At 38.2% G+C, this 144179-nt stretch overlaps 2 protein-coding genes and 1 long non-coding RNA gene across 11 annotated transcripts; 2 read left to right on the forward strand and 1 right to left on the reverse strand.

Moving 5' to 3' along the window:
• Positions 1–50952: 50952 nt before the first annotated feature.
• On the forward strand, positions 50953–109747 carry LOC140886599 (protein unc-13 homolog). Of its 5 annotated transcripts, none has more exons than XM_073293262.1 (26): positions 50953–51366; positions 51741–51916; positions 52033–52097; positions 52355–52688; positions 53043–53109; positions 53182–53335; positions 54589–54756; positions 55049–55159; positions 56126–56335; positions 56496–56597; positions 60872–61102; positions 62182–62256; positions 67726–67806; positions 68502–68678; positions 68752–68907; positions 78513–78605; positions 78720–78791; positions 86420–86537; positions 105414–105592; positions 106508–106586; positions 107495–107599; positions 107688–107794; positions 108636–108713; positions 108792–108887; positions 109128–109223; positions 109335–109747. In XM_073293262.1, the coding sequence occupies exons 1-26, from the start codon at positions 51359–51361 to the stop codon at positions 109506–109508; spliced, it is 3312 nt and encodes a 1103-aa protein (XP_073149363.1). In that variant the 5' UTR covers positions 50953–51358; the 3' UTR covers positions 109509–109747. The 5 variants fall into 5 exon arrangements, with proteins under 5 accessions (XP_073149363.1, XP_073149364.1, XP_073149362.1 ...); XM_073293263.1 differs by having other exon boundaries at positions 52033–52092; positions 52365–52688; positions 68493–68678; XM_073293261.1 differs by having other exon boundaries at positions 50954–51366; positions 68493–68678.
• A 15320-nt stretch (positions 109748–125067) lies between these two features.
• LOC140889211 (uncharacterized) lies at positions 125068–126400 on the forward strand. Its single transcript, XM_073296917.1, has 4 exons — positions 125068–125259; positions 125402–125771; positions 125853–125980; positions 126104–126400. Exons 1-4 carry the CDS (start codon positions 125068–125070, stop codon positions 126398–126400), a joined length of 987 nt encoding a protein of 328 aa, XP_073153018.1.
• A 1346-nt stretch (positions 126401–127746) lies between these two features.
• LOC140892770 (uncharacterized) lies at positions 127747–130218 on the reverse strand. Of its 5 annotated transcripts, XR_012152903.1 has the most exons (7): positions 129775–130218; positions 129547–129626; positions 129100–129280; positions 128899–128998; positions 128686–128712; positions 128476–128582; positions 127747–128060 (listed from the first exon to the last, which is right to left on the reverse strand). It is a non-coding gene; the product is annotated as an uncharacterized lncRNA (long non-coding RNA). The 5 variants fall into 5 exon arrangements; XR_012152904.1 differs by having other exon boundaries at positions 128476–128559; positions 128899–129280; XR_012152902.1 differs by having other exon boundaries at positions 128899–129280.
• Between the last annotated feature and the right edge of the window lie 13961 nt (positions 130219–144179).

Raw genomic sequence — 144179 nt, forward strand, 5'->3', positions numbered from 1 at the left:
TCCTCATCCAATCGCAAACCTGCCCCATGGAATAGGGTGTCCAGAAAATACAGAGTACGAGACGTGAGCATAAAACGCTCAGTGCGAGAGTATGAGTATACATGCATGCAAAGTGAACTCCCTATAGACTCGAGGTCAAGGATCAGATAACAGAGACAGACCGGGCCCTGGTATGTAGCACGCTGTGCCATCGCTTCAGGAGGTGACTCCCATACCGAGATAACCGTGGATACGCCGGACCCAAATCGATGGAAGTCCATCCACTAACAGGATAGGGTACAACCCTACTAACAGACATCTCGAAAGAGATACAGCAAGATGCAAATGAATGCAGCATAATATCATGGCATATAAATCATGCAGTCACATAATACATGCATACTCAGTCAGGATATCTCGAACAGTACTTTCATACCTCAAAACAGTGCAAGCTTTACCAACTCTAGGTCCACGCCTATAGTCTGCTCTACACTGCCAAATGATACTACTATCATTAAAGTGCTCTAAAAGCCTTAACTAAGCTATTTCATACTCCTAAATATTTATAGGAAGCAAAAGCTATACCTTCGTCCGTCGTTAGCCCTTTGATGTCGATGCCTCCAGAACTTGGGCACAACTCCGCTACGACTACCGAACGCCTCGCCGACCTTCGGACCAAGCCTAAGAAGACTAGAACAGCTCCAAAAGGACTAGAAGGGAAAGGAGAACTCGGAATTGGAAAATGAAAGTGAAGCCTCGGCCTTCTATTTATAGACAACGATCGGAACTTCCGATCCTTGATCGGAACGTCCGAACCTCGATCGGAACGTCCGATCCTGCCATCGGAGCTTCCGAAGATCCTGATCTGCCACGTGTCAAAATATCACTTGTTGACTCCAGATAGGGGTGATCGGAGCTTTCGGTCCTGATCGGAGCTTCCGATCTTGCCACACGTCATGCCTGACGTAATATCGATCGGAGCTTCCGATCCTGTTCGGAGCTTCCGATCCTGATCGGAGCTTCCGAACTCACCTTCGGAGCTTCCGAACTCTACCAAAATCCATGACGCACGCTCTAAGCATATCCTCTAAAGTACGGATAGTGCACTCTGACTGACCATCAGTCTCCGGATGATAGGCTGTACTCAAACTGAGAGTAGTACCCATCGCACGCTGAACACTCCCCCAGAATCTAGAAGTAAACCTGGGGTCCCGATCGCTGACAATGCTCAAAGGCACTCCATGAAGTCGGACGATCTCCTGAATGTACATCCGTGCCATGCGATCCACTGAGTACTCTCGGCTATAGGCAATGAAATGCGCTGACTTGGTGAGTCGGTCTACCACAACCCAGATAGCATCACAGTTCCTCGGGGATACCAGCAAATGGGTCACAAAGTCCATTGTGATAAACTCCCATTTCCATTCAGGAATAGGCAGACTGTGAAGCAATCCTCCAGGTCGTCGGTGCTCTGCCTTGACTTGTTGACACACCAAACATCTCGAAACAAACTGATAAACACTGCGTTTCATTCCTTTCCACCAGAAACGAGTACGTAGATCCTTGTACATCTTGTTGCTCCCGGGGTGAATACTCAACTTAGTGCGATGCGCCTGAGACAAAATCTCCTCTCGCAACTCTTCATCCTGAGGAATCACAAGCCTACCAGACAAACACAGAAAGCCATCTGACTGATAATGAAATCCAGACGAGCTACCCTCGTTAGCTAGACGAGCTAAACGCTGGGTCTTTGAATCAGACATCTGAGCATCTCGGATCCGCGAATACAAGGCTGGCTCAGATAATATCGCAAACATCTGGATACTCTGCATACCTTTCTTATGCTTGAAGGTATAACCTGAAGTACAACAGTCACTGATCGCACTAGACATCGAACAAGTCTGAAGTGCGGATAGTCGCACCTTGCGACTCAAAGCATCAGCGGTGAGATTAGCAGCTCCCGGATGGTACTTAATCTTGCAATCATAGTCCTTAAGCAAGTCCATCCAACGTCTCTGCCTCATGTTCAAATCCGCCTGAGTGAACAAATACTTGAGACTCTTATGGTCGGTGAAGATCTCAAATTTCTCGCCAGACAGATAATGACGCCAGATCTTCAAAGCAAACACAATGGCTGCTAACTCCAAATCATGGACTGGGTAGTTGTCCTCGTGAAGCTTCAGCTGTATAGAAGCGTATGCAATCACATGCCCATTCTGAGTCAGGACACAACCTAACCCTTGAAGAGAAGCATCCGTGTAAACTACATACCCTCCAGATCCTGACGGTAATGCCAACACTGGCGCAGAAGTCAATCGCCGTCGAAGCTCACAGAAATTCTCCTCACACTCGGAGGACCACTCAAAATCCACACCCTTGCGGGTAAGCTGCGTCAACGGTCGAGCTAACTGAGAGAAGTTCAGAATACCCTGCTAGACCCAGAAAACTACGGATCTCAGCAACTGTCGTCGGACGCGACCAGTTAAGTACCGCTTCAATCTTGCTTGGATCAACAGAAATCCCCTCCCTGGATATGATATGGCCGAGAAAGACCACTCTATCCATCCAGAACTCACACTTGCTCAGCTTGGCATACAACTGCTCATCTCTAAGAGTTTGCAGTACCAACCGCAAGTGAGAAACATGCTCTTCCGTATTACGTGAATACACCAAGATGTCATCAATGAAAACCACGACAAACTTGTCCAATTACTCCCTGAAGACACGGTTCATCAAATCCATGAATATAGCCGGTGCATTAGTCAAACCAAATGGCATCACTAGGAACTCGTAATGCCCATAGCGAGTACGGAATGCAGTCTTGGCTACGTCCTGATCACGGACTCTCAACTGATGATACCCAGATCTCAAGTCAATCTTGGAGTAAACTGACGTGCCCTGCAGCTGATCGAACAAGTCATCAATACGAGGCAACGGATACCTGTTCTTCACAGTGACTCGATTCAGCTGTCGATAGTCAATGCACAGCCGCATCGACCCATCCTTCTTCTTTACGAAGAGAACAGGAGCCCCCCAAGGAGACACACTAGGACGAATGTACCCCTTGTCCAAAAGATCCTGTAGCTGATTCTTCAACTCATGCATCTCTGACGGAGCCAGACGATACGGTGCTCTAGAAATAGGCAAAGTACCCGGCATCAACTCTATGCCAAACTCGACTTCCCTAGCAGGAGGAAAACCCGGAATTTCATCAGGAAATACATCTGGAAATTCATCCACAACAGGAATGCTCTCTATCCCAATACTCTCAGCGGACAAATCAACTGCATAGATAAGGTAGCCTTCCCCGCCAGACTCTAGAGCTCGACAGGCTCTCAAAGCTGATACCAAAGGCATCGGGGGTCGCGCTCCCTCACCATAAAAAAACCAACTCTCACTCCCCTCTGGATGAAAGCGTACTAATCTCTGATAGCAGTCCACTGAAGCTCGATAGGTAGTCAACATATCTATTCCCAAAATGCAATCAAAGTCGTCCATCGCCAGGACCATGAGATTCGCTAACAGAATGTTCCCTTCGAACTCTAAAGGGCAACCCATCACTAGACGCTTAGCCAAAGCAGATTGGCCCGTCGGAGTAGAAACAGACATCACTACGTCTAGTGCAATGCATGGTAACTTATGCCTCTTAACAAAACGTGCAAAAATGAAGGAATGAGATGCACCAGTATCAATAAGTACAAGAGCAGGTATGCCATAAAGCAGAAATGTACCTGTGATGACTTTCTCATTCTCCTCCACAGCCTGATCATGTCTCAGGGCAAACACCTGGCCAGAAGCTCATGGCCTCAAATGAGAACTCCCAGCAGACTGTCCCTGCGACCTCTGCTGTACGGTGTCCTGAGAACCCGATCCTGAACCAGAACCAGAACCACCTCCCCCAGACAGTGGACAATCCCTCCGGATGTGACCAGTCTCTCCACAACGGAAACAAGCTCCAGAAGCTCTACGGCACTTGTCGGATGGATGGTTCTTCCCACAGTGATCACACTTGTCCTTCTTACCGTAACGAACAACACCTCCAGAACCAGAGGAAGAAGAAGATCCAGACTTCTTGAAAGTTTGGGCACGGGGACCCAAAGAACTAGCAGGTCTCGACTGAGAGAAAGACTTGTTCCGCCGAATGTTGTCCTCTGCCTGGTGACAACGGCTCACCAAACCCTCGTAGGACATGTCGTCGCCAACCGCCACATGGTCATGGATCTCAGGGTTAAGGCCCTGAAGGAACAGATTATACTTCATCTCTGAGCTATCAGCAATCTCGGGGCAATAGGATAGCAGATCAAAGAACCTCTGCTGATACTCATCGATAGACATGGCTCCCTGTCGCAGACTCAGTAGCTCGCCCGCCTTCGATTGTCGGAGTGCAGGAGGAAAATACCGCTTTTGGAAAGCTGTGCGGAACTCGGCCCAGGTGGCCACTCCTCTCGCTGCAACAAAAGGTGCAGAAGTAAACCTCCACCACCTGCGTGCACGCCAATCTAGAAGATAGCCAAGGGTTTCCACCTTCTGCTCCTCGGTGCATTGGAAAGTCTGAAAGGTCGTCTCCATGCGGTCTAACCAGTTCTCCGCATCCTCCGGAGACTCACCTCCAACTAAGGGCTTAGGACCCATAGCTAAGAATCGACGCACAGTGAAACGCTCGTCGTCATGGTGACGATGATGCCGTTCTCGACGAGGCTCCCGGTCGGCATCACCCCAACGCCCACCAACACTGCCATGAGAACTCTGGTCGTCACGATTTGACATCTACAAAAATACCTCAAGATGAGACTAAATCCCAAGAATTCTTTTGCATGCTCTGATACCATAAATGTAGTGACCCTTACCCAGATCACCTACTAAACAGAACTTAGGCATGCAATTAACTTAATAAAACAGATATCAGAATAAAACTGCGGAAACCATAAACATTATACAATCCCAAGTAAAGGAATCTGTAATTAATCCAATAATATACAACCAAATCGAATAGCTGTATAAACCCAAACAACAGTAATAAAACCTAAGCGAAGCTCCAGCTGGCCAACCACTGACTAGCCCCCCCTGGATCCACCCTCCTCGTCCAATCGCAAACCTGCCCCATGGAATAGGGTATCCAGAAAATACAGAGTACGAGACGTGAGCATAAAACGCTCAGTGCGAGAGTATGAGTATACATGCATGCAAAGTGAACTCCCTATAGACTCGAGGTCAAGGATCAGATAACAGAGACAGACTGGGCCCTGGTATGTAGCACGTTGTGCCGTCGCTTCAGGAGGTGGCTCCCATATTGAGATAACCGTGGATACGCCGGACCCAAATCGATGGAAGTCCATCCACTAACAGGATAGGGTACAACCCTACTAACAGACATCTCGAAAGAGATACAGCAAGATGCAAATGAATGCAGTATAATATCATGGCATATAAATCATGCAGTCACATAATACATGCATACTCAGTCAGGATATCTCGAACAGTACTTTCGTACCTCAAAACAGTGCAAGCTTTACCAACTCTAGGTCCACGCCTATAGTCTGCTCTACACTGCCAAATGATACTACTATCATTAAAGTGCTCTAAAAGCCTTAACTAAGCTATTGCATACTCCTAAATATTTATAGGAAGCAAAAGCTATACCTTCATCCGTCGTTAGCCCTTTGATGTTGATGCCTCCAGAACTTGGGCACAACTCCGCTACGACTACCGAACGCCTCGCCGACCTTCGGACCAAGCCTAAGAAGACTAGAACAGCTCCAAAAGGACTAGAAGGGAAAGGAGAACTCGGAATTGGCAAATGAAAGTGAAGCCTCGGCCTTCTATTTATAGACAACGATCGGAACTTCCGATCCTTGATCGGAACGTCCGAACCTCGATCGGAACGTCTGATCCTGCCATCGGAGCTTCCGAAGATCCTGATCTGCCACGTGTCAAAATATCACTTGTTGACTCCAGATAGGGGTGATCGGAGCTTCCGGTCCTGATCGGAGCTTCCGATCTTGCCACACGTCATGCCTGATGTAATATCGATCGGAGCTTCAGATCCTGTTCAGAGCTTCCGATCCTGATCGGAGCTTCCGAACTCTACCCAAGTAATTATGATTAATCCCTCAATTACTGATTTTTGGTTACGGGCTACTACAATTTTAATTACAAGCACTGATTATTTTCATTTTACTCCCTGTGGGATCGATATCTGAATTATTCACTATATTAAAACTTGACACTCGTACGCTTGCGAGGAATTTTCAAAACAAGTCTTTGGCGCCGTTGCCGGGGAGTAAATTTTGATTATTTTTTAGTGTTGTTACCAATTAGTCTAGATTTTAATTTAGAGTTTTTATTTTATTTTATTTTAAGTTACTAATTAATTTATTCCAATTTTAATTGCAGTTTATGCGACGATCTCAAAGCGCCAATTTTTATTGATGCTTGGCGAGTAAAAGAGAAAGGGAAGATCTAACACCGATGAAAGTCGGGCTGAGGACTTTAAACAAAGCGCTACTTAAGAGGCAACCCAAGCATTTTCTTTTATTTTTATTTTTATTTTTTTTTGCTTTTGTTTTCAGTTTATTTAATTTTTGTTATTAAATTGTTTTTAAGTATTTTCTTTTCATTTTTTGAGCATAATTTTTCTTAATTTTTAATTTTTTTCAGGCTCCAAAAATTTTAAATTCGAGCAAGCGGCGCGCCCACCCCATTTATAGGAGCTCCTGCGCCTTACCTAGACGAAATTGGCGTTGATTTGCGAATTAAAGGCACGCCCGCGCCACTCCTGCTGAGCGCCCGCGCTTCCTATGCTCCACACTGATGCAGCAACAGCGCAAGAACTAGCGCAATCGCGCACACAATTAGCGCTTCCCTTAGCGCTATTGCGCACCACCTCCTAGCGCTAACAATCACCAACCGCGCCTCGTCCATAGCGCTAACAGCTACCATCTGCGCTCTACTCAGTGCTAACGCGCTCAAAGAAAGCTTTCCATCTGCGCTTCATATGGCGCTAACGCGCATCACATCAGCTCCAAGCATAAACATTCCTAATCTATGCTCCGTCATCAGTAATCGCTCAGCAGCTCTTCCATGCGATCGAGATTGCATCCGAAGCTTCACCTTTCCATGCGCCAACATGATCACCTAGTGCGATAGCGCGACTCCTAGCGCTAACGCACTTCCATCCGTGCTTCCCATCTGCGCTTCAACTAGTGCTAACGCGCCACTCAAGCTTCTCAATAGCGCAGACTTCCAGCTCCATACAAGCGCTAACGCGCAACCACCATCGAGCCCTCCTAGCTACTCGCACTCTGCGCAAACGATCAAGAAACTAGCTTTCCAACAGCTACAACAATCCAACCATTTGCGACTCATGCTGTCATAACAGCCTCTCCAAGGCCCTTCATCCATGCACCATTGACCTTCATGGCTTTACTATGCCAAGCACTCGTCCTTTTCCATTAGCCATTAAGCGTTTTATGCTTGTATTGTTTTCGTTTAATTTTTTTGTGTTTTAAATCATGTGCATGTATTCTTTTCAGGTTGAATTGAACGTTCATGTCGTGCTCATCTCCAAATCACCTCTTCAATGGTTTTGCGGCTGCGAGTTATTTTACTGGAAATTTTGATAATACCGAGTACTGATGCTCGGTGTCGAAGGTATGAATCATTTGTTCTTTTTATGGTTTTTAATCATTAGGGACAATGATTACATTAAGTTTGGGGGATGAATCAATGTTTTATTTAGTTGGTTGGTTGATAGTTGAGTAGTTGAGTTTATGTGTGCTTCATAGATAAAATGTTTGTTGAGTTTAATTGTGTAGTGAGTTGAGTTGAAAGAAGTCAAGAAAGAAATGGATGCATGGCTGATAAAAAATATTTTTTGTGCTATAACTGAAATCCATGATTGTTCACCTATCTGACAAATATTTTTGAGAAAATAGAACCAAGTGAATAAACAATTTCCTATATACTCGGTGATTAATACTTGAATCTGATTTTTGAAACATACAGACATAGATATGATTGAGGCATTGTTTGAATTTTTGGGCCTGATTTTATTGAAAAATTTATCCTTAGTTGCCTAGTTGTGCCTACACATTTATATGAGTACATTGAGGTACGGAATAATGTGAAATTCTTGTTGGAAAATCATCGTTAACTGCTGATGATTATTTTTTTTCTGCACTGATTGGAATTTGTATGAATTAATTGTGGATTGAGACTTGTCTAGAACTAGTTCGGACAATCTTCGAGGCGAAATACGGGCAAAACTGAGATTAGGAATGATTTAGGCGATTTTTCTGAATTCGTTTGAGCCTTTCAAGCTACCCATTAATACATGTTATCCCTAGTACCTTGTTTGAGCTTTATTAAAAATCGAATGAAATGCGTGTAAACGTGTGAATAAACCCCCATTCGCCATTATTTCAAGGTCCTACATTGACTATCTAATTAGCCTAAACACTAATTCCTACTTTAAGGGAGTAATTTGAATGCTAAAATGTTGTATGCTCCTAGTTTTATTTGTGAAAAATGGAATGGTGTGGTGGATGAATTGAAAAAATGAAAAGAGGTAGTAGAAAGAAAGAAAAAAAATTTGAAAAAGTTGTGAAAGAAGTTGTGAGAAAAAGTTACAAATAAATAAGTGTGAAAGAATTAAGTGTGAAAGTGTGAAAGAAAAGGAGTTGAAATTAGAGTTTAAGCATGAATATAAATTACTCCTTAATTTGAATTTTTATCCTTTATTTATAGCCATGAGCCAGACCTTACATTATAAGCTGATTAAGTTCTATTGACCGAGTCTCAGTTGCCCAATATACTAGTGGAGAAGAGTTGCGAGAATTTAGCCTATGGACTGTTGATTGATGCTTTTAATGATTATGAATTTTGAACTAAATACGTACACACTATTATTCTTTGCATTTACCTAATTGTGAGTGTTTTTGATTTTATATCCTTTATTTGATCCTATGCTACCTTGAAAAGTCCTCATGATCTATGAATGTTTGAATTGAACTTGGAGAATGGTGTTTTGAACTGAGTTGCGGAGATTGTGAGTTTATGGGGTTATTTTGTTATGACTGAAATTTTCAATTGTTAGTTGGGTGTGATATGATTGGATTTGATATTTCTTTTGAAATCATTGATGAGGTCATTGCTCCATAATATTTCTTGACTAGTCTTGTTGTGTTTTTGAGAGAATGAGTTTTTGGAAGTTATTGTTTTGAATAGTTTTGCTCGGGACTAGCAAAAGTCTAAGTTTGGGGGTATTTGATAAGTGTATTTTATACACTTAATGTAGTTATGATTTTAATTGTTAATTGTTGGTTTCGAGCAGATTTATGTGTGGGTTTTGTTGTTTTTGTGTTCGTAGGGAATTATGGAGATTTGGTGGAGAAAAGAAGAAATTTATGAAAAAGAAGAAGTATTGTTGAAGAAAATAAGAAATAAGATTTATTTGGAGAGAAAGAATAAAGAAGAAAAGAAACGTACAGACAAGAAATGAGATTTCTTAATGGGCTTTTCATTGGGCCAAAGGTTAGCGCTAAAAGTTAGCATTTGAGAAGAGCAATCGCGCTATGAATTGAAGCATTGAAGATTTGAGAATTCGAACAGAGGGCACGCCCGCGCGGAGTCAAGAGCGCCCGCCCTGTTGCTGTTTGGAAAGATTTTATTATTTAAGGCAATTATTCTATGGGCTTTTGAGTGGGCTTTTGTGCATGATATAAAAGGAATTCTTATCAGAGAGAAAAGGAAGAGCCGCCACAATATTTTATACACATATCAGAGAAATATTTTGTAGAGTTGATCGTGTGATTTTTCTGGAGGATTTTCTGGAGCTTATCTGAAGAACAAAGACGGAGTTTGATCGACCGGACACGGCGTCGACGACGGATTTGTTTCTTTTATCTTTTATTTATTTTATTCTGAATATGTTTGGATTTTTGAACATGTTTTGGTTTATTCATAATTTTATTATGAACTAAATTTTTAGAGTCTAGAGGTCAGATGGAACCTGGTGTAGACGCTTTCATGAATTTTTGATTTTATTGAATTGAGTTTTGTTTCTAGATTAATTGTTTTTTCTAGAATTGATTGTCTTTTCAATTATCTGATCAATAATTGATTTGTTATATTTATTTGAAATCATTGCTCGGGAGAGGGGATTTTGAATAGGACAGTAGAAACTACACTGTTAATTATTTATACAGCTCGGGAGAGTGTATGATTTTAACAGAGCTTTTAAAAAGAACATTGTTTTGTGATAGATCACTGCGATAAATTCTTAATAGGAATATTCGAATTGAATTGTAGTTGATAAATATTATTTGTTGCTCAAGAGAGGGAAATAATAAACTTAAGTGTTCTTGGCTATTAATTGATTGGAATTCATGAAGATTAATTAATTAGGATTGATTGTTGTTGAAACCAGGTGAAATCTATACCTCTAGACCATTTTTCTCCGATTGATTATTACTGAAAGTTGTGTGCGTGCTTTTAAATCATCTGATTATTTTATTTTCTGCAAAATTATCAAAGGTTGATTTTATAGATAAAGTTTAGACTATTTTAATTACAATCGTTGATTATTTTCATTTTACTCCCTGTGGGATTGATATCTGAATTATTCACTATATTAAAACTTGACACTCGTACGCTTGCGAGGAATTTTCACAACAAGTCTTTGGCGCCGTTGCCGGGGAGTAAATTTTGATTATTTTTTAGTGTTGTTACCAATTAGTCTATATTTTAATTTAGAGTTTTTATTTTATTTTATTTTAAGTTACTAATTAATTTCTTTCAATTTTAATTGCAGTTTATGCGACGATCTCAAAGCACCAATTTTTATTGATGCTTGGCGAGTAAAAGAGAAAGGGAAGATATAACACCGATGAAAGTCGGGCTGAGGACTTTAAACAAAGTGCTACTTGGGAGGCAACCCAAGCATTTTCTTTTATTTTTATTTTTATTTTTTTTGCTTTTGTTTTAAGTTTATTTAATTTTTGTTATTTAATTGTTTTTAAGTATTTTCTTTTCAGTTTTTGAGCTTAATTTTTCTTAATTTTTAATTTTTTTTCAAGCTCCAAAAATCTTAAATTCGAGCAAGCGGCGCGCCCACCCCATTTATAGGAGCGCCCGTGCCTTACCTGGACGTAATTGGCGTTGATTTGCGAATTAAAGGCGCGCCCGCGCCACTCCTGCTGAGCGCCCGCGCTTCCTATGCTCCACACTGATGCAGCAACAGCGCAAGAACTAGTGCAATCGCGCACACAATTAGCGCTTCCCTTAGCGCTATCGCGCACCACCTCCTAGCGCTAACAATCACCAACCGCGCCTCGTCCATAGCGCTAACAGCTACCATCTGCGCTCTACTCAGTGCTAACGCGCTCAAAGAAAGCTTTCCATCTGCGCTTCATATGGCGCTAACGCGCATCACATCAGCTCCAAGCATAAACATTCCTAATCTATGCTCCGTCATCAGTAATCGCTCAGCAGCTCTTCCATGCGATCGAGATTGCATCCAAAGCTTCACCTTTCCATGCGCCAACATGATCACCTAGCGCGATAGCGCGACTCCTAGTGCTAACGCACTTCCATCTGCGCTTCAACTAGTTCTAACACGCCACTCAAGCTTCTCAATAGCGCAGACTTCCAGCTCCATCCAAGCGCTAACGCGCAACCACCATCGAGCCCTCCTAGCTGCTCGCACGCTGCGCAAACGATCAAGCAACTAGCTTTCCAACAGCTAAAACAATCCAACCATTTGCGACTCATGATGTCATGACAGCCTCTCCAAGGCCCTTCATCCATGCACCATTGACCTTCATGGCTTTACTATGCCTAGCACTCGTCCTTTTCCATTAGCCATTAAGCGTTTTATGCTTCTATTGCTTTGCGTTTAATTTTTTTTTGTTTTAAATCATGTGCATGTATTCTTTTCAGGTTGAATTGAACGTTCATGTCGTGCTCATCTCCAAATCACCTCTTCAATGGTTTTGCGGTTGCGAGTTATTTTACTGGAAATTTTGATAATACCGAGTACTGATGCTCGGTGTCGAAGGTATGAATCATTTGTTCTTTTTATGGTTTTTAATCATTAGGGAAAATGATTACATTAAGTTTGGGGAATGAATCAATGTTTTATTTAGTTGGTTGGTTGATAGTTGAGTAGTTGAGTTTATGTGTGCTTCATAGATAAAATGTTTGTTGAGTTTAATTGTGTAGTGAGATGAGTTGAAAAGAAGTCAAGAAAGAAATGGATGCATGGCTGATAAAAAAATATTTTTTGTGCTATAACTGAAATCCATGATTGTTCACCTATCTGAAAAATATTTTTGAGAAAATAGAACCAAGTGAATAAATAATTTCCTATATACTCGGTGATTAATACTTGAATCTGATTTTTGAAACATACAGACATAGATATGATTGAGGCATTTTTTGAATTTTTGGGCCTGATTTTTTTGAAAAATTTATCCTTAGTTGCCTAGTTGAGCCTACACGTTTATATGAGTACATTGAGGTACGGAATAATGTGAAATTATTGTTGGAAAATCATCGTTAACTGCTGATGATTATTTTTTTTCTGCACTGATTGGAATTTGTATGAATTAATTGTGGATTGAGACTTGTCTAGAACTAGTTCGGACAATCTTCGAGGCAAAATACGGGCAAAACTGAGATTAGGAATGATTTAGGCGATTTTTCTGAATTCGTTTGAGCCTTTCAAGCTACCCATTAGTACATGTTATCCCTAATACCTTGTTTGAGCTTTATTGAAAATCGAATGGCATGCATGTAAACGTGTGAATAAACCCCCATTTGTCATTATTTCAAGGTCATACATTGACTACCTAATTAGGCTAAACACTAATTCCTACCTTTAAGGGAGTAATTTGAATGCTAAAATGTTGTATGCTCCTAGTTTTATTTGTGAAAAATGGAATGGTGTGGTGGATGAATTGAAAAGATGAAAAGAGATAGTAGAAAGAAAGAAAAAAAAATTGAAAAAGTTGTGAAAGAAGTTGTGAGAAAAAGTTACAAATAAATAAGTGTGAAAGAATTAAGTGTGAAAGTGTGAAAGAAAAGGAGTTGAAATTAGAGTTTAAGCATGAATATAAATTACTCCTTAATTTGAATTCTTATCCTTTATTTATAGCAATGAGCCAGACCTTACATTATAAGCTGATTAAGTCCTATTGACCGAGTCTCAGTTGCCCAATATACTAGTGGAGAAGAGTTGCAAGAATTTAGCCTATGGACTGTTGATTGATGCTTTTAATGATTATGAATTTTGATCGAAACACGTACACACTATTATTCTTTGCATTTACCTAATTGTGAGTATTTTTGATTTTATATCCTTTATTTGATCCTATGCTACCTTGAAAAGTCCTCATGATCTATGAATGTTTGAATTGAACTTGGAGAATGGTGTTTTGAACTGAGTTGCGGAGATTGTGAGTTTATGGGGTTATTTTGTTATGACTGAAATTTTCAATTGTTAGTTGGGTGTGATATGATTGGATTTGATATTTCTTTTGAAATCATTGATGAGGTCATTGCTCCATAATATTTCTTGACTAGTCTTGTTGTGTTTTTGAGAGAATGAGTTTTTGGAAGTTATTGTTTTGAATAGTTTTGCTTGGGACTAGCAAAAGTCTAAGTTTTGGGGTATTTGATAAGTGTATTTTATACACTTAATGTAGTTATGATTTTAATTGTTAATTGTTGGTTTCGAGCAGATTTATGTGTGGGTTTTGTTATTTTTGTGTTCGTAGGGAATTATGGAGATTTGGTGGAGAAAAGAAGAAATTTATGTAAAAGAAGAAGTATTGTTGAAGAAAATAAGAAATAAGATTTATTTGTAGAGAAAGAATAAAGAAGAGAAGAAACGTACATACAAGAAATGAGATTTCTTAATGGGCTTTTCATTGGGCCAAAGGTTAGCGCTAAAAGTTAGCGTTTGAGAAGAGCAATCGCGCTATGAACTGAAGCATTGAAGATTTGAGAATTCGAACAGAGGGCACGCCCGCGCGGAGTCAAAAGCGTCCGCCCTGTTGCTGTTTGGAAAGATTTTATTATTTCAGGCAATTATTCTATGGGCTTTTGAGTGGGCTTTTGTGCATGATATAAAAGGAATTCTTATCAGAGAGAAAAGGAAGAGCCGCCACAATATTTTATACACATATCAGAGAAATATTTTGTAGATTTGATCGTGTGATTTTTTTGGAGGATTTTCTGGAGCTTATCTGAAGAACAAAGACGTAGTTTGATCGACCGGACATGGCGTCGACGATGGATTTGTTTCTTTTATCTTTTATTTATTTTATTCTGAATATGTTTGGATTTTTGAACATGTTTTGGTTTATTCATAATTTTATTATGAACTAAATTTTTAGAGTCTTGAGGTCAGATGGAACCTGGTGTAGACACTTTCATGATTTTTTGATTTTATTGAATTGAGTTTTGTTTCTAGATTAATTGTTTTTTTCTAGAATTGATTGTATTTTCAATTATCTGATCAATAATTGATTTGTTATATTTATTTGAAATCATTGCTCGGGAGAAGGGATTTTGAATAGGACAGTAGAAACTACACTGTTAATTATTTATACAGCTCGGGAGAGTGTATGATTTTAACAAAGCTTTTAAAAAGAACATTGTTTTGTGATAGATCACTGCGATAAATTCTTAATAGGAATATTGGAATTGTATTGTAGTTGATAAATATTATTTGTTGCTCGGGAGAGGGAAATAATAAACTTAAGTGTTCTTGGCTATTAATTGATTGGAATTCATGAAGATTAATTAATTAGGATTGATTGTTGTTGAAACCAGGTGAAATCTATACCTCTAGACCATTTTTCTCTGATTGATTATTACTGAAAGTTGTGTGCGTGCTTTTAAATCATCTGATTATTTTATTTTCTGCAAAATTATCAAAGGTTGATTTTTTAGATAAAGTTTAGACTATTTTAATTACAAGCACTGATTATTTTCATTTTACTCCCTGTGGGATCGATATCTGAATTATTCACTATATTAAAACTTGGCACTCGTACGCTTGCGAGGAATTTTCACAACATCATGTTTCATATACTTGTTACATAGTGGATACAAGACTAAATCAAAACCAAGAACCTCCAAGATCGTTAAAAATATCATTCCATATAGACAGGTGTAAAGCCTTAACACTTTTACAAGGCAAGAATGAGTGCCTTTAAGAATATTTTTACAGAATGCACTGAAGTACTGAGCATATCATTCATATATCGATAGTTTCAAAAATTTTGGTATATGCACTTCAGAGATCATGTATACACGTGGAAATACTAGTTTAGGGAGAAGGGAAGAAGAAATAGAGCACGTGGATTTCTGGAGAAAGGTATTTGTAAACATCATAAATCGATCCATAAACCTTTGACTCAACATTTCATCAGATTCATCCTGATAAAATTTCAAAGACCAAAAAATAAAAGGAATCAGAACTACTTAATTAATTCCGCCAGTGAAACATATTATAAGGAGTTATTTAATAAAATTAAACCCCTGTAGATGCACATCACGGGCTTGATAAGTGTGTTTTATGCACTTAAATTATCTATGATTTTGACTGAGCTTTGTTGTGTTTTGAAAGGATTAACGCGTTTTGGATGTTATTTGTGAGCATGTAGGATTAGTTGTAAATTGTTGATGAAAAGAAGAAATGAGAAGAAAATGAAAATGAATTGACAGAAGCAGCAACGGAAGAAAAAGAAGCAGAGCAGGGGAATCCACTATAGCGCATCTAATCCACTTACCTTGTGCATCCGCTCTAATGAAGAAGTGAGGAAGAGCAGCTGCACTAGGTTGGAGAGCATCCACGCTAAATTCCAGAGATTTGAGAATGCAATGCGCAAGAGAAGAAGAGCAGATGCGCCAAAGGACAAAATACTGAAGATTTATGGAACGCCTCTGCGGGAAAGAATGTGCATCTACGCTAGGATACATGCGCATCTGCGCTTATGGGAAAGAAAGTATGCGCTTAAGAGAGAAATAGGAGGCGCAGCTGCGGTGCATGGAAAGCGCATCTGCGCTCTTGCTGGGATTGTGAAGAAAAGAAAGAGAAGTGCATCTGCTCATTTCAACAAGCGCATTTGCGTTTATGATTATTTACGGAAAAAAATCAGAGTTTTGGAAAGCTTGGAGTATAGATTGTAGGGTTGATCGTGGGGATTTATGAACATATATAAGAGAGATTTTGAAGCACATAAAAGCAGGTAGCCGCCACAACTCAGAATAGTCTTGAGAGATTGATCGTGATAGTTTGGAGGAGAAATCTGCATCAACTGAAAAGCTTCAACTGGAACACAGAAAAAGATCGATCGACCGGACACGACATCGAATATTCAAATTTGTTTTCTCTCTTTCGAACTTATTATTACTGAATTGATGTCTAGATTTCTGAACATGAATTGTTTTTATTAATTTTTTTATCATGAACTAAATTTTCTTAGTCTAGAGGTTGACGTAGCCTCGTGTAGACACTTTTACAACTCTTTATTTTTATTTGATTGAATTCTACTAGATTAATTATTTTTTCTAGTATTGATTGTCTTTTAAATTAATTGATCACTAATTGAATTGTTATATTTATTTAAAATCATTGCTCGGGAGAGGAGATTTTGAATATGACAATTAAAAATTACATTGTTATTGTAGTAGCCCGAACCCAGTTTTAGTGATTAACTGTTATTTAATCCAATAAACATGATTGAGGGGACTTCTAATGGATTAGCGGAGCCCGGGATTAGACCCAGAATGATCAAAAATGGTCCGGAGGGTCAGGCAGAACGGAAGCAACGTTCTAGGAACGGATGCAACGTTCGTGCCATCGGTAATGTGTCACTGCTTACGTACTTGATGTGACATTGGCACCATCGGAAGCAACGATGGTGAACAGACGCAACGTTCGTCATGTAGAACGGACGCAACGATGGAGGATCGGACGCAACGTTCGTTGTCTATAAATAGGGGTGCCGAGGCTCACATTTGAGCACACCTTTCACATCTTCTCTCTCGATTCCTTAGCCTTCTAACTCAGATCTAGGGAATTCTAGGCGTTCCATTGGGAATCCGGAAGTAGCATAGTGATCCAGGCGTCGTAGCGGAGCTGTGGCCTAGTTTTGAGGCAATCGACAGCAAAGGGCTAACGACGGACGAAGATATAGCTTTAGGAGTATGCAATAGCCTAGTTAAGGCTTTTAGAGCTCTTTAATGATATTAGTATCATTTGGCAGTGTAGTGCGGATTATAGGCGTAGACCTAGAGCTGGTAGAGCGCGCCTAGTATTTGAGGTACGAAAGTACTGTTCGAGATATCCTGACTGAGTATGCATGTATTATGTGACTGCATGATTTATATGCCATGATTTTATGCTGCATACATTTACATCTTGAGCTATCTCTATTTGAGATGTCTGTTAGTAGGGTTTACCCGATCCTGTTAGTGGACGTACTTCCATCGATTTGGGTCCCGCGTATCCACTGGTATTTTCGGTATGTGAGCCACCTCCTAAAGCGACGGCACAGCGTGCTACATACCAGGGCCCGGTCTGTCTTTGTTATCTGATCTTTGACCTCGAGTCTGTAGGGAGTTCACTTGCATGCATGTATACTCATACTCACGTGATGAGCGTTTTATGCTCACGTCTCGTACTCTGTATTTCTGGACACCCTATTCCATGGGGCAGGTTTGATATTGGACGAGGCAGGTGGATCCAAGAGGGGCTAGGAAGTGTTTGGCCAGCGGGAGCTTCGTCTAGGTTTTTATTCTGTTGTATTGGATTTATACACCGTTCGATCTGGTTATATAATATTTGGGGTATTTACAGATTCCTTTCCTTGGGATTGTATAATGTTTATAGTTTCCGCAGTTTAATTCTAATTACTGTTTTGATTAAGTTAATTGCATGCCTAAGTTCTGTTTAGTAGGTGATCTCGGTAAGGGTCACTACATTTATGGTATCAGAGAATGCATAGTATTTTTGGAAATTTAGATTCTGCATAAGATAGTGAGGTACTTTTGTAGATGGCGAACTACGATGATCAGAGTAGCTATGGTAGTGGAGGTGGACACTGGGGAGACGATGACCGTGAGAATCGTGGGGAGCGTCATCATCGTCGACGTGATGAGGATCATTTTAGTGTGCATCGGTTCTTGCAGATGGGTCCTAAGCCCTTGGTTGGAGGTGAGTCTCCAGAGGATGCGGAGAACTGGTTAGACCGCATGGAGACGACTTTCCAGACTTTCCACTGCACTGAGGAGCAGAAGATGGAGACACTGGGTTACCTTCTGGATGGGCGAGCCCGTAGGTGGTGGAGGTTTACTTTTTCACCCTTTGTTACTGCGAGAGGAGTGGCCACCTGGGCCGAGTTCCGCACAGCTTTTCAGAAGCTGTATTTTCCTCCTGCACTCCGATAGTCAAAGGCGGGAGAGCTACTGAGTCTGCAACAGGGAGCCATGTCTATTGACGAGTATCAGCAAAAGTTCTTTGATCTGTTGTCTTATTCCCCTGAGATTGCCGACAGCTCTGAGATGAAGTATAATCTGTTCCTTCAGGGCCTTAACCCTGAGATTCATGACCGTGTGGCGGTTGGTGATGACATGACCTACGAGGGTTTGGTGAGACATTGTCACCAAGCGGAGGATAGCATTCGGCGGAACAGGTCTTTCTCTCAGTCTAGGTCTGCGAGTTCTTTGGGTCCCCGTGCCCAATCTTTCAAGAAGTCCGGATCTACTTCTTCTTCCTCTGGTTCTGCTGGTGTTGTCCGTTTTGGGAAGAAGGACAAGTGTGACCACTGTGGGAAGAACCATCCGACCGACTTATGCCGCAAAGCTTCTGGAGCTTGTTTTCGATGTGGAGAGGTTGGTCATCTCCGGAGGGATTGTCCACAGTCTGGAGGAGGCGGTTCTGGTTCAGGATCTGGTTCTCAGGCTACCGTTCAGCAGAGGTCGCAGGAACAGCCTGCTAGGAGTTCAATTGAGGCCGCAGGCTTGTGGCCAGGTGTTCGCCTTGAGGCATGATCAGGCTGTGGAGGAGAATGAGAAGGTCATCGCAGGTACATTTCTACTTTATGGTATACCTTCTATCGTACTTATTGACACTGGTGCATCTCATTCCTTTATTTTTGCACGTTTTGTTAAGAGGCATAAGTTACCATGCATTGCACTAGACGTAGTAGTTTCTGTTTCTACTCCGACGGGTCAGTCTGCTTTGGCTAAGAATCTAGTGATGGGTTGCCCTTTAGAGTTCGAAGGGAACATTCTGGTAGCGAATCTCATGGTTCTTGCAATGGATGACTTTGATTGTATTCTGGGGATAGACATGCTGGCTACCTATCGAGCTTCAGTGGACTGCTATCAGAGATTAGTACGCTTTCATCCGGATGGGAGTGAGAGCTGGTTTTTCTATGGTGAGGGAGCGCGACCCCCGATGCCTTTAGTATCAGCTTTGAGAGCCTGTCGAGCTCTAGAGTCTGGCGGGAAAGGCTACCTTATCTATGCAGTTGATTTGTCCGCTGAGAGCGTTGGGATAGAGAGCATTCCTGTTGTGGATGAATTCTCAGATGTATTTCCAGATGAGATTCCGGGTTTTCCTCCTGTTAGGGAAGTTGAGTTTGGCATAGAGTTGATGCCTGGTACTTCTCATATTTCTCGAGCACCGTATCGTCTGGCTCCATAAGAGATGCGCGAGTTGAAGAATCAGTTACAGGATCTGTTGGACAAGTGGTACATTCTTCCTAGTGTATCTCCTTGGGGAGCTCATGTTCTTTTTGTGAAGAAGAAGGATGGGTCTATGCGGTTGTGCATTGACTATCGGCAGCTGAACCGAGTTACTGTGAAGAACAAGTATCCTTTGCCTCGTATTGATAACTTGTTTGATCAGCTGCAGGGCACTTCAGTTTACCAAGATTGACTTGAGATCTGGGTATCATCAGTTGAGAGTCCGAGATCAGGATATAGCCAAGACTGCATTCCGTACTCGCTATGGGCATTACGAGTTTCTAGTGATGACATTTGGATTGACTAATGCACCGGCTATATTTATGGATCTGATTAACCGTGTCTTCAGGGAGTATTTAGACAAGTTTGTCGTGGTTTTCATTGACGACATCTTGGTGTATTCACGTAATGCGGAAGAGCCTGTTTCTCACTTGCGAGTGGTACTGCAGACTCTTCGGGATGAGTAGTTGTACGCCAAACTGAGCAAGTGTGAGTTCTGGATGGATCAAGTGGTTTTTCATGGCCATATCATATCCAGGGATGGGATTTCTGTTGATCCGAGCAAGATTGAAGCTGTGCTTAATTGGTCGCGTCCAATGACGGTCGCTGAGATCCGTAGCTTTCTGGGTCTAGCAGGTTATTATTGTCATTTCATTCTAAACTTCTCTCAGCTATCTCGACCATTGACGCAGCTTACCCGCAAGGGTGTTGATTTCGAGTAGTCCTCCGAGGGCGAGGAGAATTTTTGTGAGCTTCGACGACAATTGACTTCTGCGCCGGTGCTGGCATTACCGTCAGGATCTGGAGGGTATGTGGTTTACACAGATGCTTCTCTTCAGGGGTTAGGTTGTGTCCTGACTCAGAATGGACATGTGATAGCATACGCTTCTAGACAGTTGAAGTTGCACGAGGACAATTATCCAGTCCATGATTTGGAGTTAGCAGCCATTGTGTTTGCTCTGAAGATCTGGCGTCATTATCTGTATGGCGAGAAATTTGAGATCTTCACCGACCACAAAAGTCTCAAGTATTTGTTCACTCAGGCGGAGTTGAACATTAGGCAGAGGCGTTGGATGGATTTGCTTAAGGAATATGATTGCGAGATTAAGTACCATCTGGGAGCTGCTAATCTCACTGTTGCTGCCTTGAGTCGCAAGGTGCGACTGTCCGCACTTCAGACTTGTTCTATGTCTAGTGCGATTGGTTATTGTTGTTCTTCAGGGTATACCTTCAAGCACAAGAAAGGTATGCAGAGTATCCAGATGTTTGCAATTTTATCTGAGCCAGCTTTGTATTCGCGGATTTGAGATTCTCAGATGTCGGATTCAAAGACCCAGCGTTTGGCTCGTCTAGCCAACAAAGGTAGTACGTCTGGATTTCACTATCAGTCAGATGGTTTTCTGTGTCTGTCTGGTAGACTTGTGATTCCGCAGGATGAAGAGTTGCGAGAGGAGATCTTGTCTCAAGCACATCGCACCAAGCTGAGTATTCATCCGGGGAGCAACAAGATGTACAAGGATCTATGTACTCGATATTGGTGGAAGGGGATGAAACGCAGCGTGTATCAGTATGTTTCGAGATGTTTGGTGTGTCAGCAGGTCAAGGCAGAGCACCGACGACCTGGAGGTTTGCTTCACAGTCTGCCTATTCCGGAGTGGAAATGGGAGTTTATCACGATGGATTTTGTGACTCATTTGCCGATGTCCTTGAGGAATTGTGATGCTATCTAGGTTGTGGTGGACCGACTCACCAAGTCAGCGCATTTCATTTCCTATAGACGAGAGTACACTGTGGATCGTATGGCCCATTTGTATGTTCAAGAGATCGTTCGACTTCATGGAGTGCATGTGAGCATTGTCAGCGATCGAGACCTCAGGTTCTCTTCTAGGTTCTGGGGGAGTGTTCAGCGTGCGATGGGCACTACTCTCAGCTTGAGTACTGCCTATCATCCGAAGACAGATGGTCAGTCAGAACGCACTATCCGTACTTTGGAGGATATGCTTCGAGCTTGAACTATGGACTTTGGTACAGCCTGGCAGGATCATTTGCCATTGAATGAGTTTGCGTACAACAACAGCTATCATACTAGCATTGGGATGGCACCTTTTGAGGTGTTGTACGGTCGAAGTTTTTGTAATCCACTCTTCTGGGAAGAAGTGGGGGAGAGGCAGGCTGAGGGACCGGAGTTTATCCAGCAGGCAGTAGATGTTGTTGATCAGATCAAGAAACGGATTAAGACTGCACAGGATCGTCAGGCCAGCTATGCTAACACTAAGAGTAGGCCTCTGCAGTTTGATGTTGGGGTGAAAGTGTTTCTGAGAGTGTCACCTTTCCGCAGGATTCTCAGATTTGGACTTAAGGGCAAGTTGTCTCCCAGGTTTATCGGTCCATTTGAGATCTTGGAGAGCATTGGCAATTTGGCTTATCGTCTGGCTTTGCCACCGTATCTGTCCAATATTCACAATGTGTTCCACGTATCTCTGTTGCGACGGTATGTGGCAGATCCGTCTCATATTCTACAGCGGTCTGAGATTCAGGTGGATAAGGATTTGACCTATGTTGAGAGACCTATTTGTATCCTGGATCATAAGGATAAGGTCTTACGGAATAAAGTCATTCCTCTGGTTTTAGTTCAATGGCAGCGCCGAGGCACTGAAGGAGCTACTTGGGAACTTGAAAGCAGGATGCGTACAGAACATCCTGAGTTATTTTGATTTCATTTTCGAATTGTATTCAGTTGTAAACTTTGTAAATTTTGCAATTTGAATAAAAGAATGTTTCTGCATCTTGTTTAACGTTCAGTACTTAAGATCTGATTTCGAGGACAGAATATCTTAAGTGGGGGAGAATGTAGTAGCCCGAACCCAGTTTTGGTGATTAACTGTTATTTAATCCAATAAACATGATTGAGGGGACTTCTAATGGATTAGCGGAGCCCGGGATTAGACCCAGAATGATCAAAAATGGTCCAGAGAGTCAGGCAGAACGGAAGCAACGTTATAGGAATGGATGCAACGTTCGTGCCATCAGTAATGCATCACTGCTTACGTACTTGATGTGACATTGGCACCATCGGAAGCAACGATGGTGAACGGACGCAACGTTCATCAGGCAGAACGGACGCAACGATGGAGGATCGGATGCAACATTCGTTGTCTATAAATAGGGGTGCCGAGGCTCACATTTGAGCACACCTTTCACCTCTTCTCTCTCGATTCCTTATCCTTCTAACTCAGATCTAGGGAATTCTAGGCGTCCCATTGGGAATCCGGAAGTGGCATAGCGATCCAGGCATCGTTCAGATTCCCAATGGGACGCCTAGAATTCCCTAGATCTGAGTTAGAAGGCTAAGGAATCGAGAGAGAAGAGGTGAAAGGTGTGCTCAAATGTGAGCCTCGGCACCCCTATTTATAGACAACGAACGTTGCGTCCGATCCTCCATCGTTGCGTCCGTTCTTCCTGACGAATGTTGCGTCCGTTCACCATCCTTGCTTCCAATGGTGCCAATGTCACATCAAGTACGTAAGCAGTGATGCATTACTGATGGCACGAACGTTGCATCCGTTCCTAGAACGTTGCTTCCGTTCTGCCTGACCCTCCGGACCATTTCTGATCATTTTGGGTCTAATCCTGGGCTCCGCTAATCCATTAGAAGTCCCCTCAATCATGTTTATGTTGCATACATTTACATCTTGAGCTATCTCTATTTGAGATGTTTGTTAGTAGGGTTTACCCTATCCTGTTAGTGGACGGACTTCCATCGATTTGGGTCCCGCGTATCCACTTATATTTTCGGTATGTGAGCCACCTCCTGAAGCAACGGCACAACGTGCTACATACCAAGGCCCGGTCTGTCTTTGTTATCTGATCTTTGACCTCGAGTCTATAGGGAGTTCACTTGCATGCATGTATACTCATACTCTCGTGCTGAGCGTTTTATGCACACGTCTCGTACTCTGTATTTCTGGACACCCTATTCCATGGGGCAGGTTTGCGATTGGACGAGGCAGGTGGATCCAAGAGGGGCTAGGCAGTGTTTGGCCAGCGGGAGCTTCGTCTAGGTTTTTATTCTGTTGTATTGGGTTTATACAATGTTCGATTTGGTTGTATAATATTTGGGGTATTTACAGATTCCTTTCCTTGGGATTGTATAATGTTTATAGTTTCCGCAGTTTAATTCTGATTACTGTTTTGATTAAGTTAATTGCATGCCTAAGTTCTGTTTAGTAGGTGATCTCGGTAAGGGTCAATACAGTTATTTGTTTATATAGCTCGGGAGAGTATATAACGTTAATGGAGCTATTTGCAAGAACATCGTTTTACACATATCATTATGCCTATATTTTTAATAGGGATATTGAAATCGAATCTTATTTGATACAATCTATTTATTGCTCAAGAGAGGGCAATAGAAAAATCTAAGTGTTCTAGGCTATTAATTGAATGAAATTCATGAAAATAATTTAATTAGAAGTAGTTGTTGTCGAAACCAGGTGAAATCAAATCCTCTAGGCATTTGTCTCTCATTGATAATTTTCTAAGTTGCGTGCGTGCTTTGCTATTTTAATTGCTCAATTAATTTTAAAACTCAAAATTCTCTTATTTAATTTTCTAGATAAAGTTTGGACTATTTTAATTACAAGTACTGAATAATTTTCACATTACTCCTCGTGGGAACGATACTTTACTCATTCTTTATTAAAACTTGACACCGTGCACTTGCGGGCACAAAATTACACAAAAAGTTTTTGGCGCTGTTGCCGGGGAGTAATTAGTTGACTTTATTTTAGTCTTGTTAACAACTAGTCTTGATTTTAATTTAGATTTCTTTTTTATTTTAATTTTAGTTACTGATTGATTTTATTTTCCTTATGTGGAGTGTATGCGAAGATCACAAAGAGCAAATTCTCTACTGTTTGATCCGGAGATCGAACGTACTGCACGAGCTTTGAGAAGGTTAAGGAGAGAAGAAATACATAGGATGGCTGAAGATAATGCACAACAAACTCCCTTGGTGCCTATTCGAGATCACTTCCGGCCTGCGGTTCAAGCTCACTACTCAGGAATTGTGATAAGTGCAATTTATGCACTTAATTTATATATGATTTTACTTTAATTTTGTGATGTATCGAGTGGATTTTATGCATGTTAGTTGTTGTTTTTGTGAGATTCAAGGATTGGCACAAAAGTATCAAGAAGAAGCGGAAAGATGAAATATGGAGCAGCAACTTCAGAAAATTACTGGGAATGTTTGAGAGATTCGAATCCAATCTACACCGTTCATAATAAATATTAGGATGTTTTAAAGATTTTATCTAAATTTCAGCTTGATCCGACGGATATATTTTGAGATATGATATTTTGAAAATTGTCGCGCGCTGTAGAATAGCACATGTGAGAGGCATGCGCGCCCGCGCCTCTCGACAAGCGTGCCCGCTCCATCCCTAGACGTGAAAAGAAGTGTAAATTCAAAGATCATGCGTGCCCACGCTGTTCCGTAGGAGCGCCCGCGCTACTCTGTGCAAGAAATTGGAAGATTTTTAAAACTTTAAAACTCTCGATTTGTTGGGCTTTATTTGGCGGGCTTCGAGGACATATAAAAGGGAATTCAAGGACACAATCAAAGGGAGGAGAGCCGCACAAACAACCGCCGCACATCACAAGAAAAATCAAGAGAGCTTAAACGTGAGATTTGGAGAAGAGAAATTTGGGCAAAACTTGAAGAACATCAATCAACAAATAAGAAGATCGATCGACCGGACACGGAAGACCGACTACGGATTTTTTTTTCTTTTTTTTTGAATTTATATTATTGATTTGATGTCTAGTTTCATGAACATGATTTATTTTTGCAATATTTTGATAATGAACTAAATTTCTTAGTCTAGAGGTTGATGTAGTCTGGTTGAGACGCTTCTACATCTTTTTGATATTTTTGGATTGAATTCTAGTAGATTAATTATTTTTCTAGAATTGATTGTTTTTTCAATTACTTGATCAATAATTGATTTGTTATATTTATTTAGAATCTGGCACTCGGGAGAGGAGATTTTGAATAGGACCAATAGAAAGCACACCGTTAATTGTTTATATATATTGAAGTATGCTTCTATCAGATTGAATGAGTATAGAGAAGAGATCGGATCGAATAGTACAGATCAGATGAGCTCGGTGATCAGATGAATTCATTGTCCAGATCGAAGTGATGATCATCAGATAAGTCCTTGGATGATTTCATGCAGATCGATTGCTCAAGTACTGTATCTTGGTTAGAAGTCAGATGAATTGTCCGATAAGCTGTGAGCTTGAAGGCAGATCGATGCAGATAGGAGTACAAGAGCAAATCAGACTAATGAATAAGGACTTATTGGGTTGGATCATGTTGACTTTATAATTGGACCGTAAGTTACTGTTGACCTAAAGCCCAAGATGAAAGTCGGTGTAATTCTCTATAAATACAGATGGAAGCTTGCCACAACGAGAATAACAGAAAATCAAATTATTCAGAATATATTGAGAGAGAAGAAGGAGAGATTTCGGAGGAGAAAACTAAGAGAAGATTATGACGGGAATAATTCAAGGCTTTAAGCTTGAATTGAGTCTATATCTAGCTTGATAGGTTGTCTTAGTCCATCTCTGTAATAAGCTCTGTTGATTGAGCTTGGATTATTCTGTTGGTGATTAATAAAAGTGGTTGTGTTGCTCTCCCATGGACGTAGGCAAATCTTTGTCGAACCACGTAAATACTTGCGTTGTTTATTGCTTTCGCGTGAGTGTTTGAGTTTGATCTGTGTGCGTTGGTTTATTTGTTTCTGGGATTTTGTTCTTACGTTCTTGGTAAATTCTCGAATATTAAACATCTGGATTGATTCCTAACGAGTGACGGCGTCTGTAGGAAACCAAGCAAAGATGGTGGGATCAATGAAGTTTGATATTGAGAATTTCACGGGCAAGAACGATTTCTCGCTTTGGAGAATTAAGATGCAGACAATCCTGATACAACAAGGATTGGTGGAAGCTCTTAAGAAGATGGGGGAGATGTCTGATGAGATAAAGAACAAGGATGAATTGCTCAAAAAAGCACACAGTACGATTATTCTCTGTCTGTGAGATAGACCTCTTCGGGAGGTGGCCAGAGAAGAATCTGCAGCGGCTGTGTGGCTTAAACTTGAGAATCTATACATGACAAAATCCCTGGCTAACCATCTGTACATGAACCAGAGGTTGTATTCCTTTGTGATCAAGGATGAGAAGAAACTGGAAGACCAGATCGAAGAATTCACAAAAATATTGGATGACTTGGAGAATATTGAAGTAAAGCTTGAGGATGAAGATCGGGCTTTGATACTTCTGAATGCTCTTCCAAAAGCATATGAAAATTTCAGAGATGCTTTGCTATATGGAAGAGAACAGACAATAACATTGGAAGAAGTTATGTCTGCTATTCAATCCAAGGAACTTCAGAGAAAGTCAAACACAAATACTGAATCACATGGAGAAAGTCTTACGGCGAGGGGCAGAAGTGATAAGAGGACATCTGGTGGTAAATGCAGGCCAAAATCCAGATCGAAGAGTCAAGGAAGATACCCGAACAAAAACTTGGGTAATATGAAGTGTTATGCTTGTCAAAAGATTGGGCATTTAAGAAGAGATTGTCCAAAAAGGAAAGGAAAACAACAAGAAAAACCCAAAGATGATGGTACTCTGGCCATAGCTACAGATGGATATGACTTAGCAGAAGTATTGGTGGTTTCTAAAGGTGATCAAAACCACGAGTGGATACTGGACTCAGGATGCTCCTTTCACATGTGTCCTATAAGATCTTGGTTTAAAAACCTGGAAGAAGCTGATCAGGGCATGGTATTGTTGGGGAATAATCAGTCATGCAGAATAAAAGGCTCTGGAAATATCAAAATAAGGATGCATGATGGGATCGACAGAGTACTCACCAAAGTGAGGTATGCGCCCAAGTTGAAGAGAAACTTGATATCATTGGGAATACTTGATGCTCAAGGATATTCATTCAGATCAGGAGCACGAAGTATCTCAGTATCTAGAGGATCTCTAGTTGTTATGAAGGCTGTCAAGAGGAACCTCCTGTATGTACTACAAGGCGATACAATTATTGGAAGTACAGTAAGTATTTAGGAACAGTAGGACAGAACCAATCTATGGCATTTGAGGCTTGGACATGTAAGTGAGAAGGGATTACATGAGCTGTCTAAACAGGTTCTGTTAGGTGGAGATAAGATCGAATCACTGGAGTTGTGTGATAGTTGTGCTCTTGGGAAATCAAAAAGAGTATCGTTTGGTTAAGGAAGTCACACAACTGAGCAACCATTGGCCTACATACATTCAGATCAATGGGGTCCTTCTCGGATAGAAACTCATGGTGGAGGCAGATACTTCATGTCTTTGATAGATGATTACTCAAGGAGAGTATGGATATTCATCTTAAAGACTAAGGATGAAGCATATGACAAGTTCAGAGAATGGCTGCTGGCGGTTGAGAACAAGAGTGATCGAAGAGTGAAACACCTGAGAATAGATAATTGGCTGGAATACTTATCAGATAAGTTTGTGAAGCTATGTAAGGAGAAAGGCATTATCAGACATAGAACAGTGGTAGGAACACCACAGCAGAATGTCCTGGCAGAGAGAATGAACAGAACTCTTTTGGAAACGGTCAGATGTATGTTGATCAATCCTTCTCTACCTAAGTCCTAGGGAGAAGCATTATCTACTGCGTGCTATTTGGTCAATAGGTGTCCATCCAGCGCAATTGGTTTCAAGACACCAATGGAGAAGTGGAGTGGAACACCTGCAAACTACTCAAACTTGAGGGTATTCGGATGTCTTGCATATGCTCATCTGAAACAGGACAAGTTGGAACCAAGGGCAGTCAGATGTATATTCATGGGTATCCGGATGGTGTGAAGGGTTATAAGGTTTGGAACCTAGAATCAAGAGGTCCGAAGTGCTTCAACACCATGGATGTAAAGTTTGATGAATTCAAACTGGGATATAAAATGAATACAGATGGAAAGGACAATCATATAAATGCGAATGATAAACTACCGATTGAGGTGGAGTCTTCTGTGCCAGATAAAGAGTCAGAAGAGGTGCAAGATGAGAATGTGATAGCGAGTGATCCGAATGAGGACCTGAGTACTTATAATCTTGCAAGGGACAGAACCAGAAGGGAGATCAGATCTCCTAAGAGGTTTGATGAAGCTGATCTGGCTTGGTATGCAATTACAGTAGCTGAGGAGGTGGAGTATTCAGAGCCGAATACATATGATGAAGCTATGGCGAGTAAACTCAAAAACAAGTAGATTTAAGCTATGAATGAAGAGATGAACTCACTTAAGAAGGATCAAACCTGGAAGCTAGTAGACAGACCGAAGCATCAAAAGACATTGGGATGCAAGTGGATCTATAAACGGAAGGAAGGAACTCCTGGTACAGATCAAATCAAGTATAAAGCAAAATTTGTTGCAAAGGGTTTTGGTCAAGTAGAAGGAATAGATTTTAATGAAGTCTATTCTCCAGTGGTCAAACATTGTTCCATCCTAATTATGTTAGCATTGGTGAACCAGCTCGACTTGGAGCTTGAGCAGATGGATGTCAAAACTGTGTTTCTACACGGTGACCTGGAAGAAACCATTTATATGGAAAAACCAAAGGGCTTCATACATCAGAAAACCCAGAACAAGGTCTTCTTCCTGAGAAAATCATTGTATGGGCTGAAGCAGAGTCCGAGGCAATGGAATAGAAGGTTTGATGAGTTCATGATTGGTATTGGTTTTGTGAGAAGCCAATATGATAGATGTGTCTATCTGAAAAAGGATGGTGGGCATGTTATCTTGTACCTACTAATTTACGTTGATGATATCTTGATTGCAAGTAAAAGTAGGGCAGAGAAATCATCCTTGAAACAACAGCTCAACTCAGAGTTTGAGATGAAAGATCTGGGTGAAGCGAAGAGAATTCTAGGCATGGACATAGTGAGAAACATAAAAAGACAGTAGATTCATCTGAGTCGGAAGAACTATTTGAAGAAGGTTGTTCTGCGGTATAACATGAATCAACCAAAATCTGTCTTGACCCCTCTGGGACAACATTTGAAGCTATCTGCGAGTCAGTCACCTGAAAGTGAGGAAGACAAGATGAAGATGGATGGTATTCCATATGCTAGTGGAATGGGGAGTCTTATATATGGAATGGTGTGTATTAGGCCTGATCTGACATATTCAATCAGTGTTGTGTCAAGATTTATGGCTAATCCGGGTACATATCATTGGGAAGCTCTGAAGTGGATTCTCCGATATCTCATAAACACAACTGGGTTGGGGTTGAAGTTCGAGAAACAGCAAGATGGGATTGATCCGGTAGTTGGATATGTGGATTCAAATTTTGCTGGGAACTTAGACACGAGAAAGTCATTGACTCGTTATGTGTTCACCTTTTATGGCACAGCGATCACCTGGAAGTCTAATTTACAGTCAGTGGTTGCTTTTTCTACCACTGAGGCAGAATTCATAGCTGTTACCGAGGCCATAAAAGAAGGATTGTGGTTAAAAGGGATGATAGCGGAGTTGGGTGTGGAACAAGATCAAGTTGTAGTACACTGTGACAACCAAAGTGCAATACACTTGACGAAACACCAAGTCTATCATGAACGATCAAAACACATAGATGTGAAGATGCATTTCATGAGAGATGTGATTGAAAAAGGAGATGTGATCCTTATGAAGATAGCGTCAGAAGAAAATCCTGCAGATGATATGACGAATCATTGCCGTATGCTAAGTTCAAAAAATGTTTGGACTTATTCAAAGCGGTGATTGGTAATTAGCCTTTGGAGGCTCGGATGGAGAGCAACATTCAACCTGAAAGAATCAAGGTGGAGATTGTTGAAGTATGCTTCTATCAGATTGAATGAGTATAGAGAAGGGATTGGATCGAATAGTACAGATCAGATGAGCTCCGTTCGTTCGTGAAATTTTTAAAAGCCACTCATCATCTCCAGCCCGTGACTACCCCATAAATATCACCATTCGGCAATTTCGAACAAAGGGTATTTAGGTTCCATGCGGTCTCCCTCTCTTTTTTACGGCAAAAGCTGGAAATTTTTCTTAAAAATTTGAGGTGTGTACAAACTCCAGAACGAGTTAATTAGATTGTTCACTTTGTGGTGTTGAGATTGTTGCTTGAAGGTGCAAGTGGACACCTATTGACATAGTGCATACCAAGTGTTTGTTGAATTGTCTTTATAGAGAAGAGTGGCCGCGAGAATGAGTATAGAGAAGTATGCTTCTATCAGATTGAATGAGTATAGAGAATAGATCGGATCGAATAGTACAGATCAGATGAGCTCGATGATCAGATGAATTCATGGTCCAGATCGAAGTGATGGTCAGATGAGTCCTCGGATGAGTTCATGCAGATCGATTGCTCAAGTACTGTGGCTTGGTTAGAAGTTAGATGAAGTGTCCGATAAGCTATGAGCTTGAAGGCAGATCGATGCAGATAGGAGTACAAGAGCAGATCAGACTAATGAATAAGGACTTATCGGGTTGGACCATGTTGACTTTATAATTGGGCCATAAGTTACTGTTGACCTAAAGCCCAAGATGAAAGTCGTTGTAATTCATTATAAATACAGATGGAAGCTTGCCGCAACGAGAATAATAGAAAATCAAATTCTTCAGAATATATTGAGAAAGAAGGAGAGATTTCGGAGGAGAAAACTAATCGAAGATTGTGACGGGAAGAATTCAAGGATTTAAGCTTGAATTGAGTCTAGATCTAGCTTTAGAGGTTGTCTTAGTACATCTCTGTAATAAGCTCTATTGATTGAGCCTGGATTGTTCTGTTGGTGGTTAATAAAAGTGGTTTTGTTGCTCTCCCGTGGACGTAGGAAAATCTTTGTCGAACCACGTAAATACTTGTGTTGTTTATTGCTTTCGTGTGAGTGTTTGAGTTTGATCTGTGTGCGTTGGTTCATCTGTTTCTGGGATTGTGTTCTTACGTGCATGGTGAGTTCTCGAATATTAAACATCTGGATTGATTCCTAACAATATAGCTCGGGGGAGTATATAACGTTAATGGAGCCTTAGGAAGAACATTGTTTTACAAATATCACTAAGACTAGATTTTTAATAGGGATATTGAAATTGAATCTTCGTTGATACATATTATTTGGAAATCCGGTAATATACTTAAGTGTTCTTGGCTATTAATTGAATGAAATTCATGAAAATAATTTAATTATGAGTTGTTGTTGTTGAAACCAGGTGAAATCGGAACCTCTAGACAATTTTTTCTCTGATTGAAAATTTTTGAAAAATGTGTGCATGCTATAAAAATCCATTGCTTATTCTTATTTTTCTGCAAAACTCTCAATTATTTAATTTTCTAGATAAATTTTAGACTATTTTAATTACAAGTACTAAATAATTTTCACATTACTCCTTGTGGGATCGACACTCTACTCACTTTATATTAAAACTTGACACCGTTCAAATTGCACGATGAACCATTAATGCCAACAACTTCGAACTAAAGCCTGCATTGATTAATATGGTTCAACAGAACCAATTTAATGGGAGCGCTACTGCTGATCCTCACTTGCATCTCAGAACTTTCTTGGAAATTACTGATATGGTAAAGATGAAAGGTGTTCCTAAAGATATTATTCATTTATGTTGTTCCCATTTTCTCTTAGGGATCAGCCGAGGATTTGGCTGCAATCATTACCATTAGGAAGTATAACCACTTGGGAGGACATGGAGGTCAAATTTTTAGCGAAGTATTTTTCACTTGCCAAGTCCACTCAGTTGAAGATTGAAATCAGTACTTTTGGGCAGCTTGATGCGGAGCAATTATATGAAGCATGGGAAAGGTATAAAGATTTGTTGATACGTTGTCCTAACCATAATTTTGCATATTGGGAGGGAGAAAATTGAGCTGTTCTATAATGGGTTGAATGTGCCTACGAGGATGTTAGTGGACTCTGCAGCTGGATGTACCATCTTTGCTAAGGATCCAATTCAGGCATATGATATGATGTAACTGATTACTATCAATAGTTTTCAATGGCCTTCTGAACGGATGGGAGTCAAGAAATCTGTATATGCAATGGATCCTCTCACATCTATATCTGCTCAGTTATCTTCTTTGACTACACAAGTAGCTGCATTGAACAAGGTGAGTGTCACAGATTCAGCAAGTGTGTCGGTAGCCATCGAGGAGTCTCATCCTCCTGAATAAGCTCAATACATCAATCGAAGAGGTTAAGGAGGCTATCGAGGTAATATTGTTCCTAGTACTTATCACCCTGGCTTGTGTAATCATGAGAACTTTTCTTATGCCAACAATAAAAATGTGTTGAATCCTCCTCCGGGGTTCAATACAAACAAGGGTGAGGGAAAGCCTTCGTTGGAATATGTGGTAAGTACATTTGTTAATGAATCTAGTAAGAGGATGGAGAAAACTGAGAATCGGCTTGACAGTATGGAGACGCACATGTGTAATATGGGTTCCATGATGAAATCCATGGAGACTCAAATTGGCCAGCTGACGAATTCTTTAAAGGATTAGAATAGAGGTCAGTTTCTCAGCAATACAGAGGTAAATCTGAAGGAACAATGCAAGGCTATCACCTTGAGGAGTGGAAAATAATTAGGGGCCGAAGGAAGAAAAAAAGAAAGTGAAAAGCCAAAGGAAGCTGAGAATTCTGAGGTTGAAGAGATAATTGTTGAGGAAAAGAAGAGTGGAGTTGAGGACAAACCAATGTTTAAGCCAAATCTTCCATATCCACAGAGGTTTAAGAAGAAGTCCTTGGATGAGCAATTCTCCAATTTTCTAGAGATTTTTAAGAAGATACATATCAATATTCCCTTTGCTGATGCCTTGGAAAAAATGCCGAATTATGCCAAGTTCATCAAGGATGTGATATCTAAAAAGAAAAGACTGAAAGATAACGAGGTTGTGAACTTGACTGAAGAGTGCAGTGATATTCTACAAAAGAAGCTACCACAAAAGCTTAAGGATTCAAGGAGTTTAATATCCCTTGTTTTATTGGTGGTGCTAAGGTAAATATGACTTTATGTAATCTAGGAGCAAATATTAATCTAATGCCTTTTTCTGTTTACAGGAGCTTGGAGCTTGAATATGTAAGGATGACCACTATCACCTTATAGCTGGCGGATAGGAGTATCACATATCCACGAGGAGTTGTTGAAGATGTTTTGGTAAAGGTGGATAAATTTATATTTCCTGCTGACTTTGTGATTTTAGATATGGAATAAGATGAAGAAGCTCCTTTAATTTTTGGGAGACCCTTTTTGGCAACTGCAAGGGCATTGATAGATGTCCACAAAGGAGAGCTCACCCTTAGAGTTGGTGGAGAAGCTATAATTTTTAACATCTACCATGCAATGAAGGGACCAAGCGAGGTAAGTACTTGTAAAAGCATTGAAGTTATTGATTCTTATACTCTTTTATTATGTTCAGGAATTAATGACCAATTGGAGAGATGCTTGGTGTGGGATGTGTGATTCAAGATTCTACAGTGGCTGCTATTAAGGGTACCACAACCATTAGTTTGGTCCACCATTCGGTGATTACGGCTCTTTGTCAAATTTTTGGATTTTTTTGGGACGAAAATGAGAAAATCATAGCTCCACGGGCCCGATTGACCTTGTTGGACCATTGAGAAGTGATAAGGAGAAACAGGAATAGCATGTCGCTATTGAGCCGCCCCCTCCACTGCAAGAGAAACACCCTCAGCATCCATTCCAGCCGCCGCCACAGTCTTCGTACCCTGCTATTGAGACTCATATGCCTCTGCCTCCACAATTTGTGCAATCCGTCTATGACCGATTGAATACTTTAAAGGGGAGATTGACGTCCTATTGGGAGATGACACGGCAGCACATGGCTTATGTGCATGACTTCAATGTCGTTCTTGCTCAGCGTTTTCCTGCTACTGGACCATCTAATCCTGCATATCCTGCCCCACCGTCATGGTCTCATACTAAAGTTTCCGATGATTATTGTTCTGATGATGGCGCAGATGATGATGATATGGATACTGAGTCCTGACGCTTGGTATTAGACGTACAAGTCCTTTATTCTTTCTTGTTAAATCATTAGGGACAATGATTGTACCTAAGTTTGGGGGGGTGTTCAATTTTGTGAATTTTGTTGAGTTGCTGTTTTTGCTTGCGTTTGATTAAGGATTTTATTGTTTAGCTGCTTGGTGTGTCATTGTGTGATTTTATTTAGTGTTAAGATAATTTAAGGTTGTTGTTTTGTTTTGAGTTGTTGAGTTTGTTGTAAATACAAAGTCCAGAAAGAATTGGAAAGATTGGTCAATGATGAGAATTCTTTTTCTTATGTCAATAATTACTGCCTGTCTAACCATTTCTGGATTGGTGTTACCAATTGAATGAATAATTTTCTATACACTCTGTGATTTTTGCTTCAGTCTGAGTTTGAAACATGCAAACATAGAGATGATGGAGGGCCTAGTTTTTCTTGAATTAACTCTATCCCTAGTTTCCCTTTTGAAGCTTTCACTGATGAAAATTTTGCATTGATATATTCTTTAGAAGTTGTTAGATTGTTCTTGCACTGATTAAATTCATACTATTTGATTGTGAATTTAGATGTGTCTAGAACTTGTTCGAACATCCTTCGAGGCGAGATATGGGCATACTGTGACTTAGGAATGATTTAGGCATTTTTTCTATAAAGCATTTGTATCTTTCAAGATACCCATTGATACATTTTGTCCCTAGTACCTTGTTTGAGCCATATTTAAAAACGAATGGCATGCGTGAAAACGTGTGATAGACCTTCATTCGGCATTATAGCCGTTATGCCGCCGGTTTGAGATTTCGGAAATTGGAGATTCGTTTGAGTTTTTGGGAGTTTCTCGTTTTGAACGGATTGTTATTGGATTGATTTTATCTCCGCAGATCAGTTGAAGATCGTGGAGTTCCGAATTGGCAACTTTCGAATCGTTGAAGAGTTGATCGAGGTTTGGTATCGAGTTGATCCATCCTCAGAAGTTGAATTGAATTATCTTTATCATTGAACTTTATTTGGAATGGAATTTTGATTTGGAATTCTTGTATCGATGTTGTTTCCAGGTTTGGAGCATCGACGTTGTTGAAAAGAGGTATAAGATGACTTGGAATGAAATGGAACGAATGACTCGAATCCGACTTGATTTGAGTGTTCCGGAAGAATCACATACTTGCATGTTATTTGATTATTTGAATTATTTGAGTTATGTTTTGAATTTGCATTCATCTTGAACATGAATCCTTGATTTGACTAGCAGGCAGGACGGCCCTTTTGATGATAGACGTTTTGGGGATTATATTGTGAGTTTCCTGGGTGTAGTCGTTTCACCTAGTGCTAGCATACTCCTTATAGTCGCACCAAAGTTTAGAGGATGGAGATACGTAGCAGCACCTCGATCGGGAGAGTCGGTGAGTTGTTTACGTGATCTTGTCCTCGGGATCCCAAAAGAAAAAGTAGAAATGTTTTGATTATCCGACTTGATAATCTCAGATTTAAAGACATGCATTGCATTTATGCATATGAATTGAGTTTTAGACATGCTTGTGGAATTGCATGGTTGTTATTTGAATATCTAGAAGATGATGCATTTCGTTTGAGATGCTTTTATGATATTGCATGTTTGTCTCTTTTACTGGGAATATTATTCTCACCGGATTATCCGGCTGTTTTCTTGTCTTTGTATGTGTGCTTGGCAACAGGTGGGGCAGGACCGAGTCAGAGATAGCATGGCTAGGTGGACGAGTTGATAGAGTGAGGCCTTATTGTTGTAGAAGTCGAATTTATTATCGAACTTAGATCGTATTCGAACTTGTATTGAATAAGCTAGATTGAAACATGTTCTATTAGTTTGAAATTGTATAACTCTAGAACTACCTTTGTATGTTGATTACGTATTGTTGGATTCGGATTTGAGCATGTTAGATTGAGTTGAATTGTTGTTGGAAGTTGGAAAGCTTGCCCTGTTTCTGTTAATTTTTCTGTTGCCCAGGGTGCGCTCGATCCAATGAAATGCTGGGATCGAGCGCAGCCCCTGTAAAATTGGAGGCAGTGACTTTGATATTTTGGTGCGCTCAATCCTGGTTTTTACCGGATTGAGCGCGGCACGTATATTTTTCTCGGCCGAGAGTTCAGGAATATGGTTCGCTCGATCCTGGCTTTTTTCCGGATCGAGCGCGGCACTATTCATTCAAAAAAAAAAATTTCCTTTTCTTTTAGGCTTTGATTAATGATGTTTAATTATGGATTATTTGATATTAGCCGATTAGAATTGAGGTCTCACATTAAGTGGTATCGATTAGAATTGAGGTCTCACATTAAGTGGTATCAGAGCGATAAGATTCTTGGACTGAATTAAAATGAGCGGGGTAGATCGAGTCCGCATGAAATGAATTCTCGCATGTGTTTGAATTATTTAATTGAGTTATTAAATACCATGCGAGCATGCTTTATTGATTGAGAATTAATTGAATTACATGATTATGTGATTAAATTCTGAAGCATGATTTACTTGAGATATGAATTGCTTGGAATTCTGGTTCGAATTCGAATTTTCTTGGGATGGTTGAACTATTAGAGAAAGAGGTTTTGGACACCGAATGTTGGAAGATCGAGGTATTTGTGTTCTAACTCGCTTGAGTATGAGATATATGTTCTTGATGTATATTGAACAGGAATCGAACTGCATAGAATCCAGACAGGATAGAGTTATACTGCAACTGATCATAGGGATATCTATTCGGCATTGATTGAAGAATTATTGATGAAATTTTAGTCGTTTTAATCACCGACTCTGAAGAGTAGTGAGAATACCGCGGGATGTGAAAGCTGGTTAGTAGAGATTGATCAGATATGAGATTATCTGGACTACACTTATGACTGATGGATTTTGGGTGAGTTCCCTTATTTCTTTTGAGGAATCTTGATGATGAATTCCCTTCTTGTTGAGCTTTTGGGTTCTTTAGTCGCAACTCTGGATTTTGATTGGGAATAAGATTGAACTAGGTAGTATAGTACTTAGGCTTTTGGATTTGGATTTTAATTATCCATTGAATTGTTCCTCCGATAAGAATTTTGATTCGAGGATTTCTTTGATATTATTCTATAGATGAACCATTTATTTCAGAATTGTACATAGGAATTCTCTTTGTTTGTAGTTTATGTTTTAATCTAGCCCGAATTGGCTGATAAACCAGTGGTTGAAAAGTTTGTTGACGTATTTTAGTTGAGATTTCTGTTTTCCTCTGATTCATGAGGTTAGTTTCAGCAACGACTTGAGATCGAGACTGTTCTTATCGTTGAATTCTTATATTTTTTTAGAATGAAAATTGTACTGATCATTCGGAGCTTTTGAGTATCATATAGCAGATTTTGTGCCGAACAGTGGTATGTTATTCTTTGATGTCTGAATGTTGTTTGGATCGAGTTTTCTTCCTCGATTTTATGATCTAGATCGACGTCCTTATCTGAGATTGGGAGATTTATGAATTATATCCCTGATTCTTCAAAGGATTCTTATTGTGGGTGAAGCAGATTACTTCGCAGAGTATGTTCTTCTATTTGTACTTCATCTTATGCTACTAGTTCTTATTGATTGCAGAAGAGATTGATCAGCGCTTTAGGACTTCTTACTCCTTTCTGTTACTGATGATCTTTCAGTACTTGGTTTTCTTCTTATCGAGATTTTGGATGTAATCTTATTCAGAGGAATTCCTCTCTATTCTAGCCATCGAGATAGCTGAAGACGCTCGAGACTCAATGTCTGAATCTGGACTTCGAGCTCGCAGCGATCTTATTGATTTGAAGATCTATTTTCTATTGTCTTATGAGGAAATGTTCGTGTTATGTTCTAATCTTTGGAGTTGGAGTAATTGTTTTCACAGATGGAAATGATTTGGAGGAAGAAAAGAGGATTAGATTGTTTGAGATTCTGACTGCGAATTTTGATCTGAGGAATTGTATGCAACAACTGATGTTTTGAGTTGTTATTATTTTATCTACTATCTGATTTTGATTGACCGATAGTTGGAATCTGCTACCGTATTCAGTACAGAATGACTTTCAGTCAAGATTAGAGGATTGATATCTTGTCAGAGGTCGTCAGATGTCTTGTTTTTGCCGAAGTCTGTCAGTTTAGACAGAGATCTTTGATGCACTCGTTCTTTCGGTATAGATTTCGATGAAATTTTATTGTCTGATTTCAACTTTTTCAGTTTGATACCCTCAGAACGACGGGCAGCCAGAGCAGATGAGTTGAATTTTTGAATTTATGCCATGAGTTGTAGTGCTCGATTTAGCACTAGTTGGCAGAACTCCGGATTCTTGTGGAGACTTTGTACAACGACAGCTTTTTGGTGAATTCTTGAATGCACTTTTCAAGAGTTGTACGAGAAGAGAAGAAGATCCCTGCTGTTTGGAGGTGATTTTTTGTGTCACCTGTTTTGGAACAAGAGATGAATCGAATTGTGACTAAGCAGAGGAAGATTATTTTTTTGCTGACGAGAATGAGTCAACTTTTGATCGGCGGACTTGAGGGAGTAATTGAGAGACACAGTTCGTGTGGAACCGTGTTGATTTCGAGGACGAAATCTTTTCTTAGTGGGGGAGAATTGTAACGCCCCGATTTTATCTTAATTGACTTTATTTGAGATAATCGGAGATTGCAGAGTTCAAGAGCCGACTTGATTTTGATCAGGATCCTTTTTGCAAAATTTAGAATTTTCAGGGACTAAAATGTAATTTTGGACTTAATTAGATATTTAAGCTTGCTTTGACTTCTTCTCCTCCATTCTCTCCTTCCTCCTTCACGCCTCCTCCATTGAAGACGATTCCCAAGTCCTTCGAGCTTTCTGATTTCACTTTCCGGTCGATCCGTCCGTTAGAAATTATTTTTGAAGGCAGATTAGCGATCACGGCTGAGAGAGCTTCGTTCTATCGTAAGAATTTCTCCGATCGGATATGTTTTGTTTTTAGGAGGTTGTTAGAATCGATTTAGATTCTAGTATGTTGTTCCTAGCGGAGTTCTGATCGTTTATTATCTGTCAGTTTTGAAAAGGTACGGAAGTATTATTCGAGATATCCAGATTGAGTATAAATGTAGCGACCCTACCCGGATCCGCTACCTAATCAGAGTTTAAGAGCATAATTAAACATGCATTAAATAAATCACTGCGGAAGACTTAAATAAAAACAAACCGGCAGAATACAACCGGTTAAATAAATTCGATTTATACAACCAAATCGAATAAATAGCCTAAAGGCAAAACCTATAGCTAATCCTGCTGTCTTCACTGATCACTGGCTACTCCAAGCTCCTGGTGCTCCACCCTGCACCTACACCTGCCCCGTCGAATGGGGTGTCCAGATACACACAAAAAAAGACTGGACGTGAGCTCTAAGCTCAATACGAAAGCACTGGGTAAAACATAAAAATATGATGCATGCAAATGATAGGGTATCCATATCTGGGATAACTGTATATAACTGCTCAGTAATGGCGCCTAGGACATGAGTGGTACAACCCGAGGAGCAAACCCTGCGTACACTGCTCATTCCTACAGGACGTGGACTGTGTCCCCCGATGCTAACTACCCATGACCCGTCAGTCACTGAGCACTAGACATCAACCGTCCAGACAGGGCTGAGCGGCCCTACGTGGCTCATCTCACAAGATGGACAGGCACAATATGATATGCATATGCTGCATAATAAATGACATACAAAATGCAACATATAAGCATGCAAAACCCGCTGGCAATCTCAGTCTGTACTTGCGTACCTTACTACAGGCAGTTCCTAGCTGTCCCGCTCTAGGTTCCAAGCCTATATCAGTTCTACAATGCAAATACCCATGCATCAATAATTAAGCTCTAAAAGCCTTAACTAAGATATTGCCTACTCCTAAATAATTTAAGGAGATCATAGCTATACATGCGTCCGTCGTCAGCCCGCTGATGGCGACTATCTCGCAACTAGGGCTACAACCCTGCTGCAGCTCCACAGCCTCGAGCACTGCTCCGCTACTATGTCAGACACTGTCTGACTATACTAAAATATGTTCCTTACTCCATCTCTAAAATAAGAGTACCCAAAGCCCTAAAATAGAGCCACGAGGGCGAAAGAGAGGAATTCGGTGCGCTTTGAAATGAAGCCCTCGCACCTATATTTATAGACAACGATCGGAAGTTCCGTTCCCTGATCGGAAGCTCCGAACATGTAGATCGGAAGCTCTGATGCCACGTGTCAATCTCAACCACATGCAACCACACACCTGTCACCGACAGTCGATCGGAAGCTCCGATTGCCAATCGGAAGTTCCGATCTCCATGCTTCCGATATGGTTCCGATTTGGTTCCGATGTCACCAAGATCGGAAGCTCCGATCCTGGATCGGTGGTTCCGATCCCACTCGAGTCTTGGGGCCTTCTAAGCCATTTTTGAGTGTCCTTGATCCATTTTTGGACTCCGTTAACCCTTTTGGAATTTTCTTAATCATGTTTTACTTAATATAAACATGATTACATGATTAATATACTCATTAATCGCTAATTCTGGATATGGATTACTACAATGCATGTATTATGTGTTTGCATGGATTATGTGATTGCATGTATTATATGCCTTTATATACAGCATGTCATGACTGTATGTTGCATACATGAGCATATTGAGCCTGTATCCTTGTGATATCCGGTATTGGGATATTTACCTTGTCAGTAAATGGTTGGACACATAAGCTCGTGTCAGGTCACCAATATTAGTTGGACACATGAGCTCGTGTCAGGTCACTAATATTTGGTTGGACACGTGGACTTGTGTTAGGTCACCATCAGGGCATCTAGGTATGTCTGTCACCTCCTGTAGCGATGACTCAGCGAGGTACATACCAAGGCCCAAGTTGTTCTCTATCAGATATTCTTGACCTTATGTCTTGATACCCAGTACATTTGCATTCATACGCATATAATAGTGTATACTCATACTCTTGTACTGAGCATGTTAGGCTCACTTCCGGTTATTTTCTGTTGGCTGGATGCCCTATTCCATGGGGCAGATGCAGGTAGTTCTCCCGGAGACAGGGAGGTTAGGTGGTGACCAAGGCTGATAGCGGGGTTGACCACTAGGTTTTACTTACCTGGTATTTGACTTACTTTAATTCCACAGTTACTCTGATTAAGATTATTTTATTAATTAATTGCATGCTTAAGTTCTGATTAGTAGGTGATCATGGTGCGGGTCACTACAACCACCGTTGTTGATAAATTGTTTTTAAATTTGTCACCAGATTGTGCATTCTTAGATTACAAAAGCAGATGCCATTGCACGATGTGGTCTATCGTTAGTAAACCTTTGGGATTTGAAAATCTGAAATTCTCTCTTGTTAAATATTGTTATGTATTTGTGGAGATTTATTATCTGGCAAAGTGTTAAGTTATTATCTTAGCTTCTCTTGTTCCTTAAAATACAAAGGTTTAGAGTTAGTTTAAAAATGCCCATGTCACTCTACTCCCCCCTTGTAAAAACAATAGTTAAATTTAACCTTGATTAGCTTTGTGATACGAGATGTATACATATTTGGAGATGAAAAAGGTGAAAAAATGAGGGGGGCATAATTTTAATGAGAGAGTGCTACTGGACCTTTTCTTTTGTAATGCTACTTAATTTTGAACTCGATCAAGAGCTTAAGTAGATTTTCATACATGGCTTCCCTAAACGAGGAACAATCTTGTTCAAAAATCACAATTGTGAAGAAGTTTGTAATTGGTTGAATACGCAAGTTATGTAGGTGTATGTAAACTTTTCTGAATCTGGTTGTAATCAATCAAATGGTAATCAGCTCAGCTCCTTGTTCTGAGATGGTTAAAAGAACCATGCTTCTTGGTTGCCCAAGTATGTGAAGCGCATGAAGAAATGGTAATCAAATCAGCTCCTTTTTCTGAATCTGGTTGTAATGAATCAAATGGTAATCAGCTTAGCTCCTTGAGTATCTACTTCATTTCTCTACTTTGTGCAGTTCTGTGTGTGTCTCTTTCGATCGTTCTTGTTTGGATGGGATTTATGTTGCGAGTAGAGGAAGTGAACCCCTAGTTTTCTGCTATTTAACGTTTCTTTCTTGCTGGTTTTTTTTTTCGTGTTGTGCAGACGTAGATCATGATTAGCCCTAACTCAAGAGATCTGATGCCCTGTAGTCACCATTTCAGGTGAAGGCCCGATTCCTTAGCTCATTAGCTTTGATTTGATCCATGAATCACTGTTTTTTATGCTCGTGTCTGCTCGAATCGAGCCCTATTCCTGATCTACTGTCGTGCGTGCAAATAACAATTCGGTGTTGTTTTGTGCATTTGCGCCACTCGTTTCTCCAGATGTGGAAACCGTAAGATCTTAGTTCGTTGGATCAATGGTGGAAAATTGCAGCTCACTCAAGTTGAATGGGTCGCTCGCGCGCCGCCGCCGCCAAGGATATGAGCCAGAGGTTCGAGCTGTGATTTTATTATTGCTCGACTTCAATTTATCTTATCAGGGTTGTATTTAATGAAATGAATGTGTACGAGATGATTGATTCATTAATGGCTGAAAGAGCAGCATATGTATACAGATGAACGATCAAAGATATTCTGCTTAAACTTGAAACTGAATGCGAATACTAATTTGTTGATTGAAGTTGCAGTTATTTACTCTTTGTTTTGATTTTTATGGTTTGGTTCACCCTTGGGATTTCTATGTATGAAATGATTGGTTCATTGAGGGAGGGTAGAGTAGCATGAAATGAATATACAGATAAACTATCAAAGATCTTTGACTTAATCTTGGAGCTTGATGAGAAATGTTAACATATTGATTGATGTTGTATATGTTTCTATTTTGTGGTTTTAAAATCAATTTGTAACTACATCTATATGTTTTGTTTCTGTTGCATTCCAAGCAGCCAAAGTAAAAAATTATTTCTGATATTCTGGATAACACTGGGACTGGGACATTTAGTATGAACATAACATGAGGATCAATTTAAATTTCCATGGCTGAAAAAATTTTGATATTATATTTTTATAATTATTTTGCATATGCAAAAAGTTCCAGGAATAGATGATGTAAAGGAGACATCCTACAGTTGTAACTATTGCTCTAAAGACATTTCGGAGAAAATTCGCGTCAAGTGTGCAATATGTTGTGATTGTGATCTCTGTGTTGAATGCTTCTCGGTTGGAGCAGAGGTCCATCCTCACAAGAATAATCATCCATATAGAATCATGGTTAGTTGCCTTACACAATTCCAATTTTTCAATTATTTTCATTGGTGCTCATTGCTACGAAATGCCCAATTAGTAAATAAAATGCTAGAGGAATTTCAACACATTAGTGATATATTCGTATCGGCAAAAATCCTTACCTGAGTATAAATATGAGATTTTCTTTCTTCATTTACTTCAATTGAAATTAAAATAAAATATTAAACTTCAATGGTATTAAAACAAAATATTAATGTCATGTCGTAGTTGTTTCAGTCACCGAAGAAGGTAATTGGATCTATGGCTATTGTTGGGATTACAGACCATGTTCATGATATCTTGATGTATTTTGTGTTTGGATCATGTAAAGTTCTCTCTTCCTTTTTCAGTTTACTTCTCAGATGATAATTTATTTGTTGATGCAATGATTTACCGTTTTGGAAGTAGTTGTCTTGCTGATGAGTTTGGTGATTTAACACTGAATATCATCTATAGGTCATGGAATTATAGTTCTTGTGCGAGGAAGTTGTGTTCTCAAATTAAGGATGCATGTTCCTAGTGATGTAGTGTCAAAACTCATAACTACAGATTTTAGGGAAATATTTTCAAGGTTTTTGATGATGTTTGCACATGAAAGACATTTAGAAAATGGATTGTCATCTTAATTCTAAATAAAAGATTGACATATGGCCTCTTCCACATGTTCGGGCAATCCAGCTTGTAATTGTAGCGCAGGGTCCAGTTCCAGTTCATGCCGATAAATTTGCATTATGGATCTGAATTATTTGAGTTGGTTTTGACTTTTTGATTGATATTTTTCTATTCAAATGTGTTCTTTATTCATTGATCGTGTTGATGATGTGGTGTCTTGAAATTAATCACACCACAAAATCAGTAGGAAATGCATAAATTCCATCAAGAAACATGAATTGAGGTGGTGGTCCAGTAGTAAAAGTCACAGCACATGAGCAATAAAATTCTGCACATATTGCACATGTTGTTCCTTATCCTTCTTGTTTTTCCAGCACCTATTTTTTCCAACATATATAATACGCTACACGTGACTTCAAGAAATAAATCTATTCTTGATTGCAGGGTTTTAGAGCTTAGAGTTTTAAAGGCATAACCACCTGTTGGTGGATCGAAAAATTGGTCTTAGATCTCCAATAGAAGCACATGTTTTTCAATAGTTGGTTGAGTTGTGTAACATGATATTCGGTTGTAGTTTTTAATTAAAGTAAAATTAATTTTGAAGGTTAATGTATTGCATTAATGTTTTAGCTATATATATTTCTTTACAGGTAAGTGCTTCGATTTCTTTATTTTATTTGGAATCTTTTGTTATTGTTATTATATAATAATTTTTCAACATAGGTGAAAATTTGTTTTTATCATAATATATAAAACAGTACATGGTAGCATAATTATTCTTCAAAATTTCAGTTCTTATTTCCTGCCGTTTGTTTTGTTAAATGTCATTTTTTTCAGTTTACAAAATGATGAACTGTCTTGATAAATTTAAAGTCTAAAAAATGATGAGCCTCTTCTTTTGCTTAATATGATGTGTCAAGTATGGAAACTGAAATCTGCAGACCCTGATTTCGATTCATAGTTTAAATTAATTAAAACTTGATATATATAGTTTTATGCAGTCGTAACTCATAAGTGCTGGATTATGAGGTATTTAGGTGCTTCTTAAAGTCAGATTTTTTTATTTTCAATCATTTTTGTTGGTTTACTGAGAGATATCTATGTTTTCTACTCAACAGGGTTCGAAGCTTTGGCTATTGGATTTTCTTAAATTTAAGTTGCAGAGGACTTTGGCTCAGTGTTTTTGCTGTGACTCGACCAACCACCACATTCAAATTATGGGATTTGCGTCATGTATATCCTCACTTTTAAGTCAATAACTCATAGGAAAGAATATTCAATCCTTAACATATTTTCTTTAAATTTTTGTTTTTAATGCTCGTTTCTGCTCGAACCAGTATGAAGAAAGTTTGTTTAGATGTGAAGCTGATAGGTGATACAACTTCTCAATATCTCCAAGGGTTTGATCATTTTGTATGATATTACCGGCATATGCTCTATCCTGGTGATCTTTCACCTTGATCTTTCTTTATCATATTGTTCTTGATGTTTTCTGTTCTTTATACTGGGTGGAGCTTTTTCTTGTTTCTACAATATGTTTTGTTGGATTCGAACTCTTCTTGTTGTTGGTTTCTATGTATGTTTGCTACTGCAGGCGGCACCGTTATGCCTATTCTCGATTTGCCTATGCTCTGTCACTTATCATTCTCTCGTTATTCACCATCTCCGCAATGTAAGCCCCTTCTCAATATTTGGTACATCTACACTATTTGCTATTTATTCAAGATTGGGTTCTCGTGTCTTAGTTCTTATACATCGGAGCCAACTGCATATAAAACAAACAAAGTTGATCTAAAAATGGTGAAAGATTTAACTCGTGCTCGTCTTTTTATTATGCAAAAGCTGGTTGTGAGCATGCTAAATATTCTCAACCAGTTGCACCGTGAGTTTTGGTTTTGAAGTTAATCCTTCATTTATTTATGTCACCCAACAAAAATTTATAAGCATGAGTCTATGGAGGGATTTCCAGATTGGCATATTTATATCAATTCTGTTGGTATTGAATTATGTCTTAAGGTCTTTTCATGGCAATCCAGGCTCTGGTTGAGATTGCTCGTGATGTGATGGTTTTAAAGGAATTTGCAATGGAGTCTTCGCGATGTAAAGTTTATTATGATCTTGTAAGGATGCTATAATTATTTCTTTTATTACGATTCACTATGCAATTTTAGAAGTTGAAATTAAGCCTTAGCCTACTGTAGCTATGAATAATTATTTCTTCATTACTGAACTTTTTATCTCTACTACTGTTTTATTGTATTCTGTGTTGAATGCTAGTCTGAAACTTGCAGTTTTAGGTTCAAACTATTAGACAAAGTTATCTCTCAAAACGTTCGTCAAGCCTGAGAGTTGATTAATTGGAAAAGAAGGTTGCTTGAAATGATGCGGGGCTGGAGCTTTTGGATGATGAGGAGCACATTTTCAGTATGCGGATTATGTATTTGTTTCCATTTTACTTTTCTTCTTTGATGTTTGATTTATTGTGCCATTCATAACCATGACTTTGAAATGTTTTCTTGTTTGCTGCTATTGTTCAGCACATTCCCAGTACTCCAAATGGATTTAACATTTTGAGAGTTGGTCTGATCGCCTTCTCCGGTTTGAGGCAGAAAGCATAGCGCACATGGCTGAGATGAACATGAATAATTTGATTATTTGTTATATTTGAATGATTTTTGTTATATTTGAATGATTTATAATATTAAATTATTGTATATTAGATTTAATTTTCAAAAATTTTGAATATTGAGTGATTTATAATATTGAAAATTTGTGAATTAAATTTTAATTTTTTGTTTTTTATTTGAAAAAAAAAAACATTTTTTAAACGTTGTCGTAGGTGGTTTAAGCATTGTCTTTTCAAAACACAACACTTTTAAAAACGTTATGAAAAAGCGTTGTAAATGGCCATGTTGTAAAAAGTCCGCTCAAAGACAACGCATAAAAAGCGTTGTCGTTGCTAAAAAAGACAACACGAAAAAAACGTTGTCTTATTCAAATATCACAATGCTTTTTATGCGCAGTCTTTGCTCAAAATGACAACATTTTTTCCGCGTTGTCTTTGATCGCGGTCTTTCACAACACTGGCTACGACAATGTTTTTTCGTGACAATAACAACGCGGAAAAAGCGTCGTCATTTTCTGTTTTTCTTGTAGTGGTACTCAGGTGAGACAGTTGGCAACCAAAATCAATAAGTTGGAAGCACAAAATTCTAGCAGTTTACCCTATCAGACAGTGCTAAATCCAAAAGAAAATTTCAGTGCAATCACCTTGAGGAGTAGAAGAGAGTTGAAGGTTCGAGAGGAAGTGGTACAAGCACCAGTAAAGAATGAAAATGACAAAGAATCTAAGGTGGAGGAGAATGAGATAATACAAGAAGATGCACCAAAAGGTAAGTTTCCTCCCCTTTCTGAGTATAAACCTGTAGCCCCTTTCCCCTTAGCATTGAAAGAGTCTAGAAAGGATGAAGGTGTTAAGGAGCTGTATGACACTTTTCGTAGATGTGAGGTAAATATTCTCTTGTTAGATGTTGTTAAATAAATACCTCGCTATGCTAAATTTTTAAAAGAATTGTGTACTGCGAAAAGAAAACAAAAATTGAAGGGATGCCAGAAAGTAGAATTAGGGGAGCAAGTTTCTTCTGTGATTCAAAGAAAGATATCAGAAAATACAAGGATCCATATATGTTTTCTATTTATTGTAAGATAGGAGATGTTCAACTTGAAATGACCATGTTAGATTTAGGAACATCGATCAATTTCATGCCATATTCTACTTATGCTTCCTTAAAACTCGGGCACTTGAATGAAACTGCAATTCTAATTCAGATGACTGATAGATCTACTATTTATCCTAGGGGTGTGATTGAGGATATTTTTCTGAAAGTTGATAATTTGGTTTTTTCGGCTGACTTCTATGTGCTTGACATGAAAACTAATGATTTGAATAGTCTAATTTTGCTAGGAAGACCATTTCTAAAAACTTCAAAGTCTCTCATAGATGTTAATAATGGTACTCTAACTATGGAAGTTGATGGGAGATTGTTACATTTAATATTTTTGATACCATGAAATATCCTAGTTTTGAAAGTGCTATTAATACTCTTGACATCAATGATCACTTGTCATAAGAAAACAAAAAATTTGTGAATAAGGATAAGTTGAAGGAGGTTATTGCAAGATCTGCTGAGAATTCTAATGCTAGAATTTTTCTTTCTAATTTGCACGCATCTAAAACTGAGACAAAACTTCCTCCGGATTGATAAAAAGAAATACCCATAGAGAAAGGAAGATGCCATCAAGAGATGGGGATCTCAAAGAAATCAAAGTAGAGCAAGGAGAGACCGAAATTAACTGTGAAATTAATCAAATGGGTGAACGTGGACAAGGTAACTAGATATGAACAACCATGAGCAACAAGAAAGCATACAGTCGGGCCGACGGCAGTAAACAGAGGCGCTACTTAGGAGGCAACCCAAGGGGAGTTTTTCCTTTTCATTCTTAGTATTTATTTTTGTTTTGCATTTTTTTTACTTACATTAGGGACAATGTAAGATTTTAGTATGAGAGAGAGGACTTAGCTAGTCATTTAGAGGATTTTTCCGCTGTGTTTGTTTTTTTTGAATTTGTTTTAGAGCTTATAGTTAGTGATGAATATGACTATTGAAATTCACTATCCCATGATGATATATAATTGATGACATGCATGCTTTTGAAAATAGATGATTTGCTAACCTTGGAACACTTTGATCTTCAATGCAAATTAGACTTTGATATGATTGTTGAATATTTTTAAGCACGCATGAGTCATGGCTTGTGAAATGTATATGACATAGTGATGGTCGTGTGAGCTTTGTGATAGTCTTAAAAATAAAATAAAGGAGTTAGTAAGGTGAGGGGAGGCATTGAAATGAGGATTGAAATTCTAATCCCACCAATTTCAAGAGCTAAATATGGAGGAGAATGTACGGAGTTGAGGACAACCGGGTGCAATTATCCGACCATGTGAAAAAAAAGAGTTTCTCAATGGTTCAAATTGATTTGTATCTGCAAGTAAGTCTATACTTGTGTTGGTGTGCAACTTGAGCTGTTGTGAGATTCTGCATTGAATGGATCTGTGGAGTGTGCAGGATACTTGTTAATGACCACACACACACACACACACACACATGTTTGGGGCTATATCTCAAGTTGAAATGTCTGATTATTGAACTTGCTCCGTTGTTAGCATTTAAACGCCTTTCTTGATCATGCATTGAGTTAATTGCTCAGGCACACATGTGTAAATCATGGTTATTTTTTCATTATGAGATATGAGATCGATCTTATTTTTGGTTTTGTGTTGCTCGAGATCGAGCAAGGTTTAAGTATGAGGGAGTTTGATATGTCGATATTTCCCTATATTTATTTAAGTTAATTTGTATGATTAGGAGAATTTGCATTGATTAAATTTATTTTATAGTTCCTAATCATTGTTTGTGATTTGATGTAGGAAAAGAGAAAAAGTTGAGCAAAGGATGAAAGAAAAAGTACCGAAAGTGAAGAAAGTAAATGATTCGCACAGAAAGTTGCTCACTCGAGCGCGACTTTCTACCGCTCGAGCGAGCACAAAATAAGAAGAAAGAAATTGTTGGACAGAAAGTTGCTTGCTCGAGCGCGACTTTTTGTCGCTTGAGCGAGCACAAGAAAAGAAGATAAAAGAATCGGCGAACATCGCTTCTGCGCTGTTGAAGAGGCGCAGTTGCGCCTTGGTGAAGAAGGAGACAAGCGCTGCGGCGCATTGTGGAGCGCATCTGCGCAAGAAGGGAAATGTAAGAACAACTCATCTGCGCTTGTGATGGCGCTTCTGCGCTAGCAGTTGTGCGAGGAAATTTATTTCTTGGGCAGAGAATGTCTCGCTCGAGCGAGACTTTCTTCCGAGGAATTATATTTTAAAAAAGAAACTTACTTGAAAAGGACTCTAGACTCGAGCAAGACTTTATTCCGAGGAATTATATTTTAAAAATGAAACTTATTTAGAAAGGACTCTAGACTTTAAATATCTCTTAGAACTCGAATTTTAAGATCTTTTCATCATCTTTTGGACGAAGAACTCTGAAGAACACTCTTCCGCCCGTTTTGGTGGAAACAAGGTCATCGTGGTAATCTCTAAAAGCAAAATAATAGATACAAACTTACTTGGCCTATGCCTCTCGTCCGCCCGTTTTGAGAGCTATAGGTTTTATACTAAATGTGAAATATTTTAAAAATAAAGATTTTCTTTCCCAAAACACATTACAAGGTCCCCCAACGCCGTTGGCGGAAACAAGGTTGGCAAGTTTGCCCACTCGTCCGCATAGCTCACCACCGATATCTAATCAAAATCCCTGCATAATTTCGATCTCTGGTATACTTAATACTGAGCAATCACCAAATTGCAGCATTTCGGATCAAATCCCATTACGCCAATGATCACTCTTCAGATTTACTGGGGTTTTGCAGTTCAAAGGCGTGGCCTTTGACTTCCAAGAAATCGCAAAACCCAATTCAAATTAGCTGTTAAGTGCCCATCTTTTCGTAGAGCTTTAATTTAGCAAAGAGTTGCTCGAATCTTGTTCAGGGAGCTGCAAGCAAGGTTCAATTAGCGAGGAATATACTGGAGTAGCCATGGATGAGTATGTGCATTCTTAAATCCTAATATCTTGATTTAAATTTCTTGCCATTACGATTGTTGTACTTTGAATTCCTAGTAAGGGAAAGAGTGTCTCGATGATCAGGTAATAACAGGGGATTGTTCTGTTTTTCACTGCCATTTGCAGTTCTTTAATTTTTTTTACACAGCTCTATGCTTCGACATTAGCATTTTCTGAGCTGTAATTTATTAAATCTGGCATTTTCTTGGGAACCTCGATTTCAGATTCTTGGTTTTTAGAATGATTATAAATATAATTTGAGTATTAGATCGGTAGATCTTTATGATTATTGATCAGAAACTTGAAGGAAGGGCATTTCCTCGAGATAATAAATGGTTGTTTTGCACTTGAAATAGTGAGAATGAAGTTGAAATCCTGCAAAGATATCGAAGGGATCGGCGGGTTCTCCTAGATTTTATACTCTCTGGTAGTCTGATAAAGAAGGTAGTAATGCCACCCGGTGCCGTCTCATTGGATGATGTGGATCTGGATCAAGTTAGTGTTGATTATGTCCTCAATTGTGCCAAAAAAGGTGATGATTGTAGTTATAATTATTTGTTGATTATCTTCTCTATTGACTTTTCTTCTTAAGAGATTTAACTGTAAGCGTGACATTTGTTTCCTTATGTTTTGGGTTGATAACTTTAGGCGGTATGCTTGAACTCTCAGAAGCTATTAGAGATTACCACGATGGCTCTTTTTTCCCAAGTATGGTAAGCTTTGATCTATGAACTTCATTCTCTTGTTGAACTCTTTGCAGTGCATATTTCACTTATCCCAATTGAATTTTTCTCATTTGCATCAGCCATAGTGATGTATATATTGGCTTTACGTCGTATCTATTATTTTGCTTTTAGAGGCAAATTATTTGTATGCATTCTTTCGGCGGATTTAATTCTTTTAATTTATTTTGTTAGAGCATTGAAGAATATATCTGTATCCTAAGTATATTTATTTATGTTTGAAAAAGAGTAATGCAGGTTCCTCCGATGAATTCTTTCTAGCCACAGATCCTGAATCTTCAGGCCCTCCTCCTCGAAGACCGCCCCCATCTGCTCCTGTTGTGGTTCCTACACCTATTTTGTCCAACCTTGCAGTTTCGGAGCCACTTGACAGCGAGCAACTAGAAGTACTACCTAGCCTGCCAAAGTCCCAGTCTCTTAATTCTTCACTCCTTAAAGAATTAACAGTGGACGATATTGATGATTTTGAGGATGATGTGGAGATTGAAAGCCACAGATATTCTAGACGAGTTCTAAATGATGCCTCAGATGTTGTGTTGGAATTGCCTTCATTTGCTACAGGTGAACATGTTTATAATAAAGGTCTTTTTTCAAATTTTTTATTTCGTTGCTGCTTTCATAAATTTTCCTGGCATTGCTTTTGCCAAAGAAAATTTGTTTGGTAGCAAGCTACCAAATAGAGTTGAACCATTCATCATGTCTAAGTCTCTTGTCTTGTGTTTAGGGGTGTGTGTGTGTTTTTTTTAAAGGTACAATTTTCTTATACAATATGAGCAGGTTTACAGCAGTTTTCAGTCCCAACATTCATTTATCCTAGCGATGAAGTTTAGAGAAAACTTTTTGCCAAGGTAGATGGAAATAATGTAAAATCAATCTTGCGTGGTTTAACAATGTTGTTTCTTTATTTCATCACAGGCATTACAGATGATGAACTGCGTGAAACTGCCTATGAAATCCTCCTTGCTGCTGCTGGAGCTTCGGGGTATCTTACTTTCTGACTCCTGCCATATAAAAAAATTTAGAGTTTTGCATTGATAATTTGGTCATGCAACAGGGGGCTCATTGTTCCGTCCAAGGAAAAAAAGAAAGACACTAAGTCTAGATTGATGAAGAAACTTGGACGTAGTAAGAGTGATCATGTGGTTTTGCAATCACAGGGTTCTCACGGTTTGGTTGGCCTGCTGGAGACTATGCGTGTTCAGATGGAGGTAAGTTAAAATGTTTTTTGTTGCACATTTTCCCGTATTTTGGAGCTTGATTATCTATTTGTTATAAGAGATAGATTTCATGTCCTTTTAGTTTCACTGGAGTTTGAAACCCTTATATGCAAAGGGCCTTTGCTCAATTAGAATAGAGAGGTCTTGGTTAGAGAAAACATTCTCATTTTCAGATTGTGGTTTCAAAGAAGTAGCTTTCTTGATCTAGTTTGTTTATTTCTTGTATTAGTAGTTTAAATTAAGTCGCCACTTCATTTTACTCTCATCTTTCAACTCTGCGATCTTGGGTCAAGAGTCAAGACTACGATAATTTTGGTAGCGCCGTAGCGCCATTAAATGGTGATCTATAACAATCTCCTGGATGTATCGTATATCACATTTTCTTCTTTATGTTCTTGTGGGGTTGATTTGTTGGGGGAACTGTTTGGTTTGCTGTCAAGTGGAGTAGAATTGACACATTTTCTCGTATTAGCTGCAAGTTTCAGCTTCCAGAATGATAGTTTGCTAATATTTGATGTTGACGTCCTAATTTGTAAATAAAAAATATTCGATTTCGCATTAGAATTTCACAGAAGCAAGAGGTGTTTTGAGTTTGCGCGAGAAAATATTCTCCTGTATGACAGAATTTGGTGCCAGAATATTACCAATTCAGAGAACTGAGAAATCATGTTTAATTGCTAAGTTTTTCATCCCTTGGCAATATTTAAGAACTAATGGTTCAATTACTGGTCAAAATTCAAAATTTTAAATTTGATTACCATTTATGTATGAAACCTAAGAGGCTTATGAATGAGTATAAGGACTCCAGATAATTTTTAGCAGGTGTTTAAGAATGCCATTATATGTGAAAATAAAAAAATGGCTTCTGCTGGTTAAAAGCTTGAGCTTGACATCATATTCTAAATGAAATCAAACAATTTGAACTCTTCTAGTTTTGTAGTCTCTCTGATGAATATCAAATTTAATATCTAAGATTCCCTTTAAATTAAATGAGAAAAATTGTTCAAAATTTCAAGACAGAAGCATGGAGCTGCTCAACCACTTTCTGCTCTCATACTACAAAATGTGTGTAAAACATGGAAATGTAACGTTTCTGGCATCCAACAACCAAACTTTACTCATATAATTTTCGTTAAACCGTTTACCTTTTAACATAAATTTTCATGCTTCTGAAGCCTCCTCCTTTTGGTTGCTGACGATGTATCTAACTATCTATAATTTGCTAATTTTGATGACGCGTACAGATTTCTGTGGAAACTGACATAAGAACAAGACAGGCACTTCTCGGTGCAATGGTAGGAAAAGTTGGAAAAAGAATGGATACTCTGTTGATTCCATTGGAATTGCTTTGTTGCATGTCACGCACAGAACTTTCAGATAAAAAGTCTTACATAAAATGGCAAAAAAGACAAGTGAGACATCTATCTCTCTCTTTTTACATGTTCCTCTCTCTCATTCTCCATTTCTCTATCTCTGTCTCCCCACCCACATTCATCTTCCTTTGTCCTTTCTTTTCTTCTTTGTGCTGCTTCAGAGTTCGGGGTTTCGGGGGATTTTGGGTTTACTTTACCTATATGGGGTGGAATTTAAGTTGCTCGTTGCATCTTTTGAGAGACAGTCAGTTACTATCAATTGTGCATTCAGTAGCTATTCGATGCAATTTCTGTTGCCATTTTGATAAGCTTTTAATTCGTGTCAGTTCAGTTAAATATGTTGGAGGAGGGGCTTGTTAATCACCCTGTTGTGGGATTTGGAGAATCTGGGAGAAAACCAAGCGATCTAAGGGTTCTTCTGGCAAAGATAGAGGAGTCTGAGGTTTGTTACTCTTCATTCCTAGATTTTGACACTAATCTGCCATGTTTGTAATTTTTCAATTATATTTTCTGCATATGACATGTACTTAATTTAGGATAAATCTTCATAGTTCTCCTAGTCTAAGCTTGAACTATATACCTTGTATATATGCTGTTCCGTTCCCAACAGGACCTTTGGTTCCAAATTTGTCAATTTCTGAATCCTTTCTTATTCTACTCACTTTCTATCTCTTCCATATGAATTTCTTTTTGATCAAACTGGAAGTAGCTTTAAATCCTAACTATCTCTTCCTATGATTTTGTTAACCAGTATAGATCTTCTATTGTTTCTTTTTCCCATTTCTCTTATTTTGATATTAACTTTGCATCTTGTGCTTTTCATTTTTCTACTATTCTTCTTTAGCTTTTGTTTTCATGTGATGCCGTAAGGAGCCTTTTGATAGCTGCAAAGGGTAAATGTTGGCACTATTGTTGTAAATGGTGGCAGGGCTGTCAGTGACCGCCTACCGCCTACCGCCTCGGCCGCCTAGGCAGTGCAGTGCCTAGGTGGTCATTTTTTTTTTACTATTTTTAATACATAATTATATATAATTGTGCAATATATGTATATGGGTGATTTGAATAATAAGTTTATAATGTATTAAAAATAAGTTTTATTTATTTTTTTCAATTTTGTTTGACTTTACCTGCCTCGCTCACCCCGGCTCACCTTTGACCGCCTAAAAAACCTCCTAAGGCTGAGGCGGTGCGGTCGATGGTTGCTTCCCGCCTAAGCGCCGTCTCGACCGCCATTTAGAACACTGGTTGACACCATTAGCTTGATCATTTTACAGCTTCAAATGAGTTATGATTTTTGCCCATGTGCTGTATGCTAGATATTAAGGTTTTGGGGATTCTGCACTAATCTTTTAACACCTTATTGTTTTGGTAGCTGGGATTATGTATTCCTATATTTTTTTTGTCTCAGTCTCTTCCATCAGCTACAGGCGAGCTTCAGCGTATAGAATGTTTAAAATCCCTGAGGAATATTGCCATTCCACTGGCAGAGAGGCCTGCAAGAGGTGACTTAACTGGTGAAATATGCCACTGGGCAGATGGTTACCACCTGAATGTCAAATTGTATGAAAAACTGCTGGTCAGTGTTTTTGATGTTTTGGATGAGGGAAAGCTTGCAGAGGTGAGTGGAAGTTTGTTGGAGGTCACATATCATGTCTATCATTGCAACTATTTTGCGAATTCAGTTGTAGGGTTTTAAGCATGCGCTGATTAGGGGAAAATCTACTTGCTCTAAATGCAACCATATCTTTCTTGAAGAAAACATATATTCTTTGGGACAGGAAGTGGAAGAAATGTTGGAGCTTTTCAAGTCAACCTGGCGTATTTTAGGAATTACTGAAACCATTCATTATACTTGCTATGCTTGGGTGTTATTTCGGCAGGTATCAGAATGAAAGTTTTGTTCATTGCAGTCAGTTCTATGTGATTATATTTGTCGTAATGCATAACTTTCAATGATGCGCTGTTGAATGATGATGACATATTGTCCTCTCCAATCTTCTCTTTTCCTTTTCTTTGTGTGATTTCTTTCTTTATTCTAGTTTGATTTGTTCTCACATGCTTTTTGTTTGTTTCCAATTTACTTCCTTTTGCATTTCTTGTAGTTCTATATTGGCTATGATTTTATATGTTTTGTACTTATTCCATAAACTGAATGTTAAAGAACTACCATTGACACATAGGATGAGAACTAAGAGTTAATTATTCATACTTCAAATGCTAAAAAAAGTTTTCTGGGTTCTTTGTGTACGTTTAGGCTTTAATTCATCGGGTGGTCTTCTGGGCATTTCAAGGTGGGGTTGGATGGCTGCAAAATTGTGGAGCACACGGGTTTTATTTTGGCTAATCATGATTGGTTGGGTTGGATTTATCTATATCTCACAAATTAGGTGAGAGAATTACCAGGCAATGATGGAACCTGGTTGAGTTTGTGGCTGGTTTTGGTTTGTGGACTGTTAAAAATGCCCTTGTGCCACAGGGAGTTCTATCTTGTGACTAGCTTACAGGGAAGGTGAACATGAGGGGAAGTGGGGGAACGCTTAAGTAGCAGTATGGTTTTGCAGGGTTAGCTGTTGTGATCTGAACTCTAAACTGAGTGGTAGATTCCGGTAATCACCCTAGTGGAAATTATGGGTGTAATTTTGAATTTTTCAGACCTGATTAGGAGTTGAATTTTTTTGAGATTCTGGATGGACTTCTAAGGTCGGGCTATTTGTTGCTTTGTCAGTCAAGGCATTAAATGCAAAGTAAATAAAAATTGAAGAGTTTAAAAGGAAACATGAAATGGTAGAGTTTTGAAAGCATTTCTTCTTTCATTAAAGAATTAAGTATATGATTGGAAATAAATCTTGTACTAAATAGGTGGACATTTTTAGTTGGTGAGATCGTGTTTAGAACTGTGCCTCATCTTGGAATTTATTTTAAGACACCTGTTTTCATTATAGCATATTAATAGTTTTAGCCATTGCTAAGTACAAAGGTATCGACTTCATTTCACAAATAAGTCTGTAGGTCATAAGATCCATAGTATGAAAAATTTGCTTTTCTTCTCAAGTAGAAATTGTTCACACCAGTAAAAAACGTGAGTAGGTTATGATGGTATAAGCACTCAAGTATCCACCATTTTTAGAAGCATCACAGTTCCATCAATACAGAAGACGTTCAAAATTTATTTACCTCTAACTATTTGATACTTCTAACTGTATATCAAAATAATTCTTTCTGGCTTCTATAACATATTATTTGTCCATAAAAGTTTGAACATCATTCGGGCACCAAGATGAGCATGCGTTCCACACGCATGGGATGGGAAAAAACGTGTGAAACTCGTTCTATATATATGCTCATATGTAAAAAATAATAATTTTTTGTCCTTTTAATTGTTGGATCGTCGGTAACTCGTGCCCGAAAATGCAACAGAAGTTTTTCAAAATTTTATGTAAAAATCGAGCACTTGTGTAGCATTCGAAAAACATAAACATCCATAGGGTGTTTAAGAAGTTTTTACCTATCAATATAAAAAGATTGATGATGGCTCCAAGCCTCCAACCAAGTTGTAAATAACTTGGCTCTTGAAAAAGTAGACCTCCTCTGCAAGCTTCCAAGAGTACACCTTGCTCAAATGGACTCAAGCTTCCAAGAGCACACCTTGCTCAAAATGACTTCTCCTTCAAATTAAATCCACGACTAATCAAACTAGATCCACCTTATATATGCAGTAGAATATATAGAGCATTTTTTCAACGAGAATTCCTTGCCATAACCACACAAGATGGTGGCAAAAATTGGAGAATAAATGTGAAGGGGGTGGACAGCCAAGAGGGTGTAGGACGAGAGATGGTTGCTTGTTTTTAAAAATGTAATGTGTATTGACAAAAGTTAAAGCATGCATTGTAAATTGTGCATCTTGTCTTGTAACCCTTGATCTCCTCTCTTACATGTATTGTATGTATTTTAGGTCAAACATATACATACAAGAACCCATGAACTTAATATTTAATTAATTGACAAACCCAAACCCATTCAAGTCCAATCATTTAATTAAATCCTACTTGAATTCATTCAAGCCCACTAGTAGAATAATTGTTCAACACTATTTTCATTTGGGCTCTACAAAACCCAATAGTATTTAATTAATCCAACACTTTAATTAATTTAATTATGTGGACTCTACAAGTTCCACTAGTGTTTAATTAATTTTACTTTGGGATTAATTTAATTAAGTACATAATAATAGTTTTGAAAATCACCATTTTCTAAAACTAATTATTTATTTAAGCAACTTTTAATCTTGGAACATTTTCACAAATTAAAAGTTACATTCCCCTTTATTCTACTTTTAGAAGTCATATTTCTAATTTCTCACGCTAATAAACTCTTTTATAAGCTGTTCAACTCATTGAACTAAATTTTATTCTCAACGGGATCTAGAAAGTCAGTACTTGTGTGATTCTCAATGGTTCAATGATACAACTAGCAGTGAGTTCACATCTCCATGTGATTCGGGATCAATCAAAACCTTATATGAGCTTTACCCTAATCAGCACCAAATTTATTTATCAAGTCACTGATAATAAGAACGCCAGAACTCAAGTCTAATGGTAACCAATCACGTTAAGCATCTAACAACATCGCTTACATGAATCCCTAAGTATCAAATGATAGTGCCTGCAGGAACCATTAAATTATGGTTAGCGTACAGTACGGCCCCTTCGACTCATATATCCCGACCGATTCGACAACCATTGGTTTATCGAAAGTTGTCAAAGAATCGATAACTTTGTGTCATACCGTAGTTGCATCGAAGAGATAATTAAAGAAACTCCTTTCTTAATTACCACATGCTCTGATCAGATATTTCCAAACTACAAATACATGAGATCACATAGGATATCTATACCCAAAGGTAAGCGGTGAATCCCCGACTACAATGCATCGACTCTTACATGTTTCGGCACAACACCCAACCTTGCCACCTAATGACCCCAGCGGAGTCGGTAAACAAGTCAAAGTGTAGCGCTTGCACACAGAGTCTCAATGTTGTCTCGGGTCATAAGGACTAATGATGTACAACCATAAACTAGGACCTTTCCACTCGATAAGTGAGAACCACTTGGAAAGTACTTTAGGGAGGTTTGTTCAGTGCACTCTACTAGGAGCACCTATTTGCATGCTTGAACATCACCATGTCCCTACCAATGAAACGTGATTCTCACATCGCAATACTAGTGTCAAGCTCAAGCGGCCTTTATCCTTTTTTGTGGCAGCTGAATCGACTGGGAACGGTTTAGAATATACAATATTCCAAATATGAGTTTCATGATATTCATCACATGACCATCTCATATTCTTTCTACTATTTGTATATTCAAGAGCTTTATTTATGCAACTAGCATGGATATACAGATAAAGATGTGCCAAATTAATTATTTCGAATATATTAAAATAAAGATTGTCATACATAAAGTTTTTACAAGAACCCTCGGCCAACACTTGGCTCGACGTCGAAATAATTAATTTGGCACATCTTTATCTGTATACCCATGCTAGTTGCATAAATAAAGATTGTCATACATAAAGTTTTTACAAGAACCCTCGGCCAACACTTGGCTCGACGGGCACCTATTTTAACATTAATATCATAATATTAGCTTTGTTCTTCACTTGCTCACCACAGCTCTAAATAAAGATTGTCATACATAGAGTTTTTACAAAAACCCTCGACCAACATTTGGCTCGACGGGCACCTACTCTAACATTAATATCATAATATTAGCTTTGTTCTTCACTTGCTCACCACAATTCTAGATTTGTTCTTCACCTGCTCACCACAACATTCTTATGTAGTCCTAAGATTTTTTCTTTTTGTTGAGGTCAATTAATTAGTTAAAGGCAATTGCTCATTATGAAACAGAGAACTAGTAAATGTCATAGTTACACGTGTATGACATCTTCATTTCTGTCGAACTTCTTATACATTCTGTGTCTTCTCTTTGAACTTCTGTTTTTTCTAATGCCATACCCGTGGTATGGTTTTGTTGCAGACTGCACCAAGACAAGGCTTGTTCCACACCCTTTAATTTATTTTCTCTCATGGTAATTTACTGTGGAATACTTTTTGATATCTGATCAATGTTGTCTCCTATACGTATTGTAGTTTCTCATTACTGGTGAGCTAGGTATACTGCGGCATGCCATTGACCAGTTGAAGAAAATTCCTTTGAAAGAGCAACGGGGCCCACAGGAAAGGTTGCACTTGAGAAGCTTGAGCTGCAAAGTTGAGAGCGAGAAAAAGTTTCAGGAGTTGACTTTCTTGCAGTCATTCCTTTTACCTATTCAAAAATGGGCAGATACTAGGCTGGCTGATTACCATCTTCACTTTCCTGAGGTCATTGAGAAAAGAACATATAATTTTAAGTGATTGATCTTTACATGACTTGCTTGAAATGGATAAAAAAATTATTGCATTCATTGTTGCTTACATTTTGTTCTCTTCCTAATAGCTTATCCACATTTTCGCCAATTGAGATTTGTAGTTGCACCAATCACAGATTTGTATATAAACATTTATACATATTCGAATATTCTTGTTTCCATGTCTTTTTGTTTAGTTTTTCTTTGCTGGGATGCTTTCAAGGTTACAAAATGATGAGAAAAATTCTTTTGAGAATAACTATTAAACCGTAGCGAATCACCTCAACAACGAATGTTCTAGTTATTTAATGACTAGAATAGATATTAAAGTTGGGTAGTACAGTTGCTCTTCTTGCTGTGGGACTGAGTACATGATACAACAATAAGATTCTGAACGTCAGTCATAGGTTTACTGATGTAACTATAGACATTTGGTCCTATAATTACTGACTAAGAAACGTTTGTATCAAGCACTAGGGATGCGGATTCTCTTGAGTTGGGTGTTCATGAGTTAACTTGACCTCATTAACCGGCTCACCAGTGAAATATTGGCTAATTGAACACTTTCAGTGTGAACTTGTTTGTTGGTGTTTCTCCTTTCTTTAATGTTTTGATGTAATTAGGATTTCAGATTTCTATTCCCATATAGACATAAAACCTACTTGAGCTATTTGGCATAATTCAGATAGGAAATTTCGGGACTTGGCAGTTCTCTACTTCAATCAAAACATTTAGAACTAAGGAAGAAAAAAGAAGTTTTAAGAAACTAAGACATTGTCCTCATATGCAGTAAAAAGCTAGATCTGGGAAGTATTTGGAATGATTGCCTCATGTATCTTTTACAAAGAAACCTGGATAACAAAGGGTGAGATGCTAGAATATTTTCTTGTTTTCAGATGTAATACAATAAAACATGTTTCAAGTTTCAACCCACTTGCAATTTGCCTAAATTTCAGTGAAATTTGAGAATATCTGTCTTTTGTATTTGATTATTCTCTTTGGTATTTTACGACGATTAAAATTTAGTCATGTTACTTCTCTTATCTCTTCTAGGGATCAAAGTTGTTTGAGGATGCAGTTGCTGTTGCCATGGTTGTTCGGAGACTTCTTGTAGAAGAACCAGAGTTGGTACTATTTAAACTATTTGTTAATTTCATGATTTTATTTTTAATTGGGAAGTCCTAATGTCTATATTTTCGGAACATAGGATTTTCCAATATTTTAGCATTTGTGACTTGCTTGACATCATGTTATGTTGAATATTCTTTTTACTTAATTCCTAGGATTCTCAATCTTTGTAATATGAGTAAATTATATTTTAAAGTAGAAATAGATTATTTTCTTAATTTAACTTTTTATTCAGATTTATAAATTAGGTTGTATCGTTCATTCATTGTTCAATGAGAATAATATTTTTCTCTACAATACATTGTTTCTATATTTTCTACATGGTATCAGAAGATCCGGGCAATCTCTGGCCATGATCTCGTTCGGCAGTATGGCATCTTCCGACGAAGATTCACAGTCCAAACTGCCACCCACCACCCCTACCGCGAACCTTATTCCCGACGCCACTCTTTTCTCTTCTATCACATGCCATAAATTAACCGGTCACAACTACCTCCAATGGTATCAGTCCGTCAAGATGTTCATCCGCGACAAGAGAAATGAGGATCATCTCTCCGGTGCCTCGAAGTGTCCCGCTGTCGGTGATGCCAAATTCAAACTGTGGATTGTCGAGAACAATATGGTCATGTCGTGGCTCATAAATTCGATGACCCAAGATATAAGTGAGATTTCCTCCTCTACCAAACTGCCGCGGAAATCTGGGATGCGGTTCGGACCACGTATTCATCTCAAGAGAATACGTCGGAGTTATTTCGCATTGAGGGCCTGCTCTATGGTCTACGCCAAGGGGAGGACAGCGTCACCACGTATCCATCCACCAGCAATCGCTGTCCCCCTTGGTGAGCCCAACATCCGCAATGGCCGCCCATGATGTCCAAAATGTAAACGGCCCAATCACACCCTCGACACTTGCTGGTGCATCCACGGGAAACCAGCCGATTGGAAGCCTGCTCGGGCTCGCCAGAGCACCGCCGCTGCCACTGACAGTTCCTCTTCCACTCCGCTGCCCTTTACCAAGGAACAGATGGAGATGCTGAAATCCATGCTCACTCCATCCACTTCTTCCCCGTCACTCCTAGGGGCTGGTAATAGTGCCCATCACTCTGGTATTGCTCATTGTGCCAATGCTCTACTTTCAAAACCCAAATTATCCAATGTCTGGATTGTTGATTCGGGTGCCTCCGATCATATGACTGGGAATTTGTTGTTATTTGACTCTTATCGTCCTTGTGAGGATTCTCGTTTCGTTCGCATTTCTAATGGGACTACCTCCTCGATGGTTGGTATTGGTTCAGTTACTCTTAACCGGGATATTTGTTTACAATCTGTTCTCTTCGTGCCCGAGCTTACTTGCAATTTATTATCCGTCAGCCAACTTAATTCCTCTGCCCATTGCAACACTGTTTTTAATAGTGACTCTTGTATCTTTCAGGATCTGGCTTCGGGGAAGACGATTGGCTGTGCTGATCTTCGTGCTGGTTTATACCTTCTCCGGATGGACGCTTCTCCCAAGAATGGACCTCCAAGTGTTCTAGCCTCATTGTTTTCTACTTCCTGCTCCGTTTTTAATTCCAATTGGGATAGTGACTTGTTATTATGACATTATCGCTTAGGGCATCCAAACTCTTTGTATCTCTCCAAGTTGTTTCCGTATCTCTTCAGTAATAAAAACTCAAAGACTAAAACAGTGTGATATTTGTCAGTTTTCTAAACAAACACGTCACTCTTTTACGTCCCAACCTTACACACCATCGGCCCCCTTCTCCCTCACCCACAGTGATATCTGGGGCTCGTCGCGCGTCAATAATGTCACTGGCGCCCGCTGGTTCCTCTTATTTGTGGATGATCATACACGGCTCTCTTGGGTCTTCTTGATGAAGGACAAAACTGAAACATCATTGTTCAAAATTTTCCATACCATGATTCAAACCCATTTCTCAGCCAAGATCTAGATACTCCGTTTTGATCGAGCCGTGACTATTTTAATGCTGTATTGGGTGATTACCTTGCCCTTCATGGCATTATTATCAAAGCTCTTGCGTTGACACCCCTCAGCAAAATGGGGTCGCTGAATGTAAAAATCGTCATTTGCTTGAGGTCGCTCGTTCCCTTTTATTCACGACCAAAGTACCTCAACACTTCTGGGGTGAAACTGTCTTGATTGCCACATACTTGATTAATCGCATGCCTTCTCGGGTACTGAAATTTAACTCCCCGGTCAATTCCCTCCTTGCATCGTACCCCAAAACGCAACTTATTCACTCTCTTCCCCTCAAAGTCTTTGGTTGCTCTGCCTTTGTACATGTTCATTCCCAGCACCACAACAAACTCGACCCTCGAGCCCTGAAATGCATTTTTCTTGGGTACTCCTCCAATCAAAAAGGGTACAAATGTTATTCCCCTATCACTAGAAAATTCTATCATACCTTGGATGTTACCATCTTCGAAAATGAGTCTTTCTACTCCAATTTCTCCATTCAGGGGATCGTAGTAGTGAATCTCCAAATTGGAATCCTTTACTGCTAGAACCCTTGAATCATTCAGAATCAAATCCTTCATTTGACCTACAGTCAACTCTGCCTGAGTCTCCACCTGACCCCGATCCTCGTCAAACACCACTGAAGGTCTATTCTAGGAGAAATAAGGTTCTACCGGAGACGCCAAATGAACCAGTACCAAATCATCGAGACCATAACACTTCTCCAAAGTCAGCATCCACAAAAGATAACCAAGGTACTGTTGATCTCAACTATGACTCGAATAATGCTGACATACCTATTGCATTAAGGAAAGGGAAGAGGGCATGCACTCAACATCCAATAAGTAACTTTGTCTCGTTTGAGGGGTTATCACATGCATATCGTGCTTTTGTTTCTGGTATAGATAAAGTTCAGACTCCATCATCTATCGAGGAAGCCTTCAAAGATCCAAAGTGAAAAGCAGCAGACTTTGAAGAAATCAAAGCCCTCGAAAAGAACAAAACCTGGCAGATTAATGAATCTCCACCAGGGAAGCGAACTGTGGGGTGCAAATGGATCTTTACAGTCAAACATAACCCGAGCGGAAGCATTGAACGGTATAAAGCACATCTAGTAGCAAAGGGGTACACACAGTCATATGGAATTGATTATCAGGAGACGTTTGCACCAGTTGCCAGACTTAACACTATCAGAGTACTTTTCTCCATTGCTGCAAACCTCGATTGGCTCTTATTCCAATTGGATGTCAAAAATGATTTCCTGAATGGTAATCTTGAAGAAGAAGTCTACATGGACATACCTCCGGGATTTATGCCAGAAACAATGAAGAACAAAGTGTGCAAGCTGGAAAAATCTTTGTATGGGCTGAAACAATCACCTAGAGCATGGTTTCATCGGTTTACAAATGTGCTGACTAGTGATGGATATTCACAGTGCCAGTCCGATCATACTCTGTTTGTTAAAAATTCTGACAACAAAGTTACAGTTCTTATTGTCTATGTGGATGACATTGTACTTACTGGAAATCATGGGAGGAAAATGAATCGAATAAAAGGTGTTCTTTCAAAAGAATTTGAAATGAAGGACCTTGGACTTCTTAAGTATTTTCTAGGCATGGAAGTGGCCAGATCTTCACTTGGGATTTCAATTTCTCAGCCGAAGTATGTTCTCGATTTGTTGAAAGAAACAGGAATGCTAGGGTGCAAACCAACTGACACCCCAATGGATCCAAATGTCAAGATAGGAACGGAAGAAAATCATGCACCTACTGACAAAGGCAGATATCAACGATTGATGGGTAGACTTATATACTCTCTCATACCCGACCAGATATTGGATTTGCTGTGAGTGTGATCAGTCAACACATGAATAACCCAAGTGTAGAACACATGGAACCAATATATCGCATACTGAGATATCTAAAGGGGACACCTGGAAAGACAGTACTCTTTAGGAAAACTACAGTCAGAAATGTGAAAATATTCAGTGATGCAGATTGGGCTGGTTGTCCGATTGACAGGCGATCTAATTCCGGGTACTGCTTTTTTGTGTGGGGGAATCTTGTGACTTGGAGGAGTAAGAAACAACCAGTTGTAGCTCGCAGCAGTGCAGAAGCAGAAGCAGAATATCGTGCATTGTCCAATGGGATATCTGAAGGAATGTGGATAAAAAGGCTGCTCACCGAGTTGAGATTGGAAGATAATCATCCGATAGATATGATGTGTGACAATCAGGCCGCCATAAAAATTGCCAGAAACCTAGTGCACCACGATCGAACCAAACATGTTGAAGTAGACAGACACTTCATCAGTGAAAAGATTGAGCAGAAAGTAATCAATCTCCAGTATGTTCCGAGTCACTTACAAATTGCAGATATCCTGACTAAAGCTCTTGCTCGACTTACCTTTGATGAGTTGCAGTCCAAGCTGGGCATGATAAACATTTACTATCCAGCTTGAGGGGGAGTGTTGAATATTCTTTTTACTTAATTCCTAGGATTCTTAATCTTTGTAATATGAGTAAATTATATTTTAAAGTAGGAATAGATTATTTCCTTAATTTAGCATTTTATTTAGATTTATAAATTAGGATGTATCGTTCATTCATTGTTCAATGAGAATAATATTTTTCTCTATAATACATTGTTTCTATATTTTCTACATGTTAGAATGACAAAGTATTACGCATTACTCTAATATAATGTCATGGAATAGTATTACATCTATTTCGTTCGAAATTAAAAGTTTCAAACCTTGTACCAAGATCCTTTGTAACAAATTTTTCTCTTGTGCTTAGTGGAAATATAGGACAAGGCGATGACCTTCGTGTGCTTTGAGCCCAAATTGGTGTGTGCTATGTCGGAAAGAGAGAGAAACTCAGGATCACATGCTAATACATTGTCCTTTCACGTATTGATTGTAGGCTAGAGCTTTGATGGAGATGAGATTAGTTTGGGTAGCACCAACAGGATTTATTCGCAACAGATCTTGGATATCTTCTATGCAAGAGGGGTAGAATTGTTTGGACGATGGTGGTTCATGGTATTTGTTGGTCGGTGTGGTTGGAGAGGAATGAAAGAATCTTTGAAAATATTGAAGTAGAGAGTGTTGGGAAAAGATCAAAAGGACTATTACTTGGAGTAGATCTCTTAAAGAGTTTAAGATTGTTTCAATATCATATTTATTAAGATTTAAGAGATTGAACTTTTGCTTACTGTTGATATGATTAGGGAGTCGGTATTTTCTTTTGTCATTCGCGGATCTCTTGTCCGCCTTTTGTAATCATATCTTTCACGTATACAATATATTATCGTTTCTCATTAAAAAAAAAATAGGACAAAGGAAGACATTTAAATGAAGCAAACCTCTCAAAATGTCAAAAATGGTGAATTAAAAAATTTAGACATTTGAATGAGGAAGTTTCGCTTGTTCATGCGTGCCATTGAGTGATTTTTTACGGTATTGAACTAATTCTCAACGTTTTCTTATAGGCAGGACAATCAGCACCTCTCACGGATGTAGAGCAGATAGAATCTTACGTTTCATCTTCAATAAAAAATGCATTTGCTAGAGTAAGTTGTTTTGTCTATTTGTTTTTTATTTTTTAGTAAGCGGAAGTTTTGGTAGAGGATGCTGCTGAAATACTGCCTGGTACTAGAATTCTTGTTTTTGATTTTTCTTAGATATTTATACATATATACCTAGTTTAATTTTTTGACTGAAAACTGGTGTTTCCAGTAATCTACATTGTCTTGCACAAAACCACCTTGATGGAAGCCATAAATATGTATGGTTTCCCAATTTAAAATCATATGTGGCAGCAATTTTGTGATTTATCCTCTTAATCTTCAGTAAATCCCATAACCAATTCAATTATGGATAACTTTACTTTTGACTTATAATTTTATTTCCAGCTACTTCATATGGCTTTATAACATGATTATGCTTCTTGTTCCCTCGTTATCCCATGATATGAACCAATCAACTAAATTTTCCTAAAACCTTTCCCACCACTGTTAGCTGTCAATTTCCAATATTACACAGAGAACCTAAAGAACTATTGATGAGAAAAAGCTTGCATAGTGCAAATTTGTTCAGTGGCACTACCCTTGTTATTCATCCATGTCAGTGGGGTTCTCTGTTTTATGTTTGGTTTCCACTATTGCTTGGAATCTCATTGGATGAACAGCTAGAATAATAGTATCCAACAATGAAATGAGGGGAGTTTCCTTGTTGCATCTGACTTCATTTCCTTCAGGTTATCCAGGATGTTGAAACATTTTCTGATACAGCAAATGAACACCCCTTAGCATTACTTGCTGAGCAGACAGAGAAGCTTTTGAAAAAAGATACAACCGTGTACACACCCATCTTAATCCAGCGACATCGCAATGCTAATGCTGTTTCAGCATCTCTATTGCACAAGCTTTACGGCGTCAAACTGGTGACCTCCCTTGCATATTCATATTTATCAAGCATATGAGTAGCACGGACGTTAACTATAGTGATTTCTTCAGAAACCATTCCTCGATGGTACTGAGCACCTTACAGAGGATGCTGCCTCTGTGCTTCCGGGAGCTGATAGTCTTGAGAAAAACTTTATAGTAATTATCAAGTCTAACTGTGAAGATGGAAATGCAGATGCTTACCTCAAGAAACTGAACTTGTACAAGGTGAGGGGTTGTCCCAACAATTTTTTTACTCTTTTATAATGTCACGTCTATTATATTTTTCTATATTATAGCTGATGTATGTAACTTCTGGCTGAAATATTTCAGCATTTCTATAGTCTAGGAGTAGAGATTTGTGATGTAAAGTTAAAGTTGATGCAGATTAAATGTTTTAATTAATGCTGTTCGATTGTTAGAAATCCAGGAGCTTTTAGTGTCGTTTTTATGAAAGAGAAATAGGCTGTTTTATTTACGTTAATCTGAAAAGGGAAAATACAATGAACCTTATAGAATTCTCTACGCCTAACTAGAATTCTGAAACTAAGGAATAAAATCAGATATTATTTATCCTAATCCTAAGAATTAAAACACAAATTGTTGAATAAAACGAGAAAATTATTTTAATTCTCTAATGGTGAATACAAAGCAAAGGTGTTCAATATATAACTTTAAACCCGTAATTATCTCCACTAACGTAGGGATATGAAAAGATACAAAAAGATATAAATCAATCCTATCTATAAATAAATAAATTTTTCTATTTCTACACCCTTCCTCAAGTTGGTGCATAGATATTGATCATGCCCAACTTGTCTATGAATGCTTCAAATTTGGGTCTGAGATGGCCTTTTGTAAGAACATCAGCTATTTGTTGTTCTGAGGTAACAAATGGCATGCATATTGCTCCATTATCCAACTTCTCTTTAATAAAGTACCTGCCAATCTCAATGTGCTACGTAAGATCATGTTGTACAGGATTGTTTGCAATACTTATAGCTGATTTATTGTCACAAAACAATCTCATTGGAGCCTTAACTTCGAGTTTCAGCTCTTCAAGAATTCTCTCTATCCATAGCACTTCACACACTCCATTTGCCATGGCTCGAAACTCAGCTTCTGTATTGCTCCGGACAACTACATTTTGTTTCTTGCTGCGCCAAGTAACAAGATTTCCCCACACAAAACTGCAATAACCAGATGTTGATCTCTTATCAGAAACTGATCCGGTCTAATCCGCGTCAGTAAATGCTTCTACACTTCTTTGATCACTTTTCTTGAATAAAATCCTCTCCCTGGAGAACCTTTTAGGTATCTCAGAATTTTATACACTGCTCCTGTGTGTTCTACATATGGTGAATGCATATATTGACTCAACTCCCACAACATATGCAATATCAGGTCTTGTATGGGATAGATGAGCTTCCCTACAAGACGTTGATATCGACTCTTGTCCACAGGAACACCATTTGATATTTCTCCTAACTTTTGATTTGGATCCATGGGTGTATCATTAGGCCTGCATCCAATCATCCCCGTCTCTTTGAAAAGACCCAACACATACTTCCTTTGTGACATTGAAATTCTTTTTCTTGATCTGGCAACTTCCATTCCCAAGAAATAGCGCAAGGGACCCTAAGTCTTTTATTTCAAACTCTGACACCAGACTTTTCTTCAACCTGCATATTTCTCTGCCATCGTTTCCAGTGAGTATTATGTCATCAACATATACAATCAAGACAACTATTTCCCGACATTTTGTATGTTTTACAAACATCGTATGATCAGATTGGCCCTGATTGTACCCTTCTTTTTTTTTTATAAACTTTGTAAATCTTTCAAACCAAGCACGTGGGGACTGTTTGAGACTTTTTCAGCTTACAACCTTGCCTTCAAAATTCTTTTCAAAACCAGGAGGTGCATCCATATAAACCTCTTCTTCCACCTCTCTATTAAGAAATGCATTATTGACGTTCATTTGATATAGCGGCCATTCTAGATTCGCAGCTAATGAGAGGGCTACACGAACGGTGTTCAATTTTGCTACTAGTGCAAAGGTTTCTTGGTAGTTAATCCCATATGTCTGTGTGAACCGTTTTGCAACCAGTCGAAATTTGTTTCATTCTAATGGCCCATCTGAGTTGAACTTTACTGTAAATACCCATTTACAACCAACTACAAGTTTTCCTTTGGGTAGTTGAACTTTTTCCCACGTCCCATTTTTTTCCAGAGCCTCCATTTCCTCGTTAACAGCCCTTCTCCATTGGGGAAGCTCTAGTGCTTCCTGTATAGACTTAGGTGTATCCACACTCGACAATTGTGAGATGAAAGAATAATATGATGAAGACAGTTTTTGGTATGACACAAAATTTGAAAGAGGATGTCTAGTGCAAGATCTAATACCTTTCCTAAGGGCAATTGGGAGGTCTAAAGATTGAGAAGGGATACCTGAAGTGTCGAGTTCAGTAATTTTCAGGTCTGGCTCCGGATCAGATTCTTGACCGTGCGAAGGTGAAGAAGCATCTTTATTATTCTGAATCTTTCTGTTCCTCGCGTAAACTTTCCCAAACATTCTGTTATTGAAAAACCCCTCATCTACTGTACTATCTTCCAAAGTTTGTGTCGTTATTGAAGTAGACTCGGGTACTTTGACATAAAAAGTATTTAAGTCAATGATCAACTCAACGTTTGTTATTTTAAGACACGCTGTTTCAAACTCACTCCCCTCCCTGAAGAGGAGTGTCAAAAAAATTGAGATTCAAAGAATGTGACATCCGTGGATACAAAATTTTTTTTGCTGCTGGATCAAAGCATCTATACCCTTTTTTGTGTTGGAGAATAAATACCCAAGGAACACACATTTTAATGCACGTAGTTCAAATTTATCTCTATTGTGATTATGCACATGAACAAATGCAACACACCCAATTGTTTTTGGAAGTAAGTCTGAGGTAAGACGTGACATAGGAAAAATATGATTGAAAAAAGTTAAAGGAGTTTGAAATTTCAATATTCTCATCGGCATTCGATTTATAAGGTAATTAGCAGTAAGAATGGCTTCTCCCCATAAGTATTTAGGTACTTTTGATGTGAGCATTAAGGACCTAGCTACTTCAAGAAGATGTTTATTCTTTCTTTCTGCAATCCCATTTTGTTGCGGAGTATCAGGACAAGAACTATGATGAATAATGCCTTTTTCACAAAACAATGACCCAAAAATTTTATTAAAATATTCTCTTCCATTGTCACTTCGAAACACCTGAATTTTTGTTTGAAACTGAGTTTCCACTATATTATAAAATTTTTTGAAGCAATACTAACCTCAGATTTATCCTTATGTAAATAAACCCAACACAAACGTGTATGATCATCGATAAATGTTATGAACCACCTTTTTCCAAGGATTGTTGGTGCCCGAGATGGTCCCCAAACATCATTGTGGATGAGATTAAAAGGTTTAGATGTTCTGTAAGGCTGTGCTGGAAAAGATGCACGACGGTGTTTAGCTAATTGACAAACATCACACTGAAATACCGACATGTTTTTATTTTGAAACAATTGTGGGAACAAGTACTTTAAATATTGAAAGTTGGGATGACCTAACCTACGGTGCCATAACATTATTTCATTATCACTAGAACTGAGGTAAGATTCAAGACTAGAGGTTGGGATTGCTCACACAAGGGTCTTTCATCACCAAAATAATAAATACCACCAAGCTCCTTAGCAGTGCCAATCACCTTCCCCGTTCCCAGCACATGAAATTCACAGTAATTCGAACAGAATTTAGCACAACAATTTAAGTCACTGGTTAATTTGCTAATGGACAGAAGATTACACGAGAGCTTAGGAACATGAAGTACATTGTGAAGAACAAGATTGTTAGAGATAACTATTGAACCTTTCCCAGCTATTGCCGAGAGAGTTCCATCAGCTATCCTAATTTTTTGGTTCCCTGCACAAGGACTGTAAGTGGAAAATAGTTTTGAACAATTTGTCGTGATCGGTTGCACCAGAGTTTATTATCCATGGATGGGACATGGATGACACATTAAGGGCAGTAGATGGAAGATGATTACCTGCTGTTGCTAGGAAACAAGAAGAATTGACTATGGTGAATTGTGTTGACTCACAAAGTTTATAGAGTTGCTCTAGCTGCTCCTTGGTGAATGAGGTTGTATGAAAGAAAGATGAAGGTTCCTCAAGCGTACCAGTTTCTTCACCGTTGAGGTAACTTGGCGAATTGTGAAGCCCAGCAGGGTTCATTGGTCCTTGAGTCGGTGGTGGGATGACACAAGTGTTGTCGCCCGATGAGAGTAAGGTGGCCTCGGTATAGGACGTCGAACCAGACATGACCATCAACCCCATCACATAGACGACAATGCTATGCTACTCCAGGATCTGGGCTTCTGAAATATTAGGTGGTTGGGCTTATTGGGCCTGTTGCCTACCTGGGCTATAAGAGTGAATCGAACGGTTGTGTCGTTTCTGTAGAAGATTGCGATTCACACAGTCGCTGGTAGCACAAAGAAGCTTACAGAAGATTGCGGCTCAACAGTTGCTGCAGAAGACAGAAACAACCCTACTGCCAAGGTAGGGTTATGCGCTGCTTTGCAGTTTAGCAACCCCTAGTTATTGGCTTTTTTTTTTTTGGCATTGGAGAAGGTATCGAAACCTTTCTCTGATACCATGTTGAATAAAACGAGAATAAATTATTTTATTTCTCTAATGGTTAATACAAAGCAAAGGTGTTCCATATATAACTTTAAACTCGTAATTATCTCCACTAACCTAGGGATATGAAAAGATACAAAAAAGATATAAATCAATCCTATCTATAAATCTATAAATAAATAAATCTTTCTATTTCTATACAAATGCATAAAGATAGAATCCTATCTAATCTTAATTAATTGATAATGATACAATATTAATATTCAATACTCCCCCAAGTTGGGTCATATAGGTTCAACATGCCCAACTTGGAACACAATTCTTCAAAAGTAGGCCGGTGAAGGGCATTTGTCAAAATATCTGCAACTTGTAATTGTGGAGGAATGTTGTTAAAAATTGAGACTAGGACTTAACTCACCTCAAAAGCTAGCTCAAGAGGTGAGGATTGCTCTTGTCTATATTAAAGGCTTCCAGGATATTTACTCAACCGATGTGGGACACAATTAATATACCAACACACCTCTCTCATGCCCAGGAATGAAACGACTGGAACGTGGAGATATTAACGGGTGGCCAACTATGGGACGGGTGAGGCCAACTATGGGCCGTCCAACACATAACGGTGGAACCCCGGGCTCTGATACCATGTTAGAAATTGAGACTAGGACCTAACTCACCACAAAAGCTAGCTCAAAAGGTGAGGATTGCCCTTGTTTATATTAGGGGCTCCCAGGATATTTACTCAACCGATGTGGGACACAATTAATACACCAACAAATGTAACTCAGCTCAACAATCCCCTTTTCAACCTTCTCACTTATAAAGTATTGATCCACTTCAATATTTTTGGTCCGATCATGTTGAACTGGATTCTTGGATATTCTGATGGTTGCTTGATTATCACACATAAGTTCCACGGGGTGATTTCCTTCTATCTTCAACTCATTAAGCAGTCTCTTGATCTACATTCCTTCACAAATTCCATGAGCTAAAGATCGAAATTCAGCTTCCGCACTACTACGAGCTACCACTGATCGTTTCTTGCTTCGCCATGTCACCAAATGTCCACATACAAATGAATAGTATCCCGAAGTAGAATGCCTATCTGTTGGGGACCTAGCCCAATCAGCATCACTATAAACTTTAACTGTTCTGTCGCAACAAATCCAATATCTGGTGGTGTATGCGACATGTATATAAGTTTGCCTACCAGCCTTTGATATCTCCTATTGTCAACTGGAGGACTATCCCCGTTTGTTCCCACCTTGATATTCGGATCCATGGGCGTGTCAATTGGTTTGCATCCCAACATACCAGTTTCCTTCAAAATGTCTAGAACATATTTTCTTTGTGAGATTGAGATTCCCACTGATGATCTTGCTGCTTCCATTCCGAGAAAATATCTAAGGTGTCCGAGGTCTTTCATTTCAAATTCCTTCGAGAGTAAGAGCTTTCACATGTGACATTTCTTCCTCGTGATTCCGTGTCAGAACAATGCCGTCTACATTGACAATGAGTACTGTAGTCTTTCCTTCTCCCAGATGCTTTACAAATAAAGTGTGATCAGCTTGACATTGGGTGTATCCATCGCCCTTCGGGATATTGGCAAATCGGAAAAACCACGTCCTAGGTGATTGTTTGAGACCATAAAGTGATTTTTGTAATCTGCACACTTTATTGTTTGTGACCGCTGATGCAAAACCCGAAGGAATGACCATGAATACCTCCTTTTCAAGATCTCCATTAAGGAATGCATTTTTCACATCAAGTTGATGCAATGGCCAATCTAAGTTGGCAGCAATTTATAAGAGGACTCGAACGCCGTTGAGTTTGGCTACGGGAGCAAATGTTTCCTGGTAGTCAATACCATATGATTGTGTGTACCCTTTGGCTACAAGTTGTGATTTGAACTTTTCTATACTTCCATTAGACCTGTGTTTGACCGTGAAAATCCATTTGCAACCAACTGTTTTCTTTCTTGGTGGGAGATCAGAAATTTTCCATGTATTGTTCTTTTCGAGAGCCCTTATCTTATCAAACACATCACCTTTCCATTTTGGGTCATTAAGAGCTCCATCAATAGTTGGTGGAATCTGCACCTGATCTAAATTTGAAAGGAATGCACAATATGTTGGAGAAAAATGTTCAAGTGAGCAACGCATGAGCGTTGATGAATGATGCCCTGGGATTGTAGTCGCACGCCCCCACCCCCCTAAAACCAAAATTGAATTGAAATAATCACGGGATATATCTGTTCGCAAACTCTGATGTTTGGTATAGAATTGGGTTTGAATCACTGTGTGGAACAACTTGAAAATATGGGAATTTTGAGATTTGTCTTTCATTAAGAAAACCGTGTGATCATCGACAAATAATATGAACCAACGAGTACCACTAATATATGTCACATTCGAGGGGCCCCAAACATCATTGTGTATGAGAGAGAATGGTTCAGGTGGTTTGTAATGTTGTGGCATGAAAGTGGAACGTGTATGGTTGGACAGTTGATAAATATCACACTGGAAAGACTTAGAGAATTCATATTTTTATTGAACAAAGATGGAAACAATTTCTCAAGGTACAAGAAATTAGGATGTCCTAAACTATAGTGCCAAATCAAAATCTCACTATCCTTATTTGATCTCGACTTCAAAACAGAATAAGACAATGAAGGTTTGTTGGAATTGGTGGTCAGGCTTCACTTTGAAGTGTTCATCTTCAGAAGATACAATCCCGCACATAGGTCAGCACTACCAATCATCCTCCCCGATGCCAAATCTTGGAAAACACAAGAATCAACAAAGAATTTAGACGTGCATTTGATATCGCTGTTGAGTTTACTCACTGATAACAGATTGCAGTTAAGGTCTGACACGAATTTGTAGGAAAATATCCGGAGTTAATTAAACCGAACCATAACCAGCCACCCGTGAGCATGCACCATTTGCAATGCGTACTGTTTGGGCATTCTTACAAGGACTGAAGAAGAAAAAAGTTCGAAATTTCCAGCCATGTGATCTGAGGCACTAGAGTCTACTATCCAATTGTTTGATAATTCAACCTGCGTAATCAAATCAAATCAAAAGGGGAATTACCTCGATGTGCAACATCACCATTGCTAACTAGTGAACAAGATAGTGCGGAATTATTCTGGCGGAACAGTTTTTGGAGTACGACGAGTTGTTCTTTTTTGAAAGGTTGGGAATCATGAGATTGATCTTCCGTTACTGCAGCATTTGCTCTCCTTTCTCTAGCCGGTTTCCAATCAGTGGGCTTCCCATGAATTCTCCAACAAGTATCCAGTGTGTGATTAGGCTTTCGGCATTTTGGACACCAAGGGCATCCTTGCTTGAATTTATCACTGTTGTTAAAGGGCTGTGACAACGTCCAGTACCCGAATCATCAAAAAACGGTTGCAGAGATTTATGGACAGTGAAGGCAGATGTGTCCGTAGGGGAAACACTAGCTGAAGGTCCCAGCATTATTTTTCTGCGACTTTCTTCATGGGGTTTGGTACCCAAAATTCGACCACGCACTTCATCAAGTGTGCTGTTGAGGCCCAACAAAAATTCAAAGATTCTCCTTTGTTGCACAATTGCCCGTAGCATTTTTCATCGTTGGGTCATTTCCACTTGTAGGCCTCAAAGAGATCGAGTTGTTGCCAGTGTCGAGTGAGGGTGGTGAAGTAAGCAGTCACTGTACAGTCCCCTTGTCGAAGGTCATGCAGGTTGCTTTCAATGCCAAATAATTCCGATGTATTGTCTCTTGAGGAATAGGTGTCACGGGCAGCATCCCATATCTCCTTTGCCGAATGAAATAAGAGAAAATTTTCTCCGATTTCTGTTGTCATCGAGTTGATTAGCCATGACATAATCATATTATTCTCGGAATTCCACACTTTAAACCTCGGATCGGTGGATTCAGGGCATTTTGATGTGCCAGAGATGAAGTCCTCCTTTCCCGTGCCTCGAATAAACATGAGAGATTGCAACCATTGTATGAAGTTTTCTCCTTTTAGTTTGTGGCTGGTTATTGGAGTAGGATTAGGAGAGGTACCAGCTGATGTTAGTGTTGAAGCCATTGTTTCGGGGCTGGAGGACTTGGACGGTGAAGCCATGCCGTATTTGGTCATGGGGTTTCTCCCGTCTCTGATACCATGTTGTTTTTATGGAAGAGAAATGGGCTGTTTTATTTACGTCAATCCGAGAAGGGAAAATACAATGAACTTCATAGAACTCTACGCCTAACTAGAATTCTGAAACTAAGGAATAAAGTCAGATATTGATTATCTTAATCCTAAGAATTAAAATACAAATGCATAAAGATAAAGTCCTATCTAACCTTAATTAGTTGATAGTGATACAATATTTAATATTCAACATTTAGTTTTAGTCTAATCTACACGGTCCATTTAACATCATAACATGTCACTCTCCTGGCTCTTTGGTGTGTTGTGTCTCTGATTTCTGTTTGGAGGGATTGGATGGACCGACTGAAGATGCAGATAGATGCTTTTCAAATATTTGATGTCATTAACAATCTTTGCTATTAGATTCATGCCTCATATGACTGAGAATATGAATGGAAGTCTTGTTATTCTTGAGTGCAGATGTCCTAAAGAAGTATGAATAAGAGAGATAATGAACAATCTAGACAATTACCTTGATGAATAACAATAATAAAGAAAGATTCCTTGGACAAATTTTGAGATGAATCAATGGCCAACTTCAAATTGTGACTTGGCTAGGCTATCTGTAGGTATATAAGAAAGTGTACAGACTAGCCGAAGTAAATATTCTGTTTAAACTTTTGTTCGAGTAGATGGCAGGATTAGGAACTATTGCTTTGCCTTGTGATTAGGTGAATCAAGTGCCTAACATGATATAATGATTTTTGTCATTCAATGAACTAATTTAATTGCATGAATGTTGTGCTATGATTACTTTTTATTCAAAAATTAATCATTGACTTGAGTATATTTAAAATAAGTCTAGGCAAATTCCTGGAGAAACCAAGCTAAATTGTTATTGATTGTGCCTCTCCAAATAAGATGAGGCATAAAGTAACCAACTTTATCTGCTTCTGTAATTTTATAATTTTCTTGACTAATGAGCTCTTTGGAGATAATATTTACTATATTTAACCTTTTTATTCAGATTGAGACCATATCTGGCACGTTGGTATTGCGCTGGGTCAATTCACAGCTTGCGAGAATCTTAAATTGGGTTGAGCGAGCTTTTCAACAGGAGGTAACAACATACACTATTATTAGTTGTAATTTTGTTTTTATTCAGACGGACTATAATAGTTCTGGGACTTTCTTACCTGGTTCTGTAAAAACAAAGTTTATTTCTCTATTTCAGCATTGGACCCCAGTCTCGACTCAGCAAAGGCATGGAAGTTCAATTGTTGAAGTCTACAGAATTGTCGAAGAGGTTCTTATGCGATCATGCTCTTAATTCTCTGCCATGTTTATTTTATGATTCGTTTAGGATCGATGTTTATCTCGGAGATTAATTCTTACATGATGAAATTATATGGTACCACATTATTGTGGATTTTTTTCCTGTATAATGCAATGACTAATGGAAAAAGTAATGGGACCATCTTTATGATGTGTCTGAGATGACGGATTTTAAGCCTTTGTGATGCTTCTGCTTGTTGGTACTATGTACTAACCATAGGAGAACTGTAGGGAGTTCATTGGTATTTGGGTGCAAAATAATAGCAACAGTTAGTATGGTAGTTGAAAGGCAAGAATCCTCTGGATCTACACATACTTCTACAAAATGGGAGGATGCATTTGCTGAGCCACATATGGTTTAAAATGTTTATCCTGTAGAGAGTAGAAAGGCTGACTGAATATATAGATTTTTGGTAATTTTTTGTTGAGTTAACCTCTGGTCCACCTGCTCTTTGTAAATTATCTTTATTTCTAATATTAATTTGATCAGTTTCTTATAAAAAATAAACAAAAATTGCTGAATATGAATTGGTTGAAAGTCCAAATTAGAGATATTGTGAGTGTAGAAGTTTGAGAATAAAATTTCATATTCTTTCTATCACGTTCTGCAGAATATATACAGTTTAAATAGAGAGGAAAGCTTCAATCACTTCCTCAATACAAGAACAAATGATAAAAGGAAAAAAATCTACACTATAGGAAAGAAACTGAAAAATGGAAAACTAATCAATGGAGATTAGAATAAATCTTCTTATCTCCAAAAAGAATAAATCCCAGCTGATCCCTAGAAATCAAGACAGATTACTATAGAAAAGAAGCTGAAAAAAGGAAAACTAATAAGTGGAGATTAGAATAAATCTCCTTATTTCTGGAAAGATTAAATCCCAGCTGATCCCTAGAAATCAAGGCAGATTTCAACACTCCCCCTCAAGCTAGATTGTAGATGTTGAGCAATCCTAGCTTGGAGGTAAGATCTTCAAAAATCTTCTTGTGTAGTGCTTTGGTCAGAATGTGTGCTGTCTGTTGATTGGTAGGGATATATTGAAGCGATATAGTGTTATCCTCTATCTTTTCCTTGACAAAGTGATGATCAATCTCCACATGCTTTGTTCTATCATGATGTACAGAATTCTTGGCTATACTGATGGCTGTTATCACAAAACATCTTTATGGACCTTGAAATAGGAACCCCAAGTTCATTGAGTAGCCTTTTCAACCAATTCCCTCACAAATACCACGAGAAAGAGCTCTGAATTCTGCCTCAGCTGAGCTGCGTGATACAACTGGTTGCTTTTTGCTCCTCCCTGTAACCAAATTTCCCCATGCAAAAGTACAGTATCCTGAAGTTGATCGCCTATCAGTTATAGATCCTGCCTAGTCAACATCAGTGAATATTTCAACTTCCTTGTTTGTTGTCTTCTGGAAAAATAACCCTTGTCCCGGTTTCATCTTCAAGTATCTCAGAATCCTATAAACTGCTTCCATATGCTCTTCTGTAGGACTGTTCATGAATTGACTTACCATGCTGACGGCAAAACTAATATCTAGCCTGGGCCCTGGTATGAGACAGATAAATGAGTTTTCCAACAAGTTTTTGGTATCTCCCTTTATCTACAGGTGTACAATTGTCCTTGCTACCTAATTTGGTAGTGGCATCCATTGGGGTATCTGTTGGCTTACATCCAAGCATTCCTGTATCTTTTAAGAGGTCAATCACATACTTCCTTTGAGATACTTAAATGCCTTTCTTAGAACGAGCTTCTTCCATGCCAAGAAAGTATTTGAGGTTGCCAAATTCTTTGGTCTCAAACTCTTTAGATAAGAAGCTTTTAAGTTTCTGAATTTCTTCATCATGATCCCCAGCTAAGATGATGTCATCAACGTAAACAATAAGAATGACTTTCTTCCCTGATGACACTTGCTTGACAAACATGGTGTGATCTCCTTGGCACTGATTATACCCAAACTTCTCAACTGCTTGAGTGAACTTGTCAAACCAAGTTCTAGGTGATTGTTTGAGACCATATAATGATTTCTTAAGTTTGCAGACCTTGTTGGTATTGACTGGAGTGTCAAATCCAGGAGGGATTTCCGTGCACACTTCTTCTTCAAGATCACCATTAAGAAATGCATTTTTTACATCCAGTTGATAGAGTGGCCAGTCAAGATTTGAGGTCAATGAGAGTAGTACCCGAACTGTATTATGTTTAGCCACAGTTGCAAAAGTTTCCTGGTAATCAATTCCATAAGATTGTGTATATCCCTTGGCCACTGGACGAGCTTTAAATTTGTTGATACTACCATCTAAGTTGTGTTTGATAGTGAAAATCCACTTGCAACCCACCAGCCTTTTTCCTTCTGGTAGATCAGATATCGTCCAAGTTTTGTTCTTCTCTAGTGCTTGAATTTCTTCTAAAATAGCCTTCTTGCATTATGGTATGTTAAGGGCTTCATTGACTGAACTGGGAACCTGAATTCTGTCCAGATTACTTACAAAAGCCTGCTGAATGGGTGACAATTTCTCATAGGAGATAAAATTAAAATAGGATGGTTGGTACATGACCGAGTGCCTTTCCTTAAGGCAATCGGTCGATCATCAATAATTTCTTCAACTTGCTCAATAGAAATATTACCTGGTGAATTTTGAGATTCCAGAATCGTATTGGACTCATGACAGTGATTGGTTGGCTGCTATCCGTCCCTTTCGACAGTCTTGTTCCTCCTAGTATAGGCACATAACTCACTAGTCTCCACAGGTTGTGTTGGAACAGAACACGGTAGGTTTTGGGTTTCAGACTGAATGGTATGGGTTTCAGACTGATCATCATGTTTAGAGCTAGGATTTTGGCTTGTTTGTGTTTGGGTCCAAACTATTAATATCGCAAAGCTGGTATTCTCGAGTAAGATTCTCCCCCTCAACACCAGGATTTGAATAATATGATTGGTTTTCAAAGAATGAGACATCCATGGAGTTGTAGAATTTTCGAGTGATTCTGGAATAGCATTTATACCTTTTCTAATTTGAGGAATACCCAACAAATACACCTTTGAGAGCTTTAGGATCAAGTTTGCTTCGGTGTTGAGCATGAATGTGGACAAACACAGTACCTCCAAAAATGTTGAGAGGAAGACTGGATAAGACACGAGTATTGGGAAATGACTTAAGCAACATGTGATATGGTGTTTGAAACTTGAAGACGTGGGATGAATTCCGGTATATCAAGTAAGTAGTTGTTAAGACTGCCTCTCCCCAGAAACATTTGGGCACGTGTGGTGGACATTAGTGACCTAGCAACCTCTAGAATGTGATTGTATAATGCCTTGACTCCCAAGATAAGCTCCTAAACTTGTTTCAAAATACTCTCTTGCATTGTCAGTTCTCAACACTTGTATCTTAGTTTGAAATTGAGTTTGAACCATATTGAAATTTCTAAAAATTTGACCGACCTCTTATTTTTCTTTCATGAGAAAGAGCCATGTAATTCTTGTTGATCATCTACAAATAACACAAACCATCTAGTGCCCGTAATATTTTTTATTTTGGATGACCCCCATACATCGCTATGAATCATGGAAAAAGGATAAGATGCTTTGTATGGTTGAATGTGATAGGAGTTACGGACATGTTTTGATAGTTGACACACATCACATTGGAACAATTTTGGATTTTTATTCATGAATAAGGAAGGAGTCAACTTTTGAAGATACACAAAATTCGGATGTCCTAGACGATAATTCCTCAACATGATAGCACCATCCTTATTGGAAGAAGAAACTAAACTGTTATTTGGCAGACATTTAGACCCAACACATACTGCATTGTGAGTTTGTCTTCTAGAAGGTTCATTGACTTTGAGGAGGTAAACTCCTGAGCATATCCTAGCACTCCCAGTCGTCCTCCCCGAATCCAAAACCTGAAATTCAGACATGTTTGGATAGAATTTAGCACAACAGTTGAGGTTTTGAGAGAGTTTACTCACGGATAAAAGGTTGCAATCTGAATTAGGAACATGAAGACATATTTTAATTCTAGATCATTCGAGAGAATGATAGAACCTGTTCCAGCCACTTTTGAGAGAGACCCATCAGCTATTTTCACTGTAAGGCCCTCTCGACATGGGCTGTATGTCATGGTCCCAGGGTTTTGATATCATTATGAGGCGATTTAAGGGCTGATCATAATTCATGATGTTTTGAGTCTCGTTGGAGAGAACCTCACGTTCTTTTCTTATAGCAGAATAATAGAGTACAATGATTCAAATAGAGAAAATAATATACTAACATAAATAGAAGATCACTATAACTATGAAATGATCCTATTATTTAAAACTTCAATAAAAGATAAGATAACAACGAATCCTACAAAAGATTATTGCAGAATAATCGGGCTTTAACTTTTCCATATTGGTGGAATGGAGGCTCATGACACTGTAATCATTGAAAAATGATATATCTCCTGTCATATGGTCTGAAGCGCCAGAGTCTATAATCCACATGCTCCTGTTTTCTGATTTTGCAGTAAAGGCATTTGAAAGATTACCCTTTTGAGCCAATGATCCTGTTCCAATGTGATTTTGGGATGACATTTGCAAGAACATCTTCTGAAGGGCTTCAAGTTGTTCACTGTTGAATGGATTGGATGTCACAGAAGAATTTCCTTCTTCAATGGCAGTATGATTGCTGCGATTTTCTTTTTCAGGTGCAGCTTTTGAAGACTTCCAATCAGCGGGTTGCCATGCAACTTCCAGCATGTCTCTCTGGTGTGCCCACTTCGTGGACACTAGTCTCACCATGGTCTCCCTTTCTTTGATCGATTGTAATGGCTGGTGTTCTGAATTCCTCGAGCAATTAGGGCATATGTATTTTCTGTGATAGGGGTAGCTGGTAAATCTCCAAGCATCACCTTTTTTCTGCTTTCTTCTCTGCGAACTACGGAAAAAACTTCTCGGATGCTGGATATGGGTTTTATTCCAAGAATTCTTCCACGTACTTCATATAAGTTCTTGTTGAGTCCCATTAAAAACTTAAAAATTCTTTTCTTTTCTACGATCTCTTTGAATATCTTGGCATCTCCTGGACAGCCCCATTTATGGTCTTCAAATACATCAAGTTGTTTCCACTGTCGAGTGAGAAGATTGTAGAACTGAGTGACGGAAAGATCTCCCTGTCGAAGATCATGAAGGGCTGTTTCTATTTCAAAAATTGCTGAGGTGTTTTCTTTGCTTGAATAGAATTCTTTTGCAGCATCCCATATTTCATTGGCAGTGGCATAGAGTAGAAAATTTTCACCTATTTTGTTGGTCATGGAGTTTACCAGCCAAGACATGACCATGTTGTTCTCTGTTTTCCAGAGTTTGAATTTGGGATCCCCTGGCTTTGGACAAACAACTTCACCTGTTAGGTATTCATCCTTTCCCTTTCCGCTGATAACATGATAACGGCTTGAGACCATTGAAGATAATTATTCCCATTCCGTTTTTGCCCTGTAATGAGAAGATGAGTACTCTCTGCCACGTTATGAGTACTGCTGGTTTGGAGATAGGATCCTGAAGAATCTCTGGATTTTTTGTCACTGGCCATGCCGTATTTGGTCATGGAGAAATTTTGATCTAATGGTTCAGAGGTGGCTCTGGTACCACGTAGAAGTTTGAGAATAAAATTTTATATTCTTTCTATCACGTTCTGCAGAATACATACAGTTTAAATAGAGAGGAAAGCTTCGATCACTTCCTCAATACAAGAACGAATGATAAAAGGAAAAAATCTACGCTATAGGAAAGAAACTGAAAAAAGGACTGGAAAAAATAAATCCCAATTCCCAGCTGATCCCTAGAAATCAAGGTAGATTTCGACAGTGAGTGATACGCCTAAGTGACTATCTGTGGTGCTTTTTAGTTAAACGTGATCTCGGTAAAAGATACAAAAGATGGGTATCCTAATGGAAAAAACTCTCCAGTGTTTTCTCCTTCCAGCAATAGCATTTTTCTCCAATATTCGGAATTGTTGGAATCAAATTATTTTCTGCTATTCACTGAGGGTGCGTTTAGTTGGTGTGATAGGATAATATATGGATTGATAATTTGGTTGATACTTGATAATGAATGGATAAATTATATATGTTATTTGAAAATGTGTTGTTTGGTGTGAATGATTAATTGAATTAGATAATCTGTACCTAGTTTGTTTCACTTGATAATTCTATGGATACATATAAAATTTTTGCCGTTTTCCGAAAATGCCCTTCACTATTTTTTTATGAAAAGAGCACCACCAACTCCACCGAAAACGCCCTTTACAATTTTGTCCCACAAGCACCACCGACTCCTCCGGCGGCAGCGCCTCCAAAAACTCCATCAGCGGCCGCGAGTAGTCGGAGTAAGTGCTTAGCTCCGACAGAGGCTGGGTATCGACCCCGGACGCGGTCATGTACAGGGCTGTCACGCGGAGGTTCTGGGTGGAGCAGCGCCACCACCACTTTGTACCAGCACCAGGCGCCATGGCCTGCACCATGGATCAGCACGATGTGCTTTTGTTTGTTATCCTCTTCCATTTCTGCGTTTCAGATTTTAAAATCTGAAGAAATATTCCTTTCTCACTGCAATCTGTGTTGATGCACATGATGATTCCATATTTCCATCTTCTGAATTATATTATTGAATATATTATATTAAAATATTTCCATCGTCTAATGTTGGACCATAATCTAGTTTACTGTATGAAATTGGATTCACAAACCCATTGCCACCTCAGGATCTGTTCTCCATCTTCAACAGGGAAATATCCCGGGGCTTCGGGATTGGAGGAAAAGTCTAACAAACGAGACAAACGTAGGTTTGCAGCCCTATCCTAGTGTAATCCTATAAACCAAACGCAGCCTAAGAAGTCACCTGAAATTATTCTCTGACAGGAAAGGTGCTTGCAAAGTTGCACCACTACATAGTGCTTGTTGAATACCTACTCTTGGACATACCTGAATGTTGTAGTAACTGTAAGACTATTTCAGAAGGAAAATAATTTGACTTCTAATACTTTTCAATTGGCAATCTAAATGCAAGTCTTCCTGTATGTGGTCTGATTGAATGAATGAACACAAACTGTATTTTTGTCTTTCTTTTGGTTTTGTATTTTGGGAAACTTGACAAATTATGTACACAAGTATTAGAGAGAAGCTTCATAGTTATTGTCGCCATAAATGTCTCTAATATAGCGTTGGCTTTTTAGTCCTCACTGGCTGTTATTACTTTCAGTCATAAACCCATGGAAATGATGGTGTGGGAGCCTCTTTTGTGGATGTTCACGTAGTCCCTTTTCCACTTTTCTCTTTATTGAATGATGTTTTCTTTTACAAATACCTGTGAATCATTGTCTTTTTCTTGTCAATCCAAAGACAATTGTACCAAGTTCTTCCAAGTTATTTATTGACTCCTTCCGACCTCATCAATTTTAGAAGTATTAGATAATATAATTATAATTATTAATGTGTTGATTTTCAGAAAAAAAGTAGGATATATCTTGTGGTTCTGGTTGTTGACATGTCTATCCTTTCGAGAAATATATGGACAATCTCATGTTGAAACCTTTTCTATATTTTCTTGGTAGACGGTGGATCAATTCTTTGCTCTTAAAGTTCCAATGAGGTCAGGGGAACTGGGTAGCCTTTTTCATGGCATCGACAATGCATTCCAAATCTACACGAAAAATATTCTCGACAGCCTAGGTAATTCAGTGCTCATATACATGACGTCAAATGTAAGAATTTTGTTTTTTGCTACTTGAATTGGTTACTTTACCAATTATTTTATTAAGGCAATAACCGTGCAATTATTTTGTTTGAATTACATAATGAACACGACTTTTACATTCCTATATTGATGCTGTCAGTATGCTATTGAAATATGCTCTTTCTCTACCTGATCATCTTATTTGTTCCTTCTGCTTAAACCATGGGTTGTTATACAAAGCAAGGTTTTTGTGGCTTGTATCTGGATAAAATGATTTATTTAGTTAATGTCATGCACAAGTGACAAATTACTCTAATGATGGTCCAAGTCCTTAACAGATTTTTCTTTTCTACCAATTGTCTCATTAATTGAGGAATTTATTTACCAGGTTGTCTTTTAGTTTTTGTTTGTTCGTTCAATATAATTTATCTAGTCATTCAACATTTCATCTGAACCAATTTTTGAACTTCTGAAATTTATATAATGCTACCCTTTTCTCTTTGATTATTAACATTTTATCCAGTTGTCTTCACTGGTATGATTAGTTGTTAATTGTAAATATCAGGATTGGTTAGCATGGTTTACATGGGGTTGTGAATTAACAGTCTATGTAGAAAAACTAGAAAGAATGTATTGTAGAGAAAAATACTATTCTCATTGAAAAATGAATGAAAGATACAACCTAATTTATAAAGCTGAATAAGTTAAATTAAGGAAGTAATTTATTCCTACTTTAAAAAATATAATTTACCCATATTACAAAGATTGAGAATACTAGGAATTAAGGAAAAAGAATATTAAGAATATTCAACACTCCCCCTCAAGCTGGGTATAAATGTTTATCATGCCCAGCTTGGACTTCAACTCATCAAAGGTAGGTCGAGCTAGAGCTTTTGTAAGGATGTCTGCAATTTGCAAGTGACTCGGAACATACTGAAGATTGATTACTTTCTGCTCAATCTTTCACTGATGAAGTGTCTATCTATTTCAACATGTTTGGTTCGATCGTGGTGCACTGGGTTTCTGGCAATTCTTATGGCGGCCTGATTGTCACACATCATATCTATTGGATGATTATCTTCCAATCTCAACTCGGTGAGCAACCTTTTTATCCACATTCCTTCAGATATCCCATTGGACAATGCACGATATTCTGCTTCTGCACTGCTGCGAGCTACAACAGGCTGTTTCTTACTCCTCCAAGTCACAAGATTCCCCCACACAAACGAGCAGTACCCGGAAATTGATCGCCTGTCAATCGGACAGCCAGCCCAATCTGCATCGCTGAATATTTTCACATTTTTGACTGTAGTTTTCCTAAAGAGTAATCCCTTCCTAGGTGTTCCCTTTAGATATCTCAGTATGCGATATATTGCTTCCATGTGTTCTACACTTGGGTTATTCATGTGTTGGCTGATCACACTCACAGCAAAGCCAATATCTGGTCGGGTATGAGAGAGATATATAAGTCTACCCACCAATCGTTGATATCTGCCCTTGTCAGTAGGTGTATGATTTTCTTCTGTTCCTATCTTGACATTTGGATCCATTGGGGTGTCGGTTGGTTTGCATCCTAGCATTCCTGTTTCTTTCAACAAATCGAGAACATACTTCCGTTGAGAAACTGAAATTCCAAGTGAAGATCTGGCCACTTCCATGCCTAGAAAATACTTAAGAGGTCCAAGGTCCTTCATTTCAAATTCATTTGAAAGAACACCTTTTATCCGATTCATTTCCCTCTCATGATTTCCAGTAAGCACAATGTCATCCACATACACAATAAGAACTGTAACTTTGTCATCAGAATTTTTAACAAACAGAGTATGATCGGACTGGCACTGTAAAATATCCATCACTAGTCAGCACATTTGTAAACCGATGAAACCATGCTCTAGGTGATTGTTTCAGCCCATACAAAGATTTTTCTAGCTTGCACACTTTGTTCTTCATTGTTTCTGGCATAAATCCCGGAGGAATGTCCATGTAGACTTCTTCTTCAAGATTACAATTCAGGAAAGCATTTTTGACATGTAATTGGAATAAGGGCCAATCGAGATTTGCAGCAATAGAGAACAGTACTCTGATAGTGTTAAGTCTGGCAACTGGTGCAAAAGTCTCCTGATAATCAATTCCATATGACTGTGTGTACCCCTTTGCTACTAGACGTGTTTTATACCGTTCAATACCTCCATCCGGCTTATGTTTGACTGTAAAGATCCATTTGCATTCCTATTTCTTTCAACAAATCGAGAACATACTTCCGTTGAGAAACTGAAATTCCAAGTGAAGATCTGGCCACTTCCATGCCTAGAAAATACTTAAGAGGTCCAAGGTCCTTCATTTCAAATTCATTTGAAAGAACACCTTTTATACGATTCATTTCCCTCTCATGATTTCCAGTAAGCACAATGTCATCAACATACACAATAAGAACTGTAACTTTGTCATCAGAATTTTTAACAAACAGAGTATGATCGGACTGGCACTGTAAATATCCATCACTAGTCAGCACATTTGTAAACCGATGAAACCATGCTCTAGGTGATTGTTTTAGCCCATACAAAGATTTTTCTAGCTTGCACACTTTGTTCTTCATTGTTTCTGGCATAAATCCCGGAGGAATGTCCATGTAGACTTCTTCTTCAAGATTACCATTCAGGAAAACATTTTTGACATCTAATTGGAATAAGGGCCAATCGAGATTTGCAGCAATAGAGAACAGTACTCTGATAGTGTTAAGTCTGGCAACTGGTGCAAAAGTCTCCTGATAATCAATTCCATATGACTGTGTGTACCCCTTTGCTACTATACGTGTTTTATACCGTTCAATACCTCCATCCGGCTTATGTTTAACTGTAAAGATCCATTTGCATTCTTGTTTCTTTCAACAAATCGAGAACATACTTCCGTTAAGAAACTGAAATTCCAAGTGAAGATCTGGCCACTTCCATGCCTAGAAAATACTTAAAAGGTCCAAGGTCCTTCATTTCCAATTCATTTGAAAGAACACCTTTTATCCGATTCATTTCCCTCTCATGATTTCCAGTAAGCACAATGTCATCCACATACACAATAAAAACTGTAACTTTGTCTTCAGAATTTTTAACAAACAGAGTATGATCGGACTGGCACTGTAAATATCCATCACTAGTCAGCACATTTGTAAACCGATGAAACCATGCTCTAGGTGATTGTTTCAGCCCATACAAAGATTTTTCTAGCTTGCACACTTTGTTCTTCATTGTTTCTGGCATAAATCCCGGAGGAATGTTCATGTAGACTTCTTCTTCAAAATTACCATTTAGGAAAGCATTTTTGACATGTAATTGGAATAAGGGCCAATCGAGATTTGCAGCAATAGAGAACAGTACTCTGATAGTGTTAAGTCTGGCAACTGGTGCAAAAGTCTCCTGATAATGAATTCCATATGACTGTGTGTACCCCTTTGCTACTAGACGTGTTTTATACAGTTCAATACCTCCATCCGGCTTATGTTTGACTGTAAAGATCCATTTGCACCCCACAGTTCGCTTCCCTAGTGGAAGTTCAGTAATCTGCCAGGTTTTGTTCTTTTCGAGGGCTTTGATTTCTTCAAAGACTGCTGCTTTCCACTTTGGATCTTTGAAGGCTTCCTCGATAGATGATGGTGTCTGAACTTTATCTATACCAGAAACAAAAGCACGATATGCAGGTGATAACCCCTCAAACGAGACAAAGTTACTTATTGGATGTTGAGTGCATGCCCCCTTCCCTTTCCTTAATGCAATAGGTATGTCATCATTATTAGAGTCATAGTTGAGATCAACAGTACCTTGATTATCTTTTGTGGACTCTGACTTTGAAGAATTGTCATGGTCTGGATGATTTGGTACTGGTTCATGCGGCATCTCCGTTTGAACCTTATTTCTCCTAGAATAGACCTTGAGTGGTGTTTGACGAGGATCGGGGTCAGACGGAGACTCAGGCAAAGTTGTCTGTAGGTTATTCAAGGGTTCGAGCAGTAAAGGATCCCAATTTAGAGATTTACTACTATGCTCCCCTGAATGGAGAAATTGGGGTAGAAAGGCTCATTTTAGAAGAAGGTAACATCCAAGTTGTGATAGAATTTTCTAGTGACAGGGGAATAACATTTGTAGCCTTTCTGATTGGAGGAGTACCCAAGGAAAATGCATTTTAGGGCTCGAGGGTCGAGTTTGCTTCGGTGCTGGGAATGAACGTGGACAAAGACAGAGCAACCAAAGACTTTGAGGGGAAGAGAGTGAATAAGGTGCGTTTTGGGGTACGATGCAAGGAGAGAATGGACAGGGGATTGAAATTTCAGTATCCGAGAAGGCATACAATTAATCAAGTATGTGGCAGTCAGGACAGCTTCGCCCCAAAAGTGTTGGGGTACTTTGGTTGTGAATAAAAGAGAACGAGCCACCTCAAGTAAATGACGATTTTTACGTTCAGCGACCCCGTTTTGTTGAAGGGTGTCAACGCACGAGCTTTGATGAATAATGCCATGAAGGGCAAGGTAATCACCCAATACAACATTAAAATAGTCACGGGCTCGATCAGAACGGAGTATTTGGATCTTGGCTGAGAATTGGGTTTGAATCATGATATGGAAAATTTTGAACAATGATGTGACTTCAGATTTATCCTTCATCAAGAAGACCCAAGAGAGTCGTGTATGATCATCCACAAATAAGAGGAACCAGCGAGCGTCAGTGACATTATTGACGCGCGACGGACCCCAGATATCACTTTGTATGAGGGAGAAGGGGGCCGATGGTGTGTAAGGTTGGGACGTAAAAGACTGACGTTTGTGTTTAGAAAACTGACAAATATCACACTGTAAAGTTTTTGAGCTTTTATTACTGAAAAGATACGGAAATAACTTGGAGAGATACAAAGAGTTTGGATGCCCTAAGCGATAATGCCATAATAACAAGTCACTATCCCTATTGGAATTTAAAACGGAGCAGCAAGTAGAAAACAATGAGGCTGGAACACTTAGAGGCCAATCGTCTCCCACGAAGCCAGATCCTGAAAGATACAAGAGTCACTATTAAACATAGTGCGGCAATGGGCAGAGGAATTAAGTTGACTCACTGATAATAAATTGCAAGTAAGCTCAGGCACAAAGGAAACAGACTGTAAACAAATATCCCGGTTAAGAGTAACTGAACCAATACCAACCACCGAGGAGGTAGTCCCATTAGCAATGCGAACGGAACGAGAATCCTCACAAGGACGATAAGAGTCAAATAACAACAAATTCCCAGTCATATGATCGGAGGCACCCGAATCAACAATCCAGACATTAGATAATTTTTGTTGTGGAAGTAAAGCATTGGCACAGTGAGCAATACCAGAGTGATGGGCACTATTACCAGCCCCTATGAGTGACGGGGAAGAAGTGGATGGAGTGAGATTTCAGCATCTCCATTTGTTCCTTGGTGAAGGGCGGCGGCGTGGAGGAAGAACTATCAACGGCAGCGGCAGTGGACTGGAGAGGCCGAGCCGGCTTCCAATCGGCTGGTTTCCCGTGGATGCGCCAGCACGTGTCGAGGGTGTGATTGGGCCGTTTACACTTTGGACACCATGGGCGGCCATTGCGGATGTTGGGCTCACCAAGGGGGGCAGCAATGGGAGAATGGGCTGTAGGTCCTGGACCAGTAGTGAAAGCGGGTCGATGAGTGGCAAGGGCTGACCCATCAACAGACGGAGAAGAACCATGAGAGCCCAACATCAATTGGCGCCGACTTTCTTCGTGGCGTACCTCAGAAAAAACAGCACGAAGGCCAGGTAGTGGTTTTGTGCCCAAAATACGGCCCCGGACAGCATCAAAAGAGGGATTGAGGCCCAACAGAAACTGAAATACACGCTTGGTGTCCAGGATAGAGCGGAAGAGAGCTTCATCGGTGGTACAGGTCCACGCATGGGATGCGAACAAATCCAGTTGTTGCCACAAGCGAGTGAGAGCGTTAAAGTAGGTGGTAACGCTGTCCTCCCCTTGGCGTAGACCATAGAGCAGGCCCTCAATGCGAAATAACTCCGACGTATTCTCTTAAGATGAATACGTGGTCCGAACCGCATCCCAGATTTCCGCAGCAGTTTTGTAGAGGAGGAAATTCTCACCTATATCTTGGGTCATCGAATTTACGAGCCACGACATGAAGATATTGTTCTCGGCAGTCCACAGTTTGAATTTTGCATCACCGACAGCAGGACACGTCGAGGCACCGGAGAGATGATCCTTCTTTCCCTTGCAGCAAATAAACATCTTGACGGACTGAGACCATTGGAGGTAGTTGTGGCCGGTTAATTTATGGCATGTGATAGAAGAGATAGGAGAGGCGTCGGGAAGATGGTTCGCGGCAGGGGTGGTGGGCGGCAGTTTGGACTGTGAATCTTCTTCGGAAGATGCCATACTGCCGAACGAGATCATGGCTAAAGAATGCCCGGATCTTCTGATACCATGTAGAAAAACTAGAAAGAATGTATTGTAGAGAAAAATACTATTCTCATTGAATAATGAATGAAAGATACAACCTAATTTATAAAGCTGAATAAGTTAAATTAAGAAAGTAATCTATTCCTACTTTAAAAAATATAATTTACCCATATTACAAAGATTGAGAATACTAGGAATTAAGGAAAAAAAATATTAAGAATATTCAACAATCTATATTTTTATGATCTTCCAATTTTTTTTTGGTTACCGTAATGACCAATATTAACTTTCTCAATCTGAATTTAACAAGAATTTGTGATGAAAGAGTGCGGAGATAACTTATTTAATCAGGTGATCCATTTTATTGAGCAGTGTGCGCGCTCTGTTAGGCCAAGATAATAAGAACAAACAAAAGCTTAAAGAATTTTTATAAATCCTCTAATGCTAAATTCTTCTTCTTCTTTCTTCTTCCAATGGTGCAAGGGGATCCATTAGAAGACATTTATTTCTAGTTCAAAGTATCATCCACTTTGGCAGATCTCCTCTCTGCCGAGACTTTCAGGTTATCAGCTTAAAATACTCTTATCTGTAATAACTTTGGTTTGGCATATCTTACTCAACCTAAGAATTAACTCTGCTTCTCAAGTACAAAAGATACAAGGAGAGTTTGATTAAGATAAAGAATTTTTCAATTGGCTCCGGAAATGATGATTCTCATATGGTCTGATTTGGGGTATCTGAGTGCCTTTTTATGCCCTGAGTGAAACATAAATGTTTGGGAAATGTGTTAGTGATTGTTTTACATACAAAGACAAAAACCTTGGAATAGCATCGGCAAATACCACATTTCTACCCAAAGATAAACTTCTTGCTGGTGCATTTGCTACTTCATTGGTCTGCCTTGGGCTATTTGTGATTTGTGATACCAGTGCCTGTGTTTGGGAATAAGTAGACGAATTTGTTCTGCATTTGGATCGTCGATTGAGAATGGAGCTGGAGTGTGAATTGCCTTTATAGCGGTTAAAGCATCTGTTTCTATAGTCCATTTTTGCCACCCAGAATTCGAAGCCATTAAAATTCCTCTTATTGCTAATTCTGGGATATGTGACGTGAATTTCCCTTGGATAACTCGACCCTGAGCAGATTAAGCGTCCACTCGTGTCTTGTCCAACCAGAGCAATTCCAAAATGATCTTGAAGTTCAAACACTGTAGCATCCACATTTACCTTCAACGCTCCCTCCTGCGGTGGCTGCCAATGATCTCTTTGAGTTATCTGCGTTCCGATAGGCAGCTGGTTATGATGTATCAGGCAATATGAATCACCCATTTAATCTCTTGTCAGCTAATTGATTGTGATTTTGAAATACCAGTGAATTTCTAGTTAGCCCTATACTCCAGCAAATTAAACTAAACCGTTCCACCTCTTTATTCTGACCATGTTCGACATCCAACAGAAAAAATCACCATTTGAACTGCCTTCAAAAGTAACAAGGTTCGGCAAAATATTAGTCAATTTCCATACCCGGCTTTAATATTTACATGTCCAGAACAAATGTAAAATATCTTCTGGGTGTGATCCACATCTAGGACAATTCACAATAACTTGAATTCATCTTATGTGAAGATTGACTCTTACCGGTAATGCATTGAAGATAGATTGCCAAATGTGAATCTTGATTTTGTTGGCTATTCGCAATTTCCACAGCATTCGAAGACCCCCATGTAAAACCAGAAATCAGTCCAGTACTTGTAGTCTGATTACTTCCTTGTGCTAGATAGTACCCGGACTTGACTGTGTACTCTCCATTCTTTGAGTAATGCCAAACCAATTTGTTTGCCCCTGTGATAATATCAACTGGGATCCTTTTCACTTCCTCTTGATCTACATCCCATAATGTTATATTTATTTTGTCCCAATCCCACTCGCCCCCTTCATCAATCAAATTCTCCGACTTTGATATTCATTTGGTTTGTGTTGGGGATAGTTATGAGTCTAAAGAGCTTAGGTCGTAATAACCATGGATCATGAAGCACAGAAACCCCAGAGCCCTTTGCGATCCGCCATCTTATACCTCTGTTTAGTAGTTCACGACCCCAAATATACTTCTCCAAACAAAAAATGAATTGTGTCCAAGATTGGCATGTAAAAAGTTGCTGTTTGGAAAATACTTTTTCTTGAAAATTTGGCTTGTAAGGGAATGTGGATTGGTGAGGACTCTCCAACCCTGTTTTGCCAATAGGGTTTTGTGGTTTTTATGAAGAGAAAATAGGCTGCTTTATTTTCCATTAACTTAAGAAAGGGAAAAATACAAAGAACTTTATAGAACTCTACGCCTAACTAGAAACCTGAAACTAAGGAATACAATAAGATAATGATTATCATAATCTACAGAATTAAAATACAAATGTATAAAGATAAAATCCTATCTAATCTTAAATAGTTGATAATCATCTAATATTTAATATTCAACACTCCCCCTCAAGTTGGGTCATATAGGTTCAACATGCCCAACTTGGAACACAATTCCTCAAAAATAGGTCGGTGAAGGGCCTTGTCAAAATGTCTGCAACTTGTAATTGAGTAGGAATATAACTCAGCTCAACAATTCCCATTTCAACCTTCTCACTGATAAAGTGTCGATCCACTTCAATATGTTTGGTCCGATCATGATGAACTGGATTCTTGGATATGCTGATTGCTGCTTGGTTATCACACATAAGTTCAACAGGATGATGTCCTTCTATCTTCAACTCATTAAGCAGTCTCTTGATCCACATTTCTTCACAAATTCCATGAGCTAAAGACCGAAATTCAGCTTCCGCACTACTACGAGCTACCACTGATTGTTTCTTGCTTCGCCATGTCACCAAATTTCCCCATACGAATGAACAGTAGCCTGAAGTAGAACGCCTATCTGTTGGAGACCCGGCCCAATCAGCGTCACTGTAAACTTTAACAGTTCTGATGGAAGTTTTTCTAAAGAGTAATCCTTTTCCAGTAGTACCTTTTAGATATCTTAACACTCGGTATGCAGCTCCCATGTGTTCTTCAGTAGGGTTGTTCATGAATTGACTAATAACGCTCACAACAAATGCGATATCTGGCCGCGTATGTGACAGGTATATAAGTTTGCCTATTAGCCTTTGATATCTCCCTTTGTCTACTGGAGGACTATCCATATTTGTTCCCAACTTGATGTTTGGATCCATGGGAGTGTCAACTGGTTTGCATCCCAACATACCAGTTTCCTTCAAAAGGTCTAGAACATATTTTCGCTGTGAGATTGAGATTCCTACTGACGATCTTGCTACTTCCATTCCCAAAAAATATCTAAGGTGTCCGAGGTCTTTCATTTCGAATTCTTTCGAGAGTAGAGCTTTCACATGTGACATTTCTTCCTCGTGATTCCCTGTAAGAACAATGTCGTCTACATAAACAATGAGTACTGTAGTCTTTCCTTTCCCCAAATGCTTTACAAATAAAGTGTGATCAACTTGGCATTGGGTGTATCCATCCCCCTTCAAGACATTAGCAAATCGGAAAAACCAAGCCCTAGGTGATTGTTTGAGACCATAAAGTGACTTTAGTAATCTGCACACTTTATTGTCTGTGCCTGCTGATGCAAAACCAGAAGGAATGTCCATATATACCTCTTCTTCAAGATTTCCATTAAGGAATGCGTTTTTCACATCAAGTTGGTGCAATGGCCAATCTAAGTTGGCAGCAATTGATAAGAGGACTCGAACGGTGTTGAGTCTCGCTACTGGAGCAAACGTTTCTTGGTAATCAATACCATATGATTGCGTGTACCCTTTGGCTACAAGTCGTGCTTTGAACCTTTCTATACTTCCATCAGACTCTTGTGTATGACCGTGAAAATCCATTTGCAACCAACTGTTTTCTTTCCTGGTGGAAGATCAGAAATTTTCCATGTATTGTTCTTTTCGGGAGCCCTTATCTCGTCAAACACAGCAGCTTTCCACTTTGGGTCATTCATAGCTTCATCAATAGTGGATGGAATCTGTACCTGGTCTAAATTTGAAAGAAATGCACAATATGTTGGAGAAAAACGCTCAAGTGAGACAAAATTTCCAATGGGGTGTTGAGTGCAACTTCTAACCCCTTTTCTTAGAGCAATGGGCCTATCATCCAAATAATTTTCTAACACAGGAGTATTGTTTTCAAGGTTACCTGAGTTTGGCAGCTTGGAAGAGTCTTGGACAGTGTGAGTTAGTGTTGGACCTTGGATATTCTGTTGATGATTTTTCCTTCGAGAATACACTTGAATTGGTTGAGTGGGATGTGGACCACTAGAGGCTGGTAACTCACTGGTTACGGGTCAGAAGATGACTCAGTAGCTACTGGAGAAGAAGGCAGCTCGGGGTCATTTTGGATTATGGCAGCTGGCTCGAGTTAAGATATGGATGGTATGATGGGATCCCAAGTTTTCGGTTTTGCATTGGATTTCTCCCCCTGAAGCGAAGAGTTGGGATAAAAGGGGTCATTCTCAAAGAATGTAACATCCATGGAGGTGTAAAACCTTTTTTGTGTTGGAGAGTAACACTTGTAACCTTTCTGATTTGGAGAATATCCAAGGAAGATGCATCTAATAGCCCGGGGTTCAAGTTTATTGCGGTTATGGGAATGGACATGGACAAACGAGGTGCATCCAAAGACTTTGAGTGGGATATCAGAAAGTAGATGCGAGTTGGGGAATAATTGAAGGAATTTTTGTACAGGGGTTTGGAATTTAAGGATCCTAGAACGCATTCTATTGATGAGATAAGTGGCTGTGAGAATGGCATCCCCCCAATAGCACCTAGGAACATTTGTTGTAAACAATAAGGACCGGGCAACTTCTAGGAGATGTCTGTTTTTTCTTTCGGAAACCCCATTTTGTTGAGGTGTGTCAACGCATGAACTTTGATGAATGATGCCCTGGGATTGTAGGTAACCCCCCAAGACGGAATTGAAATAATCACGGGCTCTATCTGTGCGCAAGATCTGAATTTTGGTGCAGAATTGGGTTTGAATCATGGTGTGGAACTGTTTGAAAATATTGGCCGTTTCAGATTTGTCTTTCATTAAGAAAACCCAAGATAGACGTGTGTGATCGTCGACAAATAATAGGAACCAACGAATGCCACTAATATTTGTCACATTCGAGGGGCCCCAAATATCACCGTGTATAAGGGAGAAAGGTTTAGATGGTTTGTAATGTTGTGGCATGAAAGTGGAACGTGTATGCTTGGACAATTGACAAATATCACACTGTAAAGACTTAGAATTCATATTTTTATTGAACAAAGATGGAAACAATTTCTCAAGGTACAAGAAATTAGGATGTCCTAAACGATAGTGCCAAATCAAAATTTCACTATCCTTATTTGAATTTGAAGTAAAAACAGAATAAGAAAATGAAGGATTGTAGGAATTGGTGGTGGTCAGGGTTCTCTTGGAGGTGTTCATTTTCAGAAGATACAATCCTGCACATAGGTCAGCACTGCCAATCGTCCTCCCCGATGCCAAATCCTGGAAAACACAAGAATCAGCAAAGAATTTAGACGTGCATTTGATATCGTTGTTGAGTTTACTCACTGATAACAGATTGCAATTAAGATCTGACACGAATAATACAGATTGAAGGAAAATATCTCGAGTTAATTGAACCGAACCATAACCAGCCACTCGTGAGCATGCACCAGTTGCAATGCGTACTGTTTGGGCGGTTTTACAAGATTGAAAGTAGAAAAAAGTTCCAAATTTCCAGCCATGTGATCTGAGGCACCGGAGTCAACTATCCAATTGTTTGATAATTCGAGCTGCGTAATCAAAGCAAAAGGGGAATTACCTCGATGTGCAACATTACCAGTGCTGACCAGTGAAGAAGATGGCGTGGAATTATTCTGGCAGAACAGTTTTTGGAGTACATTGAGTTATTTTGTGAAAGGCTGGGAATCATGGGATTGATCTTCCGTTACTGCAGCATTTGCTCTTCTTTCTCGAGCTGGTGATTGGGCTTTCGGCATTTTGGGCACCAAGGGCGTCCTTGCTTGAATTTCTCATTGTTGTTAAAGGGCTGTGACGAGCGTCCAGCACTCGAATCATCAAAAACCGGCAGCGGAGGCTTATGGACAGTGAGGGCAGATGTGTCTGCAGCGGAAACACCAGCCGAAGGTCCCAACATTATTTTTCTGCGACTTTCTTCATGACGAACCTCTGAGAACACTGCGCGAAGACTAGGCAGGGTTTGGTCCCCAAAATTCGACCGCGAACTTCATCAAGAGTGCTGTTGAGGCCCAACAAAAATTTAAAGATTCGCCTTTGTTCCACAATTACTCGATAGCATCTTTCATCGTTAGAACATTTCCACTCATGGTTCTCAAAGAGATCGAGTTGCTGCCAATGTCGAGTGAGGGTGGTGAAGTAAGCTGTTACGGTAGAGTCCCCTTGTCGAAGGTCATGCAGATTGCTTTCAATGCCAAATAGTTCCGATGTATTGTCTCTGGAGGAATAGGTGTCACAGGCAGCATCCCATATTTCCCTTGCCGAATGAAATAAGAGGAAGTTTTCTCCGATTTCTGTTGTCATCGAGTTGATTAGCCAAGACATAATCATATTGTTCTCGGAATTCCATACCTTAAATTTCGAATCGGTGGATTCAGGGCATTTTGATGCGCCGGAGATGAAGTCTTCCTTTCCTCTGCCTCGAATAAACATGAGGACAGATTGCGACCATTGCAGGAAGTTTTCTCCGTTTAGTTTGTGGCTGGTTATTGGATTAGGATTAGGGTTAGTATCAGCAGATGTTGGTGCTGAAGCCATTGTATCGAGGCTGGAGGATTTGGACGGTGAAGCCATGCCGTATTAGGTCATGAAATTTCTCCCGGCTTTGATACCATGTGGTTTTTATGAAAAAGAAAATAGGCTGCTTTATTTTCCATTAACTTAAGAAAGGGAAAAATACAAAGAACTTTATAGAACTCTACGCCTAACTAGAAACCTGAAACTAAGGAATACAATAAGATAATGATTATCATAATCTACAGAATTAAAATACAAATTTATAAAGATAAAATCCTATCTAATCTTAAATAGTTGATAATCATCTAATATTTAATATTCAACAGGTTTGATTGAAAGAGATTAAATCCGGAAGCCCATCCTGCCTTGTGTTTTTGGACGACATAATAAACTCCACTTACGCCAATGGATTCTCTTTCATATGTCGTGGTACCCCACCAAAAGTTGACCAGCATAGTCTTTAATTGTTTACACTGCGTCAGTTTGGATGAAAAGGAATAGCAGGATCTTCGAAGACAAAGAAGTTTCGTTTGGAGAAATTTGGGATAAGATTAAGTTAACAGTTGCAGCTTGGATACATAATTTAACAGAATTCCGATCGTATGCGCTTTCAGATTTGTATAGAGATTGAAGTCTAATATTGAAGTAGTTTGTTTTTCTCGTAGTAGATTAGTTCTAGTTGTGGACCACTGGTTCACCTTTGTAATCAACCCTATTTTAATTATATAATATTTTACGTTTCTTATAAATAAAAAAAAATTGTTTACAAATGATTACAGGAAGACGAAAAATGCCCATAGTGTATGACGGAAAGGTTTATGCGACTGCTTCGATAAAGACTTCTCTACCCGCCGCAGAGAACAATTTGCTTTTCCAACTTTGCAACTTTCTCCTAACTTTTTCTTTGATCCCAGCAAACAAACGTTATTTGTTTTTCCCTGTGAACCATCGGGCCCGGGGCTTTCCAAGGAGTCATTCCATAAAGAGCTGCTTGAAACTCCTCCTTCGTGTACAATGCATCCAATTTAGTTTTCATCTCATCAGTTACTTTTGTATTTAGGCTATCAATTGCGCTAGTGATTGAATCATAGGAAGGTGCTGAAGTGGTGAAAAGAGTTGTGAAAATTTCCATGAATCTGGATTGCACCTCACAATCAGTAGAAAGCCATACATCCTCCGAAGAGAGTATGCCCCTGATGTGATTATTACGATGACGGGTAGATGCTTTATGGTGAAAAGTGTTGTGTTTCCTGCCATGAAGCCAAGCCGCACGAGATCTTTGTTTCCACTAAGCTTCATCCAAGGCCAGAAGTTTCTCCAATTCTGTCTGCAATGAACTGATATTTGGTTTATTCTCCTCGGTGAATATTTTCGAACGCAAGTTTGAAATCTCATCCAGGATGCTGGTACTTTGTTTGGGAATATTCCCAAACGTGTTCCCCAACTCCGCATATGTTCTCCACATTCTGAAAAGTTTGCAACCAGATCACTTGGGTATTGCATCACAGATTGTTTATGTTGAGACCAGCTTTTTGCAAGAACCTGTGAAATTTTTGTCTGATTACCACATGGGTTCAAATCTGAAAGGCGCTGAAACATATTTTGCATTGGATTACTGGTAGTAGAAGGCGATAGTTCCAACTGGATTACCCGATGGTCTAAACCATTATAGGATAAATGTGTTACTTTTGCTTCACCAAAAAAAGATCACGAAGATGTAGGAGCAACAAAACGGTCAAGTCGTTCCTGGATATTATTGAAGACAACTTGAAATCCATCAAACCACATTGATCGAGAACAACCCTGAATGCGTTCATCGAAGAAGAGCTTCCATCAAATCCTCCAGATTTATCGGATATATGAGCAATCTCATTAAAATCACCTCTATAACCCAAGAAAATGAGTACATAGAATGGAGTCTACGTACTAGTTCCCAAGTACACCTGTGATTGAAAATTTGGATTTCAATAAAAACCCGTAAACCTCCACATCAAACCATCTCCATCAGTAATAATAGAATCTATATGTCCAGACCCAAAACTTTTTACATCTACCCTCCAATCTGAATGGCAAAATAACGCAAGTCACCCTTATGACCTTGACTATTAACCGCAAAAGCATTAGCAAAACCCAAAATAGTAAAGAAGATGCACGAGCAGAAGATAATTTTGTTTTTGAGATAAACACCAAAATGGGGGAGAACTTCCAGATTGCAAACTGTAAGCGGCGAAATGCCCAAGGGTCTCCTAGTCCCCTGGCATTCCAGCATAGGATAACAACCTCCGCCAATTGGTCACATTGTTCATTCGTTTCCATTTCTTCGATTATCTCATCAGAAAAATTACCGGATACAGTGGAAGTCTGTTGTGGAGACGAGTAGATGTCTCTTTGCCCACATGATCATTGTGTTCATCTTGTGTAGCACGGGTACTCCAAAAAAGGGTTTTTTTTTTTGAAGTGTCAGATAACTACGCGTGTCGGATACGACATAACCAGTGTCATTGACTTTTTAAAATTTTGACCAGTTGGATACATTTTGGGAACACTTACGACATGATGCAGACACGTTTTCCGGGTAAGTTTGGGCTCAATTGCAAATAATTAAGAGTTTTAAGGGAAAAATTAAAAAACTTTAAAATTTTGAGGACTAATCAATAAATAATTTAAAATCAATTGGGCCTAAAAAAGCCCTAAATTAGTCCTCTCTTCCGTCTTTCTCATTCCCCTTTCTTTTCTTCTCAGCTTCTCTCATCACTACACCACTCCTTGAAGTTTGCCGCTTGCCGATCACCGGCCGCCGCACGCTGCCACTACCCTCCAGTTTCCGGCAAGGCCGCCGCACGCTGCCACTACCCTCGAGTTTCCGGCAAGGGTATGTGTGATGCCCCTATCCCACATCCCAAATGGGAAGAATTGAAGAGTTAAGAATGCTTTATAATGGACTTCTATAGCAACTTGAGTTGATTATTTTCGTAAAGCAAATACAGATACGAAGTAGTTTCTTTAGGAGCCCATTGTGCAATCGCGCAAGCGCGGGATTGGGCCCGAGGCATGACAGAATAGTATCAGAGTTGGTCACCAGCCGGCCGACCCTGGGAAATAAGTGCGATCCAGGACAAAGTGCTACGTGGATGGAAGCCACCTCTTGAACCTGCGGGACAAAGTGCTACATCATGGGAGCAACGTCTTGAACTAGTTGGAGCCACCTCTAGATTCCCGGTGCTGGTGGATCGAGGGTCATGTCGCGACGAGGACGTCGCGTTATGAAGGAAGGGTGATTGTGATGTCCTTATCCCACATGGGAATAATTGAAGAGTTAAGAATGATTTACAATGGGATTCAATGGGCTTTTTTAGCAACTTGGATTAAAAATTTTCGTAAAACAAGGACGGATACGAAGTAGTTGCTATAGGAGCCAATTGTGCAGTCACGCAGGCGCGGGCCTGACCTTGACATTATGATTGATGAAATATGGTTTTCTATCTTTAGGATTTTTAATTTTTAATACTAAATTTATATGTATATATATATATATATAATATTATATATTTATTAACATTCGCCGTATCTTATCCGTGTCGTGTCTTATATTTTCAAAATATTTCGTATCGCCGTATCCGTGTTGTACCCGATACGATACCCAAACTCGTATCCATGCAACATAGTGTTCATCCCATATTTGGTCTGCAGGAGGTCCTCTGTTATGTCCAATTAACTCCACAATATGAGGAATAACAATAGTACTGGAGGTGGAGGGCTCAAGAAGTGCCGGTGAGGTGAGATTGAATAATAAATCCACTGGTGGTAAAGGCACCTTATCATCTTCCGCACGCAACCACGGTCCATATGGGTACTTCAAAGCATTTGATTTTAGATCATAATTTTTTCTATGGCATTCTTTGAGTTGGTGTCCGAGCAAACCGCATATATAAAAGTAATCAGGGAGTCGCTCATATCGGAGAAGAACTCGTACTTGTGGAAGTTAAGGGTCTAGATTGAGTTTGGCATATCTGTGAAGAGGTTTTTGTGACCTCATAAAAGTGCCTAGACATCTTCACTATCCATTGAGATGCATTCGCCAATTGAATTTCCGATGAGAGAGCCTATGTCCGAGATCATTCCAGATGGAGGAATGTTTGATGCCGTCACCCACAGTTGAGTGGTGGGGAAAGAGCAAACTTCTTCCATGAAAAAGCCTTCAAATCTCTTAAGGAGTAGTAAAGAGCGATTGAAATTCCAAGGTTCCATATTTAAAATGCGATCAATCTCCGTTGCATCCGGAAATGTAAAGATAAAATGGTTATTTGCTAAAACTTTGATCTTCAAACCTGGGAGCCCCCGTAATTTGTTTATAGTGTTCACAAAAGTTGTTAGGATCAAGTGCTTATCACTAAGGTAAAAAACTATAGTTGTTAGCCAAGGCGCAACTTTATTTACTTATACATGTGACAGCGCAGATGGTCGGGTTGTTAAGCCCATGAGTCTAGGGAGGAGCGTGCCTTACTGCTGGTGCTGTCTCATATCCGTTCGAGATCACTCTTATCCTTTCCCTAACGCTAGCTCTGTCCCCTGCAGAGTATTATCCGTTAAGATCCGGTGTCTTTCTTTTACAGTCCACCTAGCCAACCAGATCAAACTGCTCAACTTCAGCAGTTTGACGCACTAAAGTTTCGCAGGAGGTCACCCATCCTAGTACTAATCTCGCCCAGGCACGCTTAACCCAACGTACCCCTTCAAGAAGTAAAGAAATATGCTTATTGGGATACTTGAACCCATGACTTGGCTCTGATACCAGTTGTTAGGTTCAAGCGCTTACTGCTAGGCCGAAAACTATAGATGTTAGCCAAGGCGCAACTTTATTTCCTTATATTTGTGGCATCGCAGATAAGCCGGGTTGTTAAGTCCATGAGTCCAGGAAAGGGCATGCCTTACTGCTGGTGCTGTCTCATATCACTTCGAGATCAGTTTTATCTTTTTCTTACTATCGGTCCTGTACCCTGCACAGACAGTATTACCCGTTAAGATCCGGTGTCCCTCTTTTACAACCCACTTAGCCAACCAGATCAAACAGCACAATGCCAGCAGCTTAATGCACTAGAGCTTCCCAAGAGGTCACCCATCCTAGTACTACCCTCATACATGCACGCTTAACCCAATAGTTGTTTTGTTCACAAAGTTTGAAAGAAGTAGCTTGGCCACTAAAGGAACGGGAACCAATTGTTTTCCTTTGACCAAGCTACTTCTTTCAAACTTTGTGAACAAAACACGTTCGTTTTCCTTTCACCAAAACCTCTGCACTTGCTATGAACAATGAGTCTTCTTCTGGTGTTGGATGAAAACATTTCCACTCTTCTAATAATTTGGTCATTTGCTCCTTCCGATCCGATCAGGAGCAGTGATGGGAACAGTGTTGATCGTTGAGAATCGTGTTGATAGAGAAAAATGAAACGATGGAAATTTGAATGAATCAAATCCTTTTGCTTCTCCTCGTTGTCCTACAATATCTATTTGTAGCTGTTATACCTTCATTCTTAACTCTGTTCATTTCTTGATTTTGTACATTTATTTTTCAACTCTGAGAAAGTTTTCTGCTGTATTATAACTCTGTTTATTTTGTCTTACAGCTGACATGGAAGATATAATTCCAACTGTGCCCGCCCTTACACGTTACAGCAAAGAAACTGGAATAAAAGCTTTTGTCAAGAAAGAGCTAGCGGATCAAAGGGTGACTGATGTTAAACAAATTAGAGAAATCAACATTTTGACAACATCGACACTTTGCGTTCAATTAAATACCCTTTTTGTGAGTTTCGACCTAAAATTTTCTATCTTTGTATTGAAGTCTCTCTGTTTTTAGTCTTTGTTTCCATAGCTGGTTCTCTTATTTGGGGAAAATGAAAAGAAGCAAATGGGGAAAACCTACTATATTTTCCTTGCACTTGATTTTCTTTAAATTTTTACTCTTGCTATTTGCAAGAGAAACCAGCTGATTGTTTTATCAGTCATTTTAGAAATTTCATTTCTTGTTATAGCCAAAATAAAAGGTAGAAAACTTGCATATATAGCTGCCCAGCATTGTAACTGGCAACATACAGATCGAAAAGAGCTGTTTCCTATTTGAAAACGGTAAACTGACTACGGTGCACACATCTTCTTGAAGTTTACGTTGCTTATTTGTATGAGACGAATTTTCTTGTTTATGAACTGCTTTAGGATATAGTAGTTGAAGATGCGTGGTATAGGACTAACCTGAACTCAAAAATCTCTTTAGTTTGTAGTAGACTTGTGTGGATATAATGGTAGGAGCTACCAACTTAGGATGCTTGCTATATTGTGCGATTGTTTGTCACATTATGGTAGGAGCTACCAACCTAGGATGCCTGCTATATGATGCGATTGTTTTTTACATGTTTTTCTCCTGACTTCTGATTTAATTTTTTTTTCGTTGAGAGGACTTCTGATTTATATTTTGAACCTATGTAAATTTAACGAAGAAGTTTTTAAAATATTAACTTATAGGTGATCGCTGCTTGGGAATCTGATTTTATTTCTGATTATTCTGAACCTTCTTATAAGTTTTGATAGACTAATTCGAAATGCTCCATTTCAATTGTATCATGTTTTTTGATCTCATATGCCTTATTGAGTATATCACTCTTGGTGCATATTCTTTCATATCATGTCTCATCAATTGTAATGCAAACTTCTGAATCTGTAGTATGCGATTAGCCAACTGAGTAAATTGGAAGATAGCATTTGGGAGCGATGGACAAGGAAAAGGCAACATGATGGCCCAAGTAAGTGATGCACACTGTTCAGTGCTTTTGTTGATGTAATGTTAAAGATCAACTCTAAAGAACATGTCTTGCCACCTTTAGCTTTCGATGTTTCATGCTAGCATGTTTTGATGCTGACGGAGGGAACAAAGTTTTTCCAATGTTGCAATAGAAGTTCCTTCCCATATCAGCAGTTTCTTACCGATATTAGCATTTCAGCATTTGTGAATGTGTTATCTTGAGTTATTGATAGTTTTGAAAATTCTATTTCACCTATCCAAATTGTATTTCATGTTTATTTATTCTTTGAATTTTTAGCTGTCATTATGTTGTTGTCGAAGACTCGTGCCATTTATGCATCCATTTAATCTGTGAACCTTACAGTGCTTTAATTATATTCACATGATTCTATTCTGGTATATTAACTAACCTTTGGTGCTTTGGCCTTCACATGCAACCAGTTTCTGATTGTTTAGAAAATTGTGTTCAATTATATGAGATGGTGCCTTAGATGGAGATATTTGATTTGGGTTGAGAAATTGCAGTAATAGATTTCAAATGACTATTTTGAGAGGATTTTAATTCCATTTGAATGCTTGTTAGTTGATAATCATGCATAAAATGGTGGGAGAGGAATTTAAGGTAGTGTTTGCAACTTCTAAAAATAAGTTAAATAGATTTTTTCTTAACAAATTGTCCAAACAAACACACAGGATTTTAATGATGTGAAATCGTTTGATATAAATGTTCAAATCCGAACGCAACCTGAAATAACAGAGCTTTCTGAACTAAGTCTATATTACTGATGAGAAAATTGAAATTTTGATTTTTGTGAAACATTTGTTATAATTTGTAATGGAATTTAACAAAACTTAATATAATACCCTAGTTTTATGCTTTAGAGGTCTTTACTTCTTTTATATATGCAGAAAGGCACACGGAACCAGAATTGAGAAATTCCATCAGGAAGGATACATTCGATGGAAGTAGAAAAGACATTAATGCGGCCATTGATCAAATATGTGAATTTACAGGTAAATCTCTTTCAGTTATCTGTCTTCTCAAATCTCAAGGTTTCTAATCAATTCATTGGAATCTTGTAATTTATTCTAACCTGTTCAGGAACTAAAACTATTTTTTGGGATTTGAGAGATCCATTCATTGATGGTTTGTATAAGCCCAGCGTTGCTCAATCGAGGTTGGAAACTCTGATAGAACCTCTTGATATGGTATGATTTGTCATCACTTGAAGCCAAATTTCAGTCACCTGCAAATTAACTTTAAGAATCGTCATTCAAAGTTATAAAATATTTATTTGCTGTCGCTTTTATGATTTCTTGCTGCTTGAAATCTCTTTTATTATATTCATTACTTTTATTTGTTGACTCTACCTAGTCGCTATTTGTTTTCTGCAACAACTTAAAACTACAGAATCTACAGAAAAGACAACTCTCTATATGGAGCTATGGTTTATTCTTGTTGAGTAATAATGCAAACCATAGTTTAACATGGACAATGTGAAGGCAGTTTCAGCCAATTTCCAGAATGCTTGACCTGCGGCAGTTTCACTTGTTTGATCTTATCAGTTTAGTAAGGTTATGTATGGATTTCTTAGTTAATGAGATGCTAGCCGTAGGGTTACCTAAGGTTGCATCCAATGATCCAGTGGCCCTTATTCATTCTTACATGTGGGGAGTCCATAGAAAAAATATGGACCCCACATTAAAAATGAATGCGGATTATACTGGAACACACTTGGAGCGATATCCTAAGAGTTGAAGTCAACTGGATTTCCTGGTATTTGTTTTGTGATTTGGTAAAATGAGATTGAAATTTTTGTAAAACGTGCTTTTTAGTATATCTTCGCTTACCATACTTCCATTTTTTCTTTTCAACTATCCGATTTGAAATTGAGTTTTAATTCTGCTGGAAATCAGTTTCTACTTTTTCGGCTATTATCTTTTCTTGGTCTTATCCAAATTATGCATCCAAACATATTATAATATTACAGACAATAAGAAACTGTTTGTCAATGATCATGCATATAAGGTTGTTTTATTATCGCTTTAGGTACTCAATCAGTTGTGTGATATCATCATTGAGCCACTTCGGGATCGTGTTGTAACAGGACTCCTTCAGGCATCACTGGTTTGTCATTTGCATTTCAATCTTTATTTCAAGATTCGTTTGTAATGCTATCATTTGACTTCGTCTTTTATTTACCAGGATGGCCTGCTTCGAGTTATATTAGATGGAGGTCCACAGCGTTTGTTCACTTTACCTGATGCTAAGCTACTGGAGGAAGACTTAGAAGTTTTAAAGGTATATCCTAGAAGTTGGTACTTTCACTTTATGTGTCTTATGTCTTTTCGTTTGTTCCCCCTTTATACTATTTGATTTCATATGGCCTTCGTAAAATTTTTCCTGCTTTAGTTCAGGTTTAAATTACAAATTTTTCACCAGTTAATGAGAATGACCATAACCTCGCTTTCATTATGTCAATGTGCTCGTAGCTGCATTTTATTTGAACTCATCTTACATCCAACATTGTGTCATATGTAGGAGTTCTTTATCTCCGGAGGTGATGGACTACCTCGTGGAGTTGTGGAAAATCAAGTAGCACGTGTTCGCCAAGTTATAAAGCTACATGGCTACGAGGTCAGTGTCTTGGTACGGTGGAAAGTTGAATCAAGTAGCACCCACCTCCTCAGAATTCCTGTGTTCATCCCTTATTATTTATTTGACGTTCGATATTTTTTTTTTTCCCAGACTAAGGAACTGATCGAGGACTTGAGATCCACCAGTGAGATAGAACTGCGGGGTGGCAGGGGTAAACTTGGTGCTGATACAAAAACACTTATAAGGATACTGTGCCACAGGAAGGATTCAGAGGCTTCTCAATTCCTCAAGAAACAGTATAAAATCCCCAAGTCTACCGCTTAGTCTTGTTTACGTGATATGAGAGAATGTTTTTCTTAGGTTGGAAAAAATCGCAGGGGATTGATGTGTTTTTAAGCATGTTCCGCTTTCTTCAAATATATAAAGCTTGGATTCGGAGGAATTTTACAGGACTTGAAAATCATTCGTTCTTTCATTGTAAATTTGTAAACCATGTTAGTTCTTTGGATTTGGTGCATACTTCTTGCCTCTTGAAATGAATCGAGTTTTCGAGAATGTCCAACATTAAGTTTTAAATTTCATACATCGAATGAGGCTGCCAAATCTCTATCACGATTAATTACTGTTAAATAGTTTAATATCCATAAAAATTTACTAAATTTGTATTAGACTACCAAAAAAAAGGAAAAAAAAAATATCTATGAATTATAATTCGCACGAATTTGTATGAACCACACAATATTTGCAATATTCAATTATAATGGGGTGTGTTTACTTGTCAAAAATCAATTCTCCCCATATCTCATGCCTCTTTATTTAAAGTTGATTTTAGGTGATTTGTCATCCTAAATGTCATTAAGGTATAAACTATCAAAAATTGATTTTATTTGGTTTCTTATCTTTAATTTCATAAGGTATAAGCCTGAATTTGAAATAAAAATCTAGAATTTTTTTTAATATACCCGTCCTTGATTCTGTCGACTTTATCCTAATTTCTCCTATTTTCATACCGCCACCAGGGTACGCTTTTCGATCTCGTCGTTCTTTTCCTTTCGTTTTATTTCGTTTGATTTGGCATTAATTTGCAGGATTTACATTTTATTTTTCGGAAAGTTTCACAAGAATTTAGGTATAATTTCTTGGGTCCTTGTTCTTTTTCTTTGGTTTTAATTTTTGTTGGTTTAAACGCATAAATTTTTTATGGTTTTAGTTGTCGATGGTGAAACGAATTGGAAATTTTCGAAGAATCTTGACCTGCATCTAGTGGGATTTTGATTTGTTCAATTTTGTCAGACTCAACAGTGTGAAATAAAATCATGATTTAGATAAGATTATTTTTAAAATTCCAAAAATCCATGACGTCTGGCGTACTTTGACTGAAGTTCATGCTCAGCTTCTACGGTAAGAATTATAATATTTTTACGACTTGGAAAAGGAATTGCAAAATTATTCAAATTTAAAGATCATCAGAACTACAGTAGAAAACAAAGAATTAGAAAACAAAAACGAACCACCTTGACGCGTTTAATCTATAAAGAAAAATGGCTAAAGAAGCTGATATATATTGCAAATAGGGCTGGCATACCGTACCGAAATACCGAAATTTTGGCATACCATACCGAAATTTTTTCGATATACAGACATTTTTCGGTATCTATACGGTATCAATATAGATTTTTTTCGTACCAAATACCAAAATTTTGGCATACCATACCGAAATTTTTTCGATTACAGACATTTTTTCGGTATCTATACAGTATCAATATAGATTTTTTTCGTACCAAAGTTTCGAAATTTTACTATCGGTATCGATATGAATTTTTTTCATAAAGGTATACCGAAAAACCACCCCTAATTGCAAAACATGAATAACATATAAAAAAAATTAATGTAAATGGAAGACGAAAGAGGCTAACTGGATATGTTGAGCAAGTATGGATTAGTAGAGCAAATTGGATCAGCTAAGTAGTTGAGCAAAACTCAATAAGTTGAGTGTTGGAGCAAAACTGGATCAATTTGAACATGATTCGTTAATATTTGAGCAAAGTGATGAGCATAAAAGTTGTAGCTCTTTGTCTTGGATTTCTATAGAATCAAGAATCATTAAATTTCAAGTTCGTATGAGAGATATATGCTCGAACACTTAGCTATGCCAGAAATTCAGCTTAACTAAATATGAGTGGTGATCCAGAAACTTCAATGCTATTTTTCAGCTTCTTAATATCTGATTCAGACTTTTACTTGTGAAGATGATTTTTAGATCATGTTTGTAGCTTTGTAACACATGCTGAATAGTTTCATTTGGATGACGGAGCTGAGAGATATGGCCACTAAACCAAAACTGGTCTGTCAAATTGTTTGATTCTATAAGTTCATCAAGTTCAATATTGAGGCGTCAGTTTAACCTAGATAACATCCGAACTAGTCCAACTGGTCTGAAATATGACTTGTAAAATTTTTAGTTGGATGTTAAAAGGTTTTGGCTGCTGGTCATTTGGATGACAGAGATGTGAGATGTGCTTGAAATAAATAGTCGTGCCAGAAAATAAGTTGCGCTGAAATTATAATTCAACACCTTAGCACTTTCAATTTGTGATTTATCAACTATACACTGAGTAAATATATTAGAAACACAATAAAAAGTTTTATTATCATCAAAATCAAGATTGCTTGTATTTTCGGACTCAACAAGTGCAGTGACAAGGTCTTCACGTGTGAATTCACTAGATCCAAAACCAAATACCACGTCATTTTCATCTTCTGGTTCTGAGTCAGCCAACAAGCATTAGATCGGCTCTCATCACTTTCGCTTGATCTAGTGTCTGTTCCATAAGATTCACTCTCGTAATCTCCCCGCATACTTTTGCTTTCCTGAGCAACAAACACTTTTTGGTCTTTCTTTTTCTTAAAAGATCTTTATCCTCCTTAGACTATCTCTTCTCGAACGGTTTCTTTTCATCTTTCTTGGGCTTGTTCCAATCTACAATAAAGTGGTCTCTCTTGCCATAGTTAACACATGCTTGACCATCCTCTGTCTGCTTTTTTTTAGATAAGGCTTAGCAAATTCATTGATTTTTACGCATAAGTTTACAAAATTGTTGACGAAGAGGGACATAGCCTCATTGCTCAGTTGCTCAGCATACTTCTTACTTGAAGTCTCTTCGACTAGAGAACCATCAACTTTCACAGAAAGGTATTTTGTTAGTTGGAAAGTAGATGTCTCTTCTCCGATTCGAATCCCAACTTCAAACTTGTGAGCTTTGAGATTAGCAAACAGATCATTCAACTTCAGTTTACTTAGATCTTTGGATTCTCTCATGACCACCGTCTTTACATCCCATTCTCTAGTCAGGGCTCTCATTAACTTTCAGGCAATTTAATGGTTATAATAAGTTTCACCTAGAGCTACAAGTTCAATAACAATTGCAAGGTCCAGTAGTTCACTAATTCACTCAAGAGAATTTTAAATGATTTTTATGTTTTATGTATTTTATTTATGAGATTTCAAAGTTATGTTATGATATTCCTGATGTTTTTAATGTTGAAAGTTAGTTTAATGCTTTCAGGTTTGAGATTTATTCTGGACTGAGGAAAACAAGACTAGCCTACGAACGAGGTTAAGCAAATATTTTATTATTTATTTTAAGTTTAATGTTGGTGCAATTTTATTTTAAAATTGAGAGAATAAAATTTTAAAAGTTAGTGTTTGCAACTAATGGGCCGACTTCCATTCTCATTATTTACAAATTGAGTAGGTGTCAATTTTTCCGCAATCTTTTATCTCAAAACACGCTGCCTACTCCATCTCCCTCTCCCCTCTCATTCAAAATCTGCACCAAGAAAGAAGAAAAATTCTCAATCTCGTTTGCGCAAGTCTAGATCGTTACCCAAGCCCAGATAATACCCAATCTAATCTCGTTCGTGCAAGGTTATATCGCCATCGAAGCCCAGATAATACCCAATCTACGACGATCAGGCAAGTTTTAAATTCTTTTGAAACCACATTCAATAATATAGGTATTTTGATGTGAAAATCTGCGTGTTGATGTGTATGTCGTGTGTATAATGCATGATTTTTGAATGTTTTTTAAGAGCATGATGTAGAATTGTGATACGTGGATCGTTCTTGATGTTTTGTGTAAATATTTTTGAGATTTGATGAGAGAATGTGCAAGAAAATCAAATTTTTGGTGTGTGTAGTCTTGAATGTATGCAAATCTTTTGAATATTTTTGTTTTTGGTTGAATCCTGTTCGGGTTTTTTTAAAGTTTTCATATGTATAATCAAAAGTTTCAATGTGTGAGTGAGTATGTTTGAATCGAAATCAAAGGGGATATAAAAGGGACCAAAACCGCTTTGTGTATTCCTCCTTGTCATCAAGACAATGCCGCAGTGCCTCCCAGAGGCACCACAGCAGGGCTAGGGTCGAAGCCCTGGCGCTGCAGCGCTGCCCAAGGTTGTGGCCCTTGCGCCAGTCGGGAGGCGCCTATGCGCTAGGGGTCGCCCTAAAACTTCTTTTAAATGTATTTTTGATTTCCTAAAGCTACTTTTAAGGTGTTGGAACTATTTTTAAAATGTTTTTAGGGAAATATCAAGTTTTGAAGTTAGAACGAAAAGAACGATTCACATGGATCGATTTAGCGATTATGTGCATCTATATGTACCTTTTCCTCAGAAAGTTATGTTCATTATGAAAACATGAAGTTTTATTAATGTAAAGTTTTTGTACTCGTTAATTTCAAATAACATGCATGATTTTCAAGCACGAAAGGTTTCAAACGCATTTTATTGTTTATGATACTTGATGAGAAGCTTTTATGAGAAAGTTTATGAGAAGTTTTATGATAAAGTTTATGAATGATGATGTTATGATGATGTATGAAAATATTTTGATGTCGTATGTGTTCTTGTGGTAGCAGTACGAGACTGGTACTCCGAATTGAGCTCCTGAGAGACCCTTCCAAAGAATGAAAGTTTAAGCGGCCAAGGCCGAGATGAGACGCATATTGGCCAAGACCAGTATGTTTTATATGATTGTTGTACAATGACCGTGATCACGGAAATCCAATGTGCTCATAATTAGTGGTTACCACAATTGCATGTACTTCATCTCCCAAAAAGAAGGATTTTATGCCATAATTTCTTATGCATGATGTTTTTGTTTAGTTATGCTTAACATTATGTTTTTATTATGTATTAGCTATGAAATGAAGGTTTCTTGATTTTTCTTTAAACTCATTATACTTGAATGCTGCAGGTGATGACGCTTTAGGTGATGTTATTGATGAGTATGTCGAGGGACAAGAAGTGGAGTAGCCGGTCAGACGAGAAGTTGATGCACGGGCGCGCTGTTAGAGCAAATTTCTTATTTTGTGCATATTTAAAGTGTCGTTGAGGAGAAAAACAATTTTTAATCTTTATGCATGTTGGAAAACTTTGGCGAACGATTTTATTACAGTTTGGTGCACAATTATTTTTAAATGAAAGTTTTTTTTATCCGCATTTTTCCCTTAAGTTTTAAAGAATGTATGTTTAGTAGCGTCCTCGATTTTTGGTGGTGTTACAGCTTGGTATCAGAGAGGTTAGTTATGTAAGACAACACCTTCATGCTTTCTCGCCAACGACTCGGATGCTTCATCTTCATGTCTGTATGTTTTAAAGTTTTCAATGATAGAATCGCAAGATAGTATGTTAAGAGTTATGATTTATGCTTGTTAAATGTTAAGTTTTTTTACTATGTAAAGTCGTGAATGAGTGATGTGGATTACATTGGACATCAGGACTATGGCTGCACGTAGGAAACAAAACAAAAATGATGCCAATGACCAGAACAACTAGTTTCTGGCGGTCTTAGCTACATTGCTGCAAGACAAGAGTCATGCTCAGGTAGAGCAGATTCAACAGTTACTGCAGACTCGAGAGAAAAATGGTGGGAATAACTGCCCCGCAGGAGTCACCAACCCCATCTTCAAGCAGTTCAAGGATTTTGGAGCCATGTGAGTCCAAGGGGTCGAATAATACAATTGTGGTAGATGAGTGGATTAGGTCGTTGGAGACCATTTTTGAGTTCATGCAGCTGACAGATGCAGATAGGGTAAGGTGTGCTACATTTATGTTTTGGGATGACGCCCGTATCTCATGGCAAGGGGCCCGATCTGTAGTGAACCTGACCACAGTGACGTGGAATGGGTTCAAGGAGGTGTTCTACGGAAAGTACTTTACTGTGAGCAACAAAAATAGATTGGCAAAGGAGCCCTTGGAGCTTCGTTAGGGGAGCATGAGTATTGCAGAGTATGTCAAAAAATTTGAGCGAGGGCGGTACTTTGTGCCCTTGATTTCTGAGAGGCCAGAGGAGGAGTTGAAACAATTCGTGAGGGACTGCATGTTTCCATCCACCGTGATGTCTGGATGAGTGGGGCTACCACTTATAGGGAGCCGTGGATCAAGAGATGCTGTCTGAGAAGGACAGAAACAACATACTAAAGGAGTCACAGAACAAGAGGGCAGCTACCAGGGCCGTGACCACCACGGTCCTAGCATGAAGAGACCGTATTAGGCTCTATCCCAGAGGAGGTCGCAGCAGCAACAACAATTAGCAATTCAGTCTAAGCCTCAAGGGCCATGACCAGCAGTCGATAATTCTCCTAAGACCGAAAATAGAGCTGCATGTCAGAACTGTGGAAGGTTTTACCCAGGCCAGCGTATGATGGGATCTGGTCTCTGATTTCTATGCAAGAAGTTGGGACATTTTGTGAAGGATTGTCCCCAATCCAAGGACCAAGTTAAAGGACAAGTTTTTGCAATGAAGCAAGAGCAGGTGGATACAAACTCTGGTATTGTCACACATATAATTATTATTTCTGATTTTCCTACTTGTGCTTTGATTGATTCGGGTTCTACGCATTCTTTTATGTCTATGAACTTTGTAGCTAAGTTGGGGGTAGTACCAGATCAGTCGATTTCGGGTTTTAGTGTTTCATTTCTTTTAGGGGAAGAATTGAGGAGTAACAGTGTTTTGAGAAACTGTAAGATTCAGATGCAGATTCACATACTGTTTGCATATTTTATTGTGTTGAGTATGGCAGAATTTGATGTAATCTTTGGGATGGATTGGTTGTCCCTGAACGGGCTACCATAGACTACAAGTAGCTAACAGTCATCTTGAAATGCAAGAGGGTGAAGCGTTTGTGTACTATCCTGTACCAAGACTGAGTTAACCTTATGTGATTTAAGAATGTAAGGATTGACAGTTGTTGAGCAAGGGGTGTTCATGGTTCTTAGCAAGTATCTCTATAGAGAAGGAGTTGCCTCGACCGAAGTTAAAAGAAGTAGAGGTGGTGAGGTATTTCCTAGAGTTATTCCATGATGATGTGGTGGGATTATATCCAGCTAGAGTAGTGGATTTTGAGATTGAGTTGATACCTGGTACCATGCCAGTTTTTAAGGATCCATAAAGGTTAGCACCGACCGAGATGAAGGAATTGAATTCTGTGGGGTACACAAGTTCTGTTTGTCCACAAGAAAGATGGGTCGATGTGGTTGTGCATTGAATATAGAGAGTTGAACCGAGTCACAGTGAAAAACAAGTATCCACTACCAAGGATATATGATTTGTTCGATCAGTTACAAGGGGCAATTGTGTTCTCCAAGATTGACTTGAGTTCAGGCTACCATCAGCTTAAGTTGAAAGATGGAGATGTCCAGAAAACGGCTTTTAGAACTCGTTACGGCCACTATGAGTTTCTGGTTATGCCATTCGGCTTGACTAATGCATCGGAAGCATTCGTGGATTTGATGAACCGGGTGTTTCAGCCTTTCTTGGACTAGATTGTCATAGTATTCATAGATGACATATTGGTCTACTCTTGTAGTTGGGATGAGCATCGACAACATCTGACTACACTATTGCAAACATTGAAGGAGAATCAACTGTATCCGAATTTTCGCAAGTGCGCTTTTTGGTTGGAGAGAATTGCGTTTTTGGGTCACATAGTCTCGAGGAAGGGGATTGAAGTTGATCCACCGAAGGTAGAAGCGATTCGGAATTGGGTTGCTCCGAAAAATGATACGGTGATTCGAAGTTTTTGGGTCTTGCAGATTACTACCGGAGGTTCATTAAGGATTTCTCCAAAATAGCTCTACCGCTGAAGCTGTTGACCAGGAAGGGTGTGAAGTTTGCGTGGTCAGACAAGTGCGAGGAGAGTTTTGCTAAACTGAAGGAGATTGATGACAGCACCAGTGCTAGCGATTTCGGAAGGCACAGGTCGATTCGTGGTTTATACAGATGCTTCCAAGATTGTTTTGGGGGCTGCTTTGATTCAAGATGACAAGTTGATAGCTTATGCATCTCATCAACTAAAAGCTCATGAACCAAACTACCCGACTCATGATCTAGACTTGGCAGAAGTCTTGTTTGCTTTGAAATTGAGGAGGCATTATATTTACGGTGAGAAGTATCAGATTTTCGCCGACCACAAGAGCCCTAAGTATTCACGCAGAAGGATATGAATATGAGGTAGACGCGGTGGTTGGAGTTGGTAAAAAACTACGACTGTGACATTAGCTACCATCCAGGTAAGGCTAATGTGGTGGCAGATGCTTTGAATTGCAAGTTTGAGACTTTGAACCAGTTGAAAACTCATCAGGAATTGATTGCAGAATTTCAGAGGCTGAGGTTGGAAGTAGTTGATTCAAAGGAGTTGTTCAGCTTATCAGCCTTGACAGTAGTTCCAATCTTGCTCGATAGGATTCGAACAAGTCAAGCTTTGGATCAACAGTTGGTCGAGTGGAAGAGCAGGGATGAGTTGAAGGACAGTACCTAGTACACAATGAAGGATGGGATCGTGCAGTACAAGGGTAGAATGTGTGTGCCAGCAGTGGACTCCTTGAGAGTAGAAGTGATGTCAAAGGCTCAAACTTCTTTGTATTCCATTCTCCCTGGGAGTCGAAAATGTTAAAGGATCTGCAATTGTTGTTTTGGTGGCCAAGCATGAATAAAGATATCATTTAATCCATGAACGAGTGTCTAACATGTAAACAAGTTAAAGCAGAGCATAAGAGGCCAGCAGGAATTATGAAACTGTAATGTTCGGAAATTTTTAAATGACCACGTAGACCGCATGAAAATTATTTTATTAATTGAAAGGTTTATTAATGTTTAACAATGAACTTATTTCGTTGATTTATTTTATGAACGATAATAAAATGATTATAAATGATTTATATCACGACGTATATTTTTTAAAGTAAGGATTTTAATGTTATTTATTTTGCGTTAGAGTTTTAATGCTTTCAGGAGATGAGGTCGAGGTGACTATCGGAGTAGGATGTCTGAGCACGGTAAAAGGTTAAATTTTATTTTAAGGTAAAAGTGAGAAAGGATTGGCCTTCTTGTTTTAGTTACTTATTTATCTAAAAATATATTTTTAGTGATAAATGAGTTGTGGGAAATTTTTTTTATTTAAAACTTTTAAGTTTAAACTTTTAACACTTTTTATTATAGGTGTATCACTTTTTAATTTTGAATAGAAACTTTTAAAAATAAATTAGGATCAGATTTTTCTCTCTCAAAACCTACTTCAAGCTAAAAAAAATAAAGGAAAAAAAAAAAGAAACGTGAGAAATAGAGGAGAGAAGAAAGGGTGGCGGCTAGGTCACCCAAGGAAAGTATAAGGTTTTTGATCCGTCGATCCAAGAAAGTTTTTTATCGCTCTCACGGTATCTTTCTTTCATCGACGTCATCCTCGAATCATACTTCTCCGTATTCCATTCACCGTGGGAGTTGAAAATGTTAAAGGATCTGCAGTTGTTTTGTTTGTGGCAAAGCATGAAGAGAGATATCATTAAATTCGTGAACGAGTGTCTAACATGTAAACAAGTTAAAGCTGAGCATCAAAGGCCAGAGGACTTCTGAAACTGTAATGTCCGAAAATTTTTAAATGACCACGTAGACCGCATTGAAATTATTTTATTAATTAAAAGGTTTATTAATGTATAATAATGAAATTATTCTGTTGATTTATTTTATGAACGATAATAAAATGATTATAACTGATTTATATCACGACGTATATTTTTTAAAGTAAGGATTTTAATGTTATTTATTTTGCGTTAGAATTTAAATGTTTTCAGGAGATCAGGTCGAGTTGACTATCGAAGGAGGATGCCTGAGCACGGTAAAAGGTTAAATTTTATTTTAAGGTAAAAGTGAGAAAGGATCGGCCCTCTTGTTTTAGTTATTTATTTATCTAAAACTATATTTTTAGCGATAGATGAGTTGTGGGAAATTCTTTTTATTTAAAACTTTTAACATTTTTTATTATAGGTTTATCACTTTTTAATTTTGAATAGCAACTTTTAAAAATAAATTAGGATCAGATTTTTCTCTCCCAAAACCCACTTCACGCTCCTCTTCATGCCCCGACTCCTTACTCATCAATAAATTCATCGATAGTGTCATTACTTGCATCATTCAAGTATAGTGAGTCTAAAGACTCAGTAAGAAAATTAATATAAAAATTATATGGAAAACTTGAAACTCAATGCATAATCATAAATGAACGTAACATAAAAACTTATCATTTTCGTGTGACGAGATACATGTAATTGCGGTAATCATATCTTATGAACGCATGGGGTTCCCATTGTACAACAATCATATAGTTGTACCATCTCTACTAGCCTTGACCAATATGCGTACCGAATACCGTCCATACTGGCCTTAGCTAATAGATGCACCATCTCTGTAGCGTCCATTTTATCCTTGACAAATATGTGCACCGAATACCATCCATATTGCATTGACTAATATGCGCACCATATCTTTGTCGTGCATACTAGTCTTGGTCAATATGCGCATCGAATACCATCCATACTGACCTTGACTAATATGCGCACCTTCATTCTTTGGAAAGGCCCCTCCGGAGCTCATCCCGAAGTACCAATCCCGTACATCTACCACACGAACACATACAACATCAAAAGTATTTTCATGTGTCATATTATCATAACTTTTCATAACCTTTTCATTTTATTCTCTTAAACTTTTGTGATAAACGTCATGCATGCTTTCATGAATTTCATGAAAAAATAGCTTTCATGAAGGTATAAGACATAAACATGTGTTACATAGCATAATCGATCCACTTTAATAGCTTTCAACATTAATCCATCCTTTTTAAAGTTTGAACACTTACCCATTGAAAAATATCATCAAACACATGAAAAACTTCAAAAGATCCGCACGACACAACCCAAATTTTCAAAGATTTGAACCAAAAATTCACATTCAAAACTTCCTCGTCAAAATTCTGATTTTTCAACATAAATGACCTTGAATCTCAACAAACTTATACCGAAAACATCAGGAACGCATCACGCTTCACGATTATACAACATACTCATGCAACTTTCTAAAATTGCAACAATAAACACCATAAATCAACCTAGGGTCATATCAAACATATTTATACTCTTGAATGGTAGTTTAAAAACTTTAAAAACTTGCCTGATAGATTGAACTTTGGAATTAACCTGCACCTTGGGAGCAACCTAGCCTCGAAATCTGAAGAATTTAGTCCAAGCTTTGATGCAGCTTTTTTAACGTGAGAATGGAGAAGGGAAGGTGGCGTGTACTTCTTATATGTTTGTGACTAATAGGCTTGAAAGTCGGCCCATTAGTTGCAAAAAAACTTTTAAAATAAAATACTCTACCAAACTTAAAATACATTGCATCAACTTTATAATTCTGATTAAAAATAAAACATTTTCTCAACTTGTTCAAAGGCTAGCATTGTTCCGTCGGTCCAAAATTAATTCAAACCTGAAAACATAATTTGCAAATCATCAAATAACATAAATCACATAACTTTCTCATAATAATTAAATTTCATAATTAACATGCATAAATCATATAAATCATATAAATCATTGTGATCGATCTAATGGACTTTTGGACCTTACTACTTTACACTTCTTAAAATAATTTCGTCCTCGAAATTTGACTTACAAAACAGCTTAGGATAGCGACCATGCAAATCCTGTTCGATCTCCCACAAAGCTTCCTCAACCATTTGGTTACCTACCTCAAAGTCCAAGTCTCTACGCCGCTGGTCGGCATAGCTTTTCTGTCGACTCTGAGCTGTCAACATTCTGTCTCTGATCTTTGTTATCAAGCTCACTGTCTGAGCCACTAACTTGGGTCCCAACACAGCTATCTCTCCAACTTCAACCCAATGCAAGGGAGTCCTACACCACCTACCTTATAACACCTCTACCATAGATGAATCAACTTCAATTACAGAGGCTCTCAAAAATCTTATCTACTGAATTCACGCTTACATTTCTAGCTCCCAAATATCAGTGTCCTAATAACCTTGCTTTCGCTTTGCGCTCTGATAAACAAAATATTTTATCGTTCTCATGTGTCATTCTAATCTCAAACAAGACTATCTTTATAAACTTCCTTTGCTAAGCACAACTTAAAAAGAACTATTTCAGCTTACTTATGGTCCACTGAAACCCAAATTTGATATTGTTATACACTTAGTAGTGCCATATGTGAGAGTATAACCACATGCTTATATCGACTCATACATAAAACCCAAAAGTTAACCCTAATGTTCATCTTCCAAACACAACGATTGCATCATACCACAAAATCTACTCAAAATTCATGATACTGTATAAGAACCGTGAAATTTCTCAACATGTTGTTGCTGAATATTCCCTCTCCTGAAGGCAAAGACACCATATAACCCGAAACCAGACTATCTGGCACTACCCCCAACTTAGCTACAAAACCCGCAGATACAAATGCGTAGCAACCGAATCATTCAGTACATGAGCAGGAAAACCAGCGATAACAACCATACCTGTAACAATCGTAGAGTTCGGATCCACCTGTTCCTGGTTGTTCTGGTTATTCTGATTACCCTGATTGTTTGGGTCGTTGGCCTCATTGGTCTGGCTTCTCCGAGTTGTCATAGTTCCTGGTGTCCAACACTGTACATATACTCAATCACGTTCTTAAACATAATAAACATACTTTCAACATGCGTAACTCATAATTCTAACATACTTTCATGCATCAAAGTCAATCAATAGCATAAAACTTACAGACATGAAGACGAAGCATTCGATTCGTGGCGAGTATGCATGCGCGCGCTAACTCCCAGAGCGAATTGCTCTAATACCAAGCTATAATGTCCCAAAATTAGGAAACGCTATTTAACATACATTCTTTTAAATTTCTTGGTACAAAAAAAATTTTTGCGGAAATAAAATCTTATGTAAAATGGTTAAATGTGCACCACCAAAAAGATAAAATAGTTCTCAACAACTTTGCCAACAAGGGCCAACAAAAAATGAATAAAATTTGTTTTTCTTCCTCAAGAATAAAGGTAATTGTGCACAATAAAATTGTTCTCATAACACAGCGCTCATGCATCTTTCGTCGACCCGATCGTCTGCTCCTCTTCATGCCCCGACTCCTTACTGATCAATAAATTCATCGATATCGTCATTACCTACATCATTCAAGTATAGTGAGTCTAAAGACTCAGCAAAAAAATGCATATAAAACTTATATGGAAAACTTGAAACACAATGCATAATCATAAATGAACGTAACATAAAAACTTATCATTTTCATGCGACGAGGTACATGTAATTGCGGTAATCATATCTTATGAGCGCATGGGGTTCCCGTTCTACAATAAGCATATAAATGTACCATCCTTACTAGTCTTGACCAATATGCGCACTGAATACCGTCTATACTGGCCTTAGCTAATAGGCGCATCATCTCTGTACCGTCCATAATAGCCTTGACAAATATGCGCACCGAATACCGCCCATATTGCCTTGGATAATATGTGCACCATCTCTTTGCCGTCCATACCAGTCTTGGTCAATATGCGCACTGAATACCGTCCATATTGACCTCGACTAATATGCACACCTTCATTCTTTGGAAAGACCCCTCTGGAGCTAATCCCGGAGTACCAATCTCATACTTCTACCAAACGAACACATACAACATCAAAAGTATTTTCATGTTTCATCTTATCATAACTTTTCATAATCTTTTCATTTCATGGTCTTAAACTTTCGTGATAAACGTCATGCATGCTACTGATATAAATCCAATCATGCATGTAATACCTCATAACATTTCATGAGTTTCATGGAAAAATAGCTTTTATGAAGGTATAAGACATAAACATGTGTTACATAGCATAATCGATCCACGTGAGTCGTTCCGTCCGTCTCGGACATTAAAAACTTGAAAATTTTGCATAAACATTCTTAAAAATATTTAAAATACCTTAAAATATCATAAACATAATTTTAGGACCCAAAAACAACCGGTTAAAATCGACCCGAACAGGTCGAGCAAGGCAGGGGCGCCTGAAAATCGGCGCCCCAGCGCTGCTGCGGCTGCCTGCGCGAGTACGCAGCCGCACGTATGGCACGACTCCACTATTCTTCCGATTATTTCGACATTAATCCATCCTTTTTTAAGTTTGAACACTTACCCATTAAAAAATATCATCAAACACATGAAAAATTTCAAAAGATCCGCACAACACAACCCAAAATTTCAAAGATTTGAATAAAAAATTCACATTCAAAACTTCCTTGTCAAAATTCTGATTTTTCAACATAAATGCCCTTGAATCTCAGCAAACTTTTGCCGAAAACATCAGGAACGCATCAAGTTTCACGATTATACAACATACTCATGAAACTTTCTAAAATCATGCATTAATCAACACCATAAATCAACCTATGGTTCATATCAAACATATTTATACTCTTGAACGGTGGTTTAAAAAACGTTAAAAACTTGCCTGATATATTGAACTTTGCAATTAACCTGCACCTTGGGAGCGACCTAGCCTTGAAATCTGAAGAATTTAGTCCAAGCTTTGATGCAACTTTTTGAACGTGAAACGTGAGAATGGAGAAGGGGAAGGCGGTGTGTAGAATGGAAAGGAATTGAAAGATTTTGAAGCGTTCTATGTTTGTGACTAATGAACTTGAAAGTCGACCCATTAGTTGCAAACCATGGTTGTCAAAAGCGAGCGCCTCGCTCGCTTAAGCGCAAAGCGACGCGAGGCGCTCAGCCTGCGCTTCAGAGAACTCTGAAGCGCAGCAGATCTGTGAGGCGGTCGCTAAGCGAGGCGCAAAGCGATCGCTTCTGCGCTTCTTAGAAGCCAGGCAGATTTCGTTTTTTTTTTAAAACAAGGCTTAAAGTCGCACATTGAAAGCGCACTTTTAAGTTTTGTAAGCTCAAATAACTTATATAATATTAATAGATATGATATTAAGCCCAATAAAAACTCACGACACTCACACTACGTCTCTCTGCCTCACGCTCTGCTCCTCTACTCCTCTGCCTCGCCGAGCCTCTGCCTCGCCGCCGCGCCTGCCTCGCCGATTGCCGATCATCGATCGCCGCCGCACCGCCCTGCCACTCCCCACCTTGTTTACTTACCACTTCCCTTCTCTTTGTTGCCCAAATACCCTAATTTTATGAATTTTTGTAAATTGTATTCAAATGTGTTTTTTTAAAATTTAATTAGTAATTTGTGATTGTTATTTATTTTTTCAGTTGTTATAACAATGTCACAATCAAACACAACACTTCCATCGAATCGAAAGGATATTTCTTGGAATTATGCAACTCTTCCGGATCCTAAAAATCCAAATAATGTGTGTTGTTGTTTTTGTGGTAAAGTAACAAATGGTGGAATTTATCGGCATAAATTACATTTAGTTGGGGGCAATAGAAATGTGAAAGAGTGTTCGAAATGTCCGGAGCATGTTAAGGAAGAAATCAAAGAGTTCATTAAAAAAAAAGAGCAATTTGAAGAATCTAATGAATGATATTCCTCATTTAGATGACATTGTTGATTTGGAAGATGATGAAGATGAAGATGATCTTCAAACTAAACGGAAAGGTAAACGACCAATATCCGGTTCAAGTGGGCTTGGGCCTACGGTGCAAGGTAAAAAGAGTAAACAAGCAGGGCCTATTGACCTTTATTTTGCAAAAGATGTAGAAGAAATTGTCAGACAAAGGCGTGCGAAAAATAAAGGCCAATATGATGAGAATAAAAAAAAAATTAAGAGAATATGCGGTTCAAAAATTTGCTACGTGGATGTATGATGCCGGAATTCCTTTTAATGCTGTTAAATATGATTCTCTGCAGCCTTGTATTCATGCTATTGGGACTTTTGGAGTGGGAATGAAACCTCCATCATATCATGAAGTAAGAGTTAAGTATTTGAAGAAGGAGTTGACAAATACGAACTTGTGTCTCAAATCCCAGGAAGAAGATCATGCTAAGTATGGGTGTACAATCATGGCAGATGGGTGGACGGATAAAAAGGGCAGAAGTCTGATAAATTTTTTGGTTAATGGCCCTAAAGGAACCGTATTTGTTGAATCAGTGGATGCTTCAAGTTATTCTCACACTGCTGACAAAATGTATAAGTTACTTAAGTTATTTGTGAATCGAATTGGAGAAAAGAATGTGGTTCAGATTGTGACAGATAATGCAAGCTGCAATGTCAAAGCAGGTAATATTTTAAATTGTAAATTCATGTTTAATTCTGAATTTTTTTAAAATTTTTAAGTGACATTACTTTATTCATATTCAGGTCGTCTTTTGGAAAACAATTTTCCACACTTGTATTGGACTCCATGTGCAGCACATTGCATAGATTTGATACTTGAGGAAATATTCAAAATTCCTCTTCTCAAAAGTTTGCATGAAAGGGCATTGATGGTGAATGGTTATATTTACAATAGACCACAGTTATTGAGCATGATGAAGGAGTTTACCGGATAGAGAGACATGATAAGAACTGCAAAGACTCGCTTTGCAACCGCTTTTTTTTTTACTTTAAAGCGATTTCAAGTACATCAAGCAAATCTGAGAAAGATGTTTACATCTGAAAAGTGGGCAACAAGTCGATATTCTAAAGAGGCGGTTGGGAAACGTGTTGCAGAAGTGATAATGATGTCTTCTTTTTGGAAATCTGCAGTTTTTGCATTGAAAGTTGGCGGTCCATTGGTGAAAGTATTGAGGCTGGTAGACGGTGAAAAAAGGTCCCCTATGGGTTACATCTATGAGGCAATGGACACATTGACAGAAGATGGAACGTTCAACTCCATCATCCTTTGCATGCGGCTGGATATTTCTTGAATCCCGAGTTTTTTTACACAAATCCTGACATAGAAAATGATGCAGAAGTGTTGGAGGGTTTGTACAAATGCATAGCTAGATTGGTGAGAGGTGAAGATTTGCAAGATAAGATCACAAATCAATTGGAGAAATACAAAAATGCAGAAGAACTTTTTGGTTTACCTATGGCTATCAGACAAAGAGCTTCAAAATCACCAGGTAATAATATTTAGTGCAATCTCAATTTACATTCTCAAGCATTACAAAGTTACAAACTTTGGGAGGTAAGAAATTTAATTTGTGTTTCAACTTTAAAGCTGATTGGTGGTCCTCTTATGGTGCATCAACACCTGAGTTGAAAGCATTTGCAATGAAGATTTTGTATCTCACATGCTCTTCTTCAGGCTGCGAACGTAATTGGAGTGTATTTGAACATGTAAGTTTCAAGTGTTTTTGATTATTTAATTTAATACATACTAAATTTAAGATTATGGAGTATGAAGTGTAACTTTTTAATTCTAATTCTTTGGCAGATACATTCGAAAAAAAGAAATAGATTGTCTCAGCAACGATTGGATGATTTGGTATATATCAAATATAACAGAGCATTAAGGCGGAGATATGTCATGCGAGATATGATTGATCCTATTTCTTTGTCAGAAATAGATGATAGTAATGAATGGTTATTAGGAAGGTTGGATGATGGTGATAGTGCCAATGAGTATAATGATTTTGTCTTTGAAGATGATGATTTGCGTTGGAGTGATGTAGCACAAGCGGCTGGGGTTGGTGAAAGTGCATATAGCTTTGGATCTAGAAATGCATCTAGTTCAAAAGGAGCATCATCATCATCCATTTCAGCAAAAAAAAAAAAAGTAATCTTTAGCTCAAACTAGACTTGTTGAGGAAGAAGAGCTGAACATTGATCATGAAACTGAAGAAGAAGAAGATACCGATGGATACAAATCAAGCGATGGGGCTGAGGACGTAGATTTGGAGAATGAAGATGATGACTCTTATGATATTTGATGTTTATCTATCACATTTGCAAGGATTCTTGGCTTTATTCTTATTATTTTGATAATGTTTTGTTTATTGCGCTTTTGTTCCATGAAGCGTGCGCTTCGCTTTGCGCTGTAAGCCCCTAGACACTTGAGCGCTTTTTTGCGCTTTACGCTTTGAACAACTATATTGCAAACAAACTTTTAAAATAAATACTCTACCCAACTTAAAATACATTGCATCAACTTTAAACTTCTGATTAAAAATAAAACATTTTCTCAACTTGTTCAAAGGCTAGCATCGTTCCGTCGGTCCAAAATTAATTTCAAACTTGAAAACACTAAAATAATTTGCAACTCATCAAATAACATAAATCAAATAACTTTCACATAATAATTAAATTTCATAATTAACATGCATAAATCATATAAATTATTTAAAATTTTCGTGATCGAGCTAGTGTACTTTTGGATCTCACGTGGGGCATGTAGTTCAGTTGACCAATTCAGTTCGGTTGAGGCATTCATTTCAGTTGAACAATTCAGTTTAGTTGAGGCATCCAGTTCAGTTGACCAATTCAGTTCAGTTGAGGCATCCATTTGAGTTGACCAATCCAGTTCAGCTGGGTTGTCCAGTTGCGTTGATCAATCCAGCTCAGTTGGAGCGACCATTTGCCGTTCTATAACAGTCATTAATAACCAACGAAGTAACTATCAATTACATGTAGATGTGTATGTTCATGAATATATATGCGCAACTTTTCATTTGGTGTTTATTCAGAAACAATGTCTGTTCTTTGGTGTTTCTTTTTCGATCACATTCGAAGCAATTAAATTCATCTATTCTGTTCTTTGAGAAAGTTTATAAATGTTGCTGTTTATAAACTTTGTTTGTTTTGAATATCTTGGAGGGAATTGCCATACTTCTACACCAACATAGTATGATCAAATTTCCTTAAGGCCTCAAAGTAAAATAATGAATAAATAATGTTCAACAAGCTCAAATTAACCCAAAATATGAATAAATGACTGGATATATCTATTAAAGTAAAAAATAGAAATCATATGTCAAACTTGATGGTAAAACACACTTACATATGTTTGTGCAGTCCATTCATTCTTCAATTTTCCTACTTTGTGCAAGATGGATAACTTTAATGGTCACCATTTCTTTTCTTTCTGCATTCCAACACTCCCAAGTTCTAAACATGACCAAATATTCCGAATAGGAAAATTTTCATTCATCGTGCAAATGCATAAGCATTAATAGAACAGAAAAATAAAATTACTGAAAAGGTACTATACCTTCAACATCTTACTTTGGATTGTTATCTGCAGGTAGGAAAAATACATATTAAGTATTGCTTTGATTTCAATATATATACATCTCTAAATTTAAAGCATCTTGCACAATATCAGAGTGCTTTCCAAATATTTGTTGTAAAGCAAATGAAAAGTGTCTATATAAACATTTAAAATAAATAACCACGCAGTTCAACTATGATAACTTATATTTACCTTGATAAATATTATGTCACTATGGACAGCTTTGGGGCTCAGTTACAGCACCCATAAAAAACACAATATTTGGATGACACAATCTTTTCATTATTGCCACCTAGCTCAATAGACACACACACAGATAAAGAGATAGGTGTAAATCATTCTCCAACATAGAAATATTTTAAAGATAGAGACTTTATTTCTTGCAAAACATACCTAATCCCATCAAATCCCCTGCCTCGCCAAATATCTTACCAAGAACAGCAAAAGCAATGGGATCAGGCTTCCACCCACTAGCTCTCCCATTCTCATACAAACTCAACACCTCCTCAACCTTACCCAATTTTGCATACACATCCAAAACAACAGAAAGAAATTGTGATAAACAGAGTAACCTCTGTCAACAAGAAAAACAATTTCTATATGAGTATGATATCATCAAGCATAAATCAAGCAATTTATCTACCAAAATAACAATCACCCAGATCTCCAGGGAAAAGAAAATCACACACGAGCCAAAACCGAAAGAAAATATTCAATAAGAATTTATCGAACACACACAAGTGATATCTATCCACTTGATTCAATTAGAACCCTAATTTTCTATGGCATCTAATAGACAAATTAATCATGGAATCTGAATAATAGGCATAATAAAAATACCTCGGCTGTTGAGAAGCAACATCCCAGCCCAGTTGTGACTTCTTTCTCGGCCTTTGATGCATCCAAAACTCCATTACTCGCTAGATTACCATTACAATTGATTCAACACAATGCTTAAAATAATGAAGCACTACAGTAGGGATAGCGCTTGCCCCCAATTAGGAAATCTCACAGTGAAACTAAAGATGCTGGTAAAATTATGATAATGGAATGGACCTGTTACTGTACCTTCAGAAATGAATCAACATTCGAGTAAGGCTTGTACCTCCCACTACTCTTTTCCGAACCAAATTGCCCGTATCTACCTTTCAAATATCTAAGTTATTTTTGTCCTGAAAAAGATAATTGCGATCTAACATTCACGTTAATTATCATATGGCATTCAATATAGGAGATCATCGTGATAAATGCATGCGTCATTATCAAAACACCCCTATCCCACAGAGACAATCGAGAGATCACATTCTTCAGAAAAAAAAATATATAAAGAGAGGGAACTATGAAATCACAGAAAACAAAGATAAGGAATCGAGAGCTATAAAATCGCAGAAAACTCCACTTTTGCAGCGTGGACGATAAGGAATCGGGGGCGACGAAATCAGCTTTGACGAGTTTGGGGTTTTTTTTAGACCAAGGATTTGGGGATTTTGATGAGGCGGGAGAGCGAAATAGTTTTGGTGGGAGAGATTAGGGCAATTTCAGATTTTTTTAAACTGATTATTTTATTTTTAAAAAGGATTGTTTTGACGGAATAACTGGCACAATCACAAATTCTAATTTGTTTCTAATTTTACATATTTTATATCAAAATTTCTAAAAATATTATATCTAATTCTTTTGGTTCAAATATTTATCATAAATAATAAAAACATATAATTTTAAATATAATTATATATATACTATAAGGCATTGTTTGGTTTGATATATTATTAATTTATGTATAACTTATCCCAATTAATTTCGTCTTATTTTCATGTGCAAATTGCTCAAAAATCCCCAATGCAAACATGTTTTGCTCTGCACTCCCTATCCACTTTTTTGTACCACGTTTTTTGTTAATTTGTACCATATCTTATATGATTTTGTACCACATATTGTATTGTTTTGTACCACATTTTATGACTAGGGACCCCAAAGCAAAACATGTTTGTATTTGGGGATTTTTGAGCAAATTGCCCTTTTTTCATCATATTATTTATCTATTTATTAATTAATAATTTTACATCAATTAAATCAATTAAATTATAATCTATCCATCAAATCAAATAATGTATTAACTATTTTTTCTAATTTATTTTTAATTTACATTATATTACTTATCTATGGATTAATTATCCTATCATTCAAACCAAACGGTGCCTAAAAAAACAAAAATAGTAAATTAAATCATATCGTTCAAGTTAAGAAGAATAATTTCAATTTTAATGCAATAATCAAATAAAAAAAAATTTAACACACAATTTTTAAAAAAATAAAAATACGTAAAATTGAAAATTGTTAAATCATAACTTAAAGAAAACTAGAAATGCGTCCCGGAATGACCTATATTTTGCAATACTTTTGTTCCTATTGTCTTTCGGCGACGCCATAACTCTTTTGCGTAGGTAAATGATTCATTCTGCGACGCGTTAATTTTGTAGCGTTGCCCAAAGGCCGAAAATAAATGCGGGAAATACCTGGGCATGGTTCGATCTTTCCGCGACACAAAGCGTGTGACGCGTAGCTAAAACATTACATTTTGCGAAGTTTGGCGCGCGACACGTCGCGAAATGCCATGATTCTTGTACTACGTAAAATGCAATCACGTTCAAAGCAAAGTTGTATTCTGAAAATCATTTTTTCTAACAAGTATTTTTGAATCTAATTACATTTCTATGAATTTTTTCCCCTATCCATTACCCTTGAAAAAGAAAAAAAATCATCATTAATGTAAACTAAAAATGTACATATTTCATGACTCAATTTTTAATTTAAGAATGAAAAGGTCGTGAATAAAAAAATCAAAGTCATCTCTATGAATATTGATTACAAATTTCAATGATGTAATGTGTGTCATACATGAATGTTAGTGGTCTGTTTTCATCTTTTGCAAGTGCAAGAATATAACATATTGACCATTTTCCGCATTATCAATTTTTTGTGGTACCAATATACAAAAGCGGGAAGATAAATAAAAGATAAGCCATTATTGTCCATTCGCCGACATTCCATTGTTTTTGACATGTTGCAAGAATATGGTGCTGATATAGCAAAAAATTGATATTATCCGATTCGAGAAAATCTGGGTAACTTGTGGAGATCTGGATAGCCGGATTAATACTCGAACTGTTCCAAAGACCGAACTTCGTGGGTTGTCACCTGCATCACAAAGCAAAGTGAGTGGCGTCGGGGGTAGCCCGACGAAAACACTCTGACGCTCAAGTCAGTATTTGCCCAATAAAAGTTCTAGAGAACTAGAGCATGTGACTATAGAAAGCGTACCTTAAGAATGAGATAACTTGAGCTATTTATAGATAGTCGGAGAGTTTCATGGACTTTAGCCTCTTATGGACTTTTAGAAATTTATGGGTTTTGATAAAGTGTCCAAATAAATAACTAAATAATATGGGACCCAAATGGATTGAGTCACTGGGCTTGGACCCGGGAGAAAGTCAAATTGGGTAATAACCCATCATAAGCCCCCCAATATCGGGCATGTCACATGCTTCGGGATGACCGAGAGTAGAAAATTTGGAGATACCGTTATGGAGTAATTGTAGTAGGAATGTGTTGCAATTGAATCGCAGATAGTAGGAAGCAAAGTCCTAGTTGAATTAAAAATTGTTGCATTTACAGTCCTGTCTGAATAATATTCGTAGAATTGCAGTAGGATTGTGGCGTAATAGGATAGAAATCAAAGTCCTGCCAGAATAATAATTGTAGAAACTCAGTAGAACTCTGGTTGTATTACTATTATAAATTCAACACCGTAGTGTTTTTATCACAACTTACTAACTCAGTATTGTTTTTGAATTTTTTTATTGCAGCAGCCGTGGGTGGAAAATTCAAATATGTGTATATCCCCATCTATGCAATCCTCCAAAATCACCATGGATCATAGTGGACGAGTTGAGAGGCGGCGGCACGGCGGAGAGAAGGAGAGGCAGCGACGACGGCGGCGGCTGGGAGATTTGGCGACGGCTCATGTCGATTTCCAGCCATGGATTAGCTTCCAAGTTTTCCTGATCTGGCTCGACAAAGGCGGCATCGTTCGTGGTGTTTCTGTGCAAGGAGCATGGCCGCGCGAGAAGATGGAGAAAAACAGTGCCCATAGTCGACTTCCAGCATGGAACGTCCACCGCCGGTGGATGCTCCATTTCCTGGCTCGATCTAGGTGCGGTGGTTGCGACGCGACGGCGGCCGTGGTACATCAGCGATGATAGTGCGATGGAAATGGCGCGGCGACGAAGCGACGATGAATTCCTTGGGCCGTGAGAGGGATGGATAGATGCATGTATATACATGCATATGCATATACACACATGTTATTTGTTTTTTATAATAATTATTTTATTTGTGTTTAAATTCATGGTCTGCTTCACCATAAAATCGTGAGAATTTTTATTGTCTCACTTTTACAACTTTTGTCTAATATTTTAAAAATATTATGACTTGGTTATTTGCATTGAGTGGTAGTAGAAAATGTGTACTAGATATATATTTTAAAAATATATATATTTGGTGGGGTGCCCGTTCTGGTATAAAATATTGTACTTGTTGAGGGTGAACCGAAATACCAACTGGTTTGTTGATCTAGCGGAACCTAACGATGATAGTGAATGTAATAAGTGAATTTTCACTATTTTCAAAAATCAGACTGCGGGGTATAACAACGGTTATTTCTTTTGCTCACATATGGGCGTTGGACCACAACTGCTATTCCGGTGGATGCGTTAGGACCGCCACTTATAATATTTTTGACGGAGAGTTTTTCGAACGCCTGGGAGATTTTTGTCTTCTAAGCAATTTCTTGTGGGAATGAGTTTTCTGCAATCCTTTGGAGTAGTATTTTCGATGAAAACCCTTGAGTTAGTATATTTCATATAACCTCTTAGGTTGGTGTATTGGATGTAACCCCTTGGGGTTATGATTCTGTATAGTCTTTAGGACTTGGTGAATTTTTTATGGTTATAATGACTTGATGATTTTTTTTATAGTCATTATGACTTGGTAAAATTTTTTATAGTCGATATGACTTCTTCTAAAAAAATATTTATAGTCGCTATGACTTTTCCTGGAAATTTTTTTTATAATCACTATGACTTCTTTTGGAAAAAATTTTTATAGTCGCTATGAATTGATAAATTTTTTATAGTCGCTATGACTTCTTCTGAAAAAAAAAATTTATATTCTCTATGAATTTTCCTGAAAATTTTTTTATAGTCACTATGACTTCTTTTGAAAAAAAAAAATTTATAATCTCTATGACTTTTCCTGAAAATTTTTTTATAGTTACTATGACTTTTTCTGAAAAAAAATTTTATAGTCTTTATGACTTTTCCTGAAAAAAATTTTATAGTCACTATGACTTCTTCTGAAAAAAATTTTATAGTCTCTATGACTTTTTTTGAAAATTTTTTTATAGTCACTATGTTTTCTTCTGAAATTTTTTTTATAGTCTCTATGACTTTTCCTAAAAAAAATTTTATAGTCACTATGAATTCTTTTGAAAAAAATTTTATAGTCTCTATGACTTTTCCTGAAAAAAATTTTATAGTCGTTATGACTTCTTTTGAAAACAAAATTTATAGTCGCTATGACTTCTTTTGAAAAAAAATTTATAGTCGCTATGACTTTTTGGATTATTTATAGTCGCTATGACTTTTTTGAATTGTTTATAGTCGCTATGACTTTTTCTGAATTGTTTATAATCGCTATGACTTCTTGGATTGTTTATAGTCGCTATGACTTTTTCTAAATTGTTTATAGTCGCTATGACTTTTTGGATTGTTTATAGTCGCTATGACTTCTTGGATTATTTATAGTCGCTATGACTTTTTTGAATTGTTTATAGTCGCTATGACTTTTTCTGAATTGTTTATAGTCGCTATGACTTTTTTGAATTATTTATAGTTGCTATAAATTTTTGTTGCGCTCTAGGAGAAATAACGTAGTGCTTAACATGGAGGACTTAGGAGTGGATCAAGTTCCTAAAATTTTGTCTCACGGGGAAGTCCTGAACCTACTCTAGTTTTTAGGTGGTGAGGTATCCCGAGACTGTATTTTTGTCATCTTGACCTCTTACAGCATCATGACTTAGGTAGTCCTACAGGGCTGGCCAAGCCTCTGATGGATGAGTAGCCTTAATGATTGCATGGATCGTGACGTATGAGTTAAACATTCGTTGACGGAGCTGGGTTACTTCTTATATAATTAAATAAAAAAGTAAACAAATAAACGTAAGTTTATTATTATTATTAAACCTAAAATAAAAGAGAATTAAATAAAAGTTTTGATCCGCAGAGCAAATAAAGTAGCGGCAAACAATTTATTTTAGCTTGCAGGAGTTTGCTCTATGAGTATAGAGTTTTTTAGATTGGCATGACTCTCTGTCCTGCGTTATATTTCATCGTATTTTTCGGTTCGTTTTCTTTTTTTCGAGGGGTGCAACTCATCAGTTTCCTCGATAAGGATGTATTTTTCGGCTCTAGACAACATCTCCTCCAAGGTGTTCGGGGATATTCCTGCTATAAATTCCTTGAACCTTCCAGGACGCAAGTTCTGCTGCATTATTCCAGATAACATATCGTGGTTCACCTGTGGGACTTCATGAAACGCATGAGTAAAACTCTTAACATAGTCTCGCAAACTTTCATATTCCTTTTGAAGAATTGTGAATAAGTATGCCGCTGTTTTCGGGTATTTCTTATTAATTGAGAATTTTTGGATGAAGCGCTAAATGAGTTGCTCCAAGTTGGCGATGGATTCGGACGGCAGCTTATTGAACCATGTGAAAGCCTGTCCTGATAACTTTGTTTGGAATATCTTGCAATAAGCTTCATCTGTGATGTCATACAAATCTGCTTTCACGTAGAATTTGTCAATGTGATCTTGAGGATCACTAGTTCTATCGAACTCAGGTAGGCTGAGAATTTTGACTCCCTTGGGTAATGCTTCAGATAGAATGGCGTTAGTGAACGGGCTCCAACGTATAGGCAAGATTGCTGACGAATTCTCTCCAATTACATATGTTGCATGTTTTTCGCTCGCAAGCGCACGATGTCAAGTTATAATATAGAAATTAAGTCCAAGTCGATCCCACGGAGAATGAATAAATGATATTATATCAAATATTTGTAACTAATAAAATTTTAATCCTATGTAGAGCTACGAGAATGATTTGATTTTAATAAAACTAAAAATTGCAAGAAATAAAATTAATTACCCACGAGTTCACGAGACGAAAATTCAATAAGCGATGAATGCTAGAGGTTCGACTTCACTTGACTGTACACCACAATTTATTTCTAATGATTGTTCAATTATAAAATCTTCTAGTTTATTAGCCATAATTTCTATTATTTTCTACTACCTCTCTCGAGTGTCAAGCAGAAATTCGTATTCAATAGCAAACTCAATATGTCTATCTAAGTTTAACTATTAAATTTGATAAATGGCACGAGAATTCTTCTAATGACTTCTATGGAGTTATATGCCTCTTGAACAGTATAAACACCAAAGATGTATTTTCCTATGTCGTATTCAAAATATTCTCTCTCGAGTGATTGATTCTAAATCAATTATCATTCAATCTATGGCCAGTAAATTGAAAGCATTAAAATCAGAAAAACACAAATAAATTGTGCGAAGAATTCAAATATATAAATCAAAATATCTCAATCATGGTTTCCAGTCAAGATCCATCTACCCCTAGACTAAGAAATTAGTTCATAACAAATTCAAAGATCAAACAAAACTTGTTCTTCAAATAATCCATCAAACTAGAAAAATAGAGTTTAAAGGAAAACTATAACGAAGTAAAATTAAGCTTTTCCGTAGCCGGATGCCGCCGTCTTCCGTCTTCGTATCAAATTCTCGAGCTCTTGTGCACTTCAAAACTCTCAATAGCCGTCTCTATGCTCTGAAAACTCTCTAAACCCTCGTATCTCTAAAAAATAAGCTATCAAAACCCTTTTAAACTAGATTAAATACTTTCCATATTTTTGGAGACTGCGCAGCACTGGAGCGCTGCCCTTAGGCGCTGGGGCGCTCAAGTTTCGTATTTTATTTTTCAATGACGGACGTCTAGCACTGGAGCGCTTTCAATTTGGCTCTGGAGCACTTAAGACATGAAATTACCGGAGCTGGAGCGCTAGGAATATGGCGTTGGGGCGCTACTTGTTCTTACATTTCACCATCTGCGCAGCATTTTTGTAAAAATCATAACTTGAGTTCTAGCCGTCGGATCGAGCTGAAATTTTGACAGAAACTTTAAAACATACTAATCTTCAATTTGAATGGAGATCAGATTTGGATGTTTGTAAGATTCCCAGTAATTTTCTGAAGTTTGCTGTCCCGTAATTCGGCTTTCCGCTTCTTCTTGCTACTTTTTTTCAAATCCTTGCAACTTACAAAAACAACAACAAATACGTATAATATCCACTCGATACATCAAAAAATCCAAGTCAAATCATATATAAATTAAGTGCATAAAATGCACTTATCAACATATGTGTGAGATCCATCTCCACGTGTTTGATTAGTGGTTTTGTTTTCGTCAGAAACGTCGTGAACTGTGTGAGCACTTGTTTCACCCTCTTTATGAGTAGTATTTTTTTGGTCCCCTCAAGATATTTGTCTTTTACTTTAGACTTAGTTTTCTTTGGGTCTTTGTTACCGGGGTCATGAGATGCGATCCCTCTTCTATGAGCTCTCTTGTCGGTGCTTCGGCGTTGACGGGATTCCACGAACTGAGCGATCGCTTCAGTCGCTGCGCGTGCGGCTGTTCCTTCCATTAAGGCTGTCAATGTTTTCTGTGTGAAACTAAATCCATTCGGTGGTTTGGAGATTGGAGGTGTGTCTTCATTGCGATTATTTTCTTGAGATGTTTGTGATGGAGTATGCATTTTCAATGTTGCAGTGAATAATTTTCCACAGACGGCGCCAAGCTGATATAGCAAAAAATTGATATTACCCGATTAGAGAAAATCTGGGTAACTTGTGGAGATTTTGATAGCTGGATTAATACTCGAACTGTTTCAAAGACCGAACTTCGTGGGTTGTCACCTGCATCAGAAAGAAAAGTGAGTGGCGGCGGGGGTTGTCCGGCGAAAACACTCCGACGCTCAAGTCAGTATTTGCCCAATAAAAGTTCTAGAGAACTAGAGCATGTGACTATAAAGAGCATACCTTAAAAATGAGAGAACTTAAGCTATTTATAGATAGTCGGAGAGTTTCATGGGCTTGAGATTCTTATGGACTTTTAGGAATTTATGGGCCTTGATATAGTGTCAAAATAAATAACTAAATAATATGAAACCCAAATGGATTGAGTCACTGGGCTTGGACCCGGGAGAAAGTCAAATTGGGTAATAACCCATCAATAGTGGATAAGATCAGTTTAAAATATATACATAAAGAGACAAATAAAATTTATATTACACTATAAATAAAAAAATAAATGTTATGATTTGTGAATATGATAATTGGATCATGTATTATATACATGGATCTCAAAGAGAATATTGTTACTAAATATTGTAATATTCTAACCATGCATCGGTTTGTAGTGTTTGAATTATTTTATTAGAGGTTCCAGTAAATATCTATGCTTACCCATTTTGTATAAGTCCGAGAGATCCGAATAATTGCTAGTGGAGTCTATTGTGCATAATTGTGTTTGAATTTGTATAAACCAGCTAGCGCATCCAGAGGGAAAATGTCCAATATTCCAATTAATGCTCCGAATTTTTCATCTAGTCATCATGAAATGCGACTACCCAATTAAGCTTGGTTTAATAGAGACAACTTCATGCGTTAATTTGGGTTATCATTTTCATATAGAATATTAATTTGTGGTCGTCCAATAATATACAGAATATTTTTAATCTATATATATAGTCTAAATCAATAATATATATGTGACAGCTTACTGTAATTTTAAATTGTGGTCGTCCAATATTTGCATGTGGCGTTGCCTGCCATTATACTTTTTGTTAGTTGATGCCCACCATTGAATTTGGTATTGACTGGTCACTGTTACTAATAATTATTGCTATTATATTTTATTTTTTCCAATCTATTAAAGTAACTACTAGGAGCTCACCAAAAATATAAGCCCTGAAGAAAGAATGATCCGATATTTGACCATAATTGAGAATAATCATTTAGATAACAAATTTCAAGTTACAGAAGATAAGTTATTAGAATATACCGGGTTAAACCTAATCACTTTAGTTCCCTCGATCTATAACACTATTTGCACACATAAACTCATTCACACACATTAGTGGTAAGAGACGTTCGAGAGTAAGGTCGATTGAGATTTGACTTGTGCATTAGAGTGATTACATGCTGTTATTTGTCTTTGCTTCAATTACATTATTTTTTATATGTGAGCATTACCAGCGATTTTAGTTATGTACTATATTTGCTAGAATGATTTATTTAACTCTTACATGATATGCATATATATGTGTTAGTGATATTATTATATCATTGAACATTATTGGGATCTTGATATTATTTGGGTCCCGAGAGGGAGCTGTTAGGAATCCATGCACGTCCCCGTCCCGTTCTTGCTTCCGATTCCAATCGTCTTCTTTCTCTTTAACCGGGGCTCAGACGCTTCGACCTCTCCGATACACCAAGAACCAAGGAGAAGACCACAAAGGTTTCACTCGCCTATACACGCTCAGATCACTCGACACAGAGGAGAGAACCCAATTTCAAACCCAATCCCACGCTCACTGCCCTCTCTTCTACACCCAGTAGAAATCCCACCCCAATGCGAGACCGGCCGAGAAGGTTCCACTCAGAACAACACAAAGAAGAATAGAGATGGATACACAACGTGCAGCACAAAGCACACACACAAAGCAAATAGAGAAAAGGGAAGACACTCAGTCACCGGAGGAGGAGCACCACAAGCAGCCTCACACAATCGATCAAATCTTCTCTACCGCTCGTACTTATCTCTTCTCAGAATGGGGGAGTGCGGCTCTCACTCAGAAAGAAAAATTGAACGCACTCACTAAGACTAGGGCTGGAGAGGGGATATAAATCAAGGGCCAAGTATATGGGCTGGAAAATAAAATAAGTTGGGCTAAAGCCCAACAAATCTCCATCTTTTGGCCCAACGTTGGTTCACTGGCTTTGGAGAGTCACCTACAGCATCATCATCGCCCCACACAGAAAACACAAAGTTAGTAATATTCAGCAAACACAAAGCAAGCTACACTAAAGCATTGAAACAGAACACATATGTCAAAAAATAACAAAGTTAAAAATTTTCAGACAAAGTTTAAACTTTTCAACATTTTCAGAATAAAGACTCGAACCAAGTAAATGCTCCACCTCGTTTGGAGCCGAAGCAAGTTCTGAAAAAATATCGAGACATAACTATTTTTCACACAGAAAAATAGAAAAAACAAGCTAGCAGATTTCACACAGAAAAAAGCAGACAATCACAAAGACACAGGTGAATCACAAAGAAACACAGCGAAAACAACACGGAGATGGAAACACAACATTAACCAAACATGGAAACACAAAAGTATCAAACATGGAAAAACATGGATATGGAAACACAACAGTAACCAATCAAGAAAATAAATCCTAGGATTATACCAACAACAAATGCACATAACATCCTAACCACATCCGCACCAAGCGGTTACGCTACTAAAGAAGTAAAAGAGGATTCCAGCCAGTATACCAGAGCGAAACCCTAAGTAAGAGTTTTAGTTCCCGGCTAACCGAAGGCGACGACAACAGACAACAAATTTCACGGCACAACCAAGCTGCCAGCGGACAGCCCAACGTCCAACAGGAAGAGGCAGCGACGACAACTGTAACGCCCCGAAATCATCTCAATTGAGTTTATTTGAGTTAATCGGAGATTATAGAATTCAAGAGCCGATTTGTTTTTTTATCAGGGTCTATTTTGCAATTTTCAAAAATTTCAGGGACTAAAATGTAAAATTGGAGTTTGTTAGATATTTATAGCATGTTTTGACTTTTCTCTTCACTCCTTCTCCTCCTCCATCTCGCCTTCCTCCATTGAAGATGCCCCAAGGTTTCTTCAAGCTTTGTGATTTCATTTTCCGGTCTATCCCCTCGTTAAAAATTAAACCTGAAGGCAGATTATCAATCCCGGCAGCAAGAGCTTCGTTCTATACACTACAAGAAAAACGGCTAAAGACAACGCTTTTTCCGCGTTGTTAATGTCCCCAAAAAATCATTGTCGTAGCCAGTGTTGTAAAAGACCACGCTCAAAGACAACGCGGAAAAAGCGCTGCCTTTTTGGAAAAGACAACGCTTTTTAAGCGTTGTCTTTAATAAAAAAAAAGTTGTCGTTTCTGGAAAAGACAACGCTTTTTAAGCGTCGTTGTATCTGGAAAAGAAGCGTTGTCTTTTCTGGTAAAGACAACGCTTAAAAAAAGCGTTGTCTTTGTTCAAATAAAAAACAAAAAAAAAATTAATTCACAAATTTTCAATATTATAAATCACTCAAAATTCAAAAATTTGTAAAATAAAATTTAATATAGAGTATTCCAATATTAAAAATCATTCAAATATAAAAATAATCGAATTCTAAATTAATGAACACTAGTAAAAAATCAAAAAAACTATGCATTAATCTCGAAAAACTTTGATTCCTTCGTTCAGCACATGTTAGCGTCCCAAGCTTTCATAAAAGCCGCAACAATCTCTTTTCCTTTAATTTGTATCTCCATACTGCAAATTATTAAAAATAAAAACAAACATAAAACAAATATGAATAGATTAAAATAGAAAGTACTAAACTTAAACAATTATTTATCAGTAAAAGAACATGAATTTAAAAAAATTATGTTGTTGGATTGTTCCCAGATAAACTAGGCCATTGACACCATAGTAGTTTATATTGATTTTGTGTGCTAGCATAAATTGCCTAATTATTTTAGTTTCTAAGAAGATAGTGAGACTTATTTTCTAATGGGAAGCAAATATATACTTGATATTGAACTGTTAGGATCGATTTTGAACTGCTCTTGCGCGAAACATTTTAAGATGAAAATCTTTGAATGTGAGCACAATTGTTGTTATAAGCAATCGAACTCTTATCTTTTCTCGTGTGTCGATGTTAATTGACCAACAAATATATGTGTGGAAACAAACCAACTAACAGATTGAACAATTATATGAAAGTGACTGAACTGGTAAATTACAAAAATATGTTTATGGATGTTCGGAGACTGAACTGCCCTACGTCCCCCTTCTTCCACTTAATGAAAGATCCACTAGCTAGAAAACTTTGGCTTATACAACGTCTTGTATACAAATCACTCAAATCGTAGGACTTACCTTTTCCTAGATCGAAACTCCTAACACACAACTAAGTTAAACACTACGTCCTAACAGTCGAAATACAACAATGACTGAATCCTTAGATTGAGACAATAGATCAACTCCTTGTAAGCAATTAGACAGTTGAGAGTTGAGTCTTGGTCTTTGATGATCTTCAGAGATCTGATATGTCAATATGAGTGGGCGAGATGACCAAACAAGATGATTCTTTTTAGAGTGCTTGAAGAAATGCTTTTGAAAACTTATATCTTGTGTTTTTTTTTTCATATATTTCTTGCTGTCTTATATTTGTGTCTATACATACTCTTCTTCTTATCTTTATTTTTCATTTATATAAACATGCACATTTTGCAACGTTCGAATTCATATTCTTTAATTCTTGTCTTCATTGTCTTCAAGATCTTCAACATGTCATTATGAAAGCTTTAAATGAAGTACTTGCACATCTTTTAATAGAGATCTCTGAACTTATCAACGTCTCTTATATTTGAATTTGAATTATTCTCATTCTGTAGCTTTATTATGAGCAGTTGGTTAATTTATTATTGTCGAGTAGTTGGTCTTAAGCACCAGCATATCCTCTTGATTATTTTCTCGAGCAGTCTTGATTCTTGAACTAGTCATATGAACTGGTCTTGATTTTCATATATGATTGGACTGATTAAACTTAAACTTATTCGTCTTAAATTTTTTATTATATCTTTTTGTTTTATCAAACACCAAAACCTAATTCCAACATTAACATTGAATGTATCTATGCGATTTCATTTAGTGAAAATTACTTTGATATGGGCATTCATTTGTGAATATAATAAATGTATCTATCAACAAGATATATACAACAAAGGATGAAAGACAGAAGAGAATGAATCAGGAGCGTTTGAGAGATGTTACCTCGCACCATAGCGTGCGGAGATCCATGGGCGCCAGTTGACGTGGCGCCCAACTGGCGCCCATGTCATTTTCTAAACAAAAATTGGGCTCGATTTAACACGTTCTTTCGTCTTTCATCCTTTGCTGCACCACCATTTCTGCCGCCAAGGAATTTCTCAATTCCTTCTCCAACCTTCACCCTTGCAGTTTCTTCTTACAACCCTTACTTCCAACAACTCTGCCCGATCGTCGTTCACCATCATCATCTCCGCCTCCCATGACAACATTGCCCTCATCTCAAACTCGCCTCAATTCAACCCGGGCTCTAGTTGAATTAGTTAAGTTTTGTTTGGTTTAATTGATTGTTTGTGTTTAAGTTGTTTTGTATGCTTAAGCTTTGATTAGTTAATGATTCCGGGATGGGTCACTACAGGTTCCTATAGATGGGACCAAATCACTTGGTAGGAGGCAAGAATCCTGAGGCTGCGGAGGATTGATTTGAGCGGATGGGGATTTACTTCCATGACTTTGATTTTTACGAGGATCAGAAAATGGAGGCTGCAGTATTTAATTTGGAGGGACGTGTCCGGAATTGGTGGAGATATGCGTCTGCCCAGTTGATCCAATAGCAGGGTCAGGTTTTGTAGGCTGATTTTTGCAAGGCCTTTTGAAGTTGCATTTTCATCCAGCTCTTCGTCAGGAAAAGTCGATTTAGTTTCTGAATCTGAAGAAGGGGTCTATGAATATTGATGAGTACCAGCAGACATTCATCGATATGTTGCCATTTTTTCTGCACATTAATGTCATTTCTAAGGAAAAGTATGACCACTTTCTTGCAGTATGTGAACCAGGATAATTTTGATCGGATCACCGTATGTGATGATCTGACTTCTTATGAGGGTCTGGTGAACCGTTGTCATCAAGCTGAGATCAGTGTGAACTACACAAAGTTGTTGCAGTCTTCCCGACGAAGGAGTGCCGTGAAGCATCTGGTGATTGTTTTCTTTGTGGAGAGATGGGGAACATGCGGAGGAATTGTTCCACACAGGGAGTATCTAGAAATGGCTTTTTTATGGCGATGGAGCGGGACCTCCGATGCCTCTAATGTCGGCTTTTAAGCCACGTCGTGCCTTAGAGTCAAGCGAGAAATGCTACCTCATTTATGCCATTGACACATCGACAGATAGTATGGTTATTGAAGATCTACCAGT

Source organism: Henckelia pumila, chromosome 3 (assembly GCF_033568475.1).
Source record: "Henckelia pumila isolate YLH828 chromosome 3, ASM3356847v2, whole genome shotgun sequence".
Classification (NCBI taxonomy): domain Eukaryota; kingdom Viridiplantae; phylum Streptophyta; class Magnoliopsida; order Lamiales; family Gesneriaceae; genus Henckelia; species Henckelia pumila.

What these genes read in the sequence shown, in the direction of transcription:
- LOC140886599 (XM_073293261.1), top strand. An exon ending in TCTACAGAATTGTCGAAGAG is followed by an intron (nt 78,792 to 86,419) that starts GTTCTTATGCGA and finishes TTTTCTTGGTAG; the next exon opens with ACGGTGGATCAATTCTTTGC. An exon ending in AAGACTTAGAAGTTTTAAAG is followed by an intron (nt 108,888 to 109,127) that starts GTATATCCTAGA and finishes TGTCATATGTAG; the next exon opens with GAGTTCTTTATCTCCGGAGG.
- LOC140889211 (XM_073296917.1), top strand. Translation starts at nt 125,068, where the DNA reads ATGAATGATATTCCTCATTTAGATGACATTGTTGATTTGGAAGATGAT. An exon ending in CAAAAGATGTAGAAGAAATT is followed by an intron (nt 125,260 to 125,401) that starts GTCAGACAAAGG and finishes GATTCTCTGCAG; the next exon opens with CCTTGTATTCATGCTATTGG. An exon ending in AAGCTGCAATGTCAAAGCAG is followed by an intron (nt 125,772 to 125,852) that starts GTAATATTTTAA and finishes ATTCATATTCAG; the next exon opens with GTCGTCTTTTGGAAAACAAT.